Below are 126,014 nucleotides of genomic sequence, written 5' to 3'. Positions count from 1 at the left end.
TTTGTTTCTTATTTCTCACCCATTCTACACATCTGCTAGTATTCTAATATAAATGTATAATATTTCGTTGCATTGTGTAGCTCTTTGGTTCTTCTTCGGTTTAAAGTATCTTTGAATCAAAGCTATGTGCCGTTGTCCAATTCTTATCTTGGAAACTATGGCCTATAGAAGGCCTATAGGCCATAGTTTCCAAAGCAAAACTTTAAGAAAATAAGACGCTTTTCGAATTAGATTATTCAAATTCGGAATTACAGATTTTCTAATCTGAATACTTGTAATTCACAGAGCTATGCATTCGATGAACAACGAGAGCTTAAATATTCAAAACTCCGTATCCATTACAGAAAATGTTATTGTATTTATTCAAATAGATCTATAAAATCCAGCATATTGCCCGATAAAGATATTTGCGTTCAATAAGGGACGGACTTTTCTCATTTTTCGTGCACGATTGGCGTCTCCCACCACCCCGTTGCGGTGCAAAGTTGAGGGCATTAGTGTTATCGGCGTGAAGACGGCGCCCACCTGACTTCCTACCACTTCCACAAATTACATATAATTACCAGAGCATAAAACTCATTACGCTTCCATTGCTGTTTTTATGCACTACATATTTTGAACAGCCGTTTTAAACCAGCGATGTATGATTCGATCGGCAGAGTATACGCACATATTCGCCCCCAGAGGTGTAACAGATAGTATCTATAAGCGTTGAGATGTGGGAAAAGGTGGGAAGCGTGAATGTTTTGCAAACCAGCCGTGCAAATAAGCTGCCCCTAATTTTACATTGTTTTAGCGTTGGTGGCAGCATATCTAAATTACTGCGGCAACGTTTTGAAAGTATCACCTTTTCGTGTTGTTATATCTATAATACATTTTGTACCACTTTGTTATATCTGTATTATATCTGTACTATAATTGCAAATTAGATGAGTTACAGTGAGTATCTAAAAGTTGCCCATTACTTTGAACGTTTGATTGATTCTCTTATACTGTTCTGATTGATTTTGAATTTGAAATTTGACGAATACTTAAATGATCCTAATCCTTGTGATTGATTTGCTCCAGTTCAAACAATTTGTATGACTTGGCGATTAAAAAGAGTGGCGGAAAGTTTCTTGCCAGTTCTTCTTACCCGCTCTACGCCCTTGACTTGCGAACTGGTTGTAAATGCAAATTTACAATTGATTTAACTTCTTTTTGACGTTCATAAGTGTACTTGTTTACCTATATGAATAAAGATAGTTTTAGTTTGATAGATATCGCGTTTAAAATTAAAAAGTTTTGTTCTTTAAATAATTACTTAATTATCGTAGATTCTAAGGAAAAAAGTATCTAAAAATATTTGTTTAGAATCGAAGATTCATACCTGACACTATTACAGAGTCATTCTTTATTATTAAGTATACCTACTGATTGGTTGCTCTTACAGAATATTTCGCGTTATCTATTGCTTTTAAAGACTCTTTAAATTATAAGCAACGGTCATACAAGCTATATTCGTCCTAAATATTGATATAAAATAGCAAAGACAAATTGGCGACTGAATTAAATTGGTCACAATTCACACGATACAATTCTAATCGAATCAGTGTGACCGCGAGGTGGTCTCCCGGGCCCAAAGGATCGGGGACCATTGACAGGTTATTGATACAAATAACCCCCGCCCCTCGGCGCACCCACGATAACACCAATAAAACCTGATTGATATTGTGTAAGTGCGCCTAGAAAATGTGGGAATTCGATTGATGTTACAGCCAAATTCGATTGGAGGAAAATTGAAAAGAACGACACAAACAAACAATTTACGACTCTATTTTTTACTGAGCAGAGGCGTTATTGATTTTGTGATTGTTGAGTTATGCTATTTTTGTTTTGTATTTCGTGATATTGATAGTGGCTGTAGGCGTGAATTGTGTTGTCTAATGGTATACACGTGCCTCTTTGCTACATGATGTTCGATTTTTATATTGTTTTTCCATCAAATGATTACACGATAATTACTCTACTATTATGATGTTATTAGATATGTCAATCAATAGATTGTAAGCGAATTAGAGCTACAATAAAAATTGTTTTGAAATGTGAGTGACAAAGACCGGTTTACAATTGTATGAAACTTACTTATAGAAGCGATGCTTGCGGAGTTTCATTCCTTGAAAAAAGTGATTAGATTTGAAAAAATTGTATGGATTGGTTCAATAAAGCAAATGAAAACTAAATTGATCATCTCTCTGAACCTAAAGCATTATCTTATATCGCACTTCGCAACTATACTAACTCTAGCAACAGTCGGAAATAGTCTTAGGTACTATTAATTGTTAACCATTGGAATAATCAGTATTTTATGAAACTGTTACTAAGAAACTAATATTACAACACATTGAACTATATAACATTATTATATTTCAGTAACAATGATTTTCTTTTCAATTTCGATATTCTATACTCTGTGTTTAATGTATCATAAATCGAATCGAAACACTATTTATATTAAATTGTTACGACAACAATTTAAAACAGAATATATAATACAAAACGGACATTGATCGTAATAAGAAAGTCTGCAAATACGGTTTCAATAGTAGGCTCTATACAAATATGAATGATGTTATCGTCATTGACTTGTCAACTTTCAGAAGCATTTTGTGTAGGCGTCACTTTATATTATTACGAATTGATTGCGGTGTTGATATGTCAAAACTGACAATTGTCCTAAATGAGAAACGGGGGCGGTAATTGACCAGTATTTTTGTACGACTAGAAACCGCTTTTCGCAAGACACATTACTATGAAAATTTGAACATGGAATAATAAATAAGCATCAAAGGGCAGGGAAGAAGTATTGTTTAAGATGTGGGCACCGCTAGCTTGCCCTTATAAGACGTGCCCAGTCAGGGTTCGATAGAATATATCTATTATCTATATCAACTATATAATATGTAAATATTTGGTTATTGGCGTAAAAAGAAGTTTATATTTAGTACGTAAGTTGGTTATCAGCTGTAAATATTTTTAAATATATATATGTCACCGTAAAATTGTAAAAACCGTTAGATTGTAATCTATCTCGCGAGATTGTAAACTGTCGAAAGATTGTCAACTCAACATACTGCTTTCAATTTAACGTATTATTATTCGGTAGTTATATGAAATTGTTGGGAAGTAAAATTAATCTGTAATTGACCAAAGAAGTTTGAATGATAACTAAGTTAGTGTAGTACAATCTACCGAATACCGATAACCGATAACCGATAGATTACAATCTAACGGTTTTTACAATTTTACGTTAACATATATATACTACTGTAATAATTATACCTACAATAACTAAGATAATATTACATATTGACAACACACAAATATACAGTATTTACTTAACCTATATAGTAATGATAATAATTTAAATTGATAAATAGAGAATTTAAAAAAAAATCTAAAGTTTGGTCCCTATGGCACCTTGCTGCCAGCATTTTCTCGCTGTATCGCTTATTCGTTGAGCGAAAGCACCAGTTCTGGGATCACCGGTAGGTACTATCTACCAGCGCCTACATAATCTTTAATTAGCACCTGTACACTTGAACCTTTACTCCAAAGGGAATAAAACATTACGTATTGGTAGTTTTATTAGCTTATCATTATAATACACTGCATTGATGCATCAATATGATGCAAATGGAAAACGTCATATGCAACGGCAGCCATCCAGAGCCTATGCCTTTTGTATGTCAAAAAACCTATGAAATTAAGTCATTGCTTAGTATCGACTCTTATTCTAAACAAAATTAAGGCATATGTGAGACACGGAACGACAATAAACATGGATTATAATAAAAATAAATAAAATATGTTTATTATAGAATATAAGATACAGGTATGACAATGGAATAAGTGATACCTGTATCTTATATTCCAACAGTCATTAAATTTGTATCGGTAGACATCCCTACTCGGCAAACAAGACAGATACAAGAAGAGAAAGAAACTGATAGAGAAATCTACGGTCATGGCTGAGTTTTTAGCGTATCATTCACTAGAAAAATAGTATAATTTAAAAGTAAAATTACAAATTCTAATCACAAACAGTCCGATTTTAATGGACCCAATCTGTCAACTAGTGAGGAGAATTCAATTTGCTTATAATGTCAAAATTATTCCTCGCCTCAAATAACAATTGTTATAAGTGAAACTGGCGGATAATTTAGCTGTGTAAGCTCTGAGGGTTGTAAAAATTTATTACATTCCGATCAGTAGTGTTACAGCGCTCTTGAGGGTTAAGGGGTGTGAATGGCCACCCCATTGTGGGAAATGTCTATTAAATATTTATGACTGGAATATCATGTAACAAAATTTTCTCGATCATTTTGTCTAATCATTATTAGCTTTCGTATGACGTGAAAGTGGTTCTCTTATGCCGGAATTACATTATGAAATTAGTTGCATGAAACTAATTTGCCCAAAAAATCGCGCAGGGCACGAAACTCAGTTGTATTCATGAAATTAACGCGAAATTATTAAATACGAAATATTTTATTTTTATTCATTACGAAAATATTAAATTACACGTCAAATGTGTTGGTAAAACTAATGTCACGAAATTTATTTCGTAATGTAACTCCGGCTTTTATCACACTTACATTCGATTTAGTCTATCGAAATCTAAAGTAACTTGAGCTGTAAAATGATATAAGAATCCATATATATCTTTAAAAAACATATTTATCAAACATGAACATAGGCGATAATATTATTTAGATTTCAAGATATTGTGGAAGCCGTCGACTGAGCTGCTCCTATTTCTTAGATAAAGTAATGAATAATTTCATTTATTGATATTATTATATAATACCACAGGAAAAAAATTGTTTTGGAAAGCATGCAAGATCTGTCAATGTCAGGTGGCGTTACTAATACAGGTGAATGTTTTTATTTCCCCGAGCATCGATCAAGAAGTGTCTGTGGTAGGCAACAATTTGATGAATTTAATATTTTTATGAAATAAGTTTTGCGAGTAACAGGAGTAAGGGAGTGTTGGCGTTTAATACTGTCTTGAAATTAAGAATTAAAAATACATTACAATAACCAAAACTACAAACAATAATATTCTATCCTCCTCTTTGCGTACTGGTTTAAAACTGTGTTAAGGTAGAAAAGCCTAACAAACAACCAAACATATTTAAACAATGCAAAAACCATTAATGACCCCGCCTTACTGTAAACTAAGCCTAATAAAAATAATTTAATAGCTTGCCAGAGGAAAATTTACACTTGAGTGCTAAGACACTTTTTTTCGCTATATGTCATATAAAAGTGGTGCCAAATAAGAAATAAATCTTCCATCGAAGGCTATTTTTAATTTTAGAACCGTATAACTTTAAAAAAACGAAGTAAATAAATAATAAAGCCTTTATTTCGGATCAGTTCCTATTTCTTACACACAATCAGTTAAAAACAAACTTAAGTCCTTTTTCCTAACCAGACAAAGGCCTCCTCCAGATCCTTCCATTACTTTGACCTTGCCTGCCCGCTTTTGATCTTGCCTGCAACCAATCTTCTCATCTCTTGTACTGTCCGCCTTTTTCCAATTTTTAGGTACCAACTCATTATAGTATTACTCCGCTTCTCAGCTCCTCGCAAGGTTTGTCCTGTCCATCTCTACTTGTTCTTTCGAATACTTTTTGTAATGTACTCTACCGTCGTGTTCCTAATTAAAGTATTGCTAACTCAATGTCTTTTGTTTATATTTAAGAAACTTCCATTGTTCTTTGACAAATCCCAAATTTTTGATTATGGTGATGGCCCAAGTTTGGTAGCGGAAGTACAACATCCAATTATTTAACAAATAATGTTAAAGTTCTTATATATTCTTAAAAATTAATGAAGTTTATTATGCAGGTTATAAATAAACAAATCTAAGTCAAATCATTGAAAAATTACACATTTGACACATAATAGTGGAAGAATTTGATCGAAATTACAGATAAAGTATAAAGGATGCGTCGCATTCGGCATCTCCTTGAGGGCTTAACGGTGATGGATTGGTCGAAGGCTTTGGGCACAATGGTGTACTCAGATGGGAGATAACTTTCGGCAAAGGTGCACTGTCATCGTGTATTACTGAATTTAACCAAAAACTCATACTAAAGATATGCCTATCGCTTAAAAGCACTTTTTCCTTTATTTAATATAAATGAATTTATCACGTATATAACTTAACGTTCGACTGCTTTTCGTTCGTACAGAATTTACGTTTTTACCCGCTAAAGATTTGTTTAGATTAATAGTTACTATGTAGGAGTAGTATGGATTCCCGGGCACTGCCTCACCCACTGCTTCGGTAAAAAAAGCTGTTTCGGAGGCAGCGCCCGCCTAAAAAAAAAAAAAAAAAGTTTGTACTCTAACCCCACTAAACAGGACGTGCGGAGTCGAATGCACTCACTCCTGAACTGATAGCTCTAACCGTTCCAGAGATAGCTTTCCCAAAACCTTGCTAATTACTTACTAATCACCACCTTATCAGTTACTATTTCCTGCACGAAATCCCCACTCATTATCTAATTACTTAATGACTCAGTACGAATGCATCGTTATCTACTTTCCTACATTCACTAACCCGATCTATGGCTCTAAAAGAAAAATAGAATAAACTATATCTAACCTAACCTAACCTACGGGTCTAAGCAAACAACAATAAATATACCTACATTAACACCATTATCTATAATAAAATTAGATGTAAGGGTTACATATTGAAATAAAACATTTTTATTCCAGGTATTATTCTTTTATTTATATGTCCATTATATTTCTATACAAATTTACTAGCACCGTATCATTGTTCTCTGAGTCACACGTAAAATTTCTAAGGAAGTCTTCTAATCTCATCCCCCTGAACTTGTAATATATGTATACCAAACAGTACTCTCCGCACACCGCCGATAGGTAATCCTGAACCGTAAGGCTATTGTATCTCCACATGCAACAATTCCTCCTTAAAAATCCTTCTATTGCTTCAATAGGTTTACGTCCAAACGAATCAAAGTATTCCCCAACTCTTTCGACGTTTATATGAATAGCCACCCAATGAGACCCCGGCTGTGAATCAGGGTCAAGATTGCATATGATAAGTGCTGGCACCTGAGCATACATCGGCAATCGATTTGAAGGATATACGTTGCTCTGGAGGCTGGGATGTATTCTACGAAGACTCATTTGCACTTCTAGTGTGTTCATACTTTAATACGCGTTTACTCCCCTACTCTTTCACTCTTTTACTGACTACATTTATTACTATCAATTCATATTTATACCAATGTATTTAAACACACATAATATGATCTCAACATAAGTAATGAGTCTCTTTGTAAAAAAAGTAATGAAGGTAAATAAAAACCATTTCATATTCGATTACATTATATTTTATTATTCTTAATATCATAATAATTACATAAGTGATTGCTTAACTACTATAATCCACACATACATTTCTGTTCTTATCTATTTCTATAATATTTGAAAACTCTGCGTAAACTACACAGTTAATTGTTTCAGTCAATGCGCTCTCGAATCTTACTTCCATTCTTACACTACCATGGCGTACAAGATTCCAATGCACATTAGAGTTAGCCGACAAGTCAGGTGTTAAATCAAAAGCTAGTAAACAGTATCCATTTGAATATTGTTCCCTCGATATTCCATTACCTTCGTTAAGAAAATGTATACCGGTGCCTGAGTACAGGGTGTGGTATGCGCTAGTAAATACATCGTTTGGAAATGATGGTTGTAACGATTTTGAAGGTATCTGTTGACCATCTATATATAGGCTAAATGAGCAAATACCAAAATTTTCAAAGTTGAAAGGATTTTTAACATAACTACCGTTGAATGCTGTATTATTCACAAAACCTATAATACATCTCTTAGGAACCTGTCCTAAAATATACTTCAAAAGTAATGAAGGTTAATAAAAACCTGATAAGGTTATTCGTTTATATTTTCATATTCGTAAATATATTTTATCGTTCTTAATATTATAATAATTATACGTATATGTGGTTGCTAAAGTACTAGATACACACATTTCTGTTATTATCTATTTCAAAAATATTTTAAAAATGCAATGACTATTAAGATTGCAAAGGGTATTTAGAGTGCCCTTTGTATTTCTTATCCACATTTTACTGATAGGTATGGATACTTGTTCAAACATGCAGTCGAGTTGAATATCGTAACTAGATAATGATATCCATTACCAGTCTATATAACCCGATACTTGTAGAAAGATTTAGTATTGTGCTCTAAGTTCGACAAAAGTGAAGTGTTTGAAAGTTTGAAATAATAAACAACAATGGAGGTAAGTTATTTAAATTTTATAAATTTGGTTTCAGTAAATTCTTTAATAATTCCTATTTATTTTTTTAAACGCATTTTGATTTGTTTATGTTATATTTCAGTCTTCATACAACCTGAAAGATGTGGATAAATGTTTCAGACCATATAATTATTATAATTTATCTGATGATGATGAAGAGGTTTTAAACATAACAGAAAATAAAAATAAGAAGACCAATCGTTTAGATGACTTTTTTCTTCAAGAACCTGACCGGAAGAAGAAAAAAACTAAACTTTCTTCAAGTGTTGGCCGTGCAGGGAAGGAGGGAAGCATTTCATATATATCGACTGATAAAGATGATGGAATGGACGCTGACATACTTGTGAAAATGGAATTATATAGTTTAAAAAAGTTGAAAGAAATCCCAGTGGCACAACATTGGAAAAATGCAGATATTCGTGTTAAATATTATATGAAAAACGATTCCAACATTGATGTTCAGATAAAGGATATTGTATACAACATAACAAAGGGGATATCCGAGGAAGATAGTGTAAAACGTTACAGTTTTAAAAATTAGTTTCATTTAGTTTCTTCATGCTTCAGATTTTAATACCATATGTTTATATAATTAAGTAATGTTTCAGTTTTCCACTAGTATAAATACTATGTTGCATTGTACAAAGTCAATCATTGTGCTTTTTGTTGAAGACCTTTGCGCATTAAGGTTAAAAGTGTGAGACAAAAAACAGTTGTGAAACGAATACATATATACAATGTCTCAAGAATGTGTTAGTGTTTTTTTTTGATGAAATGGATCATGAATTTGAAAGCTTATCCATTGATACAATTGAACTTTTCAACGTTTGTGATGAAATAGAAAGAAATGATTTAAATCACCCATTTTATGATCAAAGAATGATGGTGCTATGTGATGAATTCGATGGGAAACAGTGAGTATATTTAAAAATCATATTTTCTATATATATTTAATTTTTTTTTTTATTTCTCTATTCGCATTTCTAACAGTTAAATATAATAAAATTTTATTCGACAGGGTTGATCAAATGGGTCGTGGAACTAAAAGGAAAGTAGCTGTTGATATTAACTCTGCTGACATCAAAAGAATAAAATCTGGATCGAACATGGATCTTTCACGGTCTTCACAAGAGCAATCAACATCGAATGAAGGTAATAATTTTAACATGAAATTTTGCTGTATTTGTAATAGAAATGTTTCCAAAAAATATTTCGCTAATCATCTAAGGAGCAATGCACATAAAAATAATGTAAATAAAAAACAACATTCAATAAAACCCAATGTTAAGATAATTGAGACTGCGTTCGGTAATAGAATAATAACCTATAGAGTAACTTCAGAAAATCAAAATGATTTACAGTTTGTGACACCAGAGTTATTTCTTGCATCTGTCAAAGATACAATATTTACAATAATAAATAAATCTATAGAAGATCATACAATTTTAAAAATAAATTTCATTTTATATGGTGACTTTGTTCAGGAGACAAAAAACATTAACAACACTTGATTTCCAATCAATGAATTTTATTGTTTGTATTGGTGATGATTTAAATATATTTTATACAACTCTCACGAAATCTCTAATAAACTATATAAATTCATTCGAGAGAAAGGATAGTGGGTGGAGTCTGAAAAAATTTTTACATTTGGATATGAATTTAAATCAATTTAACCCTTTAAGAGGAAAATCCTTTATCGAGTTACCACATGATATAAAAATAAAAAAAGCTGTGATAAATGTTAAAAACACTGATGACGCCTGTTTTAAGTGGGCACTGTTATCTGCTTTATTTCCAATTCATAAAAATTCGGATAGAGTATCATCATACACCAAATACAGTCATAAATTAAAGTTCGGTAATATTAAATTTCCAGTCAAATTAAAGGATATACACAAAATTGAAAGTCTTAATAATATAAGCATTAATGTTTTTGGGTTAGAATATAATGAACAAAGAAAAAAGCATTGTATTGTTGGGCCATTGTATTTTGCAAAGAATAAAATGCAGACTCATATAAATTTACTATATTTGACACAGGGTAAAATCGGTCATTATTGTTATATAAAAAATATGTCACGATTAATAAGTAGTCAAGTTTCGAAATCCAAGGAAGCTATATATCTATGTGACTTTTGTTTACAATATTTTTCAACATCTGAACGTTTAAATAACCATCAAAAAAATGATTGCAGACATATTTGTACACAAATACCAAGCGTAGATAAAAATAAAAAAAATTGGTGGGGCGATATTGTATCTGAAAATAAATTAAGTTTTGATAAATTTCAACGTAAATTGATGTTACCTTTTGTTATATATGCGGATTTTGAGGCTTTTTTAAGTCCCTTAGCATCATGTTCAAACGATCCTTCAAAATCACATACAATAAATGTACAAAAACATAATGTGTATAGTTTTGGGTACTACATTAAATGCTCATACGATGATAAATTGTCTAAATATGTAACATATACTGGTGAAAACTGTGCTTTAAAATTTATGGAAACCCTGAAAGATAATTTGACAACAATTGTTAAAAAAATTGGTTTCCAAAAAGTTGCTAATAAAATATCACCAATTCAGCAAGATATAGTTAGCAAATCTATTCATTGTTATATTTGTAATAAAATTTTGTGTGGGAATTCAATGATTTACCACGATTGGTTTACTGGGGAATTTGTTGGGGTCATACATAAAGTTTGTTCAGAAAAATTTAGAGTACCTTACACTATACCAGTCTTCTTGCACAATTTAAGCCATTATGATGCACATTTTATCGTACATGCCTTAAACTTTGATGCAGGTCAGGTAGAAGTTCTCCCACAAAACAAAGAAAAATACATATCATTTTCAAAGGTTCTTAAAATCAATAACAGTAATGTAACTTTACGTTTTGTGGATTCCTTAAAATTTTTACCCAGTAGCTTAGATACTTTAGCAAAAAATTTAACAAAAAATAATTTTAATGAATTATCAAAATGCTTTCCCAATTCAGAAGACTTTAAACGGCTGACTAAAAAAGGTGTATTTCCATATGAATTTATTAAAGATTTTGATACATTAAACTACAATCAACTTCCAGATCTTCCACACTTTTACAGTAGTCTCACAGATTCCATTATTTCTAATGAAGATTACAACCATGCCAAAGATGTTTGGAATCATTTCAATTGTAAAAATATGTTGGATTATTCAAATCTTTATTTAAAAACTGATGTTTTATTGTTAGCAGATATTTTTGAAAATTTTAGGCGTGTTTGCATTAAAACGTACGATTTAGACCCGGCTCATTACTATACAGCACCTGGATTAAGTTGGGATGCTATGTTAAAACATACTAAAACAGAGATTGAATTACTTTCTGATATAGATATGATTGCTTTTATTAAATCAGGAATTCGTGGTGGTGTTTCGCAATGTAGCACTCGCTATGCAAAAGCAAATAATGTTTACATGTCTGACTATAATGCGAAAGATAAAGAGTCATTCTTAATGTATTTCGATGCCAATAATCTATATGGTTGGGCAATGTCACAATATCTACCTACAGGTGGTTTTGAGTGGGTTAGTGCTGATACAGATTTTAATGTTAGTTGTTCATCAGATATAGGTTTTATCTTAGAAGTAGATCTGGAGTATCCGGTGGATTTACATGATAAACATTCAGATTTACCTCTTTGTCCAGAAAATATACCAGTTGGGGACGCTAAGGAAATTAGATTGATTCCAAACTTAAAAAATAAATCCAAATATATTATTCATTATCGAAATTTAATTCAATGTTTGAAAATGGGTTTAAAATTATTAAAAGTTTATAGAATATTAAAATTTAAGCAGAGTCCATGGTTAAAGAACTATATAGACCTTAATACACAATTAAGAACTCGAGCTAATTCTGATTTTGAGAAAGATTTCTATAAACTCATGAACAACGCAGTTTTTGGTAAGACTATGGAAAATATTGAGAAACGAGTTAACGTTAAACTGTTAACCCACTGGGAAAATAGGGGCAAAGTATTGGGGGCTGGGGATCTAATTGCTCAACCACATTTTCACAGTGTTTCAATATTTTCTGATAGTCTTGTTGCAATTCAATTAAACAAAATGAAATTAATTTATAATAAACCTATTTATCTCGGATTTTGTATATTAGATATATCTAAAACGCTGATGTATGATTTCCACTATAATTACATGAAAGAGAAATTTACTTCAAATCTGAAACTACTGTATACAGATACTGACAGTCTCATTTATCAAATATTTACTAGTAACTTTTATAATGATATAAAGCCAGACATTTGTACACATTTCGATACATCAGATTATAATCCAAACAATGTTTTTAATTTTCCTCAAGTAAATAAGAAAAAATTAGGTTATTTCAAAGATGAAAATTGTGGTAAAATCTTTACAGAATTTGTGGGTTTGCGATCAAAAATGTATGCATTACAGGTAGATGATAAAATTATTACTAAGGCGAAGGGTGTTAACAAATGTGTCACTAAAAAATTAACGTTGGATAATTATAAGTCATGTTTGTTTAATAAAAACGTACAGCATTGTAAAATGTATCGGTTTAGATCATTAAAACATACAATTTTTACACAGGAAATAAATAAGGTGTGTTTATCTTTTAATGACACAAAGCGGTACATTTTACCAAACAAAATCGATACGTTACCTATAGGTCATTACCAAATCAATAGTATGTAATTAAGTATTGTAAATATAACAAATTGTAAATTTTTATGTAAAATAAATTTGTTTTGTACATGTATAATGTATAAACGTGTACTGTACATTAATATTGTGATATAACACTTAAATTTTTTGTATATTTCATATAAATAAATTGTTTTTAAAATATCAACTTAGTTTTATTCCTTTCCCTGAAGAAGACAGAAGTCAAAAAATAATGATTCATTTTATTCATCCCTTTGCTGCCATCGTAGCAGGACCTAGTGGATGTGGAAAATCTAACTTTGTTGCAAATTTCATTAAGCATAAAAGTAGTATATGTAATGAGATTTTTTTAGAAATAACATGGTGTTATGATGAAATGCAGCCGCTATATAATATACCTGGAGTAAATTACCACCAAGGACTACCGGAATTACATATGTTTGATGGTAAAAATCCACATTTGATTATAATAGATGACTTAATGAGGGAATCTGATGGTCGAGTTGTTGATATATTTACAAAAGGTAGTCACCATAGAAATTTGAGTGTTTTTTACATAACCCAAAACTTATTTCATCAAGGAAGAGGACAGCGCGACATTTCACTTAATTCAAGTTATATTATTTATTTTAAAAATCCCCGTGACAAAACTCAAATACGATTTCTAGCTAGACAAGTTTCACCGGAAGACACGAAGTTTATTGAAGATTCATATACCGATGCTACTAAAGAAGCTCATGGTTATTTAATGATTGATTTGAAACAAAACACTGATGATGCTCGCCGCATAAAATCTAAAATATTTGAATCTAGTAATTTTTGTACAATATATGTTCCTATGAAAAGGTATAAGTATCTTTGTAATCAGCCACTCTAAGTCAGTAATGAACCATGTATCAACGAATAACAACGCATAAGGAATTGTTATCAGCTTTACATAAATTAAAACCCAAACATCGTAGGATATTACTGAAGTCTTGTAATAATCAAGAAATTAACTGTATATGTGAATGTATTCACAATGTTTTACAAGGAAAAGTACCTTTAAAAGAGAATACAAAAACAAAATTAAAAAAAATTAAAAATCTCTTACGTAATCTGATCAGTAAAGGAAAAAGTTTTGAATACAGGAAAAATATATTAATACAAAAAGGAGGGTCCTTTCTTCCCATAATTTTGGGTGCAATTCTAAGTACCCTTGTAAGTTGTTTTAATAAATCACAATGAACACAAAAAAAATGCTTCTTGTTGAGCAAGACTTTATTGATAAACTTAAACATCAGAATGAAAATAAAGCAACACCGCAAAGTAGATTGGATTTAGAAATGGAAAAAATTATATCAAGTAAATGGGATGATCGCGAAAAATGGGCGAATCTACAAATACGAAAATAATCTACAAATTTTACAAAGATACTTACATTACTCCATGGAAGAACGTCAACCTCAAGAAATAACAATAACTGAACAGGTAATAAATGATAATACTAATGAAAACCGGAACATCAATAATATAACTACTAGTGAAAATGAAAAAATGCTAAATGTTAAACAACTCCCAACGGGTGAAGACATCGCATATGGGTTACAACCAAAAGAAATATTAAAATTAATTCCTAAAACTTATATGAGGAGGGGTGAATTATTGATGGATACAATAGTAAATAAAACAGATCAATTGCAATGGAATAAAAATGGAACAGTTTTCATTAGTGGACAAGAAATACCAGGGAGTAATATTATAGATTTAGTGAATGCCATCTTACGACCCTCGAAGAGATCTGATCCAATCGGTTGGGAAATATTCGCCAAGTTTTTAAATGATATAAATACACCGCTAACATACATTGGTAATCTGAAAAGAATCAAATATTTATCTGACCTTAATAGTAAAGATAAAACATTGATTCAAGAATCACAAACTGAGGTTTCCCCAACTCCAACACAATCTAAACACATCAATAAATTGAGAAACAAAAGTGATTGGGAGAAATGGACCCCGTATTAGAGTTACATCGCATCTATTATGATATTTCACATCCAGCTGGTTACAGCAGTGTCAATAAGTTAACAAAGGCAATGAATGGAAAAATCTCAAAAAGTGACGTTTCAAAATGGTTGCAGTCTCAAGAAACATATACATTACATAAACCGGTTATAAAAAAATTCCCACGTAATAAATATATTTTATCAAATATTAATGAATTGTGGCAAGCTGATTTAAGTGATTTAAGAACTTACATAGAATATAATGATGGATATAAATATATTTTGTGTGTTATTGACGCCTTTAGTAAGTATGCTTATGTTAGAGCAATGAAAAAGAAGGATTCATGCACAATAAAAACGTGTTTTACTAGCATCTTTGATGAAGCTAAAACTGTTCCTAGACATATTCAATCAGATAAGGGTACGGAATTTGTATCTAAGGATGTCCAAAATTATTTAAAACGTAAAAATATAAATTATTACACTACAAATAATCCAGATATAAAGGCAAGTATAGTAGAACGATTTCAGAGAACATTGAAAATGAAAATGTGGCGTTATTTTACACATAAGAATACTTATCGCTATATAGATATTTTACAAGATTTGGTTAGTTCTTATAATCACAGTGTGCACTCTAGTATCAAGATGAGACCATGTGATGTTAAAATGGAAAACATTATGGAAGTTTGGCGGAATTTATATTATGATGAAAAGACTTATATTTCAAGTTTAAACAAAGTACCTAAGTTTAACGTTGGTGACTATGTAAGAATTACAAAATACAAACATGTTTTTCAAAAAGGTTATGAAAGTAATTGGAGTAATGAAATTTTTATCATTACTTCGATTATAGATCGTTCCCCGTGGGTTGTATACACTTTAAACGACTTAGAAAATGAATCAATAACAGGAACTTTTTATGAAAAAGAATTACAAAAAATAACTTTTTCCCCCACTTCCGAATATAAAATTGATAAAATCATCAGATCACGTAAAAGCGGTATTAGAAAGGAAGTATTAGTTAAATGGAAAGGATATCCTAACAAATTTAATTCTTGGGTCTTACTGTCGAATATTAAAAATCTACAATGAAGGAAAGTTTCTATTTAACTTTACTCAGCAATAGTTCCACACAATATTTCCCGGGAAATATGACATCAAATTTTTCTAAAAAAACTACCTAAAGCCATTACATTAGAAGGAGAATGGATGGTAGGTATAGTTGAGTTTCAATATCCCTCTACTATGTTCTCCGTGCAAGAACATGAAAATATCATATACATAAGTAAAAAAACTACCATCAATAATGAAGAGACCACACTAATGTATAAGAACCATATACCAGCCACCAACTATGATAATATACAAAATATTCTTATTGCTTTAAATTCGAAAGAGAAAGTTAGTTTTCGTCAGGACACCGTGTCAAAGTTTGTCTCTGTTGCAGTAAAGGATCCATCAATAATTTCACTATCTCTATCACCTAATTTGAGCTTTCAACTTGGATTTGAGCCAGATACCAATTTAGTAAATCATAATATCGGTAAACGCCCTGCTAATCTACATTTGGGGTTACCATCACAATTATTTGTGTATTGCGATATTATAGAACCACAAATTGTTGGTGATGTCATGACACCCCTATTGAGAATTATACCCTTAGATCCTGCTAAATACATATATGGTTCAAATAAAATGCATATATTTTCACCGCCACATTATTTACCGGTAATGAGAAGAGAATTTGATGTTATTGAGATAGATATAAGAACAACCACGGGAAATGCGGTACCATTTCAATACGGTACATCGTGTGTGAAACTTCATTTTAAAAAAATATAATCTATATTTCCTTTTTAAAATGTATACACCTCAAGAAACTTTTATATGTCCTTATGAACATTATTATTCGCAACAAGCTGGGTCTGGTATAAATGTAATCTACAAAGGAGCCTTACATCAACGTGGTCATGGTATCGGAAGTTTTCTTGGGGGGTTATTTCGAAGTGTGCTACCTTTACTCACTAGTGGTGCTAAGGTGATTGGAAAAGAAGCACTTAACAGCGGTATTGGGCTTTTGTCAGATGTTGTAGCTAGTCGTCCTATTAAAGAATCCATTAAAAATCGATTGAAAGAGGCTAGTTCTAACCTTAAACGCAAAGTTGATACCAAAATTGATAAACTTATGACTGGATCGGGTGTTAATAAGAGACGAAAATATTGTAATGAGCTCATTCGAGTTTCACCCCTCAAAGTGAAAGGCGCTTCAAAGAAAACAAGGAACAAAAATATTAATATTTCCAAGGATATATTTTCAAACTAATCATAATGTCATTTATTCATAATCATTCATGTGAGTGCGTTAAATCTGAATTGGATCTGTTTGCTCTTCCTTCCACACAAACAAGTATCGAATATGGACACTGGATACATTACAAACCAATTTCTTCATTAAGTGATGATGGACCTATCGAATTCCAAGTACCTGGTACAGGAGATGACTACATAGACCTTTCGCATACACTACTCCATCTCAAGGCTCAAATTAAAAATCAAGACGGTTCTGTAGTTAATGCAGCTAATGTAGTGGCACCAGTCAATAATTGGTTACATTCTTTATTTAACCAATTGGATGTTTACCTAAACGAAAAACTTGTGTCACCCCCAAATAATACTTATGCATATCGCGCTTTCATAGAAACTCTATTAAATTATTCATCATCCGCCAAACAATCACATTTGACATGTGGTTTGTGGTACGAGGATACAGCTGGTAAAATGAATGAAACTAATGAGGCAAACAAGGGCTTTTACAAAAGACAACAACTTTCAAAGGATGGAAAGGATGTTGAAATGATTGGGCATTTACATGGGGATATATTCAATCAAGATAAATTCCTCATGAACGGGGTCGAATTATCTATAAAATTAGTTAGATCGAGAGAAACATTTAACCTCATGTCACAGAATGCAGATAATAAGTACAAAGTCTGTATAACAGATGCAACTTTAATAATACGCAGAGCAAAAATTAATCCATCAATACTAATAGCTCATCAAAGGGTTCTTGCCACTACTACGGCTAAATATCCTATTACAAGAGGTGAAGTGAAAGTCCTGACCATACCAGCTGGTGTGCAGGGTAAAACACTGGACAATATATTTTTAGGACAGGTTCCTAAGAGATGTATTATAGGTTTTGTGAATAATACAGCATTCAACGGTAGTTATGTTAAAAATCCTTTCAACTTTGAAAATTTTGGTATTTGCTCATTTAGCCTATATATAGATGGTCAACAGATACCTTCAAAATCGTTACAACCATCATTTCCAAACGATGTATTTACTAGCGCATACCACACCCTGTACTCAGGCACCGGTATACATTTTCTTAACGAAGGTAATGGAATATCGAGGGAACAATATTCAAATGGATACTGTTTACTAGCTTTTGATTTAACACCTGACTTGTCGGCTAACTGTAATGTGCATTGGAATCTTGTACGCCATGGTAGTGTAAGAATGGAAGTAAGATTCGAGAGCGCATTGACTGAAACAATTAACTGTGTAGTTTACGCAGAGTTTTCAAATATTATAGAAATAGATAAGAACAGAAATGTATGTGTGGATTATAGTAGTTAAGCAATCACTTATGTAATTATTATGATATTAAGAATAATAAAATATAATGTAATCGAATATGATATGGTTTTTATTTACCTTCATTACTTTTTTTACAAAGAGACTCATTACTTATGTTGAGATCATATTATGTGTGTTTAAATACATTGGTATAAATATGAATTGATAGTAATAAATGTAGTCAGTAAAAGAGTGAAAGAGTAGGGGAGTAAACGCGTATTAAAGTATGAACACACTAGAAGTGCAAATGAGTCTTCGTAGAATACATCCCAGCCTCCAGAGCAACGTATATCCTTCAAATCGATTGCCGATGTATGCTCAGGTGCCAGCACTTATCATATGCAATCTTGACCCTGATTCACAGCCGGGGTCTCATTGGGTGGCTATTCATATAAACGTCGAAAGAGTTGGGGAATACTTTGATTCGTTTGGACGTAAACCTATTGAAGCAATAGAAGGATTTTTAAGGAGGAATTGTTGCATGTGGAGATACAATAGCCTTACGGTTCAGGATTACCTATCGGCGGTGTGCGGAGAGTACTGTTTGGTATACATATATTACAAGTTCAGGGGGATGAGATTAGAAGACTTCCTTAGAAATTTTACGTGTGACTCAGAGAACAATGATACGGTGCTAGTAAATTTGTATAGAAATATAATGGACATATAAATAAAAGAATAATACCTGGAATAAAAATGTTTTATTTCAATATGTAACCCTTACATCTAATTTTATTATAGATAATGGTGTTAATGTAGGTATATTTATTGTTGTTTGCTTAGACCCGTAGGTTAGGTTAGGTTAGATATAGTTTATTCTATTTTTCTTTTAGAGCCATAGATCGGGTTAGTGAATGTAGGAAAGTAGATAACGATGCATTCGTACTGAGTCATTAAGTAATTAGATAATGAGTGGGGATTTCGTGCAGGAAATAGTAACTGATAAGGTGGTGATTAGTAAGTAATTAGCAAGGTTTTGGGAAAGCTATCTCTGGAACGGTTAGAGCTATCAGTTCAGGAGTGAGTGCATTCGACTCCGCACGTCCTGTTTAGTGGGGTTAGAGTACAAACTTTTTTTTTTTTTTTTAGGCGGGCGCTGCCTCCGAAACAGCTTTTTTTACCGAAGCAGTGGGTGAGGCAGTGCCCGGGAATCCATACTACTTGTAGGTAATACAAGTATTGATATCGCATTAAGAAAGTTCGGTTACTGATATACTTTAAGTAAATTTTAATTATTCTTTTGTTTTTATTTTGTGATATGGAGCAGTGTTGGCCCAGTGGCTTCAGCGTGCAACTCTCATCCATGAGGTCGTAGGTTCGATCCCCGGCTCTGCTTTCTTGGCTCCAATGGACTTTCTGTCTACGAGCGCATTTAACATTCACTCGAACGGTGATGGAAAACATCGTGAGGAAACCGGCTTGCATTAGACCAGAACAGTCGACGGCGTGTGTCAGACACACTGATCACCTACTTACCTATTAGATTGACAAATGATCATGAAACAGATACAGAAATCTGAGACCCAGACCTAAAAAGATTGTAGCGCTTCATTATTATTTAGATTTTTTGTGATGCAATAACAAAAACAAAATATAATTTGATAACATTCGTATTTATTTGATCCTGGTGCAATAATACCAAGGCCATGGGTATCTTTTATCTTTGAATAAGCTAGTCCAAATATTTCTGTTAAGACCTGCCAACAACCAATAAATAAACACGTTCGGCAAAACAATACAATAATATCCTTTAGTATAGACAATTCAAAACAATAGGCCGAATTAATCAGTAGATAATGTAAAGATCTTTAATCAGAAACAAGTCGTGTTGTGCAGGCGTGCTGATCGCGAGATGTGGCGGCAGGTGGTGCATTTATCTCACATAAATCGCAGGCGAAATTGCCATTTAATAGCCTTATTATAAGATTTATTAGCGCTTAGCAAGATCAAGCCCGGGGTGACAGAGCAATTGGTATCAGCTCATCTCCATGCATCCAGGTTGCGGTATCCTGTATACAGGTATTGTAAGGCGACTTATTTTAAGTATATAGCAGTGTTGCCCCTTTCAGTATATTCATTTCTGAGGTAGTAGGTTCGATCCCTACCAATGAACTTTGTCGATGCGAATTTAACACATACGGTGAAGGAAAATATCGAGAGGAAACCTTAGACCCAAAAACTCGACAGCGTATGTCACAGGATCTCTTACTTGCCTAGAAGCCCAGACCTAACAGCGTAACTGGTTAACTTTTTTTATTTAAATTATTTCTAGAATAATATTGAACTTAATAATATGCAGTCCTATTATTCTAGATATAGAACTATTAATAGTCGATTTCAAATAGATTGTCAATGTTGTTTATTTTGGACTCTTTAAAAAAATGTGCGTGTACTAGTGTACACACGTAAGAAGTGAAACTTCTTTATGACCTTATTTTTCGAAAAATTATCTATATGCAACTTTACAGAAATTGGTTAAATAAAGTTAAATTAGATAAAGTTTAACAAAAGGCTTTTAATATCACAGACTTGAATACAAATAATACAATTATTTCATTTTACCTTATTACCACTAAGATTATTACAGAATTTCATAAATTGTAATAGAATTTTTAGTATCATTGTTACCGTTATTATACATTTTTGTTATTAAGGCCTACAACGCACTAGCGGCTGGCCGTGATGCGGTGTGCCGCTGCGGCAGGCCGCAGTATATACGGTCTGCCGTAGCGGCATGCCGTATTCCGGCTAACCGTCCCTATTGCGGTCCTATTGCGGTCTGCCGCAATCGTCACTCGTCAGTGCTTGTCGTTCTTGAAATATTACAAATTCAAATTTAATGACGTGGAATAAGTGATACATGTATCTTATGTTCCATAATAAACATATTTTATTTTTTTATTTTTTACTCTTTTAAAATAGGTTTACAATATTTTGTTTACATTTGTTAAATAATTATATGTGATGACGTAGGTAGGACGGCTAACCGCGCCGAGTGCGTGGAGGGGACGCGGCGCGCCGCATCATTGAACTGGTGCGGCTCGCCGCAGCTCCAGATCAACCGGAGCGGTTGACGGTTGACCGCAAGTCAGTGCGTTGTTATCGTGCGGTTTCATGTAATAATCGATGTGCGGCCCGCCGCAGCGGCACACCGCATTGCGGCCAGCCGCTAGTGCGTTGTAGGTCTAATGGTTTAGAATCTCTTTGAATAGGGACAAGAAAAAGACGCACGTAACGGTCAAATGTGACGCGTAACCGAAACATGTGACGCGTAACCGAAAAATGTGACGCGTAACGAAAAAATGTTACACTAATTTTTTTTCTAACCCCGATAAAGAAGTTTCACTTCAATAAAATAAAATAAAATAAGTTCATTTTTCACTTCTAATTTTAATAATTTATGTTAAACAACAATGTTAGATTTAAACTTAACTGCCGCGTAGATAACTTAACTAATGCGCCAAGTACAGGAGTAGTTTTTTATTTACTGACTTGTTGGTCACGATATTCTTTTAAAAATGAACCTGTATAATCATAGGACCATATTTTGGCAGATGTCAGGCACAGAAGGCTTATAACAAAAATAAACCTATAGGAGAGGCACAGACCAATTGAGGGGTTGCAGGAGTTATTCTACTTCTTATAGTACCATCTCCTTTCGAAGGTTGGCAATCATCATTACTTCTTTAATTTTAGATGCCGCGCTTCTAAACTAATGGTGCTTGGAACAAACCATTGTTTAAGATTCTCCAACCAAGACATGCGTCTGCGGCAAAGTCTCTTTCTACCTGCCACTATGCCTTGTATGATTAGTTGATGGAGGAGAATGTTTAGGTGCTACGTAAGATGTGTCCGAAATATTCAAGTTTCCCTTTCTTAACCTAGCACTTCTTTGTTCTTCAGCATTCTGTCCAGCTCGGTTATTTTTCGTATGCGGTCTGTCCAAGCATACGTCTACAAACCCAGATTTCAAACGCTTCCAGTTTTTTGGATATAGCCCAAGTCAGCGTTTAAGATCCAACGCCGTAGAGCAGGACTCATACATAGCACTAAGTTTCGTCTCTGAATCTTAATTAACTAATACTGGTACTAACGAACGAAATAAACGAGTAAGGTGATATAAAATTACAAAAGGTAACATTTGCTATTCAATCGATTGATGTAACTCGCCCCATTAATTGACGATTAATTAAAGATACGGTTGTTAGCATTCACGGCATAACGAAATATTATCATTTTTATTGGCAATGGCCGGAAGTTCCAATTAAACCTTCACATCATTCATCGCTTTATTGCTAAATACACCCCTACGTTACATGATTCAGTTATAGAACGCAATTTTAACGATACGACAAAGAAAAAAACAATATCTTTAACCTTATATAATTGCTCATTAGATATATGTTCAACATCACACAAGTTCCTTATCAGTCTAAAGACTGCCAAGTCAATTGACGAACAATAAATTCTATGAAAATTGTATTTTTATTATATTTCTAAAAGTTATAAAAATGGTAGTAGGTACCAGCTTATACCGAAAACAATATTAAATATTTTATTTGCACACATAAATATAATACAATTGACATAATAAAATGAAAATGAGGACTCTAGCGGCCTTGTCTTAGCGGCTTTCAAGCGACCGTTCGAGTCGTTGCTCTTCCAGGCAACCACTGTGAGAAAAAAAAAATTAGATTAAGCAAGAAGTGCAAAAATTCATAAGACATATAGTTATTAAGTCAACTAACAAGGAACAAAGCAATTAAAATATATGTCAACAGTGATCAGTACAATATTACAAAATATTTAGTTATCGATTCATTTGATTCTTAGATTATATATATACTAAGAATGAAGAAATCAGTGCACTATAAGTTACCTCTATAAATGAAAGAAACTAAAAACACACGTCAAAGCAGTCGTGAATCGAAACCTATAAACTTCACCGAACTTTGCCCTTAGTGAAAAGCATACATAGACGTAATAATACTTGTAAAAAACCACTTAGGTTCATAACAGTTGTAAAAATATATTATCGTAATTCCCGAAAATGCCAAAACATGTAGAATTGTAAATATGGACTACTCGGAGTCCGAACCAGTTCAATTTAAATAATTAGTTAGATTTTTGCATAATTTTTTTACTATTACGATCGTCGTTTGTTAGATAGAACCTAATATATACCTTTAGTAGTGTTGTGATAACATAAAAAACATTATTGTGTTACTTTAACTTAACTATATTAAATGATCTAACTAGAAATATTGCTCGGTGCACTAATATTGTTACAATAAGTGCAATAGAAGAGAACTGCCGATTTTGCTGATAATACATGGAACAATGTTGATGCCTAAAGTTTTGCTTTGTAGTTTTCCCCAGTTAAGGCACAGATTATTACTTATATATTACATATTTAATATAAGTAATAATCTGTATTAAAATATATTATTATATTAACCTAACTTTACTTGACAGATTTCTCTAATGCGGTAACTATTTACACATACAAAACAATACACACACATAAAGAAGAAAATAAACAACACAATATTTAACAATATAATAAAATATTTACAGAAAGACTAACTATTTCCTACAGTATAGGAACTGATGAAGCAGATCTTTTGTCAGTTCATTTAACGGTAATTAAAAATGTCTGTTAATCTATGCAGTTTACTAATTATTTCTATACATTGTGTCATGTGTGCTGTTTGCGAGAGGTTAGTCTTCGCTGGGGCACGAATAATAATGGCGGTCGATGTCGTCATGTCGACTGATAAAATCCATGAAAATCACACAATCTATAAAATCATTTTTTTAATCATATTGGTAACAATGTACACTTATGAACGTCAATATTTGAAGAGTGGTCTAAATTTACATTTTCTACCAAATCAAGGGCGTAGAACGAGAACTGGCAAGAAACTCCCGTTAATCTTTAAAATCGCCAAGTTCTGGTGTAAATGGAAATTGTAAGGCAACCATTACGCCATTCACTTGACATTTTGAAACAAAATAACAAACTTTAGCAGCAGTAATCAAACAAGAAGCACGCACTTACACTTTAGTGAGAACAAAACATATAAAGCTATCTTATTAACGTTTATTTTTAAAAAATCTAGAATATTATTATCTTCTCAAAGAGCATCTAAGGAAGGGTTTATTGATGCCACTCCTAAAGGAGTCAAATGAGTAATGAGCGTTTAGGTGAAACGGTAGACATTACGTCAGTTTTTTATTAATTCATCTGATTGCTCTGTAAGCACTCTTTGGTCTCTCTCTATCTAATTCGGTTTAAGCTGTGATGAAAAGAGACAGTTAAGTTGTAAAACTGTGCTGTAAAACTAATTTAATTTATCCATACATTGACGTATTGTTTAATATTTTGAAGTCTGGTTGTTAAAATTCCTTTACGATTCGCCCTAAGTTTCGCGCCCGTACACTTACGTGTAGTTAAGCTGTAAAATTTATATGCTTTGTTACATAAAGTAACCGTCACGATATAATCTAAATTTTTTATAACGCCAACATTAACACGATGTATTAGAATTTAAATCTAACTAAATTAACAAGCCTTTTTGCGTTTTATGTTCCGGGTTTTTTAATCGTAATTATTTCCTGTATAACACATGGCTACGTTCATAAGTGTTGGATGCGCAGACGTTGTTTGATTAGGTATTTGTATTAAAGTGTTTTATTCTCGAACACTAACACCGGGGCGAGAAAACATGAATAGCGGAATTATTAACAATTATTTTTGTTGAATGATCTCAGTTGAATAAAGATAACACGGCCTGAGTTTGATTATCGGAAAACGATAGTTTTTTCGATTTGGCAGTCTATGCATATAATTAAGAAATCTTCAGTGAATCGGACGAAATTATCTGTTTGCCGCAAATCCCAATTGAGAGTACCGTTGTTACAATATGTTAATTATTATACAATTGGTTGCCTGGAAGAGATCGCTCGAAAGCGATAAGGCCGCCAGTTGTCCTCCTTTTCTTTTAATTTTGTCAATTTTATTATGTTATTGCAACAAAGGATTAATAAATTAATAAAATAAATAAATTATTATGCAACATGTATATATATATGTAATACAATAGTTAAAAAAACAATATACTAGAGACATAATAAAGATACTTAAATCCCTTTTATATATAATAATATAATTAATCCCATTATATATGGTAATATCTCGTAACTTTTTCCCAATGTATTTTATTTAATAGTTAAAACAAGCTTTCTTAAAACACCAATCAAAAGCCGTTATAAAATCTTAAAAAATGTTTAGCCAATTTCTGGACTTGTTTTAACACAAATCTGTTATCAGTCAGCATTCCTCAAATCTTACACAAGGCGTGGTCACGAGATCTTATCTCGACCATTAGTGCGAACCGCGTTTAATATCTATCATGCTGATTTAACCTGCATCCTATCAAAAAATCTCAATTGCAACATATCAAATTCAACCTTATAGATATACAAATACAGTTGAAGTTTGTGTTTAACAATGGTAATTTGGTTACTGTTTTGGTGGAAAATGTAACAACGAAAGTCGATTCGCGGTTCTTTATATACGCATTTTCTTCTGCGCTACCAGCGTCGCTTTTGACTTCTGAATGAAATGGTCATTTCAAATAATAATAAGCCTTAATTTATCCACATCTACTTTACAAGAAAAGAGCATACCAATTCTTAAAAGGCCGGCAACTCACTCACGAGTTCTCTAGCAGAGAGTGTCTATGGATCACTTAACATCAGATGAGCCTCCTGCCCGTTTGTTCTATAAAAGATATGTACAATTTTATTATTCTAAGATGCGGGCCCCGTTCCTCCAACTTTTTTCACCTTATCTTATCTTTTGCCATCAGCTTCCTATTTTTGCCAGCTACCCTTTGAATCTCGTCGACACATCGCTCTTTTGGTCTCTCTTTGTTTCTTTTTCCTTTTGGGCCAGTCCATTCGGTTCCGGTTTGACTATATTCCATCTGTTAACGGGCTACGTGTCCTGGCACTCTCCATATGAGTTCTAGAACATGCTACTTAGCATCTCTTAAATACGCAATCTAATTTGATCGCGACACGGTATGCTTTTTATTAGAAGTATTATTATTTGTGCGGAGAGGTTCTGGCAGTCAATTATCATCATTCTTGTCTACTTCTGAATAATGTCTTTGTCACTTCCTTTGCCGGCTTCCTCTTGGAGTCGCTGGTGTCCACAGCAATTACCACGCAAACACAATGCAGTGTATGGGTAAGTAAACCAGGTAATAACGGCGGATTTTGAGCGACCCATACCTTGTCCAGGTATACCAGGAGAGCAGAGGTTACAGGCACCTTGAGGAAGTTTTAAACCACTCAACAATCTGCCTTGTATCAAGGGTAAACCACTTCCTAGATAATGTCTCAACCACAACTTGCCGCCATGACTGTAATATTAAAAAATATTTTTTTTACCACCAGCAAATAAGTAAATTGCTTAATCGATTAAAAGATATGAAAGTCATATAACTTAAGATGGTATAACCAAATAAACTTGAATGCTGCCAGCCAGTGCCACAGGGACTAAAGTTTTTATTTTGTTTAAAAAAAATTTTTTTTAATTTTTATTATTACTTTGTAGGGTAAAAAATTGAAAATATAAATTATACGTATGTAACATGATTAAATGAATTTAACTTAAGATGCTTTCTTAATACATTGAACCTCAATGAATCTGTAGACCTCAAACATAGGATAATGTTACAAGTATTAAATGTAATTATAATTTTCTAGATACGTCTCGTATGAGAATTTACGATTGCATTTCCTTCTTTCCGATATTGAGCATAGATCGATATCGTCTTCCCTACACTAGATTTATGAGGGCCACCGCACTGCAGTTTCTTACCGTAAACATTTAAACGCGAGACCGCTAAAGAATCGTCTTCAAATTAGATTCTGTTACCTATGTACAATGCAAAAATGATTAGCGTTTAGATAATGAATTAATAATTGAGATTTTAGTTATGTTAAAATACTTTTTTATTATATTTCCCGGTGAAACAATAATAATATGTATATGTACATATTTGTAAAAGGTTAAAAACTATGTGTCGTAGGAAAACGTGTTTTTTCAACGCCGGATTCGAGAGTTATACATTAACTTTCCACGTTATAGATAGACTTTAAAACGCAATTTTTCGCAAAGTAACTTGCTTCAAAAAATAATTACAAACGTGTAAAACAGCAGCGTTTTGCCCGCAGTGTGTTCTCAGCGTTGTGTAGTCGTGACGGGGGGCGGGGGCCAAGGGGATGTCGGTAAGAACAAAGAACAGGTTCAAACATACCGCGGTCCGCTAATAAGCAATAAACAAGGGGGCGGGTCGCACGCGCACCCGAGGGATCATATTGATCTGATGAAGTACGCTTGCACACGTACAAGACTGTTTTTTATCCATAGTCGAAACAATCGTGCCAATTCTGATCAACTTTAAACGAAATATCTTTAATTTAAAAAAATACAAAAAATGAAATCACATCTAGTACTGGTATTAAACATATTCAATGCGGATTTTGAGGAATTTTTACTGTCTACTTCAGTTGTCTTTCTGTATATAAAAAATTGGGAAAAAATTTTTTTCAGTATTTCATCAATTACTGTACGAAGTACACTTTTTACGGACTACTTACTGAAATCAAAAACAAACGTTGTCAAATTAGGCCAGCCGGACTGGTATGGAAGAACTGAATTGTAAATGAATATTATTTATTATATTTATTTAGTTTTTTAATATTCAAGAGGACTTTGTTCCTATAAAAAAATTAAAATGGTCACGAAGTATTTTATGATTTAATAAGTTTGTTTTGAACGAATGAAAAACGAATAAATCCATTTTTTGTTAGTTTAGCGGCAACTATGTATGTTAAAATTTCTACGGCACATGAGAATTTTCGATTATTACGATTATAATCAGAATAATTCTAGCGCTTCCCTACCATTTTTGACTATGACGTTTATTAATAAACACATCACACAAGTTTAATATCGTATTACAGTTTGCGTAGAGGCTCATATACCTATTTTTCAAGTAATATTTAAATAAAATAAGTGTTGTTGTTTGTTTTTAAAATCTTCGTGCAATAATTTACATAAAAATCGTTTCACCGTTGAAATCTCACGCGGTCACAGTCGGCCGGTCAACGAGCCGTGGCGCTTTCATTGCAATTAAAAGCCTATAAAACTGTTACACAAGACATTAATAGATACAGATGGTGGAAGTAAATGCAATAATATTATACAATGTATTCTAAATGCGAAATATTTTAATTAGATAAAGAATACGAAAAAGTTACCAACTTTTACGTGAACACGCAGAGAAAGCGGTGTTTATCGATGTATTTTTTTAATATTGCCTTCCAATTTTCTAGCTGTTAATTTTACAAATTATTATGTAATGTTATAATCTTAATCCCAAAAAAAAAATCCCTATAATCCCAAAGGAAAAATCCATAAGGGTTAAATCAGGACTGCGTGGAGGCCAATTTATGTCACCTCTCCTGGAGATCAATTTGCATGAGAAAATTTCACGAACTCGTGGCAGAGACGTATTGGACGTGTGTGACGTTGCTCCGCCCTGCTGGAACCATTGTCTTTGGTTATAGCCAGGAAAGTTTCGAAGTTTAGGCGCCAAGAAGTACCTAGTCTAACATTTTCACATAACGCTAAATAAATGTAAACTTTCTTTTGAGACACCTGTTATTTAAGATATTGTTTTATAACATACTAGTAGACTCGGCCAAGCGTTGCTGTGGCTAAGATTTTTGTTATATTATATAGTAGTAAACTATTCAAGAGAAAAGGCAGGAGAACACCAATCCACCATGCTTTTTTGGTGGTTATGCCATTAAATTGTAGCTTATGTGAAACGTTGGTAATTATTTTGATAAGGATCAATACCTAGGTACGAATCAAGAGCCTTTTCTAGCGGTGGTATTTTAATAAAAAAATAATAATAAAAGGACGCTTATTGTGACGTAACTATAAAAGATAGAGACATGCTGTCGTGACATTTTTTATAGATAGTGATGTGTCCTGAAAAATTGTAATACATCATTTTGTTCTATCATTAATAGTTTTCGCAGCGCACACGATTGAAGGAAGTTTTTTATTTATTTTTTTACACCTTTATAAAAATGAAACATAGCCTATGTCACTCGGGAATAGTGTAGCTTGCCAACGGTGAAAGAATTTTTGAAATAGGTCCCGTAGTTTCGGAGCCTATTCATTTCAAACAAACAAAAAATCAATCCTTTCCTCTTTATAATATTAGTATAGATGAACTTAAATCATTGTTTATTAATATAGATATGTCAAAACCTTGGTATTCAAGGATTTACATGCCTAAAGTTGATCCATTAAGCTGTCTAGTGTCGATCACAAGGTAAAGACGGCAGCTCTCCGCACCGCCAGTCACGATACCCATAATCACTGTACTTTACACAAACCGCCTGTTTCTCAAACCCTACAATTAACTACAGCTCGATTTGTTCTAGACTAGCCTTGAAACAAATCTTAAAAGGGAATATTATAATTTAAGTTACTAAGAAGCGTGCTAAGTTCCACCGAGAATTTTGCTTGCACAATAGCTAATCTCAATAGTTCATAGTTCTTGTTTGATACGCCAGTTCTGTTTTAGTTCCAATTATATCGAAATTAGGTTCTGTTATGATGTCTTTATATTTAGTGCTAGACTTAGGTAACTAATTTTAAAAAATCTGTGGCGCTACAATATTTTTAGGTCTGGGCCTCAGATTTCTGTAACGGTTTCATAATCATTAGTCAATCTAAGGCAAGTAGGTGATGAGCTTGTTCCTGACAAACGCCGTTGACTTTTTGGGTCTAAGGCAAGCCGGTTTCCTAACGATATTTTCCTTCACCGTTTGAGCGAATGTTAACTGCGCACTTAGAATGAAAGTCCATTGGTGCACAGCCGGGGATCGATCCTACGACCTCAGGGATGAAGATCGCACGCTCAAGCCACTAGGCCAACACTGCTTAGTTGACAAATTATTGAACTATAAAATATATCGAAGACGGTTTGCGGTTTGCGGAAATCAATTGCGCAACACATAATTGTTACAGTTAGGTGTAAATAACTCCAAGGCAATGAAGTAAGTTATTACTTTATACCTATTTAAAGTTTCTATTATAAAGATAAACCTGATGCTAAACAGCAAATTGGCTCACATAAACATCGCATTTGCATTAATCCTATTCACACACCCGCAGCGGCCAAATCGCATCAATTTCATCTATGCGAACAAAGCAATAGCTGGTCACACTGTGACGTAGTAATTCGTCGTTTCCCGCGCTAGACGCGACGATTAGTCCTCTATTTACTTGTCTATGGAACAGAGTGGCAGCTGACGCCGGACGTGGCCGACAGCCGGACACCGTTACAATTGCAACACTGACTTAGAAAAACGTTAGCCACGCAGCTTGTCCATGCTAATTCGATTCAGACTATACCTAAGCTACAGCTAGATTGCTCCACACGGTACTTGATTGAAAATGGGCATTTGCCGAGAATTGCTTCGAATTGAACCAATTTCACGTTTCTTGTCATTGGTTTTTCATCATTAAATTGTGAATGGTTTAGTTTAGATATTTAATTGAATGAAACCATTTTTATAAATATGATTTCAAAGCCGCGTCGACGACTTGAGTTTAGGCACAACATTGAAAACTTTCGGCTCAATTAATCATAAGTCCCATGGATTATCTCTATATAAATCTGTTAAGTTTTTCTATATTTCCTGACTATATAACAAATAATTATATCAGAAGTTCCCACAGAAACAGATATGATGTAAAAGATGTAATCTCGGGGCATGACCCACCGAAGATCGCACATGAACTTAGAACCCTCCAGCATGTTTAATCGTTCGATCTGACGGCTAAGAACAATACTCAATAATGTTTAATAAATGAACGTAATTAATGTAACTAGATGATACCTTTGCTATAAGCCATATGAATAATACCTTGCGAATAACTCGGAGTCACGTCTGCAAATTATTATAACAGTTTTCATCATAGGTGTCAAGTTCATAGCTCATAATGTACTCGAACATCTTTCAACCCACAATGCTCTATTGACGGTACTTCACCTCTGACAGAATATTAAATGGCCCAGACCTTTCCTCGAACTAGTGTTTCCGTCGAAAACTAATCAACGCAAACCATTATGGAATCACAGTTGATCTTTACGCTCACTAATATATCTCGGACACACCTCGGGCGAGAGGAACGTTTAAGGGGAATTAGCTCAGACAACGCCACAATAGTCCATAATTATGAAATGTGTTGTGATTCCAGTTGGATGGCAATTTTTCTCTGGAGCCGAACAATGCGAATGGTAATGAAAGGAGTCAATCAGCCGGTGTCTGCGAAATACGCTCGCGTTAATTTATGCTCTGCGCAAGCGCACCTCGCATAAACATGTTAAGCTGTTTCTACGAGACAAAGGGAGATCGCGTCCTTTGATGTCATCTGACATTATTTTCGAGATAAAATTAAATGAAAAAAGCGCGTGTCGGTCACGCGATTCCCGACACGTTTAACATATTCTCTAGCCGCGTATGAATTTATAGCGAAGGACGTATTATTTACTAGCATTATACGCACAATTTGCGGAGCTGTCGCAAGGGCTGGCTATAATTTCCCGATGGCAGCAGATCCATCAATACACGCCTCGGGCTGCGGCCGCTTTCAATTTGTAGGCCGCTACATCGTCGGCAATTACCGGCCGGACGGAAGGTCGATCATCGATATATGAGCTTAATAATGCCTAATGACACGTATGAAGATCTAAAATGGAAGTGTGATGATTATTTGCTGTTTCCAGACTTATAACGTCTCACCTAAAGAACATAGTCGTAATGGCTCAGCTATTATTGAAGAATTGCAGTTTTTAATAGTTTTACGAAATAAAATTTAAAAGTAGAAAAGTTTGGAACGAAAATTAACTTTAGTTACTAGACCTAGGTACATAAATAGATTTTTCTAAACAGGTTTAAATTTCTTCAAAAGAGATACTTCTGAAATGCTGGCGTAAGGCTCTGATATATCTGTATCTATATATATATATATATATGACGTCATTACGTCTACGGAGTTAATGAATGTCTGACAAATAGTCTACCAGGAATATGTTTTCAAGAGGATACCAAAAAGGTATAGTACGAGTTTGAAGGTTAAATTTTAGGTTTTCAAATTTCATTGTGTTTAAACCACTAACAAAAAGATTTTGTTATAAAAAGTACTCTCAACACGTAGTTAAAAAGTGATAATCATTTATTATTAAATATGATTTCCAAAAGTTTTATACATTAGTTATAAAGATTAAAAGGTTGAAAGATAAGTTGGTGGCGCCACTTGTCTCCCATATAAAAAATCTTTCATAGATTTTCAATCATTGTTCACCAGAAACGTGGTGAGTGATTCTTGTTTAAACCAAAACACGAAACTTATTTCCTTATTAAAATAAAACAACGCTTTAATTTGATTTCATTTATTAACACTTAGGGAAAGACCCTGATATGTGTACTACGACGCGATTTGCTCACAAATTATCTTACAGGAACAGATTACAAGAAATGTGTACAAAAACACCTTAAAAATCCAAAAACAGTATTTTATATGGAATTACACACAAATTATAAGAATGTTAATTGAGCCCTTATCTCTAATTACTTCAAAACCATATAACATACAAATAAAAAAACAAGTTCGATGTAAAGGTGAGGCAAATAAAAGCCAACTTTTGAAAATGGAATGCTTTGTAATCTATGGAGGTTCACAGAGTATTTAATTTGGAAATAGGTCTTTAAACAAAATGTCTTAAATTAAACAATAAACATCGATTTCTTAGAGTTATTTCAATTTAAATCGTTAAACATAAGTCAAGTTTTCAACTGTTAATACGGTTATCAAGTTTGACATTTGACAGTGGTCATTTGTCATTGTGTCATACGCCTGAAATACGTTTATCTGTGACGATGACATTTTAATTAATAATATTGTAATCGAAATGTCGTTAACATTACATAAACCATTTATTTAATTGTTTATAATAAATAGGATTATGAGCAATCGCGTTATCTACATTAAAACTTTATATCAAATAGAATTTTCTACATGACCCCTATATACAATGCTTATTCTAGAAAAATAATTTAATCAACTACTATACATAGGAAATATAAATATATTTTACACGCATTAATACTATTAAATTGTATCACTGGCTTACCGGGTTTAACTAAATACTATGTCTTTTTAACTTAAACAGTAAGATTAACAGTTTTACGGGATTAAAACTCGTTTTCAATATTGTCTTATGTATAAAAAATCTGTATCATTGCATTTATAAAGTGTACTTCTGTCTCTTTCTAACACAGCGTAAATGCAATTTGACAGAAAGAGACAAAATCACTTTCAAAGAAGTGCAATTGACGGGTTAGTTTTTAAGAATAAGGTATGTTTACGAAGAATTTGGAGTGTTTTTAATGTAAAATTAAGAGTAAACGTGTTTTAATCCAGTGGTAAAGAAGGGTTTTAGTCAATGGAATGCTTTTTAACAAATCTTTGGTTAATGAAGAAAATTTACAGAAACAAATTATTATCTAGGTTTTAGATTTACACTGTGCCCGGACCGGACAAATTAATGAAAACATTGAAATCTATGATACATTTAAATGTGCTTCTTTTAGCCCCCTTTATGCAGCTTACTATTTTGTCTCTTTCCATCACAACGTAAATAGCAATTAACAGAAAGGGACAAATAAGTTTAATCATATTTACGAACGTTTTGGTATGAGATTCATAAACCTTATTTCCGGAACCAGCACAGTGGGGACACGCCCTTATAGTGAAAGTATACTGTGCAGGTAACTATTGCTTACCAATAACTATACAATTAATTTTGGGGTAGGAACCATTATGAGCCCTATTGCATATGAAATAAAGTCTATCACATTAATTAATTTTACCAGGTTATTTCATATGCAAAACGCCAGATTTATGTGTCAATTATAAATAATTTTTAATTAACAATATCAATCCGTCCAGCCGTACAATCAGCTTACAAGGGATGTCTTGGAGAAGGGCTGTGATCTGGTCTCTGCGGGGGCGGGTAAGGGCAATATCGAAGGGGCGGCGTCGGCTTCTGCAGCCACAGATCTGGAGGAAGGTTCAACGGCTGTGGCCAGGGCCAAGGTCGTCCAAGGGCAAGGAGCTGTAATGCTGGTGGTGTTCGAGCCCAGGCAGCTCGCTTCTCTGCCTCTTCGTCGCCAGATCCAGCGTAGAGGCGTAGTGGTGACCGGAGTAATTGCTGCTCCATTAACATCAGTTCCATCGGGTCTCTGGAATGAGATGGGTTTAGGTTATTTCGATTTCTAATACACTTTTAATATGTTCTATTTTTATTACCGATACCTTTAAATTTATCAAGTTATCATATCAGAGTCAAATTCATACATCATTCTGACTAGGATCTATAATTCAAAACCATTCACAGGTAATCGAAGAAGATTTAATTGAATAATTCAAGTAATAATCATATTAATTTAGTAGAAGCTAAGAAAGTATTTATATCACCGCAATTATTAACGTAACGCCAGACAATACAATCATAATAAAATAATAAAAAGTTATGATCAATTAAAAAAAAAATAGTGTAAGCGACTCCGGTAACTCTGCTACAAATAAATAATGATAACGATAAATAAAACAACCATATGGAAAGGACCAAGGGGTAGAAGATAGTGCCCCAAAAAAAGGTGAATAGAAGAATTAGAAGAGTTAGCAGAAAGAGAATGTAGAAAGACAGCCATGGATAGAGGTATTTGGATAAAGCTGGAGGAGACCTTTATCCGTGAAGGGGGTCCGATCAAAGGTACTGAAGGAAGTTAGACTATTAGGAAAACTAGAAAAAAAATGTATATAACAAATCTAAGCTGTATATTCTACTTTTGTAGTTATTGAAAATTAAACGGGCTTAAATCATTACTAAGCTTAAAAATCTATCTTGAACCATCTAAGTTTCCTCCGAACTTTTAGTATGCTAGGTTTTGTATTTTAAAAGCTAATAGGAAGAAATACTATTTCAGTCCTTTAGCTTATTACTAAGATAGATTCCTCGAAGGCAATGTTGTGTGTTCGTTAGCTTTCATCAGCCCATAGCCAATAAAATGTGATTCGCGGAACTACGGCCACCGGCGGGCCACGTGTTTTAGCCAGTGTTTAATTATGTTAATAGCGTTCCTACTGCTTAACGTAAAAGCTTTGTGATGGAAATGTTATAAAAAAACAGTTTAGGAAATCTTGAATACTTGTTTCCTACAATTGTACCTTTATAAATTAAAGATAACATTACAATTTATGGGCCTATGTAGATATGTAATTCTTTGATCCTTTGGAGGATGAGACGGGCTTTGCTACTTGTGTGGACACGTTAGCCACGTCTCACCTCCCTCGGACAAACACAAACGCTGGCATCACAGCAGAGCAGGCAGAAAATAATAAGCGGCTCAAATATAAGAGTCATTCCTCCAACTTTGATTTTGTTCCATTTTAGGTACTGGCTTGGGCTGTGGGGTTCCAATGCTAAGGCGATCTACCAGTGACCCCAGAGCTGGTACTTTCGTAGCTCAACGAATAATAAACTACAGCGAGGATATGCTGCCGGCATTAAAGGTACACAGCTACAGGTACCAAACTTTTTAACTTTGTTTAAATTTTCTATTTATTTATTTTTAATAATAATTATTATTACTATGTTAAGGATTGTAAATACTGTATGTGTGTGTTGAAAATAAATATCATTGTTATATAGGAACAATACAAATGAACGATATAATTAGATATACATATTAGGTTCATATGTACCTACTTTATACCAAGCCATTTACTGTTTAAACTTAGTGAAAATATGCGTATGGCACATGCCTAGCGTGAGAAAAGTGTGAGTACATCTTCAGTGTCGATTGTTTCGCCGAAGTATGTTTACGATTGCTACAGTTAACGAGGCGTTTCTCTCTTTATTGCAATGCATGATCCCTTTATCGGTTCTCGGATGCGAGCCCGCCATCGACTTTCACGCTAACCAGCTATTTACAACTATGAATTTAGTGAAGGAATTCGGGTGAAAAATCATAGAGAGGTGAAAACGGTCAATTGACATTTTGAACATTGCTTCAAATATACATCAAAACCTTAACGATTTTCTCGTGGGATGTATTATATAATTCATTAAAAGTTCATAAGATTAAATTCATATTTATATTATCACGCCTTTTTTCCAAATATAACTAGTCTGGCCATAAATACTGTTACATAAAAACTTTTATTTGTTTTAAACTTTTAATTATTTTGAATTTGGAACACGTACCTATATTAGTTTAAAAGGTGGATTTGTAACAGAACTTATAGAGGTATGTACATTGTACCTATATGTTTGGAGTAGCTTTATTTGGAGTATTATCCCTGTGTCATCGCCCAGATTAATTTTAAACCTATTTAAAAAGACCCAAAAATATTTGCGTATTTTTTTTATTATGCCTACCTATACAAAATCTATAAATAATAATTGTATAATTACGCGTCACTATGCCTACATTAGCCATCAATTTTATGCAGACAAAGTATTTTTCGTCATGGTCATTAGACATACGAAAACTAACCATAAAGGAACGATCTATTGTGTTTTTATAGACATTAGTGGATACCTATACCTGTTAATACGCGGCGCCCGAGGCTTGGTGATAGATTAAATTCGACACGCCATCTTGTCATGCCAATTTTGAACGGAATCCCGTCATGCTTATTTATTAACTCAAAACGCTTAATAACAGTTTCAATACAGATCGACCCTTGAATTAAGGTAAACGTTTTTGTAGTCCGACAAAGGTATATTATATTATTAAACAATATAATACAGTAAACCCCCTTATAACACGGTACTCTTATAACACATTTTCATATTACACGGGTATTCATTCCCCCATATAGCGCGGGGATTGCACACGTTAGGTATACCTACTACTGTGACATTTATAATGATTTTTCATATTTCGTTCATAAAATGGTGTTTTCTTATTATTTAAATCCCCTCTAACTAACATTTGTACATAAATCGTTATATGGGTTCATACAAGCGCGTTAGACGAGAATACTCCTACAACACGTTTCCTATAACGCTAAACCAATCTACCTATAGGAGGGATTACTATATTTTTTAATTTAGCTGTGTTTGAATCAGAGTAGAGAGTTGGAGATAAGTAGGTACATAAATATATTGAGTTTAACTAAAGTAACTCAAAGCTAAGTATTGACTGGTACATAAAGGCCATACTTAGGTCAATTCAAACATCTTTAATAATAGTATAGTCATAAGTCTCGATTAACAATGATAACTTGGCCCTGATGACGTCATTGATTTAAGAAACCAAATGTCCATAAAATACCTGTTTTAGTTTCAAATAATAACAGCCAAAGTAAGCAATTACACATCAACAACTCTGGGTGTTAATTAACAAAACAAAAAATTGCATAATGACTAGCTAATGTGAAAAATGACAACTCCAAGATGACAGGACTTCACTTATTATATTTTTAATGATATTTATACTCTATAATAATCCCGGTTTCGGGTGCTACGGGGCGTTAATGGTGATTATGATTTCACTATCAGCCGTAATGACCGACAAAGGCCGACACTCGCCGACAAATTACAGGGCCGCCGCATTGAGCCGAGATGGAGCTATCGATTCGCAATAATTGATAATGTTTTGACATTTGCGTAAATCGCGAACAAGAAAAGATTGAACAATGCTATTTTAAAAGATCAAACGCGTTATTTTTTAAGCGTTTGATTAATAACTATTTAGAAATTATGTAATATAACAAACGAGGGCAAGACTTGACTTGATTGGAGAATTGTACCTTTTGAAACGGCGCTTGTTTTAGTATTTTTAGATTGAGATTATCACAATGCTGTGTTGACTTAAGAAATATTTTGAAATTTGTATGTACAAACAATTTTTTTTTAAATTTTTAACTTTTATAATACTAGCTACTTTAACATTTAATTTTAAAATACTTTGGAAATGCTAAGCACATGGAAAGTGTAGCATTCGTTTTTAAGTTATGTTTTTTTACGTTATTTAAATAATCAAGAAGATAAATTTCCTATCTATAATGTAGTATGTACCTATACATAGATAAGGATAAGCCGTAAAAAGTACTAAGCTTATCATGAAGTACGATTAATTATAAATAATAAATATTTATTGATTAAACACCTTAAGGTCAGACATTTAACACAAAACTTTATCATTGATCAAAAATAAGATTCGGTAGTTTATTAATTTGTCAGTATTTAATGAGTTTGAAAGATCACGTGTTTTTTTTTTAAATTGATAAACAATTAATCAAGCTCCCATGTATTTAATTTACGTATTGAAGATGATATTTGTAAATATTTATAAATAAATTAATATTTTATGAGAGCCGGTGCTTGCAACTTCATTTTTGAAGCAATGAAACAAAATATCTTATTTTTAAGGAATTGAAAGCGCGGGTGTAGTTTTGGAAGTATAATGCTAAGCGCAAAACTAAAAGACGGCTGAACCAATACAAATATTTTATTAAAATGTATTCCTTGAGTTCTGACGAAGGTTAATAGAGAGAAAAATTGGAAAAATTGCGTGGGGGAAACCTAAAACCCTTCGTTTTCGTAGGCTACGTAAAACACTATAATAAGGCGAAACGAAATTCGTGGTGGCAGCTATAAAAATAAGATACGAGTATCTTTTAGCTACCTATATGGTTCACTAACCACAATTATCACGAAATGTCAATCATAATACAAAGGATTCAATTGACATTTGATACAATGTGTAAAATGCAATGGCCGCCTTCATTTGTCATATATGTAACTCGTTTCACTTATTATTTTGCAAATATAATTTTTATTTAGACGAAAGTTTCTATATTATCTATAAACGTCAAATTGCTATTGACTGGTATATCCTGTGTCACTATAAAATATATTAGATTTTTTGTCACAGGCTGGATGGAGGCTCACTGATTCTAAGTGATATAAATACCCATTTGTATTCTCAATGCGAGAGATTCCATCCGAGATTGATAAAACATTACTTATTGTCGAATATAATGTAGGCGAATATACACATAACATTTATTACTAACAAAACACACAGAAAATAAAAAAAATAAAAAAGTATGAAAGATAATTTTTTTTTCTTTTAAAGGACAAGGTACGTTTTAAGTATGTGTAATGTGTGTATACTGTGGTCGTAATAGTATCACAACCTTGTTGCTTTATAACAATAGCATTTATTAAATTCGTTCGTTAATATCTTCAACATTAAGCCTCAATAAAGGTCGAAACTGTCAGATCAACTCAGTTTAAATGACATAAAGAAAAGTGGCAATTTACTATGAGATACAATCAGTCCATTGAACTGAATTAACTCACGCGCACAGTAGCAGCCATCGATCTACGAATTCCACTTTCTAATAGACATCTTGAAGTATGTGTGAATGAACTGTACCGGTTTCAAGAGTTTTTTGTAACTTAATACTTCGAACCGTTAAGAATAATTAATAATGCTCCCTACTGTTTTGCAGATTAAATGAGCTTTTCAATATTTAAGTATGGCAATGATTCAATTGTTTAGACTGTAATCTTCATAAATATTATAGGATATATATATTTAATGGAATTGATACAATTAGTTTCGATAGTGCTCCTATTTTTTCTTATTAATGTATTTTTTATTATTATTATATTGCTGTGAATGGTTGCAGCTTATAAACCTTTTTTTTTTCAACCTTGGCGATTTACCGAGAGACGGAGAGATATTTGCCGTCATCTTGTCCGTTCTACGCCCTTCATGAGAACGGGCTAAATGTAAATTTAGAAACAATTTTTTTATTGACGTTCATCAATGATAAACATATTTTTTTGAATGTTATTTATTACATTATTACTTAAAATACGTTTATAAATCTTACTTTATTTAAATTTTTTAGACATTAATTGCGTTTCCACAAACCCTTCTGTAACCTATCTTTTCCTTATCCTATGATCTTTGGTCATAACACTTTATAACACTAAGCACTAACTTCGATAAACTAAATGAGACAGTAGTCTCTATGTAGTATTAGTTCTAAAACAAGTATCGTGCCTGATAACAATGGTTCAAAACGAAACAGTTTTATTTTAAACTATTAGTGAATACTACGTCACTATGTTACTAAATATTTTTATATAATATTCGGATATTTCTAAAAAAGATTTTTCCTCTAGATCCTTATAGAAAACATTAATTTTAATATTTAACTATACTTATAAATTTTGAAAAAGAAAGCTTTCATTTTAAATTATCTTCCAGTTCCCAAATCAAGAGCGTAGCTTGCAAGTAACTCCGGCACTTTGAAATCGCCATATTTTGGTGTACGTCATGCTTCACTTGACATGTTGAAACAAAGTGTCATAGTGAAAACTAACAAACTATTTAACGCTTTTTTTACTTGACCAAAACCCATGCCAGTCCTAATGCAATAAAGTGGAAGAATAATGCACGACAGCTAATTTTATAACTATAAAAACGTTTTAATATTTCTAAACCTAGTAGCATAGCTGAACGCAGTAGCAGAGAGCCAGTAATTGTGCCGATAACATCTCGAATTAGCCGTCAATCAGTCGAGTGGTGAACTATCAACGCCGACGCTGTATCAATTAATCCAAATCGGTAGCCACGCACTGACGTGCACCGAGATTGGATTATTAAAAGGTTCACTAATCTGATCGCTCTATAACGTGACTCAGACATTTCCCAACGTAATAATTCATTTTGGTTAATAAACTTCTGTTCCGCTTTTAGTTATTGTGTGTTCTATTTTCAAATTAAAATTTAATATTTTTTTAGTACCTATTTCTCATTCTATTTTCAAATATTTGTAGAGTTCTGCTTTTAGTTAAAAACGTTCTAATTTCAAATCTTTTAAAAATTAAATATTTCGTATTGGCATAGATGACCATTGTCAGCAAAGTTCTATTTTCAAATAATTGTATTCTTATTATGCGCGTATTAACTAGAACTAAAATAATAACTAGAACTCATGGTAGGTAGGTACCTACAGCTGATGAAACGTGAAAACATTTTTAATATCTAAATTCATAACATACCTACTTACATGGCGTGGCAAAGCGTGATCTTGGTCTTAAGAGCTGATTAATAATTTAGGTAAAATCACAAACTACGTTCGTATTTTCAAGGATATATCAAGCTAAAATTATCAAGTTGGTGAATATGGCGTGTTTCGTGTTCACAGGAGAACCGGTCGGACGATGGGCAGTTAATAGAAATGCGCTTTAATTTGTCGTTTAGGGTATAATGAGCAACGAGCCCTGTGATTACGCGCGCCGCCGCCGCCGGCCATGCTCGCTGTTGACGTGCGCTGTTTCCACACAGAGCCCGCTATATTTGTCCTACTAAATGTTCTCGAACATGAAAACATACGTCGAGTGGCGCTAAACATTTCACCTCGCATTTCTGCATATGTTTAGAACTCGTTAAGCCAGAAGAAGTAGCCTTCTGTGTACGAGGAAATTGGAACTTACTAGATTTTTATATACAGTTTTTAAACTATTTATAACGTCATTCGTTATAACTCTCTATATCTCTCTATAACTTGTAATTCGTTATAAAGAGTCTTTCATCATTACATGAACCTAGAAAGTTTGGCTTCATTTTTCAAAGAGATATTAGTCCCACTTATTCTGAGTTTTTCTGTTCGAAATTAGACTAGTTATTTCATGGCCTCATTATTTTCAACGTGACTCTGTAAGATTTATAGAAATTTAATTGTAATGACTTATCTATAAGAATGATACTTCAAGAAACGAGAAGTCGTTTTATGCACTTCATAATAATTGAAATTGATCATTCATTTGTTATAATTATAATAATAGGACCTCTTTTAATCCTAAAGCTATATGTTATATTAGTATAATATATCACTTAAATTTATTTGTATCAAAACGTAATTCAAATTTTTTAAAACACACTAAAGAGTTCGAACCTCATATTACAGCTATGAAACACACGTTTCTGAAGACATCTATCAATATATCACAACTGAGTTACAAATTTTTTTTCAATACAAAAAGAGCTCAAGTATTTCCAAGCTAGGAACAGTTTTTATTGGAAATTTCAACTGTCTTTTTTGGTATTGTTCTTTACTTATTATTTATGTTTCCGGTTTAAATCTTCCCTGAGCTTCAAATATTTCAAGATCATAATTAGCCAAACGGTGCCAAGCAAAATAGAGTAGGTATTGAATTTTTTTAAGTTTTGGCTTTTTGGTATTTAGTGTTTAAAAAAAGTACCTTACGTTTAATTTTGAAGTTTAATTGGATAATCTAGAATCTTAAAGTTCGCTTATGGAATTCGAGTTTCAACTCGATTTTATCTTAATAAAATCGAGTTCCAATGGTAGTAGATAGTATGGGAACGCCCGCTATGGGCCTCCGGCAAATTCTCGCCTCGTACCGGACGGCACAACTTAAGCATAATGAGTTGAAATCAAAATTACTCGAAACAATTTCGAATGAAACTCGCATTTAAAGTGCAAATATCGTTTAATCACTGTCGTATTACACTTGTCTGCAGTTTAATTTTTGCGAGTAATTCGATTCGCCTTTAGTCACAAATTAAACGACTTTCCACTACAATTTTCGACAATTACAAATTACTATGACACCGTAACGGTTGTCAGACATATCTCATATACCCGGTGAATTAACTAGTTTTAAAAAACTATTTTAAATTTAGTTTTCCCCGAGCGAACTGAAGTGTCATAAATAAAATTAAGACTATAATTTCATTTGGAGGTTCGATTAAGGCTCTCAAAATCTTCGATCAGCATTCGTACCGCAATCAGCGAAGGCATCTTTTATTCATGTTGGTAACACCGCACAAATTGCAGGGCGGCCAACCTAATGCCTTTCAACTGTTGCTAATAACCTGCCAATTTATCAAAATGCCTCCAGCGCATCGATCCCGAGCAGTTTTGATGTTACCTTGACTGACATTGTGTAAAAGGTGCCAATTAGAGCATATGGGCTTTTAAATTGTGATGATTAATCGGTTTTGGATTGCCAAAGCTTTGATATAGGATATATCAATTTGTTAGTCGATTACCAGTGAATTAGCTTTACGTAGATAGACGCATGCCTTGTATAGGAACGAGAGTGTTTTTGATAAATATTATACTATTATTCCATTGCCGCGAGAACCTTTTAAGTTTTGGCCACAGATTTTTGTAACTGTTTCGTTATTTTTTTCTAGGCAATTAGGTAGGTGGTCAGCCTACTGTGCCTGATACACGCCGTTGAATTTTTAGCATTTCTCACAATGATTTTCTTCACCGAACGAGCGAGTGTAGATTAATAAAAAGAAAATTCCATTGGTGCAAGACTATAGTGAAGAGGCGCGCACCCCCTGACGCCATCGCTAGAACCGTTCTCGTCTATGGTCCCTAAAAATGTTCCTTCAAAAGGTGAAATATTGACTCCTTAAATCATTTACACACTGCTCTATATGTACTATTATTCCCATTAATTGATTGAAACTCTTATAGAGAACGTCGCATATATAAAAATCACTGGCGCTAAAATCATTTTATCTGTTGTATGTTTCATTTTAATTTTTTTTTTTCAATCTAATAGGCAAGTTGATGATCAGCCTCTTGTGTCTGGCACACGCCGTCAACTTGTCGGTGGTTTCATCACGATGTTTTCCTTCATCGTTCGAGTGAATGTTAAATGCAAACATAGAAACAAAGTCCATTGGTTCACAGCCGGGGATCGAAGCCACTAGGCCAATACTAGATCTAAGGTTAGATATTTTTCAGTAACGAACCCAAAACCTTTCTTAGAAGAACAAATAAAACATTCAGCTCATCATTTCCAACGAATATTAATAATATTTTGTAGGAGTAATCCATTCCCCCAAGCGTTAGTGACATTTAAATAACCTACAGTTTAATAAGCATTGGTAATTAACTTTCGTTTTATGAGAGCTTATAATTTATTCACGCCGCAAGCTCTTCTAAACCGTCTAGTAAATACTTATGTATTCAATTTGTGGCAACAGATGGCGCTACCCAATTTTCAGATTTATTTTTAGTCAATATTAAAATATTCGTATGGAGTAGAGCCTTTTGGACCGTGGTGTTCAAGTGCACAGGCGCTAATTAAAGATTTAAGTTGGCACCTGGTAGATAGTACTGGTGACATCAGAGCTGGTGCTTTCCTTATTCAACAAATAAGTATCGCAATACAGCGAGGAAATGTAACCAGTGTACAAGGAACACTGCCATAGGGAAACTTTTTTAATTTGTTTTAACTTTATTTTTATTTTTATTATTAGTATTATTTTTATCATGTAGGTTAAGAAAAGTGTAAATACTGTATATTTGATTGTTATGATTACTAATTAATTATCTAGAATAAAATTTCTACTCGTGTTTATAGAAGAAAGTATGGAAATAATTTAGTAACTTGAAAATTGCGTAATTAAAAATAATGGTAATTATGATTAAACTAAGAAAATAAGTGTGTGTATCTCTCTCTCTCTCTGGGTGTGTGTGTGTGTGTGTGTGTGGCGAGTGGGTGTGTTACAGAGTAACAGTTATTAAATCTTCTGTTTTATTATAACTCAATGTCTTCAGCCAAGTAGTAACCGTTCATAACTAGATAGTGGGTAAATGTTAATTTTTTCATTTATTTTTTTTATATAGGTAAGAGACAGAATTATGAATCAATCTGTCGAGATTAATAAATTATATTCATAATAATAAGCCCCTTCTACTTCTATTAATATTGCTGCTATTTTTTTATTATAGTAACATTTTCTTCTACTTCGCTCTGTGTTATGTCGATGTTAAAAAACTGTACTCAAATGTCAACTCACCTATCAAAATCTGTCAATCTCGACGAATCTCGGAAGCCTTTAGCAAAAGGATTGGAGTCAATTTTAAGTTTCGTTATCAGCTGGTTCTGGTACGCCGTCACTGCTGTGAACACAGTTTCGGGGAAGACGAAGGTTCTATGCTGCTCTCTTGAAAGATCTGTGATGGGCCCACCTCCCTCCCTGATCTTCACCAAGTGGATTCGGGGCTGGTATCGATGCATTGAGTTTAACACGATCTGTGGAAGATGTAAATAGGATGTGTAATTAGAGATTTTTTATTTATTTTCCATTAATTTGTTCTATCTTAACAGACTACTATAACAATAACGACACAATGGCACCTATACCGCTAGTGTTACAATTAAAAATACATCTATATATATATATATATATAATGAAAATGGTCTTCGTTTGAGGCTCAATCACGCCTAAACCACTGATCGTATCGACATGAAACTACCACCATTCGATGCGAAATTCAATGAGAATTTTTCCTAGATGGTTTATGGCTATTTATTTATTAAATTCCAACGTTCCTTCATTTTTTTATTGCTGTTTTACTTTTATGAAAATTTATCCATACGGACTTCACCGCGGAAACATTCGGGGAGGCTTCCTAGAACCTCTAAACGTCAACATCTGTTAAAAACTCGATTTTCGAAATATTTCAATTTTCTTAGCGGGAAGTTAAAAAGAAGAATAATAAAAATATGAAAAAAAAATAAAATAATGAAACATAAAATTTATTTTAATTCGTCCAGCAAAGCGGGCGCGAAACGGCTAGTATATGTATATATAAATTGTTTATTAAAACCTAAACATAACAATCACATATTTACAATTTTCTTAACCTAGCAATAATAAAAATAATCTATATATATAAAAGAAAGTCGTGTTTGTTACAACACTTATAACTCGAGAACGGCTGGACCGAATGCCATGGTTTTTGATTTGTTGGATTTGTTTCCGTCCCGAATAGCAGAATAAGCAATAAAATATCGGATAAGTTACCGAATAACAATAAATTAATTAATTAATTTTACGAATGCAAAAACCATATGGTGCCATCTGTTGACAAAACTACGCATCATTTTACGTCGAATTCGTGTCAGTTCAAGAAATTCCGATCTTGAGGTGAATGAGGAAATGCATAACCATGCTTTGATCCTGATCAAAAGATGTTGGATATCAGAAAGTGCTTAACATGCAGTATCGCCATATTGACGCTAGAGAGAAGATGCCTAATGTGTAAAACTGCCATTCTTCTTTCGCAATGGCAAGCAATAAAACATTTCTGTATTTGCAAAAAAGTTGTATTAATGTAATACTTAACATTAATGAAATCCTAAAATAAGTTAAATTAAAGTAACAACGATATTATAAGGTTGTAGGGCGGAACGAAGTTAGCCAGGTCAGCTAGTTAAAAATAAATAAAGAAATTTAAAAAGTTTGGTCGCTGTGACAGTGGTACCATTAACGCTGGCAGCATTTCCTCGCTGTATTGCGATACTTATTCGTTAAGGAGGAAAGCACCAGCTCTGGGATCACCGGTACTATCTACCAGGCGCCAACTTAAATCTTTAATAGGTGTCTGTGCACATGAACCATAAAACTAATTAAAAACATACCAAGTAGGTCTTGGGAACTCAGCAAACAAATAGGTCTACCTTAGAAATCTTATTTATTACTATTATTGTAATTATTAATATAACCTACTTTAATTTAGGTAAATAACCTCTAAATGTTAATGATTATTCCTACCGAAGTAACCTTCAGTAATGAGTAAAATAATAGGACATATTTGTGCCTATAGAAGATTCCGGCCTCTAGGATAAATTGTCAAACTTCTTTCAACTAAAATACTCTTAGTCTCTTTCTTTCAAATTGTGTTTACACTATGGTAAAAAGAGACAGACGAATACTTTAGTTATTGCAATGCAATTTTTTTTAGAGCCGCTACAACGCCTGCGGCTAACCCCAGATATCGTTATTGCCTGTCACCCGCCGTAGCCTGGTTCTAAGGCATGCTGGTGTCCTCACGTTTTCCTTCACCACTTCGCAAGAGTTAATAGGTACAATGTGGTTTGAACCTACGAACTCAGGGATAAAAGTCAACGCTCAAGCCATTAAGCCAACACTGCTCATTAGTAAAGGACTTCTGATATTACGGCGAACAGTGACCGAAACATTCAAAGGGATAATAATGCTTTATTAAGTTTATAGCGCACAATATCTTATACAAGACAGATGTACGAAATGGCTCAACCGGCGCACCAATATGCAAATTTAGTCATTAGGCACACCGCAGACACGCATACGATTAGACAATTACCTACAATATAGCTACATTGTATTTTATGGTATCATTACAAAGGCCAACGGACGAGGCATTGCATCTAAGTGTCGATAAATTTAATTACTGACGGCTGTTGCAATAATAAAATACTTATATCGCGAAAAATATTAATTTGGGAGTGTTTAGGCTATGCCTGTATGAATAAAGTTCATTTTTCAACTCCTCAATTTGTTCGTGTAGTCCATAGTGGAGCAATATTTTATACCTACGGTTTTGTACCTTTAGTGACGTTTAGAAAATTCATAGCTCAAACTTCCTAAAGCGGATTTTTTTAAATAAATTTTTACGCTTATTTATTGATTTTTACGCTTATTTATTGATTTTTACGCTTAATTATTGATTTTTACGCTTAATTATTGATTTTTACGCTTAACTATCGATTTTTTTCGGTTAAGGGATTCTTATTCAATTTTATCTGTAATATTTTCTGTTAAATTATGTTTATTAGAAACAAATCGAATTCTGCGTAGTGTTAACTTGAACTTAATATTCATTTTAATTTACAAAAACAGGTTAGGTTAGGATAACTGTAGTTATTAATAACATTGCCTTAACTTTGTGAGACGAAAATATTTCTCATACTCTATTAATTAAAAAAATAGAACGTACATTAAAACTAATTTTTATATCTGTACTGTTCATTACTTGTAATCTGTGGGTCCTTTTAAAGTCCTACAATTCCCGCCATTTCTGTTTGCGCTACTGTCACAAGCCTCCCGCTTTTTCTCTAGTCTTATCAACTTTCTAACTTCCTCTTTTATTGTACCTTGAGATCCAGTTTAATACTTTGTCTTACCAATTGCCCCGCCCATTTCCACTTAAGTTTATTTATTTATGAAGACTGCTGAATTCTTTGACTTGTGTTCTTATTACATATATGTATATTCTGAAACTGGGTATAACCCAAGTACCTACGACTATTTTTGTGAATTTTTAATTACGTTTAATCATAATTTAGAAACTTAATTCCCTTGTTAATTAATTCATTAAAATGCGTTATCTAGTACATAATAACAGGCGGCGTTCTCTCATTCACGTTGTCGGTAATTAATTTGTTGTAGTCCTGATGTGATGGGCTGATAGTCGCCATGTCGGCAAATTGCTCTGACTTGCCGCTGATGATATAATTAATACTACGTTATTAGGTAATGTTAAAATTAAGATCTATTGAGCGTAAAGGTAATAAATGTTTTTTGTTCTAAAGAGCCGATTGAGTTATTATTCTGAGCCACAATAGGTATTTATTTGCATTTTTCAGATTATTTTGAGCATGTCTCATCTCTTAAGAATGGATTTTCCTATAGTTTTATTCATCAATAAGGAGACATGACTGATAAATAGAAGATATGTAAACAAATAAAATAAATCAGTGGCGCTACATATCTTTTTAGGTCTGGGCCTCAGATTTCTGTATCTGTTTCGTGATCATTTGTCAATCTAATAGGCAAGTAGATCAGCCTCCTGTGCCTAACAGACGTTGTCGACTTTTTGTGTCTAAGACTAGCGTTCGAATGAATATTAAATGCGCATATGGAATGAACATCTATTGGTGCACAGCCGGGGTTCGAACCTACGACCTCAAGGATAAGAGTCGAACCCTGAAGCCACTTGGCCCAACCTAAAAACGTTGTAGCACCACTGATTTTTTTAATCGTAACTAACCAAGGTACGTTATAATTATACAAGTCATATATACGTATAAGTAGAATAATAATCATTATTTAACAAATCAACATTTATTGGCTCCAACTAATACATTAAAGTTAACCATAGATATTAAAAAGTTAAAAGTTACGCGAGCGATGCGTTGCTACGTGCTAAAATTTAGAGTGTAATTGAGATTATTTGACTTCCACATAACCTTCGGTGAAATCAAAGATCCTGGGCGTGGCAGGCGTCATTAGGTCGCCTCTAATTTTCACACCTGCGCCGGAGCCTTAATGAATTACGTCTGAGGGACCAGCCCATGCTCTCCGATAATTACTACCTACAGATCTGATGATAACAATTCATTAGTTATCCGTTTCTATTTTGGGTTGCCATTCACAGATTACGATGTGTTATTTAATTATATAATGTATTTATTTACACATCGTTGTAGTAATACAGAAAAATAAGACAATTAAAATTTGTCATGTAGGAATTATTGTGTCAAGTTAGTACCGTTTATGTCAAATGGAAGAGACTAGCTGCCCACGACGCAGGGAATGTTAGTGTGGGCGCTAGTGCTTTTAGCTTTTTTATTATGAATAATAAAGTTCTTTCTTTCAATTCTATCAAAATAGTTAAATAAAGAGGAGGCAACTGGCAGCCTTATCGCTTTGGAGCGATCTCTTCAAGGCAACCACTGTGAGAAATAAATAACTAATGAACCTACACGTACGATTATTTAAAGATCTAAATTGACATTTTCAAGGGTAAATTTTGTGTCCAGTACATTTTCTACCTGGCTTTGTCAACAAATAAAAATATTTCGGTTTTATCTACATATATCTTTTACGCGTGAGGCTTATGTGAAGTTATAAGATATATGTATTGATTTCATTCCTTATTTAAATATTTAAAAAAAACTAATATTAATAATTAACCCTAGAGTATATAAGCATCTAACACTACCCAATAATAATTCTGGACCAACATAGGATTGAAGTCCAAATAACCTATAAATGTAGCCGTAAAAATGAATTCAAATTACTTAAGAGCCATAATAATAATTAGATAAATAGAATTGTTTTAGTGTTAAAATTAATGTTACTAAAATTTTCAAGATTATTTTCACATTTGCTTAATTCTTTAACGTTAATTGTATACATATTTGGATAATTAATTGTCTATAAAGCCTACGCGACCTATAAATTACCTTTGTCTTAACTAATAAATCAATACAGCTATAAATTAATGTCTAAATGGCAGTAGGTGTTTCATTTTTTTATCACCTGCAACTATTGCAATATTTAAAAAGCAAACAAGTCATCTATCGTGATGATTTATGACTTAAGTCAAGAAGTTAATCAAAGTAGGTAATGTAAAGTCACAGATTATTCATAAAACATATGAAGTATGTACCTACATAAAAAAATAATCTTCATTGAATACGTAGGACAATGAACAATTGTCTTTGGATCTGTGGTCGTCTCGAAGTATTTTTATTAGGTACAATTAAATCAATCAAAATTTAAACTTTGAATTTTAAAACTATACCTATAGGTAATAACATAAAATTATCATGAACCAAAACTAGTCGCAGGTTTCTTTATAATTATGTTTTTCTACACAATATTTGAAAAATCAACTGCTATTTTTACCCCGATATTGAAATTTTCCCTTTTTGTTAAAGATTACAACTTTATATATTGTTGACATTTTTTCTTATTTCAAATTACATTTCCCGCCAATAAAAAGAAAAATTACTAACAGCCAGCTATTGAAAAAACCAAAATTAAAAATGTTATGTATAATAAATTATCTGTGCATTTTAAAAATCGAATCCCAGTCTCGCCACAGCTGCGTTGTTGAACGTGCTTAGTATTCCTAACCCCGTCTAGTCTACTGAGGCGTGAGACACGCACCGCATGGAAGCCGCGCCCCCAACTAACGAGCAAAGGATATTAATCTTTAATATCTAAGAGGTAAGATAATATATGGCCTGCAAGTGAGAGCGATGGCAGATTATAGTTGCGGTGGGGAGGCGTTGGGTAGTCCGTTGGGACGAGGGGAATGGTTTACGGAGGGGGACAGATGCTTAGCGAGCGTTGAACGGGACGGACGTTAATACAAGTTTAAGACTCTAAGGTTTGCTTTTCATAACATGTATCTGTGTATTATTTTATTCAATGTTTTAATAATGAAATTATTTGTAGAGATTAATCTTGTATGCGTTGAATGAGTTTTTCTTACAAAGTTTTGTAATAAATGATTGGTCTCGTAATGGACTTTGACCGCAAATCAGTTCCCGCGTTATTTATGAATAGCCCAGAGATTATACATGATTCTCGAGTATTGAAAACAGATTAAATTGTACAACTTGTACGAGTTATGTTGTCATTAAATGGTATCTGTGTCGTGACGTGTTGGCTTAAGAGAACAAAACAGTGAGATGTCATCCCGGTGAACCGGTTGATATAAGCCTTGTCGATATTTCGATTAGCGCGCGAGGCCTCGGATTACGGCGGATTGTCGCCTCCGTGGCGCACCGACAAATTGCCTCATTTGTACACCTACCGCCGCCACATCCCTATACATTTTGCTTTATTTACGCGAGTCTAATTAAAGAGTTCAATCAAGGCTTTAAGGAGAAAGCTTAGTAGATTTTTTTTAGCGAATTTGTTGACTCGACTTTTTTAAAGATTCTTAACCAACTTTTTTACTCGCGCTACTGTTTTTAGGACTCAGATTTGAAGTTTCTAATATGCAAGTAGATGAGTAGCCTTCTGACAGACGCTGTTTAGGGTATAAAGCATGTCGGTTTCCTCACGATGTTTCTCCTTATATGAGCGAATGTTAAATGCGTAATATACACGAATAGTCCTCAGGGATGAGAGTTGCACACTGAAGCCACTAGGCCAACACTGCTCGAACTGCTGCTTTCTTTACTCATGGTATTAAAAAAAATATATAAACTGTCTTTGTCCATACTTATAAAGAGAATTCCAATTTTTTTTTACAATTTCAATACTACATAGTTTCTGAGTATCGGCATTCATTCAAGGTTACGCGCGCCCAACGATTTTATAATTCTCTCTGATCAATGCCTGCTTAATGACTTCCTCCACTATTTTTGGTCTCCAAAGAAAGTCAGCTCTGGGATCACCGGTACTACCTGGCGCCACCAACAACTACAACCCCACGGCCCAAGACGAACGAAGGGAACAAAGCCAAAGTTTGAGGAAAGATTATATTTGAACCGTTTATTTTAAATTATAATTAATATTACAATAAATAGCTTTATAGATTTAAAACTACGTCGAACTATGACAAATGACCGCTACTTAATCTATAAATATACTACCTTATATCATTTAGATTTAATATGCTGTTTTTACTTAGAAGTTAAAACAAAAATTAGCTATATTTATAATGTAAAGTATTTCATTGTTACCATACAAATATCATGCGACGGAAACAAAATTAGCAGTTTCTATATTTCACTGAGACATTTTAATTTTCTCATTATTTTATGACATTAATTAAGCATCTCTTCATTCCCACGAATAAGTAAATGATCATTAGTTGAAATTAATTTGTTTGTTTGCCGCCGGCGAAATCGATCAAGGTAGGAACCCACCCGACTTGGAGTAACTGTATATTATAGTACCTAACATTTGTAATTCACCTGGTACTTTTCATATACATTCGAATCGATGATTTCCAGGTTATATACATTTTTTTTATAGAACAGAGGGCAAACGGGCAGGAGGCTCACCTGATAAGTGATACCGCCGCCCATGGACACACTCAATGCCTGAGGACTCGCGAGTGCGTTGCCGGCCTTTTAAGAATTAGTACGCTCTTTTCTTGAAGGACCCTAAGTCGAATTGGTTCGGAAATACTTCAGTGGGCAGCTGGTTCCACATAGCGGTGGTGCGCGGCAAAAATTGCCGTGAAAAACCTTGCGTCTAGCAGGTTGTCTATGGATATCACTTAACATAAGACGAGCTTTCTGTCCAATTGCCCCCCCTGCTCTATAAAAAAAAAAACTTAAAAAAAAATATGATTCGCGAATGTATAAAAAAAACGGTTAATTTGCATTGAAGGTTATGCGCATGCCAAGTCACAGTTTCAAAATAAACATTGAAATCTCTCTTTGTCAAATCTATCTTTTCTATCTCTAATAATATAACTGTGTTTAACATTGATTAATACAAGTTAATACGAATCTATTATGAAATGATTTATCGATCACAAAAACAAATATTGATATTTAATAAATGGGGATTAATAAATTGTTCTTTAAATATTCATCTCGTTCTCTAAAGCTGGGTTTCGTAACCTTTGGTCGTTACTAAGTATAACGTCAATATACTACTTACCTGACTTATCTTGGGTTGTTATTAATTGGTTTGAACTTAGCAATGAAGTAAGAAAATAGTTACTGTAAAATTAGAATTATGCTTTTGATTCAAAGAATATTTAATAATTATAATTTATTTGCAAGAATATGTTACAAAAATGTTATGGTGGTACAATCTAAAGTTCACATATCCGCCACAAAATGTGCAAATTTTACTTTTTGGAATTTGACATATAATATTATGAATGATGAGTTAATTCTTCTATTATTTGTAGTGATAAAATATCACATTATTAGTTATATTATTAGATGCGATATCAAATTAATATTAATTATAATGTTTCAAGCGAATAATCATGAATAATATTTTTTTCCAAAAGTAGTACATTAAGTCGTTAAAAAGTCTAGTAGGAAGAACTTTAATGTTTTTGCGAAATTATTAGGTATAAGCCTTGATTGCCATATAAAAGCCGTTCTATACAATTCCAGATTAGTTTTTGGCACAGCCAATTTCTCCCCTTGTCTACTTGGACAGATGTCTATTTCCGTTGACAGTCATAGATCAATAAACAAGTACCAGACAATATGACGAAGTAAGACAAATAAAGAAAGTATTTCAAAATGTATCTCAAGTCATAATATCCGCTTGAGCACTGTCAATATGTCAATGTTTAAATACAAATTATTGACAGCTATTAAACTTAAGACTACATTGTATTTAAGTTGGAATAAGGCTCGTTATACCTTTTCAACTGTTAACATCTTAAAACAAGAGCAGTTGGCCTAGTAGGTTTCGTGCGTCTCTCATCCCTAAACGTCGTAGGTTCGATCCCCGGCTGTGCACTAAAGGACTTTGTCTATGTACGCATTTAATCTCGAACGGTGAAAGAAAACATCGTGAGGAAACCGTGACGGCGTGTGTCGGGCACAGGAAGCTGATCACGTGATACATCAATCTGAAGCCCAGACCTAACAAGGTTGTATCGCCACTGGTTTTATTTAGCTTAGAATACAGTCACACATACCTACTCTCATTTTCCTTCTAAATAAAAAAGTACACCGCGTCCTTCGGGTGATTTGAATCGGTGTTTGTTTGAAAAATTTGTATTAATTCATAAGAAAGGTTGAGGAGCCCTGACTTACACACTTAAATAATGAATTTATGCAAACAGCGTGTCAGTTATGAGATGTCAACAGACGTGGGCGATGAACAGTCAGGCTGAATGTGTTCATTTTAATATTTTTATGGCAGGATTATTTAAATATAATCTGTAATTAATTTAATTGCAAATTAGTTTAAAATGTGCTGAGGTAGCCGATTCTGGAACGATTTTTCAAAGTCGGTTAAAAACATCGCATTTCGTTCTCCAAAAATCAAAGCACTGATATACGTTGATAAAGGCAAGTAATAAGATGATTATAATATATTCCTATTACCTTAATTTCAAAGCTCTTCATATTTACGAACATATAAGCAGTGATGGCCTAGTAGCCTGTGACTCTCATCCTTGAGGCTGTTCACCAATGGAGAGTTCTAGGTATATGAGGAAATCATTAGACCCAGTCGACGGCGTGTCAGGCACAGAAGGCCGATCCGTGCCTATAAGAACAAATGACCACGAAACAGATACACAAATCTGAAACCCAGATCTAAAAGGTAGCACTACTGTTTTATTCACACTAGTTTGGATCCCCAAAAGTTGACCGATTAACAGCTAGAACCTATAAGGTGGTCTAAAAATTTATAACATAATTCCATAACTCCAACTTAACGAAGAGATATGAGGTATTAAAACCATTCTTGGAGTTTTCATTTATCCGTCGGGCGATAATACCTTTTTATTATAAACATACTTCAATGCATTATGGTCGTGTGATATTTATTTAGAGGAATTTGTTTTGTTAAATACGTGTTCGATTCTAGAATAAATACCTCTGATTCCACTTGCCAAAGATTTTTACATTCGCAGAATCGAAATGCATTCAATAAAACTTTTTTTAACTAAAAATAATTATTTCTTATCTGTGGTAGGCAAATGGGCAGGATATCTGATAATAAGTGTATGGACACTCACACTGCCAGGAGGCTCGCAAATGGTTGCCGGCCTTTTAAAAATGCGTACAGTCTTGAAGGAACTTAAGTCCAATTGGTTCGGAAATACTTCAGCGAATTGGTATTTGACAAATTGGTCTTACGAGTTACTACAAAAGCTGTGTAAAAAGGCTTACTATGTATATAGTTAACGATTATCTAGTTGATAAAAGGGCCTGGGACTAGTGCTAGACAGGCTACTTCTAAATAATTTGCGATATTTGTTTTAAAATAAGTGTTGTTTTATGGTTTGCTGTTTTAAAAGAGTACCGAGAGTTTTTTACGCCGGCTTTTTCTCTCGGCCTACACCCTAGTCTGTCTTCTTTGCCGATGAGTAGGTATGCCTACAAATTCAAATTTAATGACGTGGAATAAGTGATACATGTATCTTATGTTCCATAATAAACATATTTTATTTTATTTAATTATTTACAATAAGAAGATATAATTATTTGTATATACAGCTTCCTTTAAGTGTTTAAAGTAACAACAATTTTATAATTCAATCAAAACATTTACAATTGACACATTGGATATAAAGCCAATGGTCTGGGTCACTTTCGATGAGTCAGAAAACAGTTTTGATTGGCTTCCGTAAGCTCATTCACGTGGATTATTTTCGCATAAACTTTATATGAGTGTAATGAAATAAATATATTTTTAAAGTGAAACTTTTATTACATCGCCTCAAACTTTTTCGTCTGTGTGTTGCATGTCGCGTGACGGTCGGCCGCGGAGTAGGGATAAAGTGAAAGGCGTTCGTCATAGCAGCCAAGACCAATATGGCGGCGCCTATAGTTCGCAGCAGCTGACCGTGTAGTGTATATTTATTTAATATGTGTATATAATCTAAATAATTATTAAGTATTATGTATGTCGTACTCTCTAAGACACAGATTTCAATAAAAATATTCGTTGAAGACTTATTCTACTTTTATTATTTCCCATTATCATTCCAATTTTCCAAGTATAAAATTAAGATATATAAAGCGATTTTTATACCCTTAATGGAATATTATTCCAAAAATTTTTAGTTAAATGTCTATAATGTGAAAAAAAAAGTTTCACTTTTACCATGGTTTCATAAAACCACACAATCCTTTTTTATACATTTGTTTCTAAAGCAAAAGATGGCGCGTTTTGTTCCTTTGTGATTAGTCAATTGACACAGACATGTCATTTCTCTTCACCAATAAGAAACAGGCGAAACTTCACTCTCTATCTAATATTTCAGAAATTTTGATTAATTTATAAAATATTTTAACATATTTCATAAAACCAGAGTTTACTACTAATAATAAATATGACAAGTGTAAGAAACATCGCGTCGGACCACCGAAACACCATTATCGCTTGATTAATACACGACTTCGTATCACTGAACTCGGTATAAATCTTCCATACATTAGCATACAATGAAACTACTAGAACCAAATTCCATTGACGACAGGAACAAGTAAATATTGACATTCATCACTTTGTATTAATGATATTGAGAGTACGGAGGAATCCAATCCTTTGAGTGAGGATCATCTCCATAGCTAATTGTTTGCACAGAAGAATCACCAACACACTCCGCTGGCTCTGCGACCCAAAAAGTGTCTTGGCCTTCGAAATGAGAATCGTCCAACGCTCCCATTCCTTTGCTACCAGCGGAGTGAGTGTAAGTGAGTGAGAAGAATCACCGACACACTCCGCTGGCACTGCGACCCAAAAAGTATTTAGCTTCTGAAATGAGAATCTTCCAGCGCTCCCTGTCCTTTACTACCAGCGGAGTGAGTGTAAGTGTGTGAGAAGAATCACCGACACACTCCGCTGGCACTGCGACTCAAAAAGTATTTAGCTTCCGAAATGAGAATCTTCCAGCGCTCCCTGTCCTTTACTACAAGCGGAGTGAGTGTAAGTGTGTAAGAAGAATCACCTACACATTCCGCTGGCTCTGCGACCCAAAAAGTATTTAGCCTCCGAAATGAGAATCGCCCAGCGCTCCCATTCCTTTGCTACTAGCGGAGTGAGTGTAAATGAGTGAGAAGAATCACCTACTCATTCCGCTGGTTCTGCGACCCAAAAAGTGTTTAGCCTCTAAAATGAGAATCGTTCAGCGCTCCCATTCCTTTGCTACCAGCGGAGTGAGTGTAAGTGAGTGAGAAGAATCACCTACACATTCCGCTGGCTCTGCGATCTAAAAAGCGTTTGACCTCCGAAATGAGATACGACCAGCGCTCCCTGAGTGAGTGTGAGTGTGTGTAAGTATGAGAAGAACCACCTACCAAAACGCGTCCATGGATTCCAGCTTAGTTGTTATGGCGTATACGTTCAATTCCCTGCCAAACAATAATTCTTTCGGATTTCACAGAAGGCAAAAAAAACTACGAAAGAATGTACGGGACTTCAAACAAAATAAAATCTCACTAACAATATGCAATAACTCCGTCTTTCAATACTTCAATTAACTTCGCTCATAAAAATATAGATACGATTCTCGAAGCGGACATGTTTGCCTAGAAACGATTTCTATCGGCAATAATTATCAGGTAAGAGTGATTTGCAGTCGAGTTTTTAGTTGCTAAGTAACGAGAGAAACATTTTCCTGTGGAGCATCGTAAAATGTTGGATTTAGTGATCGCGCGCCGGCTGTGGAGGTGACAACCTACAGCTCGTAAACTTGCCGCTCAAAACAAATATGTATAAGTTAATAATTTTCTTAATGTTTAAGTCAGAGTTTTACTGGATTTTATTTACTAAATCTTGCCTATACTCTTAGTTTGTTGCAGTGATTTTGTGGGTGATCAGTGCCTTCCTTTTTTGGTGAAAGGCATTCTCGTGATGATCTTCATCGTACTACTGTTATATATAAATTCGTACTAAAAAAGTGAAATTCTTACGCACGTGGACATGAAAGCAGGGCCTGATAAACCGTCAACTCAATTCTCAACTCAACTCTATTCTGTGCGATTAATAATAAGTGGAATTGTTAACGCTGAATTTTTGGTGTCATATCGAGAAAAAAAAATTTAATCTTAATTTTCCTATTTTGTTTTCAACTGGACGACGAACTTTAAAAAAAATGTTAAATCAATTTGACTAAATCTTGTTTATAGTAAAAATGTTACTTATAATTAACCTTTGTTCCATTGATTCTAAGGTCCTATTTTATTTATTTATTTATTAACACTTCGTTGCATTACATTATAAAAATTTAACATAATTAAATGAAAAGGAGGGCAACGTGCGGCCTTATCGCTTTCGAGCGATCTCTTCGAGGCAACCACTGTGAGAAAAGAAAAAAATGTATTAAATTAGATAAGGTAGGCAAGAATTGCAAAAATACATATTACCTACATATAGTTATTAAGATAAAAAAACTAAACTTTTGTGAATTGAAGTCGTACCGTATTCTACAATATGATTAGTAAAATATTTATTCATTATTCATATTCAACTCTTCACCCCTATTTTCTAGGAATAAAAATAAACGTCCAGCGTCATTACTATCCATCTCACTATTAAGAGCTGTCTTTAATACATAGCAATTTCAGAGGCATAAAGTCGAATGGGTACAAATTGGTGTATTCCTAGGCATTAGGTGTTATTAGGCTCCATTTCATTTTTAAATAATATGACTTTACACCTTTAGTTGTGCTTAATAATAAGCTATATAAAACCTTGGTAGTTCATTCATTACTCTTTGTGTCCGAGAGGTACTTTGTTGGCTGGATTTTATCGACTAGAAAGTAATTTCACTTACATTATTAGACAACTTTTGTTTTTCAGTTAGTGGTGAATACATTTTAACATATGCTTTTACTACGTAGTCATAGTTCCCGTATTATATATTAGTGTTATACTTTTACTTTGGAGTTAGCGGCAATAAAAAAATTATCTTTAGAAAAATATACTAGTAATGAGACTAGTTTTTCGTCCGACTTCGATTTTGTTCCCTTTGAGTAGACTCTTGGGCCGTGGGGTTCAAGTGCACATTCGCTAATTAAAGAGTTAAGTTAGCGCCTGGTATATAGTACCGGTGACCCCAGAGCTGGTGCTTTCCTCGCCTAACGAATAAGTATCGCAATACAGCGAGGAAATGCTGCCAGCGTTAAAGGTACACTGCCACAGGGACCTAACTTTTTAAATTTGTTTTAATTTTCTTTTTATTAATATGTATTATTACTATGTAGGTTAAGAACATTGTAAGATACTGTACTGTTATGTTATGTTTAGTTAAATGAATAAAATGTGACTAGTAGGACAAATACCAGGCATTGGAATTTTTTTATCCAGGTACTAAAATCAATTTTGGGTCGCTGATTGAGTGATGTAGATTCCGACAGATCACGAAATCATTCTTCTAATCAAGAATTATTGTTGTTATAAACGTTAAAATAACCGTCGCAAATATCAAAATATCTTTGTTTATACAGTAATAATCGAAGGTTTAACAACATTAAGTGCGTTTGCACCTGTTATAACATTCGTTATGATTTACTGCGTTAACCACGGCACACCCGCGCCCATTAATTTTGTTTACAACTCTTAATTATGACAGTAATATCCGAATTCTAATCTAATTTCCTAAAACTTTCTATGAGAAAAAGTTTTGCATAATTCTAAATTATTACCCAAACACACCGTTTCTATTATAAAATTATGTTGCCTATTAACATTTTGCGTCTTGTTAGTTACTTGTTTTTTGTAGCAGTTGTTGCTGTTTTTTATTCCTTTTGGCTTAATACACGAACATTTTTAATCCAGGTGACTTCAATACAAATAGTCGAGATAGGTACCTACTCGATTGTGAGGAAGTTGCATGGATTTGATTAGCTCTGCGCCTTCTTAAGCTCTCATGATATTTTCACACATCTACCTATGTGACTATATCTCTGCTATAACATATATTCATAAGTCACTGATTGTCCTCCTTATAACATATGTGTGTACTTATGTACACGCGTTAGAAGAAATACTTCTATGGCGTAACAAGATAAACTACTTTTTAATTTTTTTATCTTTCGTCTAATTCTACATTTGTAGAAAAAACGACACTAACAATAGAAGAAAGGTATTTAATACATTGAAAGTTTTATTATAACGCATTATCTAGTTAAATAAAGTTTATTTAAATTTCACAAAACAATATTTCTAGATAATTAAAGAAATGGACATTTTTTTTAAATGTTGACTATGCTAACTTCAGGGTGTCGGTTTTTTGTGACGGTGTGCACGCCCATCATAAAAATTTACTCTCACAATTTTTCCCTAACGCGCCAAAAGAAGTATTACTTCAATAAAAATATAAAATAGGGACTAAATTGTAGAGATTTGTAGTTAATTTGTATTATATACATATACAGGATAAAATTGAGTGTTGTCAAATTGCTAGCAGAGCGATGTCAAAAACGTATTTCAATTTAGTCATAAATCCCGCAAAAGTCTCGTCACTGAATCTTATCCAAAGTACGTATGTGAGGATAACTTAGAAGTAGTATCGGCGTATCAAATCAACAGTAATATCGTTTGTTTTTCATAAATTTCGACATAATGCATAATTATGACACATTTTTATCCCAGCAATTACTATTCAAATGACTAACTGTTTCTTGTTTGCGTTTTTAATTACTGTTGATATTTTTACGCCGTTAACGTACACGAACATGAAGGTTATAAAAACAAACGCGGACAGGTGATTTCAGTAATATAAATTAATAAAGTTGCATCCTGCGGCGATGCCTTCCTATTAAATACACCACGGGAGCAAACATCGACGCTCATTACAATCACCTATAACTATTTTATGAATCTCATATAGTCTCAAAAGCTTTCTTAGTGTCTTAGACGATAAAAGTTCTTATTCGATCTTCAAGTGACATGGAATTTTCACATTCTTGGAATTCAAAAGATAAATTAATATATATATATATATATATATATATATTAATCCTATAATTATATAATTCCTTTAAAGCCTATGCTTTAAAGGAATATATTTTTTATCTGTATATAATTAAAATAATAGAAACTATTGCGCCCCATATAATTCAGTTTTTGTAAATTGTGAAAAACAAGGAGATATGGATGACTCTTATAGCTAGAGTAGGTAATATAAAAATCCCTACCTATTTCTTTATTCATTAGTCTTTTGAAAATCAAATATATTTGGTAAAATATTTAGCTCCAAATTACTATGAATGACATTGTATATTTCCTTAATTCTATAGCTATACTTCTATACTAATTTATGATGTAATGATGCAATAAGTCAGTAATTGATAAATATCAATTACATTGAAGAAATTGACGTTAAAGCGTTTGTTATTTTTATTTGATAACAATATTCGCGCGCAATTATATACAAAATATTGTGACAAGACGTTGTCCTGTCTTGACTCTGAATATTAAATTTAAATTGGTATATAAAAATAAATATTCAAAAACTTAGTGTATATTAATATTAGCTCAATGATCTACGATATTTTCAGCGGTTATTCTGTCAATCGCTGAGAGTTATCTAAACTTAATATCTTCCTAAAGTTTTCTTTCATAAGAACCTTTCAAACAATAATAAACACGACAAAAAGGAATTAGCAAAATTATTCCATCCGTTCACGCGTGAACCAATGCATAGATTTTTATAGATGTATCACTATATATAACAGATAAACGATTATTATTTAAAGAGTTCTTCAAAAACATAAGCCTATTTTAACATAACTAGCTAGAGTGCAATCTACAAATTAAAATTTTATGTTAATTTTGGGAAATACGTTTTTAATTACAGACGCAACGGTATACTTGTAATTTTAACAATATTCATTAGACTCAAAGAGCCGTTCATTAATCATTAACATTCTAACAAGTAGCAATTTACTATTAAATGGTATTTTCAGTTTCATAAGAATTCACACACCATTTGTATGAAATGTCGATTAATCCTAAAGCACGCCAAGGTGATTATAATTATAATGAATTGTATGAAATGATTTTTTTAGGTGACAAATTGTGCACGAAAAACATTTTGTATTCCTACCGATAACAATGTTTTAATATCAATTAGCGTAGCAGCTCTTGATAAGCTTTTGGAATCACTTAAGTATTTCTCTCGTCCTATAGAATCGCTATTAGTGTCCATAAAAAAAGACTATCAGAGCACAGCCAGGTTTGAAGGTCCACCGACCTGCCGAGTAGGTTTATCACACCTTAACGCTACAGTTAGTCTACTTTTTTAAATATTACATTATAATTAAATGTGTAAATTTTTTAACACATAGCTCAAATCACACTTCGCAATAATTATAATGATATTTAGTTATTCTGAACAATTGTCTACTTAATTTAAACCCATAAATTTATTTGATAACTAGATATAACGTTGAAATTTGTATAATTAAAATATTTTTTGCTTAGTCAAAGCTTTATCAAGGCCCCTTGAACTACAGGCCCTTATTGTACTAATCTGTGGCTTTCTACAAACGCTAATAAAATTATTCAGCACCATTCACAGAGGTAAGTTACAAGGCTCGAATGCTATTTTTATTGGAATACCGGGGGTTGATTAATTCGTCGGTTTCATGGACTTTTTGTTCCACAATTAGGCACGATATACACGCATAGGCTGCGTGGATATTGAACGCGTTTGCGAGTGACCTACGTTATTTCCGGGTGAAAATTTATAGCTCATTACAGTAAAAACCAAAAATTTTACATTAAAATGCTAATAATACAATCTTGAGGCATTTCAATTAAGTAAATTTAATTTGTGCCATAACGTGGATAAGATCTTATGGAAAGCTAATTAGGGATAGTTTTTCGTCAGTTGGTCCATCCATCATGGGGCCACGCCCTACCGGTTCCACTAGGCTGCTCTTTGCTCTCTCGTACTGTTTACTATTACTTTTTACAATTAGTAAGCTAATTATAGCCTTCGGGTTGCGTTTTAAATTGAAATAAGTAGATATTAATAGCTGTTTTGTTTATGTGTAGAAGATAGTGTCTACGTCCGTATATAGGAGACCTCAATCAGGAAAATTATTTTTCGGTATGAAAGAAATTGTTACATTACTCCTCGCATACAATGACAGTATTATTGTATGAATTTTTTTTTTTACTTTTTTGACAAATTAATTGAGAAATTATTTATAGAAATTCCATCCCGAAAAAAATATGGAAAAGCTTTTACGGGTTCTTAGTAATTTTTGTATTAGTAAGTTTTCGTTTACATTAATATTAAGATACTATCAGAAAATAAGTAAAAAAATGCATGAGCGCTGATGTATATACACAAAGATTGACCTTTTATACGAGAAACATTCGAATAAATAAACAATTCTGACAAGTAACAAAACGATATTGATATTATAAACAAACGGTTGTCTGATAATCAATTAATACCAATCTATCCATTTAATGTGGACAAAGATTTCGTACGGCAATGTATGCGGTAGGGGTCTATTAACGCTGGTCGGGTGATGCCATTTGATTGCACCTGCGCAGGTATGCTAAGCCGGCTGTCATATGACATGTGCGATCGTTGGCTCTCATTATGCTACCCGAGGTGTCCGCGATGCAAGTAATTTCAGGTAATTCTATTAAATTGCCCAAAGCTATGTAATATCAGCAAATACTGACGCTTTTTAAAGTGAAACTTCTTTAGGAACATGAGGGTAATTTTTACGAAACGTCACGAAGATGTGCAGCGTTTTTGTCGAACAAAAGGGAGAGAGCGTTTGAGACCGATTGAGAGAGAGTGAGTGTTCACCCTGAATTACCTTATGACAAACTCTCTTTTTAAAACTAAAATTTCGTAAAGAGAATTTAAGAAATACATATTAGTAATTTATATTTTATGCAAATTTATTTATTGAAATTTCAAATGCCGAATTGTAAATTAACATGCCACGTGTTTTTATCATATCATAATAAATTTCAAAAATTAAATTTATTATTTGTATTAATTTTCAACACTTAATATTTTAATGACAATTAAATTCCTAATATATATCTTCCTGTTTACCTCCCTCTAAGTCTCGAAAATCTAACGTTTTAAATTTGTATAAATAAGAAGAGTTAAAAATTTGTTTGCCAAAGAAATTTCACTTCTGACATGTACGTAGGTACTTTGTACGCACGCACTTTTTTTCCTAGAACAAATTTACTTAATCATTTTTCCCTCTAGAAATCCTTCAGCAGGGTCTTTCTGTAAGATGATTTGACATCAGCTCAATAGTAACGTCATTTAACGGCGATACAATTTTGATGCTGATGTCACGAATGTTGACGAAAGACGGGTTCGCTATTGAAGTACAGACTATGCCTATATTTCCTTAAAAGAAAGATGGGACAGCAAAGTAAGAAACCCTAAAGGAGTTACACCCTTTCTTTAACTAGATTTTTTATAGCTTCCAATTTAACGATGTATGTCTTGCTTATTCTAGAATATTCTACAAAACAAAGTCTAAATAATAAACAAAAATGAATATTGATTTTGCTGATAGTACATGCAAGTGACAACATTTATGTAAAACCCACGCGATGCCTACAATTATCTCCAGTATGAGAAACCAAATGTTCCTGCAATTATGACCCTTTAACTACAGAGAAATATTGTTTAAGTACATTCTCTAAGTAAATTTAATCATCATAATACTACTTGTTAACGTTATATATAAACATATATGTCGCGCTACAACCTTTTTAGGTTTCTCAGATTTCTCTGTTTCTGTTTCATGATCATTTGTCAATCTAATCGTAGGTGATCAGCCTTCTGTGCCTGACACACGCTGTTGACTTTTCGGGTCTAAGGCAGATTTCCTCACGATATTTCCCTTCACCGTTTGAGCGAACGTAAATATGCAGAAAGGCCATTGGGGCACAGCCGGGGCTCGAATCTACGACCTCAGGGATGAGAGTCGCACGCTGAAGGCACTAGGCCAACACTTAATATATTTAAAATATTCAAACTACTTTTATTATGTTACACAACTATTTTAGAAGAGTCTATCACTTGTGTAACCAGAGTCAAATACGAATATTAAATATTAATGTCTGTTATAAAACTTATAATTTATGTAGGTAAATAAACCTATTGGTATGTTAACGATTAGAGTTCACTTACAAAACACACTTAAAATGCAAGCCACGGACTCAAAGTAATTAATCATTCAATTAATTATGAGGACTCCATAAACTTTATAGGATACTTTTTAGACCAATACAATATAAAGTAATTAGCTATAATAAACGTAAATACCTGTCCGTTTTTGTCCATTTCGTTGTTGGTGAGCTTGACCTTCTCGAAGGAAACGACCTGCTTGCGCAGCTGGTCGCCCGAGAAGGGAGAGTCAGGGTGCGGGTAGAGACGCGCGGGCGCGGGGGGATCCGCTTTGCCCGCCACCAGCCATGACGAGCGGTGGTAGGCGTAGCGGTAGCGTTTGCCATCCACGGGCACCACGTCTAGTAGAACGCCGTAACGCGCCTCTGCGCGGCATCCCGCGAATGAGACGCGAACCGTCGGGAACATGCGTCTGTGACAAAACAAAGCAATATTTAAATATGGAACAGCTGTGGTCAGACATCTCGCGGTTGACAGGTGAACTAAGATAACGTCTGTGGTAAACCTAATACATTCAAATACATATGTGGTTGCAATCTGTAGACTATCTACTGTAACGCATGATCGACACGAGATCTAGGTTATAAATGTGCAACACTTTGATGAAAGACTTCAATATATATATATGTCCTAGATATTTGATTTTTTTTATTGCCCTTTTCATTGTTTATATATATTTTAATTGCATTGTTTTGTTCCATTATTTATGTCTAAGTATTTGTAAATTTTACGTAGTTTTGCACTTCCTGCGCCCACCTTATCTAATTTTTTTAAATTTCCTTAGAGTGGTTTCCCTCCTTTCTATTTAATTATTTTAATTGTACTGTATTATTACTTACAACGAATTGTCAATAAATAAAAAGAACAATACGATAATGCGTGGTTGTAGCTTTGTGTATCGCAGTTTTACTGCTAACCGTCAAAATTAAGCAAAACACATGGTGTTTAAAAAAAATGTTAATGTATCTCGTCAAAAAACTAATAAAGATTCGGCAGCGGACGGTGACTCGTATAATTACAGGGTGAAACGCGAACTGGGAAATCAAACAAATATGATGTATTCGATTTTAATGCACCCCTAAATGGAGCGAAGCGCTTCCTGCCGGCCCACGGCGATAACATCGCTCAACATTTTTTATTATAAACGCTCTCATAATTCCGAAGGCTAAACACGAAATCATAGATAACCTCAAAATTGTTTGGACCTATAGATTGTAGAATCATAAAGAGTGAAAGGATGAATTATAAGCGTTCATAAAACACGGACGGTGTCAACCATCCAATAGCGTAATAAATGCGAGAAACCTATAAAATTCCTCAACCCGACGATAAGGCACGGTATTGTTGGTATCGTGGTCATAAATAAATCGTATTAAGGAGCGTTTTGAATGTTGATCCGTATCCGAGATGGCCGTCGACAATAAGTCGCTGTCAGTGTCGTTTATGAGTGTGTCGTTAAGCGGTGTCGCGGGCATGCGCCACCCAGCGAGGCTCTCTAATGAGATACATCCATCACGGGTTGCAATCGATCGCGATTTGAATACCACAAACAAGTCCTGATTAAACGGGCGAACTCAGCGAACATTTTTCTCCTCGTAAACACAATGAATCACACGTGTGGAACATCTTTTAAGACACACGCATAAGTATTTTTAGTTTTGGCAATTACTTCTGTAATGCGTAAAGCCTTATTCAAATGTATTGTTTCCTAATCAGGCTTTGCGATAGAACTATTCCACGGATGTTAATACCCATAAACCTGTTGTCGAGAGACTACTTTGTAATATCATTAACATAATAATAAAAAACGTTACACGATTTCTGCTGATAAGCGTTATAAATAATGGAGAATTGTTAGGGAAGTTAAACAGCCTACTGCAAAAACTATGGTTTTTTATTCAAAGTTTACAAAAGGTTTAAATAAAAATGATACCAACGGTTCATAATAATCTGTGCTCGTAATATTCTGCAGTTGGCAAATGGATGACCAAGATAATTGACCTTAACTATAAAGTGAACTCAATAAAAATTATTCGTGTGTAACAGTCGAGAATAAGTAATTACAGTATTTAAAAACCTGCTTACACGAAGAGTCTGATTAATAATTACTGTAACGGACAAGAGCTACTTTGACTACAAAAACCATAGATATGGTTTCATTTTTAATTTTTCGAGAAAAATGGACATTTGTGAGTACACCTAAAGAAAGTTACGCACATGTTTCAATATTTGTGATGCAAAAACCGCAAGTGACAAAAAAGTAACGTAAGGGATGTAATTTGTAGTTGAGACAAATTATACCTAACCACTTCCGGTAGAAGGCGACAAAATTACTGCCTTTTTCTATACGTTTCTTATAAGTAGATGTCACGACAACTTTTAACTCACATTGCGGTCACGTTCTTTATTTAAATATCGTACACACATTCGAATTTCAAAATTGTGCTGTTCACTGTAGCACATTTTGCGCGTAATTAATCTTGCACCTAATAATAATAATAAATAATAGTTAAAAAAAACTAAAAACACGCTTTTAAAGCACATCAAACTAAAAAGTAAAAGTGTAAATAATGTGAAAAAACGTGTACAGTACCAGTATTTTTTGTTCATTACCATTTTCAGCCTAAATTAGGAATTATTTTTCACTTTTTAGTTTGATGTGCTTTAAAAGCGTGTTTCTTTTAAACTATTATTTATTTTTTTCGCATTATTTCATTGTCATTGATCTTTGACAGGTGCGCAAAATTTGAATAAAATCTGTCCGTTTAAAGTGGGTCAAAATCGAGTCCGAAGGAGTCGGTTACATACATACATACATACAGGTGAAGTTAATATAAAGCGTGTAAAAAAATTACATAGTTTATTGAAGATTTATTTATAACTAATATCTAACTATATAACAAATTATTCAGTTAAATTGAAACATCGCAGGAAGTCTCCGATGACAATATTATATAGAGAAATCGTGAAAAGCCACTTGTTACATACAACACTATTAATACTCGACATAGAAATATGGAACGTTGATAAAGCATCGCGTATTATTTTACGCTAGTCAATTATATACACGGCTCATATTAGAAGCATGACTGGTTTCCATGAAATGTCATCCAACAGACAGAACTCGCACGCAACTCGATACTGCATCCCATTTACACTTAATAATGAAAATGACTGTGACCTTTAGTTAATGATAATTACTAGTTATCATTATAATGTGAAGATCTTATGAGAGTGCTTATTTAATTGGGAATTAATGTCAAAACGCACGTGCGGTGTCAACTGTGTCAATCCTGCATCGCATTACATCGTCTCTCTCTGCCACGTGACCGTACATGATACTTCTCTAATCTAGAGGGTGTCAGAATGAATTGCACTACGCAGATTACTTTGTTAAGGATGATCTGTGTTAAAAAAAGGTTACACTACAATAATTAAAAAAATCAGTGGCGCTACAACCTCTTTAGGTCTTGGCCTCAGATTTCTGAATCTGTTTCATGATCATTTTTTAAATCTAATAGGCAAGTAGGTGATCAGCCTCCAGTGCCTGACACACGCCGTTGACTTTTTTGGTCTAAGACGTGTCGGTTTCCTCACGATGTTTTCCTTCACCGTTCGAGCAAATGTTAAATGCGCACATAAAAAGAAAGTCCATTGGTGCACAGCCGGGATCGAACCTACGACCTCAGGTATGAGAGTCGCACGCTGAAGCCACTAGGCCAACACTGCTCTACTACGAGCACTACTACACTACAATAATTAATGGAGTATTTTTTTATTCAAAACCATTGTTATTTTTAATGTAGTACGTTAGGTGATAAGCTAAAGGTTTATTTTACGTCATTATTATATTATTATGTGTCATATACGTAAACCTATAGTAATTATACACACACATATACGTAAACGTATTGAATTATGTTTAAGTTATAACGTATAGAGCCTTTATTCCGTAACTTGTTTAATAAGTTGGAAATAGGTTTAAAAATTCAAAGTCGCAGTCACGCAAACTGTCAGTTTCAAAGGCTCAAAATACGCGAACTGACGGCTGATACGTTTCGTCGTCTCCCGGGTAATCGTGCGAAATGGGACTCTCGTTTTATTATAAACCGTCTTGACGTTTAAATAAATAAGAGGAACAACCCGCCATTCGCAATTTGTGATTGAATGAGTGACAGGCGATTAATTGGGCGAGGAAGACCTGTTTAAGACATTTACGGTACACATGAAAAATAATGGAGACATAAATATTGTGAAAAGTGACGTTTTGTTAACGACCAGCGCAAGTAGCGGCGCAGCGGGGCGCCACGGGCCGACCAACGCCTAATTAAAAATTCCTCTTTGTTTTTCCAAGACTCTATATGTAATGTTTGATTATTTAAAGCTGTTAAACATTAACATTCTAGTCACCTTCAACACTTGAGTATTTATGTTGTATTGGGTTTTTAGGTTAATTAAATTTTGGGTTAAAATCGAATATTTAAGCATTGTTCAGTACATTTTAGTACACCTTATTTTCTCTTTAATCGGCAGATCATGTCTGAGAATCGTGGTCAGCAAGAAAGCATCTGGAGCGGGTCTCTTATGACAGTGTACAGTTTTGAGGACGATGAGTCTTTTACTCGATCGGTCCATCTGGTTGGTGAAGGGCCACGTGATCTTTTACCACGATAACTTTATCCAAGTTCTCATCGCCTCTGCGCATTTTTTTATTCAAAATATGCCAATTTCACAATGTTTTCCTTCACCATACGATCCATTGGTGTACCTACAGCTGGGAATCGAAACTACGATCTAAAGGATGAGAGTCACACGCTAAAGCCAACGCTGCTTCATTCATTGAACTATACACAAAAGTAATTATTGAATTCGTAACAATATTTCCGGAGATTGCGTTCAAAATCTGCAAGTTTATACCATATTATAAGACCTTTGAAGGCAGGTGATTTCCATGTCTAGCAAAGCCAAATCATTATACACATTCACGAAGGCGGTTTAATACTTTAAAAATTTAATTAAGATGATTCAATAAATCAATCGCAATTAACAAGAATCTAATCTGCTAATCAAGAAGTTCACCGGGCTTCGATTTTGACATTAGTAGTCATAAACGGTTTCCGATTAAAACATAACACTAATTAATGTTAAACACCCATCATAAAGCAGTTAAAAGTTAACAAGGTGCTCCTTAATACTTTATCGGTGAAATCTTAAGTTCGGCTTCGTTCGACCATAAGACGTTTCCGGTTCCTTTACGACGAATACTTCTATTGTTATTATCATAAATTTGGACTGATATAAATGCCATTATCTTGTTTCATAAAAACTATATGCTAATACTATAAATACGCACGTAATTTTTGAAGTGAAACTTCTTTAGGCGCATGAGGGTAACATTTTTACGGAACGTCACGAAGATGTGCAGCGTTTTTGTCAAAGACCGATTAAGAGAGTGCGAAGGTTGAGGTACCTTATAGAAATTCTATTTTTAAAATTAAAATTTCGTTAAGAGAATTTATGAAATATTAGTATTTTATATTGTATGCAAAATAATTTATTGAAATCTCAATTGACGAATTGTAAATTAAAGCGCCACGTGTTTGTATTATCGAAGAAATATATATAAACATATCTTCCTTTTTCCCTCCCTCTAAGTCTCGGAAATCTAGAATTTTAGATTTGTATAAATATAAACAAGAGATAAAAATTAGTTTTCCAAAGAAGTTTCACTTCTGACATGTGTACCTATTTTGCACGCATGCACTTTTTTTTAATAACATCAGCTACAGATGAAAACTTCTGCGCAAGAAAAAACCCGTCCTTTTTTATCATATTGTATCGCGTAATACTGATATTATTTTTTTGTTAAAATACAGAACAAAAAGCTTTCTCCAATTATACTTACTAGAATGTTAATAAAAACTGTAAGAGATTTAGGATTTATTAAAGTTCATTAAAAACTTTATTATCTGTTGTAAATCCGAGTCCTCGGGCCGAGATTACATTGTAATTATCTGTTTTACACGCTCTTAACGGCTTCATTTTGCTAATGACTGTTCCTGTCCTTTTTGTTCAAATTTGCAAAACATCTGAGCATCTTAAACGTTATGGAATTAACCGAATCAAACAGTTATACTGTCTTTCATTTGAGGAACGACATATAAACTTTGCATATGTTATTTTTTATTAATATTGTCTAATAAAAACTAAAAGTGTTACTTGTACTAAACGCAAATAATATATTATCCGAACTACTTTTTTAACTTGTTTTTAAGCGGTAGCGTGTTGTCAACAAAAAACTCGACCTAACACGAAACTCAACACTATTTTTTATCTATAGACACATAATTACGGTCACAGACTATTAATTTGAAAGAGTTGGTAAACCTCTTTGGATATGTAAAATTTAAAAAAAAGAATTAGTAACCAGCCATGATGTGCGAAAATTATCTGGTTCGTTGTCGGCGCTTCAATTATCACATCAGCATAATGCCAACTATAATAATATCACGCACAATTATAAGTGCATTAGCGTCACCATTTATCGCAAACCTGCATATAAAGGAAACTAATTATTTTATTTTTACTTTATAAAACAATTTACACGGCCAAAGATTAAATTAAAAGCAAATTATGTTCTTTGGGTTTGATATTTGTTAAAGGGTTAGAACAACGAGAGAAAAAAGTTTCCTTGGAGAAATGCATTTGCAGTAGCTTTTTTATGCTTGACACATCGTTTATTTTTATACATTAAGTTTTTCTATATCATACGAAATAGTCCACATAGAAAGAAATTTCTATTGGTTTATTTATTAGTAATCTTACAGCTAACATACATATTATAAAACAAAATGATTAGACAATTTACATAGCCAAAACAGACTACCTACATAAAAAAACAATATATATGTAACAGAAAACATAAGTAAGTTAGAGTCTCACACTCATAACCACTATTGTTTAATGACATTCAGTATTTAACAGAAATTCTTGTAAACTTTGAAATAGATAGTTTATACATTGTAATTACAGAATAATCATTTTTTTGTAGCTGCAATCAACCAGCTCATGCATATTAAATGCTAGTATAAAATATTTACTAATAAACATATGTAGATTACAATATATCGATTAGTTTAAAGTAGTTCAAGCGTAAAATCGTCATAACAGTTGATGGAGCGTATCAGTCTGACAGCGGACAGGCGCAGGTGTCTTCGTCAAAATTAATATTCCGCACAAGTACGTGCTACTGACTCGAGCCGCTTGCAATCATAAATGATAGAACAGAAATTTAAATAACAGTTGAAGTTTTTTTGATGTTCTTTATTTAAAATTTATTCGTCTATATTGGAAAGATTTTGTCTATAGCAGTCTAAGTTATATGCGTATCTATGTACTGTTAAAATTTAAGTGCGCTGTTTAATTATTTTCTAGATAAATCTTAATACATATATTAATAATAGTTCTTACTATAATATACTTTTGCCCTTTTTGTTAGGTACCTCTTATTTATTTCAAGAGTTTTTAGTTTTTTCCAGAGAGAATTTAGGCGAATAGTTTTAATATCCTTATTTTATTATTTTTTATAAAGAACAAACCGCCACCCATGGACACACAAAGCCGGCCTTGCAAATGCTGGCCTTTTAAGAATTGGTACGCTCTTTACGGCTTGGAGTTTTTATACATAGAGAAAAAAAATCGAAAACAAAACACGACTCGATTGTATATTGTTTTTATTTTTTAGAGCCATCTTGTCCGTATGATAATGAAACATTGTTTACATAGCTATTACGGCCTACCGGGAGATCCGTAGCGGAATTCGTCATAATCGAGTCATTACGTCAAAAGAACTACACGTGACATGAACGGTTGTCAACTGTATGATGGATCGTTGTACCTCCGCGGTATGAGCTGAAAAACGTAGGGCTACCTCTTCTATAAAATATATGTACCTAATAGCATCACCAACTTAGAAACGCACGGTACGCATAGAAAAGAGTCGTAAAGATACTATTTTCTAAATCCATGAAAAATCATGACTGACTGACAAGTACAGTGGCTATAGATTATGTAAAATATAAAAACTATTAATACGATAACGAATTAGGGTCTGTTTCACAATGTACGGATAAGTTCTACATAAGTTCCAAATTAGCAATTTTTACTTATTGGTAGGATAAACACTACCTATTGTTGCGTTTCACGACTGTCAGATAGCGCTATTCGTCACATAAAGTCTATCATAAGTTATGAGTCCGATGAAGTTTCAAATAGCATAATTTATCTTCCAAATAATTTATGTATTGCATAGCTATTTGGTACTTTATCCATAAATTGTGAAACAGACCCTAAGTATCACAATACAGCGAGGAAATGCTGCTAGCGTTAAAGGTACACTGCCACAGAGACCAAACTATAAATTTGTTTAAATTTTCTATTCTATTACTATGTAGATTAAGAATATTCTAAATACTTTATACGATTCTTATGCGTGTTAAACAAAAGTTTATAAGGTTTTGACACGTAGGTAGATATTTTACGACACACAAACTTTAATAGCTAATACATAAAAATGTATATAACAAATACGAACGAAACTTTTGTTCCACAAACTCAAATCCATACATTTAATGTAAGGGTTTAATGGTGTGAAAACATTAGCACAGAAAATAAAAGACCAGAAAACCTGAACAGCCCTGCGATTCTGTAACTCACTTCACGAACTCACACAGCGGTTTTCGCATCGCATTTTATGATTTGGCATTCTGATAAACAATAAAGTACAAGCTCCCACCTTTTCAGAATGCCAAATCATAAAATGCGATGCGAAAACCGCTGTGTGAGTTCGTGAAGTGAATTACAGAATCGCAGGGCTGGTAACCCTAAGTGAGGTGAGCTGTGACCGAAGCTGAGGTCGTTATGACCATTACTGGTGATGGATCACCGCCGCCGGCGCCGAACATCGACAAATTTAATTTAGCCTAATGCTCTGATAAAGTGATTATAAGCATTGATTAGCTTGCAATAATTAAGTTGTTACTAACTTTAGTGATAATAGGTTAAATGTTTAGATTATTTATTGATAATAATGGACATTGACTAGGAATGTTTGGTTGTTATATGTTTAAAGAACACAAATATTCCTGGCGTTTAATTGATATACAATAAATTACGATTGATTAGACTCAAAATCAATCTGACAAAAATACCTTTACAGATAATAATTAATAATAGAGAAATAAAAAAGTGCGTGCGTACAAAGTACACATGGCAGAAGTGAAACTTCTTTGGCAAACTACTTTTTTAACTCTTGTTCATATTTATACAAACCTAAAACTTTAGATTTCCGAGACTTAGAGGGAGGAAAAAAGGAAGATAAGTTAGGAATTTAATTGTCATTAAAATATTAAGTGTCGAAAATTAATACAAATAATAAATTTAATGTTTCGATAATAAAAACACGTGGCATTTTAATTTACAATTCGTTATTTGAGATTTCAATTAATTAATTTGCATTTTTTAAGCATACAAGGTGTAGGTAGTGTTCCATCAACCTAACAGGACGATCCTCGACCAGGCCAACCTCTGACTGGCCAGCCCATAGGCCCCAGTGACTAAAGTCCAGTTGTATATGTCACCGTAAAATTGTAAACACCGTTAGATTGTAATCTATCTCGCGAGATTATAAACTGTCGAAAGATTGTGAACCTCAACGATCTGCTTACAATTTAACGTATTATTATTCGGTAGTTATATGAAATTGTTGGGAAGTAAAATTAATCTGTAATTGACCAAAGAAATTTGAATGATAACTAAGTTAGTGTAGTACAATCTACCGAATAATAATACGTTAAATTGTAAACAGTAAGCTGAGGTTCACAATCTTTCGACAGTTTATAATCTCGCGAGATAGATTACAATCTAACGGTGTTTACAATTTTACGTTAACATATATATCTTAAGAGCATAAACTTCGTTAGCGTGTTTCAGGGTATGACGTCATCATTGTGATTGGTAAGTGTCGCTACAAAGGTTTCCAATTCTCTCGTCTTTCGTGCCATAGGAGCTATATGGGCTCTTTAATTTCCACGAGTGTCAAGTATGAATACACGCGTGTTAAAATATAAAGTTATCTCTAGATTCGACGCTGCCCTATCAAATGTTCCGCACGTCATCTCAACATGCACGTTACGATGTTTAACACGCAAACATTCCGTCGTATTCAATTTCACACAATTATTCCCACACCGCCGTTGAAAAGTTTATATTGTGTAATAATTTTGCTAATAACGTTTATAAAAAGTTTCACGACAACCGTTTAGATCTGGGACTCATTTCTGTGTCTGTTTCGTGATCATTTGTTTTTTTCTAATAGGAATCTGTCTGTGCCTGCCGTCGACTAAGGTTTCCTCGCGTTGTCACCTTACGAGCGAGTGTTAAATGTGCACATAGAAAGTCCATTGGTGAACAGCGGGGGATCGAACCCATGACCTTAATTTTACCTACCTTATAACACCTGTTACGTAACACTTATAATATAAATTTGAAACAAGGTGTCTTGTGACATTGAATCAATTATATATTTCTGGAACACTCTCTAATGTGAGGAAAGAATTAGAGAGCCCCACAAGAGAAGAAGATGCCGCTGATACCACGGTTTCGTATCGTTCGGTAAAAGAGAAAAGAGCTAACTGTGAGAGATCACTGCTACCTTTAGCAGCAAGAAGTATTTACTAAATACTATTCAGCATATTATTCCGACAGCGGCAGGAGTACCTTTGTGAGTCCCGAATCAAAACCTGTTTAATTTTCATAATTATTTAAGCCATTTAAATTGTCACGAGAACAAAGGAAAATTTTCTTACCGCACAAAACATTACAGCTGTTCAAGATTTGTAACAGAGATATGCTTATATATATCTGTTATATCAAAGCAAAAGTTGACATAGGTAGGTATATATATATACCTATAGGTAACATATTTATGAGATAACATGAAGATTATATACTAGCGGACCCGACAGACATTGTCTTGTACAAACTAATTAAATTAAACCATTCTCGAATCCACTTGAACACACACAAAAAATCAAAATCGGTCCAGCCGTTTACGAGGAGTTAAATTATAGACACACGCACCGAATTATTTTCCCAATTTGGACATCCTTATAATTCAATTACTTATGATTATTAATATTATTTTTAACATATTAATAAACATTGTATTACAGTTGCAGTTTCCATAAAACATCGGTTTAATTCCTTGACATATAAAATTAATACCGTAATTTCATTTTAATGTCATAACGTTTACAGGTCGCAAAATTACTACTTTATATTGTGGCAAAGTGTTATAAACTTTAATTGCTCTGTGTAGCTACCGTTGAAAATCAACACCAACATCAGAATAACATTGACATCGTTTTTTTATTTATTTCCACACGATATTTTATTCCATAACAAAACAGTTGAATTGAGAACTCAACTGTCAATACATAGACAATAGTGTTATATACCTTCGTAGCATTTTTAATTAAAAATATAAGCAGGACTCCAGGAGTAGAACATTGTTCGAAATTCAAATATTATTCGTGTAGGTAATACTAAATTCTTATCTATGCTTTTCTCAGCAACTGACATTATGGTCGTATTAATACTGGACGAAAATTTAAACCTTCTAGGAGACTAAAGAAAAGAAAAAAGTTATATAGATACGGGTCAAATAGGTAATATAATTATTACATAAGCGCAATTTCATTTCTAAAACTCTTTTCTGTGAAACAATTGCTTCGCGAAATATGGTAAATGTCTATGTATGAAGGGTGGCGGGTGGTAAATGCAGTTGGTTGGGGCGATAACAGGCGGTGTACGGGGAGGCTTTGGGGTATGGGGTGCTGGGGTAGACGTCGTCGAGGAGCGTCGGAGGCTGCGATCGATGAAGCGCGGACACGCCTCGCGCACCTCGCGACCGCAGCCCACACCGCAACAATGTCGATTCTCAAGCCTCACCAACGATATTCTCAAGCCTTCAAGCTTTCAACCGCTTTCGACTAGTGGCTGTCATAAATCTATAGAGAATTTTGAAACCTTATGAAGTTAAAACTACATGTGTAGTAGCTGATTCCAGAGTTCACGCTACAAAAAGGTTATTTAAGTACGGCATACTTTATCTACAAACAAACTATATGGAAAATAATATCGAATATTAAAAAACCACAACCCATCGAGTGGCACTCCTAATCTGAATCTCTTAATAAATCTGAATGTTTGCAAATATAATAAAAATAATCTCCGTGCGGCTTGAATTCATAAGTGCTGATTACAAAGCTAATTCGAAATTGCCCCTTACAAATGAGAGGATTAGTTTCTTAATAACTTTATCAACCTATCTGAAACTGACAAAACGTTTAGCTAAGAACTCGATAAGTCGACAGGGACAAAACGACCAACACATCACTCAAAGACATTCAGTGAGATCAGATTGTGTATGCCATAAGCAGCCGAAATCTTATGTACATAAAGTTCACATTACCATGAAAGCAAAAGAAACAAGGTATTGGAATTCGAAATTTAAAAGGATTCCGATCTGTCACCGATAACGTGCTAGAGTTTAGTGACAGTCGGACGCGTACTTGTAAATCGAGAAAATAATAGTCTTAATAATGAAGGCGGATTTGCGAGACAATAAAATTTATCTAATCCAACTATCAAAGTTTTTTGGTGCCTTCATTATAATCACAAAGTAATAACCACGAAACTTAAATGTTTAATGGGGCGCCTGTCAAAATTACCGCAGTGTAACGCGACTAATGTACATGAAATACCTCCTTAGGGTTGGTAAAAGCTTGTTTATACAGCCCTATGTAAGGTTCCACTCCGCTTGTTAATAAGGGCTGGCTAAAGCCAGGGACGAATTCGTTTAAGAGGGATTTACTTTGAAAATCTGGAGACTGTTTGTCAGGACTTAAGGAACATATTCTTTACCAAGTATTTTCACTACTAACTAAAAAAGAGTTAGGCAAAAATGTAAATATCAAACATTAAACATTAAAACAAGTGACAGGAATGTAGGCTACATCGATTAAGATATTCCGGCATTACAAAATTTTAGTCGTAATTATTATGAAGTGTCAAAAACTGCTATAATTATGAGTTAATTATACTTTTAATGACTTGCAATTCGCGATCATAAAACGAGTTTCATAATTGGCAGGGGTTTTGAACCTTTGCACCTTGTGAATAAATCATAATTGACTACTGGGTTTCTTCAGTTATTCAATTATAAATTTAAATCTATTTGTAAATTAGTATTGTTTGAATATGATTTTAAACATATGTAATAATACAAAGCACTCCGCGTCTTACGTTTTTGCTTTAAATTCATTACATGCGCCACAATGTTTTAAACACTAGAATCTTGTGACTGTCTAGAATTTATTTTCTCTTTCAAAGACTGATTTGTTTCACTGTCTTCTGTCTGTCTGAGATCAGCCACAGAAGTGGATGTCTAAATCTTGTTAGCTTTTAATATTTATTTAATTAAATTCTAAACATTTTTTATGAAACATATTCTTAAGAATCTTGCTACATGTGCGCACGTGCAATAGTTACTCATCTGACTCGATCGGTTATTTACGAATTGTTACGAATTGACTCAAACAACCGCTAGAAGTGAGATGGTCAGGTCGGAGTAGGGAATAGGTTACAAAAGAGGTAACACATGCGCACGGGCAATTCCTTTGTTCAAGTTTGAAGTTAGAGAGTTTACGTGAAATCAGTGAAGTGAATTATAGTGAATCAAGTCATCATCGGAATTTAAATTCCTACCCTAAGAACTAGATCAACTTGCCCTTACAAGTCAGAAGTGGGATAGCAATCTTTAGCAAAATTTATATTCAACTAGCAAGCTCGGCGCACTCTGTTTCGCCACCAGATGGCTTCGTTTTATGTAACATTTCGTTTGGTGATCCCGCTTTTCTGTTGAAATTTTTCCTGAATTTTCTTTGCTATAAACCTCACGGACCTTTCCAACGAATGCAAAACCGTGGAAATCGGTTCGTGCGTTCTGGAGTTATAGCGTCAGGAAGGAAAACCCGACTTATTTTTATATAGTAGATATAGCGGTTTCATCGAGAAATAAACACGCTCTCGCATTAACATTTTTTTCCTATACGTATTTAGCACAATAATAATTTTTTTAATGTCAATCGAAAATAGCGGTCTTAGACCCTCCTAGTGTCCGTTTTCACCTGTTAAAATGTGGGTGGCATGGCCTACAATGGTGTTTGGGTTGGCATTCGTCACGGGGCGTCACTCCGGCCATGATTGATGACCTGCCTTCACAAAGCTATGTGAATATGCATTGCTCAACTTTTATCTAGAACAATTACTAAATAAGGAAGTACGTTCATAAATCATCTTTGTTTTTAAAATACATATTCATAGGATTATAAAAATCCAAAACATTTTTAATTTAGCACTGGCTTGTAATTAAATATGTTTTTCAATTAAATCTGACGACGTGTTATATAAATATTAACGGTGTTACAATTTTTTACGATCGAATTATAATTACAAGGATGTAAAACTTCGTAACAGTAGCGTATGGAATAAATTTCCGCTGGCACATTTCGCGTTATAGCATTATAATTAATCAATTGTTTTTGCCTACAGTACGCCTCAGTAAAGCGTGATTATAAATTTGCTAGGTGACATAACTAGTTCCCATGGGGGATGGGACGGGGATGGGATGCTACTTCTGTGGACACGTTAGCCCCATCTCAACTTCCTCGGACAAACACAAAGGCTGGCGCCGCGGCAGTGCACGATTTAATAACGGCTTAAATATAAGAGTCTCCAACTTTGATTTTGTTTCCTTCGGGGTTGTCTTGGGCGGTGGGGTTCAAATGCTAAGGCATTAAAGATTTAAGTTAGCGCCTGGTAGATAGCACCGGTGAACTTACAGCTGGTGCTTTCCTCGCTCAACGAATAAGTATCGCAAAATGGAAATGCTGCCAGCGTTAAAGGTACACGGCCATGGAGATTAAACTTTGAATAATTATTATTATTACCTACTATGTTGAAATATATAATGTAATGTTTTATTTTCCATAAATTTATTACAAGTGTTTTACGAAAATATTTCGCAAGTAGTTATGAAGTGAGACTTATAATGTTAGTCGACAAATACTTATTAAAATAACAAAGTACTCATAGCAAATTATTGCTTCAACCTATTTATAGCTTTTTTACGAGAAATAAAAATATTCTTTGTCAACTATCTGGCCGTATACGTTGTTTGTATACTTAGCAATGGGATTACATCACGCGATAGTGTCTATTTGTTTGAGAGATGCAGGTGTAGGTTAAGCGTTTTACGAAAATATAGTTAATATTTCGCAAGTAGTTATGAAGTGAGACTTATTATATAATGTTAGTCGACAGCACAAGTACTCATAGCAAAATATTGCCTCAACCTATTTATAGCTTTTTTGCTAGACATAAAAATATTCTTTGTCAACTATCTGGCCGTGTACGTTGTTTGTATACTTAGCAATGGGATTACATCACGCGATAGTGTCTATTTGTTTGAGAGATGCAGGTGTAGGTTGAATTCGGTCCGGTTAATGAGCCGAATGAACGCGTAACCCGACGCTCACCTGCCTTTATGAAATAATTTTTATTTACGTAGCCCTCCGGGGATTATGAATATTCCGGTATCAGTTCCATCAGACATATTATGTTACAGGTAACCTATGAAGATCCATAATTTACTTGGGATGACGCGTCGATATTTCTAACACCTAAGGTAGTCGGGTTTTGAATTTCGAATTATGTCATTACTCTAAAGCTATCGTACTGATAAATAATATAAATTGTTGACGTCTTTGAATACGTGTGGTCAAATACATTTTAACCGATTTAATAGAAGGTGTTCTTTGTATGGGGATGTGTTTAGTGTAAATATTTTCTCGAAAATTAATATTTTTTTATTTAAAATGAGGTTTCAGGGAACAGTTTCAACAAAATTTGGCCGTATACGTTTCGTATGATATAAATCTACCTAGGTATATGTTGACAGATATTTTAAATTTTACTAACAAATTTTCTTTTTTCTCAATATCACGTGCTAGAAGGTTATAAAAACATTTTGAATGTGCTTTCACACTTACAATGAAAACAGCAATCTTTCAAACCTCCACAATATCGTATTGTGACGTAATTAATGGTGGATAGTGGTGAGTTTCTGAGAAACACTCCCGTGGCGTAACATTGTGTTAAGATATTGTGAAATCTATTTGCCACACGCATCGATACGATATTGAATTCTGTATGAACGAGGCTGTATATTTTGCTCACTCAGGCTTTCTTAGTTTTATAAGCGTAGTGATTACATAAATCGTCGGAGTTACGCCCCAAGAGTATAGGCAGACGCAGGCACTCCCTTCAGCATTTTATAACTGTTGAGGAGTTGCTCGATTAATAAAAAAAATAAAATAAAAATAAAAAATCACATTATTTGACGACATTTTGTACTTACATTCTAAAGGTTATAGACATACAATATGCAACGAATCGTTGTGTTCTCACTATTAATTTTGGTTAACCTCGTAGGTACATAAAATAATTCTATGTGCACTAGCGTTTAAACTAGGCCTAGACTGTATCTTAAACGCTAGTTCCTTCCAGTGTCTTTAACAAATTGGTTAAGTTTTGTTAGATAGTCATTAGATATTAATACGGGTTATATTTTTTTTTTAAATGAAGATGAGTTTTATCATCGGACGTCGAGGCAGAATACGAAATTCCACCAGTATCACCTCGACATTAACTGAGAGTTTTTTTACCGCGCACCACCACTATGTGAAACCAGCCAGCCACTGAAGTATTTCCGAACCAATTCGACTTAGGGTCCTTCAACAAAACAGCGTAAAGCCATGGGCGGCTCTATCATTTAACATCAGTTGAGCCTCCTGTTACCCCTTGTTGTATAAAAAAATATATAAGTATTTAATTATTTATTGGTAATTATAGATTGGAAATATCCTCTATTTTTTAAGCCATCCCGTTGACCCAGGAACCGTATTAAACATTGAAAAACGTTTAAAATATTCAGACATTTGTACCATTATTAGAAAATATGGTTGGGGTAACATTATCAAAAGCTTTAACTTTAAAAATAATGCTAGGTTACGTTGTTACCCTTTTTTTTTGTTGTTTACCCTTTCATCCTGAGATTAGCACTTTTTACCGACTAGATATTATATATATTATTTTATAATAATACTAGCTGACCCGGCAAACGTTGTTTTTTATTATTTCTAGGAAACATTTTTTTAGTTCAATAAAAATAAGTATCTACAATAATATTTTTATTATAGGGGTTGTAAGTATTTTTAATGCCACATAATAAAAAAAATGTTATCAAAAAAATAAGAATAACTTTTTTGGGGTGGACAACCCTTTATCATTTAGGGGTTTGAAAGATAGATAGTAGCCGATTCTCAGACTTACGGAATATGCATAAAAAAATTCATAAGAATTGGTCGAGCCGTTTCGGAGGAGTATGGGAACGAATATTATGACACGAGAATTTTATATATATAGAGATTAGACTATATTTAATACAAAATAAGTGTAAAAATTCGTTTATTTAGCTATATATTAGTGAAGATAAAACCTAAGTGATTAAAAGCTAGTTCACTTTCAATAGTCCAGTCGCCAGAGGCAAAGGTATGTGCGATTAATTGCCTTATCGTACAGGTTTATTGATTCAGTAAGGCGATACGTTTTAATTAACGCCATCGCTCATTTGCCGTTGATTGGCTTCGAGAAAATCTCAACTAGAATAAACACTGTTTTTAACTATAATTTCCGTATTAAGTTTTAAAGGGTAAAGAACCACGAAATGTCAAAAATGAATTCTATTTTGATTTAAGATATAGGTCGCGCTTAGTCTGCAGTCTGAATCTGACTCTAAAGTGCCCTGTAAACGATCAAATTGTTTGTCAAATTATTTGATAGTGTACTGCTGTGTTTGAGGCGTTTGTCAAACAATCTACGTGTTTGTCGTGTTTGATGAAAATCTGGATTGATGTCGAGTTTGACAAACAGGTTTGAACGTGTACGGCGGTGTTTGTCAAACAAGATCTCATTCGTTGTATTGCCATCATGGAGGACGCTACGCTCAGTGACGATATGAGTGGCAATATTACGAACAAAGAATTTACGTTGCATTTCATATCTGTTTATTGAGAAAAGATTATATGAACAAGAACAAGAGAATTTATCTCTTAATTGCAACCATTCTCGACTCCATCGTCTTATTTTTTTTTCTTGATACCTGCTAGAGTCAATGCCAAAATGTGTCATCTGAATTACTCGCGCTCGGCACGGCGACGTCACGTCACGAAAGGAGAAACCAGAATCTACTAGAAATTTAACAAATTTGAGCTATTGTTTGATGAAAACGTGAAGTTTGACAAACATATTTGTCAAGCAAATTTGATCGTTTACAGGGCACTTAAGAGGAAGTTAGGTTCCGCAAACGAACCGCAACCGCACCGCAAACGACCCGCAAGCGTGACGCAAGTAAAAATGAAGTGTGCCACGTGATAAAATAATCATACTTTAAATATATGTGTGAAATTACAGTGTAGGATTAATGAGACATTGATTCTGATACAACCAACCAAAGACGCTTTATTTAAACCCAATTAGGTGAAAAGTCCATCTCCGTGGTTACTTGGTTAACGACGAATAACCTGGAGCTCTAATTCCCATGGAGACAATTCAAAAAAGACGTTTTGAATATTAAAATAGTCTTGAGACTCAGTCGACGGAACCTGCCCTTGCCAATCTAGCTTAAAAAAAACAATATATAAGCTTTTCAAATGGGTCTGATTACCTTTTTTCGTCTTCATAATATGGATACAACAGTGTTCGCCTTGGGCTTCCAAAGTGCGAGTCTCATCTCTGGCTATGCACTAATAGACTTTCTCTTTCTACGCACACTCGCTCGTACGGTGAAGGAAAACATCGTGAGGAAACCGACATGCCTTAGACCCAGTCGACGGCGTGTCAGGCACAGAAGGCTGACAAAAAACAAATGAATACGAAACAGAAACAGAAATCTAAGGCCCAGACCTAAAAGGTTGTAGCGCCATTGATATATGTACACAAAAATATTTTAAAGATATCAATTTTGTTATACACACGTAACCCAACCGCACTATTAGTTAACTCCGGGGTCATTGGCTAGTGTTAAAAAAGCATTTAAAGGGAGCATATGTCGCAAAGAGCTAATTATAAAATTATAGCTAATGAATACTCAGAGACACACGGCTGTGTTTACTATTTCTATTGCTTTGTCACCCTTCGCCTAATTATATGTAACGCTTCAACACACACAACCCTATCCAATTAGATAAAAATACATTAAAGTTCAATTTTTGTTACTACATAAGTAGTAATCATTATTTTATAGTCTGTGGCCAAGTTCGTTAAACAAACTTTAATATCTAAATTAGTGAATAGGTGAATTAGTGTTAGTGCACGTTTGTATTAAGTGCTAAACAGTGAGTGAAAAATAGAACACAAGAACACTGTCTTCCCTTTAATAGAGAAGATAGAAGTAGTGTTATTAGACACTTCCTTATGTTAAAAATCCTTATTAGTAAATTAGGTTAGACTTATATTACTTATTAGTCATAAGCTTAAAGGGTCGTTCACGTATTACGTATGCAGATTTACTAGAATTTATCGCCCCTCCCCTTCCTTCCTCTTGTCAGCAAAAGTAAACAATGCTCTCAAAAATAATAGTACATAAAAGTATTAATTTTTTGTCCCCGAATATGAATTTCGTTTTCAAGCATGGACAATTTTGTACCTAATATGTACAAAAAAGTTAATAATAACTGTTAACGTGCCCACCAAATAAGAAAATTAACGTACCCCCCTACCCTCTATAGTGCTTACGTAATACTTGAACGGCCACATTAGGTTAGATCGTAATAATCCATGCTGTCTTAGTACAGACACATGTATATAAAATAAAAAATCTATCTAAATCTAAATACCCGTTAACAGCAATCAAATAAAGTTATCAATAATCACAATTTGGTTAATCGGGGGCGGATAGATTTACTGCTCATAATAAAGCTGATATAATAACTCCGGGGTGCGCTCTCTCAAGGGTGACGAACATTGGACCGATTAACTCTTAAACGACAAATACTCCCTCTTCAGGGAAAACTAAGCCACGGCATCCGCTAATTATCTCGTGTGTCTATCTCGCTCGCACCACCGATGCATCTGCAAAAACTCTGAAAACCAAAATTTTCCCTCCCCGTAGGTAATATTTCTTCCCTCTCGCTCCCATTAAACAGGCCGTAAACGCTTTCCTTTTTTCACGCCCTCTAATAGAAAGGCAAATTACGAGCTTACGGGCGCGGACGGGTGGCGATGTACGAAACCACCGACCTCCTCACGCCGCCATACTTCCCCGCAGGGAAGGGAACTTTCCCGTCATATGTTCCTATCTAAGCTACAACGTTAATATTGAAGCGATTCCGTTGCGAAATATTCTGTCGGGTTAGATATTTTCTAGCACATGTTTTATTCGGATTTAGAAAAGATTTCAAAGCGTGTGCACAATGCCACAGAACCTAGCTTTTTGTATGGATTTGAATATCTATATGGTTTTAATTCAGAAATGGCAATCGGCGGGGCATATAGCAAGATACACCGATAGAAGGTGGACGGAGGGTAAGTAGAGGTAAGGTGGATAGAAGAAATAGAAGCGGTAGCAAATGGAGAAAATTATAGTCAAATATTGGTCGCAGTTACACACTTCTTAACAAAAATCCCATGAAATCTAGTTTTTAATCTGCCCAAAAAAAAATTATTTTCGTAACAATTTTTCTTATTTTTAACTTTTATTTTATTTACTATACACCTTTACACACGACTTCATTAGGTACTTACATTGCTAACTTTTACTATTATTATTATTATTTTCTACTAAGTAAGAGTATTATTACATTCCTTTTCTTTCTTATTTGCGACTGAGGCGCAAACTAGCTGCTGTGGTCTCTGGCAAAATGACCAGCGCTGTGGAACAGTCTGCTTTTGCATAATGCTGAGCCAGGGCCAATTTCAACCACAGCACACACGCATTACACACTTGAAACGAACCGAAAGGTAAAAGGAATTTTTTTTAATTTTTTTTTATTTGATTACTTTTATTATGTGTGTTTGTGTGTGCGTTTTTGTTAGTAATAAACGTTATGTCTAAGCTGGAGGAGGCCTTTACCCGTGAAGGGGTTCCGATCAACGGTGCTGAAGGAAGCTACGATATTAGGATAACAAGAAAAAATGTATATAACAAATCTAAGGTGTATATTCTTCTTTTGTAATTATTGGCAATCAAACGGGCTTGTATTATATTATATTGTTTAATCCAAAACTGCATCCCATGACGTTATAGCGTGAAGCGCTCAAATCATAAATCTTTTGATGACACGGTTCATTTATAAAACATTGGTTGTCTCTATTTCGTCAATGACTGTGACGGGTGTGAACCCCGGATTGTTGATGAGCGCCTCGCGTGTTATAGTGTCATCGAATGACACGTTGCTGTGGTAGTCATTTGTAAGGCATGTAATAAGCCAATTATGTTGCAATCGAATTGTTTTTAAAAATGTCTATGGTTCTGTTGAAAGTACTAAAAGTGCAAGAGCTTTGAACATTTTCAAGTCTATGTAATATGTATGTATTGTTTTATATGCCTCTTTACGACAAAGATATATAAAAAAAAAAAATACTTAATTTTAAGAAACAGACAGAATCGTTTGAGCAATTTTTACTACCTATCTTAATTTTTAAATTTATTAAAACCCTACTTAGAGAAGTGTCTTAAATAACCGCGATACTAGACATAAAATAGCCTATTGGACAAGTTATCACCTTGTAACTATAATAAGTGCAAAGTGTCTTCTCGGATCGCTAATATTATAATAATAATACCTATACCATTCTTCTAACAGTACCTAGGTACTTGACAGTATTTGACAAGATTTTAAAAACCATAAAATTAATTATTAATTTAATGTTTTAGACAATTTCAACAAAAAGCCCGCCAAAAAGCTTCACTAGGCAAGATGGCGTCGCACTAGTCCCAATAACGTACCATGCCCGTAAAGACGTAAAAAAAACGTCAAGAATTTAAGGCGTTATTATTCTTATATTATAGGTATATTATATTTCTATCAAAAACAATCCCCGCTGAAATTAAACTACAAGACAGTATTAGAATAGTCAGGCGAAGACATTATTAACTGGCATGAGTACGTCATCGTCAAATCGACTTATCTGTGACCGCATTGTGACACATGACAGACGTATAAATTAAAAAAACAATATTTTTGGTTATCAATTTTTTAATAAATTTATGATTATTTTACTCTATGACGCTTATTAAAGCCATGTCTAATACAGATTCGTCTCAATGCCACTTATTTTTTCCACAAATAGCCCGTCTTCTAAGTACTGTACGAAGCATGGACTTTATACACACTAAAGAGGTCCATGGTTCATGCATAATTTTTAAAGCCTAAAAGGTCCATTCTTCTGACAGTACCTAGAGCATCTGAATCTATACAGACTATTATAAAAAGTTAACACATTTAGTTCTCTGTATCTTTTGACGCGTAGTTCCCTACCTCTTCAGGTCACATTAATGACTTAAACTTAAGGCCATGATTCAGTAATGAGGCACATAGATCGCCGGTCGTTACTTCACCCGTCATTTTCGAGTTATCGACTTGACGCCGCGGAAATGGTAAATAATGACTTCATTGGGCGGTGCCGGTAACGAATATAATTTTGTCGCATTAAGCGTCATTTGTAGAAGTCGGCTTGTGCGTGACGGCTGACAGTTGCTTTATTGTCGACATAATACGATTATGAGTCTTTGTAATGTAGATTTCTATGGTTCACGATAAGGCTACCAAGTTGTCAAGAAATACCTACTGATATTAGCACCTGTGCGCCTTTTTTTTAAATTAGATGATGATATTAATTTATCCCTAATAGGAAAGGCAAAGGACTTTAGTCCATACAGCCAGGTCTTGTTCTTGGTAATAATTGGAGAATTTTGGTAGTTTTAAAGGCCGATGATATTAATTTATCCCTGATGGAATTTTAAAGGCCGAAGCCACGTCTTCAATTTTTAAATATTTTCAGTCTTTTTTTTAATAAGATTTTTAAGTTTATTTAGATTTTTTTAAATTGACAATTTGATACAGATGCACCAAATAGGTTGGCTTCATCGTATCCCAAATTAATTTTGAAATCGAAATTGCAGTACCTACAAACGGCCAAGACCGCTGTCGCTATAAAAATTTACAGAGCCGGCGGCCTGTGATAACTACATCATTAATTTGGGTTTAATCCTGCAAAATCCGGCCACAATACCTCATTGCACAAACTTAAATTACTTCTTACACCCTTAAAACTCACCGATATCCAGATTGAGCACTCTGATAAACGAGACAGGTTCAGACCTATACGGATATCCAGATATCCATAGTGTGAGTGTGAGTGTGAGTGTGTGAGGGGCACAGGTTAATATTTTTATTATCTCTTCTCGTACCTATGTTATGTTTGCCTAAAAGTGCTTGTCACATTAAAAATTGTATATTATTTTTCTTGTACCAATGTATCAGTGTGCCATGCGTTAGCAAGCTTTTATATTAATAACTAGCTGGCCTGGCGAACATCGTACCGCCTAATAGTCGATTCTTTATTTTTTTAAAATACTTATTCTGCTATTCGGGAAACCGGTCTAGCTAAGATAAAAAAAAGAAAGTTGATAAGACAACAAATAAATTATGTCAAAAAATTAAAATTTACCTTCCCGGAACCCCTCCACTAACACTTGAACTTTATGATATGGTATTAAACTTCAAATTGACTTTTAAGTATTATTACGAATACTATATATAGAAAAGTGTTGTTTTTAGACTTTTTCACTCAATTTTTTTAATGTTTCTCTCCGTAAGAACCATCCTCGTACTTCAAACAATATTATAAAAAAAGAATTGGCCAAATCGGTCAAGCCGTTTTCATGTTATGTCGTGACAACGGAAAGCGGGTTTCATTTTTATATAATTACTAGTGGACCCGACAGACGTTGTCCTGCATGATATTTCAAGCAATTAGTAAAGCAAAGTATGAAAGTACCGACTGCAGTGCCATCTGGCGGGCTGATTTGTGAATCTAAACCATTCCCAGATCCCCTTGAACACACACAAAAAATTTCATCAAAATCGGTCCAATCGTTTGAGAGAAGTTCAGTGACATACACACTCACAGAAGAATTATATATAAAGATATATCATTAATTTTTCAGTTAAAACAACTGCAAGTACATCTGCTGATCATTCAATAACTTAAACAACCCTTACATCCGTGGATTGAGTTTTTGTTACAACGCGCCCACCCGCAATTGACATAAACATAACTTATACGAAGGGTAGTGAAAACGAAAAAAGTAGGGACAGTGAATCTATCCTTTACCAATCTGGATGGTGTGAGCGAGATAAAAAGCGGGTTTAGTTAAAATTTATTGGGATCACGGTGCAACTGCTTCCGTAATGCAAAGTTAAAAAACTTATTGGATTTATGAGTTAGGTTATTTATAAATAGTGAATGAATGAATTTTTGATACACAATATTGGTGACGCAGGGAGGGTATCGACTCTAAGGCTTTTAAATGATGGGAATTAAACTTATTAATATTATAATTAATAAAAAACTGTCAAATAAAAGGAGTGCATACTGAAAAACTATTTTCCTAATTTATTATTCACAATAGACGATTAGCCTTGACATATTATCTCCAAACGCGAATTTCTAAATAAGCAAATCGAATGGATTTTTAAGATCACCTAAAAACACATTGTTAGTATTTTCTTCGCATATATATATGATAATATAATCCATTTTGTCTAATTAATTTAAATTTTTTAAATATTTTTTTTAACTGTTTTATTTATCAGTACCCTAAACTTATACATCCTCATAGAAAACGTTCAAACACACAGCGCACATTCTTACCAACATATTTGGAAACAAATTCAAAAACGGATTCCAAATGTCACAAGTTAAAAAGATTGATAGATTGACACGTTTGACATGATCTGTGTTAGATCCTGCTAACAAGAGTTTCGGAACTTGAGGTCGGTAGGGCAACGGTAACGAGAGGGTCGCGGTACAATGCCTCGTTTGGTCACAATACCGCCCCCTAACCCACTTCATTACGCATGTATTGTACGGCCAAGACCTGATGTCTATCTAGGTACTAAACAACGCTGGTGGTCTGCTTATTTCGCCATTCTACACAAAAATATTGTTAATACTTCTTTGCTACTAAACGTATTCTCACATATTTATTAATAATTATTGAAGTTAATTTATACGAAGCGCGCGCACACCGTCACAAAATACCGACACCCTGAAGTTAGCTTCTTTTGGCGCGTTAGGGAAAAATAACGAGAGTAAATTTTGTCTATTGCTAGTGTCGTTTTTTCTACAAACGTATAATAAGGCGAAAGATAAAAATTTTGAAAATATTTTTATCTTAATACACCAAAGAAGTATAACTTCTAACGCGTATACATAAGTACACACGCGTTTACATCACTATAACACAAAGGAGAAAAATATAATTAAAGAAATAACAAAGGATGTTAATGGGCGGTATTAGTTTCTAGTAATAGTCGTTATTTTTAACTTAAAACTACTCAATATAAAAATAACAAAGGTTTATTGGTACAATACTGTTAATTGTTTCTTAAATGTAAATATATATATATATAGATTTAAAAAAAGTTGGATCCGGAGGAGTATTATGTAAAACTAGCACGGTCTGTAATACAGTATAAAATGAGGAAAATATCGATATTGAACTCGATAATCACCTTGTTTATCCTATAACCAAAGATTTAATAACATTGATCACATCTCGACCTGTAGATTAATTAGTCAACAATGAATTACGTAACAGATTAAACATAGGGAAAATGTTTATTAATCTCAGCATCAGCTAATAGATAACATCTTTAATAACCATGATAGATCACATTGCGCGTAGGAGTGACCGAATGAACTGCGCAAACACTTGCACACAATGGCTGGCTAATTGTGCGTCGACAGACATTGTTGCCAACGAGAGGCTGTATGTTTCACGACACCTTTTAAACCTTCTGGAATGTGAGATGACCTTTTGATGACCATATCTAATCAGAAGCGCGTGAGATCTATCCGAATTGCAGTTCGTAATCAATCAACGTCTTTTAGTGGCATACATATGGAAGAAGCCGTTCTAGTTGTAAAAAATAATCCAAAAACCAATGCAAACAGATAATCAAAGAACAAATGTTTAAATTTTATGATAAATTATTGATTATTTAAGTAATTATACCGTATACGCCATGTATAATGCAGATTCCTCTAAATATCATATGTTTTTCACATTTTTCCCGTGTTCTATGTATGAAGTATAGGCATAAACACTAGAGTCTATACAGACTATACTAAAACATTAACAGATTTTACAATATAACTATTTATTAAACTTATTTAATAGTAAATGATGGTTAACAATAATGCAGATCATGGAATCAATCTACGTCTTGATATTGTCAGTGGCATAAGTGTGGAAGAAGTAAAAATCCTTTCCAGTTGTAAAAATTAATAAGAATAGCAATACAAACAGATAATCTAAATGCTATAGAAGAATATGAGCGTGATTTCATAGCTGGTAATGTAGGGGCAGATACAGACAGTAGCTGACAGTTCGCAGCGTGGTGAATCGCAAAGTGTGTGGGCGCATCCATTGTACTCCGAGAACACTTCATTTCTATTGAATTAAACCTGAGATTAAACCGCACCAGTAGCGATATAAGCACATTAATCATTTCTCAAAATGGTCATTGAATCACGGATCGAAGTTATTTCCCACATAAATGAGACAACAATGGATGCAAAATGAAGATTAAGTTTGAAATAGGCAGATCAAAGTTCATTAATACACGCCCATCTTAGGTTGGCAAATATTATGACTAATTCCGTAAGGTACAGACTACATTATAAATACGAAAACGTTCATAGATTATAGAGAAAAATGAAGGTATACTATTCTAGTTTTTTTATATTTAATCTGTGGAGGAAATTTTACTAATTCTTCAACCACGACCAGAAGGTCCAGTTGAATATATCCATAGCGGAAAAACTTCGTTAGCGCGTTTTAGGATATGACGTCATCGCAGTGATTTGAAAGCGCATTTATTAAAGAGTCCGTATATTGATTTATCAGACATAAATTAAGTGAAGATGAAGGAATAAGACACCACAGACAACTAGTAAACACTAAATAATTTTAAAACAAATCCTTATTAAGAAAAATGGCATAATGTTCTATAAATAAGTCTATGACTATATTACAAGGCTATTAAGGGTGACCTTTTTAATGTTATAGCACTTTATATAGGTTCATTACAGAGAAATATCAAAAGAGCCGACCCAAGCGCCAATTAGGAAGAAATTACTATATACCTGCCACATTATACCAATTGGCGATATAAAACGAAAGGATTTCATGACCTCAATAATCTTTGATCATAATTTTTGATAAATTTTATTAAACCCTATACTTCGACGCGTATTATGTTTTGTAAGATGGAAAGTGTCGTTATTAAATTTCGTAAGTATAAAAATGATTTAATGGACAGTAAATTTACACGCAATTTAATTTGATACATGAGACAAGGGTTATTAATTCAGATTGATCAAAATCGTTTACCAATTACTTGGGAATAGATTCTCAGGTGAGATTGTTTTAATTATCAGTATAAAAGTACTATCATTTATGTGGTAGAATACAATATATATTTATTGCGCTATAGTACACAAACATGACAATTTATATTACATTAAATACGCCGCGCTAGCTGTCTACTCTCCATCCATCTTACGAATTTTCGATCAGGTCACGTGACCTGACGCGAGTTTAAAAATTTTTACCCATTCCAAAAAAAGCGTACAACGCCGCTAAAGAAGTTTTCACTTCAAAATTAATGTTTTTGATACAGGCATCATTATTGGCGCTAAAGCATTTTTTAGGTTTGAATTCTACACTAATTTTAAGTTCTCATTCTCTTTTATACGCGAAAATTAATAAAGTTATGTGTTTAACTTCAAAGCGATCCTAAAAAGGTATAATTTATATACATAAGTAATTTTGTTTTGTTCGGATTAATACCTGCAGCTGAGTTTCATAGGACGTTGAGGCGCAAAATCTGCCCGTATCACCTAGACGTCCATAGCAGACGCAGTTTGGCCACCACTATTTGGAGCCAGCTCCACTGAAGTAGTCTCGTTAAACGTAAATTAATCAATAAAACTTTTTATAAATTTGACAAATATTTACATGAACCTAATCTTTGGGATTGATTTGGATTTTAGACAGTTCAAACAATTTGTATGGCCCAAAACTTAGCGATTAAAAAGAGTGGCGGAGAGTTACTTGCCCGATTTACGCCCTTGGCTTGCGAACTGGTAGTAAATGTAAATTTAGAATTAATTTAACTTATTTTCTGACGTTCATAAGTGTACTTGTTTAGCTATATGAATAAGTTATTTTGACTTTAAGTTTATTTCCAACCAATTCGACTTAGAGTTCAAGATCGTACCAATCCCAAAAGACAACGCGAACTGGGAATGTTAGTGCCCATCGGTATCACTTAACATCAGGTGAGCCTCCTGCACGATTGTAGTATAAAAAAATATTCAAAAAATCATCATGACCGAACGAACATTGACCCCATAATCTTGTCAGGTTGAAAGGTGCATTAGTGCAAAATAACATGTAGCGACGAAAATTTCAATTAAGTTTAATGCACATGTCCGGCACCCCCCACCCCCAACCCCTCGAATAAGTCGAGTCACGCTTTATCGTCGCACTTTAGCCAAAAGCTTTATAAAACGATTACTTATAAATTATGAGTAATTTAAGGTTAAGTATAAGTAAATTGAAACGTACGTCATATTTGATAAGATTTAATTCGCCTTATTATATTTAATAAAGAAATTTTAAATCTATCCGTCGGTATTTCACCTCTCATTCGAATACTTCGCGAATATAACGGAACAGTGCTTATCCGGTGCTTGATATATTTGGTAGTGGGTTAATCAATTTCAAAAAATGCTTTGTTGAAGTGCGTATCTCCTTATTTGCTCGTAATTTTTTGCTTGAAAGCAAAAAAGAAATTGTATTTTTTTGTAATTGTACTATCGTAATCTTAATATGTATATATATAAATTACGTGTCACGTTGTTTGTCCGCTATGGACTCCTAAACTACCGAACCGATATCAATCAAATTTGCACACCGTGTGCAGTTTGATCTAACTTAAAAGATAGGATAGCTTACATCTTAATTTATACCCGCAATATTATTTATAGCAAAATATTTGTATATTATTTGATAGTCACAATTGTAACAAATGGCGCTGTGTTGAAAGTACCAACGTTTCACATAAGCTACAATTTAATGGCATAACCACCAAAAAAGCATGGTGGTCCCCATGACTGGTGTTCTCCTACCGTTTCCCTTGAATAGGTTACTACTATGTAATACAACTAAAACCTTAGCCACAGCAATGCTTGGCCGGTCTGCTAGTTGTCATATATTTTAATAAAAATAGCTTGTAACATATACAGTAGATATAGAATTATGTGGTGAACTTCAATGAATAAAAGGTATTTTGACGTTTTACTGATGATTTTCCATCTACAAATCCCAATATGAAGAAGACGTTTCATACTTTACATATTAAAAATAGACGTACACTATCATTGTATAAATATCCTCCAGATCAGCTGTTCATAACACCTGTATGGTTTATTAAGAATTGTAATAGCCTCTCCTAATCGCCAGTAATCATTGGCTGCGATGTCAGATCGGCACTAAATAGTAGATATTGTTAAATGTCGTATTTTTTAAACGATCAACACCTTTACAACGCGGTATACGATAGGGTTGCCAGCAATCATTTGAAAATACTTAAATCATTCGCGTCCATTTATTTTCCAATCAAATCAAAATATAATTTTGTTATGTAGGTTTGTATGTACGATTGGCACATCAGAAATGGCTCTAAATTTCCTGCCAGTACTCAAATCAAGGGCGTACGGACAAGAAGGACTAAAATAAAATGTGTTTTTTTTTATAATTGATACCAATAGGCTATTTGTTGTCAATATATGTCATATATATCATAATTATATAATTGACATAAAAATATAGACTCAAATATTAATGTGACTATAACAGTTTTCTATACAAATTTTAACAAATCGTTGCGTTATAGATCTTCATTTAACTATCGGACTAAGTAATACACTACAATTTAATATTAAATATAAATTAAACATTACGCTATATTAAAATTTACTTTAAAAACTAGGATAACAATTTCTGACAGCCCTAAAGCAAACATATAAGTACGCGGCTGAGAGGCCAGGTGCTCACCGCTTAATTCGTGTAATTTTTTAAATAATGTTCTTCATTTAATATTCAATCACACGGTCGTGGTTAAGGAAGTGATATCAATAAATAATAACTACATAACTTCGAGATATTATTAATTAAACCTTTGACCTTTATATTAGTTAGGTCTGTGAACTTTTTATTAAATATAAATTTATCCAACGTTCCACGAATATTGATTTATAGGAGTTTTCTGGAACTCTATATCGAGATGGATTCGTAGTTGCTACCGCTCGTAATCAAAAACGTATAATCTAGTAGATCAATCTATTAAATTTTCTAGAATCTTCTATAAATTGTACCAATTACTTATAGAATTGTCGACGCATGAAGACATTATTATAAAATATAATTAATATAAAAATAAAAGAATATATGTATTAAATTCTGATAATAAAATAAGTTCATACGAAAGGACGGCGTGTTTCGTTTGTTTATGATTGGTCAAGAAATTCTAGTCCAATCACAGACACGCGACAATGCACGCGCACGAACACGCAACGCGTTTGACCAATCACAAGTAGCCGTAACGCACTTGGTGACGTCATCCGTTTTGCATCACTTCAGGGAATTTTCGTCATGTTCTACCTTCTGTTTACCATGCCATCCCTTTAATATTCTGTATAATATGTCGGCGTCTTTATTCCTTTATTAATTATACAATCAACACATAATCTTACATATACATAGCTAATAAATATGTATCGCAAGTCAACACGTAACTAACGTCCGGTGACAATTGTCAAGGTAATTATGAATTAATAAGATAAGATAAATGTAATAGTTACGGAACGGGTTAATTTGTTATTTAATACGGAAACTTTCGGATAAAAACTGTATTAAAATTGTATTGCGTGATTTTTTTCAATTGACCCTATACGTTTTTTGAACACTCTGCGGTGGACTTTTATAGACCGAGATATAATCAATAATTTTAATAGTTTTTCCATATAAATATTAAACAAAATCATTACAAATAAATGATATATTACGAGATAATTAATATGCTTATGGGCCAGAACGACGAAAAGAAATAAAGTGCTAAATGTAACGCCGGGTATTGCGTGTGTGATGCCGACCTTTAAATGATACGCTATTTTCTTGAATGCTCCTAAGTCGTATAGGTAATACTTCTGGCAGCTGATTCCATAATGAAGTGGTGCGTGGCAGAACGTGCCAAAAGCTCTGTGTTGTGGAACGCCAGGCGTCGAGATTAAAAGGGTGTCATTTCGTATTCTACCTCGACGTCCGATGATGAAAAGAATATTAAAGGTTACTCTGTAAAATTCTCTGCGAACCATTGGCCGGTTTCAATAATAATTAAGCCATCTACGGACACAATTTGAAGTAATTCTGGCACTATTAAACGCATGATTGATTTCGTAAACTTGGAATTTCTGGTATGAAAACAGAACATAGAATTTAAAATCAGGATCGGAATGGTTGTTGAAGGTTATACTATGTTAAGGTCATTATTCATATTTTCTGCTTCAAGTGGTACTACTAAGTATGTCTTTACTACTACTCCTTAATAAGATAAAGTAAAAGACCCAAAACACGCTTTTGACAATGTCACAAAACTTGTTAACACTAAATCGGAGCGTAAAAAATGACAATTCTGACACATCTCAAATATTTTGAGCACTCATTGTCCTCCTGCTCAAATAATCATAAATCACGGGTTAACTTTTCAAAAGGGTTTTGAATGAATTTTGACAATGTTGCAAGTTTATGTTGATTTTATTTATAACAAGTGACTTTTGGATGTTCTTTAAATTGCGTTTATAGAACATCCAAATATAAAATACACATCTATTTACCTATTAACTACAAAATAAATATACATCTATTTACCTATTAACTACAAAAACCAGTGGCGCTCTTGGACTCTTTTGGATTTCATTATCTGTTTCGCGTTTTTTTACACGCTTTATATTAGCTTCACCTGTATGTATGTATGGTATGTATGTATGTATGTATGTATGTATGTAACCGACTCCTTCGGACTCGATTTAGACCCCCTTTTAACGGACAGATTTAATTCAAACTTTACGCATCTGTCAAAGATCGATGACAATGCAATAATCCGAAAAAAAATGAAAAAAATAAATAATAGTTATTTTTCTCTATCGTGCCATATTTTTCGTCTATCGAGCAACCCACGCTTTTTCACAATAATACCAGTATTTTTTGTTCATTACCATTTCCAGCCTAAATTAGGAATTATTTTTCACTTTTTAGTTTGATGTGCTTTAAAAGCGTGTTTTTTAGTTTTTTTTAACTATTATTTATTTTTAATAGGCAGGCCTTCTGTGCCTGACACACGCCGTCGACTGGGTCTAAGCCACTCTTCACGATGTTTTCCTTCACCACGAGCGAGTGTTAAATTTAATGCGCACTAAGAAAGCCGGTTGGTGTACAGCAGGGGACCTCAGAGTCCCACGCTCCAAACCAACGCTGATATAAGCTTTAACTAGGCACTTTGTCAATAAGAGAACAGTTTGTGCTTTACATTAGATTGTATGCCGACGTAACACTGATTATATTTCTACCTTTTGCTTATTAGTCTTGCTTAAAATATTAAAAATGGGTTTATTATTTAGCTACTGTTTGCGTAACGTATTTATTTAATCTTGATAATTCTAATTAGCATTTCAATGAATAATAAGATTGTATATTAATTTTTAAAGGCATGTAATGAATTTATGACATGATATCTTCAAGTATCAAGATCTATCAGTTATACTAGGACACACAAAATATTGTTTTTCATTTGTTTTATGTATCATTTAATTATTCGCATTCGCATTTAAATATTAACGCTTTTAATGGTTTGATTTTCAGCGATAGTTCAAAACCCAATTAAAAACTTCAGCTCAGTCTTAACAAGGTGTTCCGATCGTATCTGCTGGAGTTTCAATGCGTATCGGAATCAAGCCGAAATACTGGCTTTCTATAAATGCAATAAATAGTCTCCAGCGTTATAAAATAAACCAAGGGTCTTAGGTAGGCAAAAAGCGAATCGAAAAATCACTTTCTTCCCACAACAGAGGGTAAGAAACAAATTTGTTAATTCCTATTATGACATGTGTCAAAAAGTAGCGAAGATAACTCTAATAAGAGGGTTTATCTCAAAATTAATAGACCCTAATGTAATGCATTGTAAAGCAATTTAAAAACACGCTCCGCCGCCCTCGCTGATAAAATTTGTCCCTTATATCCCGTTTTGATTGGACGGGTTGATTTATGTGATGTTTAGACATAAATAGAGCGACTGGACAGTTTTAATACTTTGAATTTCTGATGTTTTACATATATTGGAAAATTACAATCAGGAATAACGGGCGTGCAATGTGGTAGGTTGTATTTTATACAGGAAAAAAATTCATATATTGATCTAATATATATAGGACAATAGTTAATCCTTTTTATGAAAACGGTCATATATTTTAAATGAAAGATCTTGTAACATATACCGTAGGTATAGTATTATATATGATGTGGTAAAACTACACAAATAAATACACACAACAATAAAGCGTTTCTGATAATAGCTGGTGTGCGCAGTGGTGTTATTTAATTGAAAAAGTTTCGTAATACTATATAGGAATTACTTTATACAATAGACTGACACCTATATATTTGCAGCAAATTATTATTTTTCATATCATAGAATTAATTACGTTAAGTCTAACGTTAATCTGGCTAGATTTCTCATGAAATGGCTAAAATGGCCGTATTATAAAAGTCTGGTTTAATTTTCACGTTTAATAGTTGTTTTCTGTAGGGATCTAGGCTTCAATTAGTATACGTTAAACATCAATGATCAAAACTAGGCCGTCATATAACATACGATGAGGGGTATAATAGAGACATTTCCCTCGAGATAAACTCCTGCGAGCCCCCGAGATTTAAACTAACTGCACTTGTTATTGAGAATGTTAACTTCCAACTCCAAATGGCCCGTAAAAACAATTTAGCTATAGCAATTTAATTCGTAAATTAAATCTGTAATTATCTTGTAATAAAGATTAACAATGTCTAGGGATATTCGAATGTACTGAAAAGTGTACCTTAATAAAATTCTCAAAGTATTTTAAGAAAACAATTAACAATACAACTAGCAAAAACTTTTACAAAGAGAAATCTCAAATCTTTTTGAATATAGAATAAAAACCGTGAGTAAATACTCTTCAAAGACATTGTTGTTGGCGGCAAACACTCAAAAACTCTATGGTTAAAATTCCATTTTTAAAAAGATGTCAAAATGCAACAAAGGATGCGCCCGTAGCCAATTTTCCGGTCACCGCCACTACGCAATTATTTAGATAAACCTCTCCTCTCCAAACAATCTCCCCTCCCGTCTTTTGGGCTTTGTAAATTTATAGCCGGGCATTACGACGGTTAGGATAAAAATGTACTTTTAATTTATCTCGTTAAAGGGTTGAAGGACGAGCGGTTCGCGAAGTAATTATTCCCGAATTGGCCACTTTAGCTGATGAATCCATTTCCAACCCTATTGGTTGAGCTTTCATTTTGGGGAGCGAAAGATTGCATTTGTGATGGAATAAGCTAATTATTTTCAAGTTATCGTAATTAAGAACTCATTAAACCGTCGTAATTATACAAATCGACTATTATAATTAAAAGGACATCAGTTTACTTCATTAAAGGAACTTATAGCTTCCCTAGCCCATGCTACATTTATAAGTGGGTGGTCCTTGTTTAAGTAAACATTTGATAATAACAAATAGGGAAGATATAGTTGTTTTAACATTATATTTAATTATTAATAAATTAGTGTATTATATACATAAGAAACTATATTTAATTAAGAATTTTAAAACAATAATGAGTTTAGTTTGAGGTATAATAAAAAATATTGTTACGAATTTTTGGTGTAATGTTTTTGTTCAACAAAATTTGTTGCACAGAAACGTAGATACCTACATCTATGCTGCGTTCGAAATTTAAAACGACATTATTTTTTCTTACTATACTTTTTTATTCAAAAACTTACCTGCCAGTCTTAGTAATAATCATTTCAGTTCCCAAGTCGTGGAACTTGTCCCACAGATCCTTAGTTTCCAATTGACAGTCCACAGAGAGCAGTTCCTCACAGTTACATGAAGTTGCGGGTGGCGCCAGGGGTCGCGCTGGTGAGGGGGTGTCTCTTTCGCCTAATTCTGTTACAAGATTTAATTTTTTTAATGATTTGGAACACAAATATTATCATATGTGGAATGTGTTGATAATCATTATATTATGGGTTCGATTCCCAAGACCCTAGGCTAAAAGTAGATTATTAACAGAGCGAGCGATTAAGCTAATTAAAGTTCTTTTTATATTTATAAACACGATTTAATTCGATTATTATTAGTAGGTACTCACGTAAACGGCAATATTGTTTCATTTCTACTTGAAGAACAAACATAGGTACAAACTGATGTTTAAATTCACGTTATACTTAGTTGAAAATGTATTCTTAAGAATGACGTGTCTATTCAGTACTTGACAATTAGCAATAGTACGTACCTATAGAAACATTAAATTCTCGTAGGATTTCACGTTTACTTAGGTTAATACAACACATAAAACAATTATTTAAATCTATGGTATACCTATTCCTATTCTCTTAAATTAGTACCATGTAAGACAATGCAATATAAATATAATACCGAAGTGTTAATCGGCATGGCAACAATATTAAAAAAATTAATAAGCAAACAAAGACCATATAGAGTATATTAAAAAATTTAATGATATTTTTATGTAATGAATCTGTTAAAAAGGAATGTCGATATTGCGACTGTTAAACATGTGTGCGTTAAAAAAGTATGCGCCTCGGGACACCCCGACAGTTATCACTTCTGATAACTTAAACTAATCTACGCGTAAGTTGAAGTACCTATTTAATTCTGTAATGTTGCATAGCTCATCTTCTGCTTCATTCATATTTTTTTATATTCACTTTCAAAAACGGTGATATTCATGATCGAGACTTTGACATAAGCGAATCATAGTTCCCGCCAAATCTTAACTGAATTTTACCCGATTTATTGCCACTGATTCAATCACTTCATTGTGTATTAAACAGTACATAAACCCAGCAAAATTTTCAGACTAGAAAACGTGTATGTCACCGGTCAATACCCCCATGTCGAACTTAAAAAAAAAACAGTAGTGTTACAACCTTATAGGTTTCAGCCTCAAATTCATGTTAATTTGATTTTTCTCATTGGCAACTAGGTGTTCAGCCTTCTGTTCCAGACGCTGTCAACTTTTTGGGTCTAAGGCATGCCCGGTTTCCTTGCGATGCTTTTCCTTCATAACACCCGGGAATCAACCCTACGGCCTTAGGGTTAATAGGAAAACACTGGCCTTTAATAAACCCGGAATATATCGAAATATTTAAGTGAAGACCACGAACGAGTAACATAGCGATTTTGATTATTCATATTGTATGGAACATTTAATTCGCGTGGGGAAAGCAGGTAGTCACTCCAACAGTGGCAATTCATCTAGCAATGCAATTAGTAGGAATAATTAGATGATTTATATACACTCCGCATGCTATTGTAATTGAACTGTTATAAACTGTTATTGTCTATGTATTGTAAATGTCACACGCAATAGCTTCATTTGTTTTGTCTACCGTCTCACGTCACGACCGCTACAATCATGTATCTGGTTAAAAAAACGTATTTTAAGCCTAGGATTACGTGGTAGTGAAAAGTTTTGTTAAAATTATTTATCTACTTTAAAAAATCAAACGCTAACTTACGTGGCATAATTCTAAACACAAATGGTATGTTTATGTTAAACTTAATATTCTGTGACGCCATAGAATATTTAAAAATCGAATACTTTATTAGTACACAGCTTAGATTTTTTTTTAAATCAGCCAGTGTGTTTGCTTAGAAACAAAAAGGTGTCTCTAAGTATTGTCGTAATGGGTAATGTTATTTTGATACCGAAGATTTAAATATAATTAAAGGCAAATTTCTATATATCCCTATAATCTAACTTCCGGTCTGAGAGATTTATTGAGTAACTGTGAGAATACGGTGTGTGAAAATATCTTTTTACTAGCCATTTTGTAATCACAAATTCAATTTACTTTTTGCCTCAAGAATGGTATTGTGTCAAAAGCGTAATTAACATGCACTTAATTTAAGCATTTTTATAATAACGGAACACGCTTTCAAACAGATACGATTGTTGCCAAGATAAAAACACATTAAAATAACGAATTTATTAACAATAAAGTAAGTTAATGTAACTTTGAATTGCACTTAGCTAATTAATTAAGAATATATTTCCTTGTAGCTTTTGAAACAGAATAAAGCTATAGTGAATAGGTAAGTATCTATAAAACAAAAGACGGCTCACGAGTGTGTTGCCGGTATAAAAAAAACCGTCTATCGTTAAGACTAACAAAATCTCGGATGTTCCGTATTTGTTAGTTTAGGAAGAAAACAATTATTAGGTACTCTATACATTTACGAAAAAGAAATATTATTCTTAAGGTTACCTGAAGATGGTGCAGGTGAGGGTATAGCGTCGGAGGCGTCTCGTTCCCCATCCGAACACTGCTCCACATCCACCTCCACATCCTCATCAGGCACTGGTGACCGACAAGATGCACCAGAACTTATAGACGCTGGTGAACTTTGTCGGGAAACTTGATCTGGAATACAAATGTCTTTTGAAGTATGTTTTGGAATGTATCAAGGCATATTGAGTAATGCTCACAACAGCGAACATTATACACCTGGAAGGTATACCTAAACTAAAAACTAAATCAGTCCAATCCTCTTTAACAAATCTCATTTGTCTCTTTTCATCGCAAGGTAAATATAATTTGAAAGAAAGAGACCAAATTTGTACCTATATATAGTTATCCTATATAAGTTAACTGTTCTTGCGTTAAAAGTAGAAAGAGCTGATAATAGGACTCTCATATATATAAAGTATGTAACATATATATGTATGAAATGTATAAACACACAAAAATTAGGTTCGCCTTTTAATAAGAAATAATTGTTGACTTTGGTTTACTGACAGACCGTATTTGTCGGACTATACCATGTGTACTGATTTTGCTGACAGTACTAAACATATTTGGATTTCTACTTCAACTTTATGACCATTGACTTATGGAAAGTCGTTAATTATTAAGTGTCTAATACCTTATTGAAGAACTCGAAGTATAGTAACAAAATCCTGTAGCTTTATAATATTAGTCTACTTAAAATATCTAAACTACTGACTTTAAGTATTACACCTTATCGATAAGCGATGGCACGTAATCCACGATTTGCAGTTTTATTAAACACGCCAATAAAATCGACATTTAAAAGCATAAAATACAGGTAAAGTTACAACATACAATAACTTAAAAATCCCATTTTAAAGTCATAAAATAGCATTCCACAGTGTGAGTGGTGTCGTATATGTTCGGTTCCGCACAATTAATCCCAAATAACGAAGTGACCCGCAACATGACGCCTGCGTCGGCGCAGGTCCCGCCAATTACCCACTTTTACATTCCTGATATTGATACGGTCTATATGTATTTTTAAGAGTAAAATAAATACGACAGTCTTTGTTTTTACTCGATATCAAAGGAGGTTTTAATCAGCGCGTACGTATATTTTTTTTAATTTTCGGGTAGGTACTACACCATTTTAATATCTTTATAATTTTTGGCGCTTTAATCGAACCAATCAATCCGTCATGTTTAAGTTAATATGACACTACCACACTGACTTAATATCACTTTTTACTAAAGAACTAAGAATTTACAAAGTAAAGATAAAAATCATATTTATAGCAACAGACTTTATAGTCTTCCAGGTCTCTGGGGACTATTTAAAGTCAGTTTAAAGACTACTTATATCAATGTAAAAATAAGCATAGATGGTAAAAAACAACTAATTGTCTATAAAGAAAAAATGGAAACAGTCGCAACTGAGCTCAGCTCCCGCGTCAAACTCGTATTGGATTTGACATAGGTATGGAAGTAATACTACGCTTTAAGTCGTAAGAATCTTACCCTAAGAAAGAGGACTGCCTTTTTATGTTTTTTCTACGAATGCTAACCTACATTAATTGTAAAACGTTTTTAGGTAGGTACCTACTAGCGCCAAAATTCTGTAGAGGACTGCGCTAATTACGTCTCTTGTACCTACGTCAAAAATACGTTTTTGACAATCGTACTCACCGGTCGCGTTTCTAAATCTTAGTCATATAGTATTTTATTTTTTATATACCATGGGGGCAAATGGACAGGAGGCTAATATTAAGTGTTAATGGACATGGACACTCAATGAAATTTTCTCTCTTTCTAAGTCAAATCGGTTCGGAAATACTTCAGTAAGTAGCTGGTTCCACATAGTGGTGGAATGCGGCAAAAACTGCCTTTTAATGCTCAGTTAATGACGGACGTCGAGGTGATACGGGTGAAATTATTATACATTCGATTCTTATTTTATTTTTCACTCCACTATCCACATTCCACTAACTATATTGAATGAGGATATAATATAAATGTTTTGTTTGAAGTCAACAAATATATAATTAACTTAAACATTACAAACACTGTCACTCAAACGAATAAATAAATCATATTTAGATATTTAAAGTAAGGTTCTAATAGCATTGTGTCTGTTTAAATTTGTATATTTAATAAAAACCAGCCACAACCTTATTCAGGGCCTCAGATTTCTGTATTGTTTCGTAATCATTTGTTTTTTTCTAATAGGCAAGTAGTAGGCCTTCTGTGCCTGACACATGCCGACTGGGTCTCCGGCCAGTTTCCTTAGGATTTTTTCCTTCACCGTACGGGCGAGTATTAAATGCACACATAGAACAGACCATTCGTGTACAACCGAGTACCTCAGGGATGGAAATCGCAGACTGATGCCATTAGGCCAACACTGCTACCATTAATATATTATGCTGTTACTAACATATTTTAAACTATCCTATGTTATACCTACGGTAAATATTTATTATGTAAAATTAATATGCGTAAAATTAATTTAAACAAAATTACAAAAACGTAAGTAAATTACATACTAGAGCAAGTCTAATTAATTATTTTCATATTATGCCGGTATCACAGTTAAATATTCTATTTCCATAAATGATGTAACTAGATACAATAGCCAATAAACATATTAGTTGTTAACCAATTTATAAGTCATTGTTATTATATTACTAGATTTTACGACCCAATAGGATTTTACTCCTCTATATTATCTATTAACTTCTAAATGGCCTTAACCGATCCCATACGAAGTTTATAAGTAAAGATCCAGGTGACCCTTACGGTTTCCGGGGGTTGGAGTTCAAAAAGAAACAGAAAACAATCGCTTAGTTGTAAATACCAGCCCTTTCCGTTAAAAAGGATTTGTATGTAGGTAATGGTTTAAACATCTGGACGGAGTAGAATTTTGGTAGAAGTTAAATAAAAAAATTAAATAGTTCCAACAATATCTTATTGGCTTACGTTATTTCACTCTCAGATAGACACAATCCAAGGTCATAGAACACCAAGTATAAATCCATTGTACATAATATAAATCAAAACAGAACGTAAAGACTTAAATATGTTTTGACGTCGACAAAATTATTGCGGTTTCCACATAGGCCTAAATTAGATCGTGTACCTATTATAACTAAATGCTTTTGAAACGCTATAGAGCTATGAATATAACATTGCAGTTAGGTAAAGAATACTTTTATACGTTTATTGTTAAGTAAGGAACAAAATCCTTGGCTTCTTTTAATCTTTCGAGTTGGTTTAAGTAGAATCTCTTAGCCGTTTAAAAACAAAGAAAGATCCCATACAAAATGTGTCCATACGCATATTTTGACCATGAAGGTTTGGTTGAATCAATCAAAAAACTGTATTTTCTCACCTATGAAAGTAGGCGATCGTGCGACGGCAAGAGAACCGCGCAGGGCCGGCTGCTCAGCGCTGCGAGCCATGATGGCCGCTATGGAGAAATCCGTCGCGCGACTCTTTTCCGCCACCATTTTTGAGGCCCGCCAACCTTCCACGTCCAACACCTCGTCACAATACCTCACCGGGCCGTCCGACACATCCTCAACCATACCGCGGGCACATAACAACGCGCAACTAACACGGTCAATTCTACGCCTGACACAAGATCGAACAGAACGGTGGCCAAGCACGGACTGAACGCGCGGCTATGTGGAACGACACTTTAAGCGGGAAAAGCGCTGCACTGTGAGCGCTTTTACATTTGATATTGATGTAGATTAAGAACGTCACAGCTAATATCAAATTTAATCAACAGTTTTAAATTAATAAAAATATACTATTTCCAATAATTAATGTTTGGTATTTTGTTTAGCGATTTAGCACAATTTTTTTTAAATTGTTAATCATGAATGAATATCCTGAATGCTAGGTTCTCCTATACATGTCACAGTAAAATACACAAAGTTGATCACTTGTGTATTTTAAAAATATCAAGAAAAATTGTAATAATAGTAGATTACAGTTACGCACAGGTAACAAAGCGTAAAGCGCTTGATTGTCAAGAAATGACGGGCGGGGCGGGCCCGTTACCGCCTCCCCGTCAACCACTCAACTCTCCCCTGACGCCACCACCCCTCAGCCCACTCATAACAATATCGCATTATTATTTAACTCGTATTCCATATCACTTAAGGTGATATCAGACGGTTCATTTTTTGTTCATTTTCACCTTTCATTCGGTACATTTCACTCGAAATGAAATGTCTGAACAAAAAATGAAACACGAGTGCCGAATGAACTCATTAGTGAACCGATCCAACAGTGTTGGATATTGGCATCCGGTATCTTTCATTCCCACTCCGAATGAACGAGAAATGAACGGTCTGAACACTGAGAGAACGTTCATTCGGATTCGGCCATTTTGTTTCGAGTCCTGTAGCCGACGGACATCACGTTGTCGACGAAGTTATAACTTTTTTTTTCTGTGTGTTATTATATTGTTTTCATGCGGCAAAATGGTGTTCAAGTGGAACGATCAAATACATGACTTTTTTTTTATAAATTTCTTCTTTCAATCCATGGTCGCACCCACCACCGTCGACGTTTTCTTTGCTTCTTTTTTGTCAACTCTTTGATTAAATTATCACAAATTAAACTAATTCCAAGACGTACGACTTCATTCGATGACATATTTAAAAGAAAGAACAATGAATGTTCATTTCTGTATCATTTCGTCTAAGCCGTGTGAACATAGAATGAAAAAAAATGAAGCATTCACTCGAGTGAACAATAATTCGAGTGAACCGTCTGATAACACCTTTACCGACTGTCACAATTCATTGTTAGCTTTTCATTCGTCATGCGGATAAAGCTAAGCCAATTTGATTTATATCCCTCTTCAGGTGAAAATGGATTAAAATAACGTTTTGAGACTTGGAGAATTTTCCATATTTTTTTTTAGAAACGCGACAATGTCGCAAAATCGCAATCGTCTGCGCCGCCCATTAATGTAAACATTCCGCGTGGAGCGAGATAGCGCGGGGTGAATTAATACGTTTCGCATGCGATGGAGAGAGACGGCGCTATTTATAGATTAGCGCTTTAAATTAACCGTCTTCTGAAATGTATGATCGTAGATTATTCGTAGATGTAGCCTTAAAATTGAACTTTCTAGTTATTTTCATTTTCTAGTTTTTTTCTATTATTATATATTGAATATAATAATAGAAAAAAGTATAAATTTAAAGATTTTCTAATAAATTTAATATAAAAATTATATCTGTTGCGAATTAAATAATAATATGCACATATATTTTTAAATTAAACGTTTAACAAAATCTCGAAACTGAAATAAAGTTTTGTCTACAGATAATAAACATTAAAAATGCCTAAGGAAAGCCTTTTAATGCCAATTCGTACTATAGATATTATCTATCTATTTATAAGAGAAAAATATTTTTTCCGAAATACTCTAGTAAAACGCGGCTTAAATCTCCGGAGTCTATGGTATTTACGAGTCTGTAGTCATCACTCTACAGTCTATAGCCAAGTAAAACAAGAGAAGTCATTTACCGAAATTGACTTTAGGAGCTCTGTGCTATCAGAGAAATATTTAAAACTATATTTAAGTGGCCTCTCTGTGGCATTTCAATTTGTGTAACTTTTATGACAGTAGTAAATCTTAATGCCTGAAAAATAGAATTATTAAAATAAATTACGAATAGGTAAATGAGTAAATTTATGGGGACGTAATACGAAAGGTGTTATTTTCAGAATAACTGAGAATTGCAAGCTCCAGCAAGTGCTAGTTTCTGTGATTTATGACATAATAATTCGAATAGCACCTTCGTGGCTTAGCAGTTGAGGTTATATTCAATTTCAGAGGCAACAAATTTTAAAAGTTATTTAAGACAGAGACTCAAACGTTTTCAAAACTTTTAATGTCGCCGGCAATGAGTGTCCATGGGCGGCAGTATCACTTCAGCCACCTGCCCGTTTGCCCTCTGTTCTATAAAAAATCGGTTGTCTGTAGAGTCGGTTTACTGACGAATCGCTCACTCAAGTAGGAGAGAGACAGGTGTCGAACGCTGAAGAGCTCGGAGTTCGATTGTGCCTCTCTGTCGCTTCGCGCTCTTGCTTGCACTTCAAGCCTTAAATGGAACGCCTCAGAGCGAGGTAACGCCGCATGAGTCATGTTTTTTCGTGCGTGCAGCCGGCTCCATCGATTTATAAGACGTTGTCACGTCAAAATAGTACTGTTCCAATAGAATACATACGTCAAAATTATGTAAGTTTAAATAAAAGTCTTAATATATAAATGTACCAACAATTATCTATCTATTATAAAGAGGTAATATTTATATTATGTTTCTTTGTAACGAACCAATAAACTCAAAAACTACTAGATCAATTTCAAAATTTCTTTCACCACAATAATGCTATATTATCCCTATAAAACATAGGCTATATAATGTGTATATGTCCAGAATATTCAAACCGTCTAGCCGGGACAGACCTAAAAAGAACTATTCTGTGGATCTGCCAAAATTTTTGTATATTTACAATCAATAATTTCAATTGTATAGCCATCTGCTACTTTTTGTAATAAAATAAACATCATGTCAAACGATTACCGGTTTTATAAAACCAAATCCCATCGAAACCGTCAAAACATGTAAGATGCCGGAACTCATAATTCTTTGAGTGAACAAGCGTCGGAAATGGTGCAATAGGTGACACAATGCAACTATTGTGCGAAACCCGTGTTTGCCAACGATGCTTAGAACTAGATGTAGTGAAAAAACGCAGTCAATTTGCTATTAATAATAAAATTCATGAGAAATAACTGACTTGACAGTTACCTACTGCATTATAGTTTTCATTGTTGTCAAAAACAATAATTAATTATTTTTTGGCTATTTTGCGTTATAATTATTACTAATTATATGAACTGGAATAAATATGATTCGAAATTTTAATTATCAACAATACGCCGCTGTCCAAACAAAGACACGAAGCTTCTACTGTCTTTTAATTTTCCCGCCTTCAATGTCGAAGTCTAACCTAACCTAACCAATTTGTTTTTAATACTTCCCCTTTATTTGTACAGAGTTTGTTAAACTTTCATAAGATGATTGAAGATGGTATGCTAATAGAGATAATTAATTTTATAAAATTTTACAGACTTAAATATAGTTTAAAGTATGAAATCTGTGAAACGAATCATTAAATAAACAGAGTTTCAATCTGTCATTTTAAATTTGGTGTTCATGTTCGTAGTCTGTGGCAGTAGCTCGGCGCCCGCTTTTTCGAAACGTCAAAACGTCAATGGGCCTTTGAAATCGCAACCAAATATTTGCCGAACACGTGGTTAGGCCACACAGGACGCCACGGTCATTACGCAATAGAAAGCGGTGGGTTTTTGCTCAAAACGCAAAATGTAATCAACGAAACATCGGTCGCATTTTAAGCGTGAAATGAATACGTGTGTTTCTGATAATCGATTATGAACTAATTTTGTTGTGATTGATGCATGTAACTTAATGAAACGGTTTGAATAACTTAGTATCAGAGATTATACATACCTACCTATCTAAGCTTTTTAAGGGCAGAAAAATACATATATGAGCAGTGTTGGCCTAGTGGCTTCAGCGTGCGACTCTCATAGGTCGTAGGTTCGATCCCTGGCTGTGCACCAATAGACTTTCTTTCTATGTGCGCATTTAACATTTGCTCGAACGGTGAAGGAAAACATCGTGAGGAAACCGACATGTCTAAGACCCAAAAAGTCGACGGCGTGTGTCAGGCACTGAAGGCTGATCGCCTACTTGCCTATTAGATTTAATAATGTACATTAAACAGATTCAGAAATCTGAGGCCAAGACCTAAAGAGGTTGTAGCGCCGCTAAATTTTTTTAATACATAAAATAAACGCAATAATAATCAACTACGCATTTAAATGAATTTAATAATATTAGAAAAAAAATGATGATTTTAAACTTTTAACTAATTTAGGACGGAGGAGGTTCCGATCGACTCGTAGAAAACCAGAAAGGTTGTGAGGGCTTTGCTATATCTATGGTCATATTAATTTTCTATTAATTTACGTAACGCGAATTAAGGGTTAGAATTTTGGAATAACCATCATCTAATTGTAAGAAAATTATAGACTACCCTTTTAATCATATAAACTCAATAAGTCTATTTATATTGTGTTAAACAGATTTAATCTGCAATTTTCCACAGACAACAAATGCGTACTTTATTTATAACAGTGTAATTGGATTGATTTAGTTTATATGTACCTATAAGGAGGCTAACTTTTTGGTCCTCGTTTCGAGTGGAGCCGGAATCCGGCATTGACGAACGTCACAGTCGCTCGCTTTCACTGAGAGCTCGCCTGCTGCAGATTAGAGTACGCAGTCCATTCAGGCTTTGGCAAACTTTTTGCTAAAGGACATCTATAACATTTATAGTCTTGACCCTAATGGCTTCCTTGATCGATACAGACGCATAAATGTTTTCTCCATATCCCAATAGGGTTAAGGAAGATATAATATTCAGGTACAAGTTGAATGAACGCTATATAACGTAGCATGAATTTTACATTCCGTATCTAAAAAATCGTAAGTCATAACAGTGAATAATATCGCATACACGAACTGTAGTCATAAAGTGTCGCGGGAAAAAATATAGCGAATATTTGAATAAAGAATAAGTGAAACATTAAAGAGGCGCGAGGTGAGGAGCAAGAAATCGTGCGCATTATACGTAGGGTTGCCAACTTTTGTTAAGGACGTATCTCATTAGTTTTACATACTTATAATTATCTCAACCTGTCCTATGCTGAAACGGTATTGTTATTGTGCAACATGGGTTTAAATACAAAATTGTATGTATAAAATAAATATATCAAATAGAAGTTAGAACCTGCCCACATAGAGAATCCTAAGTGCCCCCATACTAGTGCACACACAAAAAATAATATAAACTCTAAAAGTTTATATGTTAAATTAAATTAAAATTTCCCGCCTGATTAATATCATTGTCAATGTTAATGTTGGCTATCTCGTTCTCGAAGGTCCTTTCTCACTCTCACACACTCGTTGTTTCCAAGTATTAAACAAAAGTTCAATTAATTGTATTTGTCAGTTTTATTTCGACAACAGCCTTCACATCCTAAAGTCTAATATAACAATGGTAGGATTGAACAACCCTTTTTTTTCATTTGTATTCAGCCAGTACATGACAAAATTAAAAAAAATAATTAGCCGAGTGTGGCAACCCTAATGATACATGACAAATGTAATCGGTGTCGGGTTGCCCGCGGCCACCCGCGTGCAGGATTAGTTTCAGCTTACTTTCCGTTCCCTACCGAAATAGCGCCCTCTGCCCTTGACGCCTGCCTTGCCATCTATACTAAGGGGCTCCTCTATTTATATCTCCACTTATAAATACTTACATTCAATGAACAAGGCTTTTAGGGAAGTTTCACTGTTCAATTCAAATATTGCCAATCTTCCCAGGTTTCTGGCGGTCTTCTCTTTTGGAAGGATTGAATGGTGGCCAAAGACAAGAAGAAGAAGAGACTTTGACGGAGACTTTTACTCCGTCGGAGATCGTGTTGTATTAAACATGGACATATATGTGATAATGTAATCCTGAATATCTAGTATTCGAATACGGGCTATATTCCTTCTGTTTGTTGTAATGTTTTGGTTTTTTTTTAAGTTTATACCTACGTAATTTAATATTTGTAATGTGGTGTACCTATCCCTTCAGGCACCAAGGATAACCCCTTTTTTGGAGTTTTCTGTACTTTTAATTTATATTAAGTAATAAAAAAAAATTGGAAAAAAAGTTGTTCAATTAATCTAGTATCTGACGCTAAACTTCTTAAACCCTATTTGCTTGCGTTAATAATAAAATATCAATACCTTATTATCGTTTTTTATGCCTAACATAAAACCATGTATTGTTCATAACAAGGCCATAATTTATGTGCAATTGGTGCAATCTGAAGCCAATCGCCATCTAGGTAACAGCCACCCACCACGCATGACTCCCTGAATGCCCGCATTTCCTGTCAATTACTTGAAATGTTATAAAAATGGCCTGATTTCCTTAAGGGTTTAACGAACGTTTGTGTATACTTGTTGCTTTTTTTTCTGGCTTAATACGCTTAAGAGAAAACTTGATAAGTATCCGGTATATGGTCCCGTAGCCACAAGCGTCGTGGAGAATAGCAATTTAAAAAAAAAAGTGTCAAATACTTACCGTGTATTCTATACTTTTTGATCCCAACACAATAAACTATCAATAAACTATTTAACTTATTTCCACTAACTATATTCATTCCTCTAATAATCAGTCACCCCTCTTCACTTCGAATAGAACCAACCTTCATTTGTCTTTCACAGTCATTGCCATTTGGTTGTGAAAAGTTCTGCTGTCTAGATAATATTTTAAGATTCTACCAAGGAGGTTATAACTTTCTTGTTTTTAATGTACTCTGTGCATGTATAGGTATTTTTATTATTGTAAAAGATTATTTATTTGTGAATAAACTGCTTTAAGCTGTAAGCCTCCCATTTCAATGTCTTCTTTTATTATTACTCCTTACAAACGTTGTGTAAAAAAAAAAAAAAAAAAAACATGGCGATTAAAAAGAGTGGCGGAGAGTTTATTGCCAGTTCTTCTCTTCCGTTCTACGCCCTTGATTTGAGAACTGGCAGTAAATGTAAAATTAGAAGCATTAATATTTATTTCTTTAATGACGAATCACAAGTGTACATTGTGTTACCTACGTGAATAAATGATTTTTGAATTTTGAATTGAATTTTGACCTATTTTGTGTTGAGGCCGCGAATTTTATTTTTAAACTGACCATAAAGTATAGAGAAATAATTTACTGTCTACCATTGAGATACCAAACAAAAATCAAAAGCGCTACAAAATCAGCATTCGTTTCGTATCTAATATTTTTTTATTTCTTAAAATTCAAGTAGATGAGCCTTTTGTGTCTGATTCACCGTAATTTTTATGTCTAAGGCATGTCTCTTACACGATGTTTTCCTTCAGTGTACGAGCCAATAGAAATAAAAACATTATTTGACAGCCGTCATTCGATTGCACGACCAAGGTTGAGAATCTAAACCAACTTTTTCATTAAATAACCCTTTTCGGTAGATTAATAATATATTATATATAAATTAATATTTCATTGTATTTGTTAGCTATTATATAAAAACGAATGTACCAGGAACACAGAACAACAAAGTAGCTATATTTTCAGTCCTTTCGCAATCCCGGATAGAAAAGACACGGCTACCGTGCAATACGTTCATTGTATAATGAATAATATCCATTTGTATGTATTTAAGCTTTTATCGAGGTAAGACCATAAATCGGTGCAGACGTAATCCGCGCCCCGCGAGCTATAAACAGAAGTCAACGTGTTGGACGTATAAATCGTGTGCTTAACTATTGTATCTCCACAATAATGAAGTTAGCTTTGAATTACGACGTGGGTGGCCAGAGTCCAAATGGATTTGAGAATTTTTTTGTAGGCGTTGACGCCCGAGGTCACGGTGAAAGGTCTCCTGAAAAAACAAACGGGTGTCATATTGCCGTGGCTTTAATCGCTCTGGTGGTTGCAATAAATCAAATAACAATCAACTTTTCGTTTATTCAACGCGATTCAAATTGGCTACAGAATATACAGACGTAAAATTAGTTCGATATTCAAATGTGTCAGTCATGTGCTGAAATGAGATGTTACCTATGGACTATCAAATTAATGATCTAAAATCGTTTAATAGTTTTATTAGCAGTTAAATTTGATTAATATATCTCATACCTACATCTTAATAGCCAAAGAAATCAAATTTAAATTTGCCAATTTTATGCAATGTCTAAAGTAACATGCCATATTATTTCCGTAAACAGAAGTATTTCTGAATCAACTCGACGTAGGGTCCTTCATGAATAGAGCGTACCAATTCTAAAAAGGCAACGCAGTTGCGGGCCTTCTGGTAATGTGAGTATGTGTCTATGGGCGGTATTACATGAGCCTCCTGCCCGTTTGCCCCCTTTTATATAAAAAATAAAGTACTAAGTATATGACCATATATGACCGGTGAGTATACGATTGTCAAAAACGTATTTTTGACGTACAAGAGACGGAATAAACGCAGTCCTCTAACTGAATTTTGGCTGTAAGTACCTACTCCAGAGGTGTCCGCATTAAAAACGATTTACAAATGTATAAAGGGTTTCTAGAATTCGTAGAATATACATAAAAAGGCAGTCCTTTTTCTCAGGATAAGATTCTTACGACTTAAAGCGTAGTTACTCACATATGTCAAATTTAATACGAGTTTGACGCTTAGCTAAATTTCTATATTTAGTTATTTAATTTATCTAGTCATTATATTATATAATGTATCATTATATAGCATAACTAAAATATATGGTACATTTAAATAAAACACTATTTTGACCGGATTGAAGTTATGTATTATTATAAATTTACAACTATTTAACATAATTTTAAATTTATCCGACGTTTCGCGTGCTTTACTGAAAATAGTTGTAAATTTATAATAATACATAACTTCAATCCGGTCAAAATAGTGTTTTATTTAAATGAATAAAAGTTATGTCAATCAAAGACAATACTATAGTCGTATTTTTAATTAGACGAAGCCAACTGACAGTAGCTAATGTCACTTTGTAAAATAATGATGCCATATTTAAAGTAATAGTGATACGTTCAGATCTTGTTCAATCAGATGAATGAACAATGAGTGTGAATAGTTAATCATTTCAAACTATAAAAGAATATTATTTCTATTTCAAAATTGTATTAAAGTGCTCTGATATAAGTTAGGTACTAGTACTATGTAACTACAATCAGTTTTTTGACGGCTTATTACAAACCGCGGCGCGGCGACTAGTGCCATCACCGATCATTAATTCAGGGGTCTCTACTTTGTCACAACACTATTTTTATTTCATTAAAAACTGACAACACCGTAAACGTCAGTTGACTTCATCTAATTAAAAATTCGACTATATGTATGGTACATTTATCCGTTGAGTAATATAATTCACATCTACGGTTATAACGTGGATTAAAAAGGACATGTGACAAACAAACATTCGTATCGGACATAAAAAACTCGATATATTTCACTAAACTTTATATCCGTTAACAAAATATATTACTTTTCTTTAGCACCTTTTGTTATCTTTTTGTGTCCCCACTTTTATGGGTGCAAGTTGGTTCGTAAATCATTCTAGGTGTACAATCGTCAACAATAGGGCTTGTGGTTGCTATAACATTCACATGATCATAGCTTTAACTCAACCACTTTCAATTCATATATTAAGAACAAGAGCTAATATTATTTTAATAATAATACACTTTGTTTACAGGAATATAAAGTTAAACAACGCGATGGATAAAGGAAAAGAGGCAGACAGAGCAAGAAATGGGCAGACAATATAAAGAGAATAGGAGGCACAACTTGGACAAGAAGAGCTAACATCAGAAAAGAATGGAAGCAGCTGGAAGAAGTCTATGTGTCACAGGACACGCTGATTACCAAAACCAAAAGCGGGTCATTTGATGTATTAGATTATGTTTTATTATGTAACTTAAATAAGTGTTAGTATATTATACTGGGTGTCAGCAATAAAGGCTTAGTAATAATAAAATTAAATAAATTAAGGCGCTATCAAATAATATATTTATTTGATTTTCACTTTTCGTAAATCGGAAAGTAGAATACTAATCCGGTCAAAATTTAGACAGTTAAATAAAGAAAAAAATGTTTTACTGGCGTAGCGATTTGTCGACTACAACTACTATTTTTTGACTTAATATATTTATTTCTATTATTACTTTTTAGACGGTATTAGTTTCTAGTATTAGTAGATATTTTTAACATAAAACAACGCTAATTTTTTTTTTAATACACCTTGTATTGGAATATTGTTAATTGTTTTTTAAATGTAAATTTTGTCTGCGAGGTCTGCACGGCTACAGAGCAGAGTATTTTATTAATTTATAATAAATTATTCGTTTTTTTAGGAGTTTAGTTATTAACGTTATTAATTGTATTTTTTCTGCTTCTATCAGCTTGGACTGCTAACGTGTTAGATCTTCGGAGACCTATGCCTACCCCTTATAGAATCATTATTTCTGGCCAACTTGATTTGTACGGAAACATTTTAGCTTGTTGAACATCTTTGGCCGGCCAATACTCCTGGTTTTACGAGCAACAACATTCCGTCAAAGCAGAATGATCGGTACGTCTAAACAATAACTCAATTACTTGTTTAATGTACACAAAATAAGATAAAAGCTAATTTAAGTAAGTTATTAGGATATTTAGACCATTTCATTCGAAGCTACAAAGTGTTTCCATGCCATGTGTTTTACTTAATTTATACGCAGCTTTAGATTAGCCTGTTTATAATAATTGTGCATTCTTTTCAATTGCGTTAAATAACCGCTTTTTAATATTAATTTTTAACAATATAATCTACCAATGCGGCAATTTCCATTTCTGTCACATATAAATAGATACACAAATTATAAAATTTACAAAAAGATTATTTCTTACAGCATAGGAACTTCAGACTTTTGTCCCTCAACGGACAATTTAAAACTTCTGTTATTCTATGCAATTCCTAATTTTCATACATTGTGTAATCTGTGCCCTTTTTACACGCTTTATATTAGCTTCACCTGTATGTATGTATGTATGTAACCGACTCCTTCGGACTCGATTTTGACCCACTTTTAACGGACAGATTTAATTTAAACTTTGCGTACCTGTGAAAGATCGATGACAATGCAATAATCCGAAAAAAATAATGAAAAAAATAAAAAATAATCAACTAAAAAATAAGTAATAGTTTTTAGTTTGATGTGCTTTAAAAGCGTGTTTTTTAGTTTTTTTAACTATTATTTATCTAAAGGTTAGTTTTCGCTGAGAGCACAAATAGTAACGGCGGTCGATGTCGCCTAACGTAACCGCCAGCTACTCAAGCTCTGCCGGATTGTTTTCCTTTCTAATTTTAAGGATAATTTACTGGACTACTCTGAGTTATAGTGACTTTAAGGAAGGACTAATGAAGGGCCGACGTATCCCTGAACACACAATGTTAAAACATTAAGTAATAAAAAGGTTAATGCACAAAACAATTTTCACATTGGGGCTGAATGTGAACATTTCTGATAACAGTTAATCCGAGTCGAGGCTCCGTTGTAAATTAAACTTTATATCATTTTTAACGACCGCCTCGAATGGTGTTTTGATTGCGGCTGGCTGGAGGCGTCGACAACTCGACACGAAGATAAGACGACATTTACCGCGGAACAAAAAACGCAACTTATACTTTATGCCCAAAAAACGTCACAATGACACTGACGTACTATCAGCAACGTTAAATAAACAATATACAACAGACATTGGGCATATAATTCATATTTCATTCCTCCCGAGATAGTATATCTACGACAACTACTACACAATACCCTACTGAAGTATTTGCGAAACAATTCGTCTTAGCGTCAAGAAAAGAGTGTACAGATTCATAAAAGGCTGTCAACGCACTCGCGAGCCCTCTCGAATTGAGTATCCATGTGTGGCGGTATCTCTTAGCATCAGCATCCAGCACATTTGCCTCTTGTTCTTAAAAAAGCTACACACAAAATTATAGTAGATGAACAGAAAGTCATCATTATGAAAAAACTAAAATAACTTTTGCTTTGACAGTCCGTATTTGTCGGACTACACCATGTGTATTGATTTTGCTGACAGTACTAAACACATTTGGATTCCTACTTCAACTTTATGACCATTGACTTATGGAAAGTCGTTAATAATTAAGTATCTAATACCTTATTGTAGATTTTAACTCGAAATTGACTCGTAAAACGTAAAATCACTTGAGATTTATCTAGATGTATCACGATTATGCTTCATTGAAGTTAATAAGCCGTGAAACAACAAGTAAAGAGGATCTATAGATAACAAAAAAAGCCATTAATCTCTCATTGTTCGTCGACGCAGTGTTTGCGGACTCGTCCCGATTCAAACAACATACCATTGTGGCTAAACGATCGGGTGTGATCACACAAAGAATCACAAATGGGGCGAGAATTACAATACATCATACTTATGTACACAAATCGTAAATTTAGTCCAACTGCGAAACTAATCACATTGAACATTAATGATTTGGATGTTTAGTTTCAATAAAAACAACAAAAGATTTGTTGTAGTGTCATTAGCAATATACATAACTATCGCTAGGAATGTCTCCGTAAAAAATTTAAATAAAAAAGCTGCGCGGTCCTATTTTAAATTAATATTTGATAAGTAATTAATATAACTAGTTAGGGAAATCTCCACAGATTAACGTGTTAAAATAAAATAGCTGCACAACATTCCTAATTTAAATTTGAAACTACTAAAGAAGTTTGAAGTATGTCGGTAACTCGTAATAGCGAATAAGCTGTTGATTAATTAATTTCGGTCTTTCCCTAGGGGTCGATCAGTCATGAAATTTTAAATTTCGAACAATAAAATACGTTGATACAAGCGCACAAGCGGGTCCCAAGAGAATGCAGACCGCTTCTCATACTCTCGATTGACAGGTGACGTGTGACGGCTATTGTCATGTTGACATGTTGACACTGTCAAACTTAACTTCTGTCCGGATTCCGCATGTAAATACGGAAATCCCTTGTAGTGTCGGCAACTCGCACAATGCGACTACAAATTAAATAATAGAATAATAAACTGCGTTTTGACCCAATACTGACAGCTGCTTGTATTATAGATAACTTGTACGATTCTGGAAAAGTTTAACTGCTTTAAGTATAGTGTGTCAATAATAATGAAATGCTTGGAGTAAGGCTGGTCATACTGCATTCATTGAATTCATTGAAAAATATACTTTTATTGTCTTTGGTATTAAGCATTTGTCGCGCTTAATAATATGACTATATCTCCCTTTAGTAAATAGATAGACTAGCTCTTTTATTATTTATGTAAACAACAGTACAGCATTTCATCGACACATCATAAAAATCAGCAATATTTTATATTTCTGTGCTTTAGTCGGCAAATCGAAACAAGATTGTAACGGCATTTCAGCGCAAATTCTGAAATAATACTGTAACTAAGATATAAACATAACATTAAATATATTTAATACAAATGTTACGGTTCCAGGATTTTTTTAATACAGAATTAACCTGAAATTATGTATTTTCAAATTCACCTACGACTAGCAATTGTATGGCACGTTCCTTGGTTATATAAAAACAATAAAACCAAGGAACGTGCCATTCGATTGTCTTAAAACAAAAGAAAATAGACTATAGAAGATGCTAAAAAAAACATTCGTTGACAGTTATTTACCAGACAAAATATGAGAGGTCGAAAGGACCCTGCGGCGCCCCCCGCTACGCCCCAATGCCCCGTATCACGCAGCGTTACTGTCCAGTACATGGTGACAAAGTGACAATTCCAACATTCTTCTCTAATGGTGTTTAGAAATATTCAACTGAACACAATTCGCTTTATTTATGGCCGTGTCGTGGAGAATGGTGTTAAACCTGTTTTATTTCCGGGAAGCAAAGCCTTCAAGTTGTTGATTTTTAATATTTGTTTATGCATATTATTAAAAAGTTGTAAAAGAATTCGATTTTTAAAACTTATAGCAACACAAGTAATAAAGTATAAGCATTGTTTATCTCGGCATTGTATTTTTGCCATAATTTTTTTGCTATTTTTTTTGCAAATGCTACTAACTAGTAGGTATTATTATTATTTTTATAAAGAACATACCTATGGCTAAAGGTGCAGTAGGCCTTCCTGATGTTAATTGACACCGCCACCCGTGGGCCATTCTTGTCTATTCTTTAATAGTGTTCGTATAAAGTATTCTACATATACATAATAAACAAATAATGATTTTACCCCAATTTGATAATAATATTTGTTCAGTAAAGTACCAGGCGTGGCGTGAAATCAGTAGTCAGGCATTAAGCATATAAAGCTTAATTAAACATTGTTAAACACTTACCATAAACAAATTAAAATGGTAGCTAAGAATTATAAAATAAATTCAAAATTTTAAATCGGCCAAGTAGGTTTTTAGATTATTTAGTAGTTACAAACCCGGTACTTTTGGTGTGAGAAAAAAAATAATGTAATTCAAGTTGGAACATCACATAGAATTTAAGAACATATATTTTTCAAACATCAGTGGATCTATTCTTTCGGTTCCTAGACACTCCGTGCATGGCTCGCGATGTTGTTGGTAGGTAACGCTGCCGCTTAGTGGGCATTGTCTAAGGGCGACCTTCGGAGACGAAACGTGGCACGAAAAACCATACCGTGTCAATATCTAATAATCTAATACATTTTTGACGTACATTAGTACGGAGACGTACAGAGCTGGACAGTCTTTGGCCACAATCTCACCTGATGTTAAGAGACAGTCCTATTGAAGGACATGCCTGTCCAGGAGATGTCTATTTAAAAACGGAGTGGAGTAACCAAGGAGTTTCTCCAACATGCTTCAAGATGACAGAATCAGGTTGTGTAGTTTGGAGCATTCTCTGGAGTGCAACCTGTAGAAGACTGAAAGACAGGAAACTGAACAGAGTGTCAGATTTTAGCGAGTTTCTTAATTATATACTTTACTAGCTGACCCGGCAAACGTTGTTTTGCCATGTATATTATTTCTAGGAAGCATTTTTTAGTTCAATAAAAATAACTATCTAGAATAATAAAAAAAATAGGGGTTGATTGGAGGGGTGAAAATTAGGGGTTGTATGTATTTTTGTATGTTGTATCACAAAAAAAATAAAAAAATCGTCACTTATCATCAATATCACTAAGGGGTTTGTAAGATATATAGCAGCCGATTCTCAGACTTACGGCATACCTATGTATAAAAAAATTCATAAGATCGATCCGTTTCGGAGGAGTATGGGAACGAACATTGTGACACGAGAATTTTATATATTAGATTACAAGTTTTTAATCTAACATCTCCTAACACGCTTATTGTTTAGACCTACGTAACAAATACAAAAAAAATCTCTTTCCTAAAGATATTTTTAGATAGTAAAGTTACCAAAGAAAAATAACTCTGAGCGTCTCAAATAGTTTCTTGTTGGGGTCCCGCCCCAACTATTAGCCCTATCTCCCCCTTGTCCACTAATCCGGCGGGGAAGTGGCTAAATATCTTGTTCAAATAAACATTCTGATTGTTGTATTGTCAGGGGATGTTGCGAATCGGATTAAGCGGCGTGTGTGTATCTCTAATTAAAAGTAAGATTTATAGTATTATCCGGAACAAAAGTGATTATCCACATCTAATTGCGTCTTCTCGTGTGGTGTTAGTGTAGTAGCTACTTAGTTCTATACATTATTAATTTTATACAGTAGATCATACGAAATCGTCCAGACGAGGGCGTAGGTACCTACAGAAGGCTGATCACAGGTTACAGAAATCTGAATCTAAAATAGTGTAGCGCCACTTTTTTTTTAAATTTAATTTTACAGTGGGCAAACGGGCAGGAGGCTCACCTGATGTTAAGTGATAATGCCCATGCCCATGGACACTTTCAATCCCAGAGGGCTAGCGAGTGTGGCCTTTTAAGAATTGGTACGCTCTTTTCTTGAAGGACCGTAAGTCGAATTTGTTCGGAAATACTATTAGTTCATACGTAGCAGCAGTGTTGGCCTAGTGTCTTCAACGTGGGACTCTCATCCCTGAGGTCGTAGGTTCGATCCCCGGCTGTGCACTAAAAGACTTTCTTTCTATGTGCGCATTTAACATTCGCTCGCACGGTGAAGGAAAACATCGTGAGAAAACCGACATGTCTTAGACCCAAAAAGTCGACGGCGTGTGTCAGGCACTGAAGGTTGATCACCTTTCAGAAATCTGAGGCCCAGACCTAAAGAGGTTGTAGCGCCACTGATTTATTTATTTTTTACATACGTAGTGATAAAATAATAATTGATTGATAATGTAATCTTAAATCTACCTTTTAATTATGTATGCGAATCTCAGATTGTCCACCATTCTTGAATATTATTATTATTAGTAATCTACTACCGAAAGCGTGTTTGTCTAAATCAATTTACATGAGCAAACACGTCCATTGTCATGTGTGGACACGCCCACGACACAAGCTTACCGTGCGACGTGCTTAATGGTACTATTTTTGTAACAATACTGCGACATTTAAATATCCGGTTATTTTGGAATATGTAAAGGGAAATAGTGTTATGTCACTGCGAAGGACGCTTAGCTATGAATATTTATGCATTTTTGTCTCTCGCTGACCACTTAAACGCCAAGTTATGTAAATAGTAGAATAATTTTCAAAAGTTTTATTTTAATTCAATTTTGTGTGGTGTAAGAGATATTTTTGTTGTAAATCTATGCCAGCCCTGCGATTCTGTAACTCACTTTTCGAACTCACACAGCGGTTTTCGCATCGGCGGTCGCTCTCAAATCAGTCGTGAAGCAGTCATTTTATGATTTGGCATTCTGAAAAACAATAAACTACAAACTCCTAGCTTTTCAGAATGCCAAATCATAAAATGACTGCTTCACGACTGATTTGAGAGCGACCACCGATGCGAAAACCGCTGTGTGAGTTCGAAAAGTGAGTTACAGAATCGCAGGGCAGTTCTTCTCTTCCGATCTACGCCCTTGATTTGAGAACTGGCAGTAAATGTAAAAGAAGCATTTAATGTATATTTCTTTTTTGACGTTCATAAGTGTACATTGTGTTACCTATGTGAATAAATGATTTTTGACTTTTGACTTTTTAACTATGATGTGTTTGTCTGACTATAACATCACGTCGATTTAATTGCAATAATACTATAATTAGATCTGATATACCTATCACATGTAGAAAATTATTTTGTTTGTTATTTACGATATTTTACTTACTTTAATATCAATAGTGTGTATCTGTATGCTATGAGCTATCTTTGATAATATCGTTTAAAAAAAATTGTTTTAATAAAAGTAATCGTAGGGCCGTGGGGTTCAAGTATACAGAGGCTAATAAAAGGTAGTAGGTATTTTTTCTTACTTACTTGATATTATGGACAATTCACTCAATATCTTTATAAATTGTAGCCTAAATGTTATTCTGATGTATAATATCTTATAAATTCTATATCTTATATTATAAAGTTTCATTAAAATCCATTCAGTAGTTTTTACGTGAAAGAGTTACAAACATACATCCATAATTACAAACTTTGTGATTATAATATTAGTAGGATATATAATCATCCATATTTAATTATTATTACTATGTAGGTTAAGAATATTGTTATATTTAATGTAATATAATATTTGAGTGTTATGAAATATATTTCCCATCAAGAAATATCTAAACAATTTTTAAATACTATTTTTACCTTCGACTTAAATTGCAAAATTGGCTCGTCGCCTGTAATTCTAATCAATTATCAAATCAAAGTAATTATTACCATACAAAATATACCTAA

At 33.7% G+C, this 126,014-nt stretch overlaps 1 protein-coding gene across 1 annotated transcript; it reads right to left on the bottom strand.

Moving 5' to 3' along the window:
- Positions 1-33,238: 33,238 nt before the first annotated feature.
- On the bottom strand, positions 33,239-108,122 carry LOC125056805 (T-box transcription factor TBX20-like). The gene is made up of 6 exons (XM_047660093.1): positions 107,855-108,122; positions 104,461-104,616; positions 101,947-102,112; positions 66,452-66,725; positions 45,751-45,986; positions 33,239-35,106 (listed from the first exon to the last, which is right to left on the bottom strand). The coding sequence occupies exons 1-6, from the start codon at positions 108,048-108,050 to the stop codon at positions 34,827-34,829; spliced, it is 1,308 nt and encodes a 435-aa protein (XP_047516049.1). The 5' UTR covers positions 108,051-108,122; the 3' UTR covers positions 33,239-34,826.
- Between the last annotated feature and the right edge of the window lie 17,892 nt (positions 108,123-126,014).

The sequence above is a fragment of the Pieris napi genome, chromosome 15, assembly GCF_905475465.1.
Source record: "Pieris napi chromosome 15, ilPieNapi1.2, whole genome shotgun sequence".
Classification (NCBI taxonomy): domain Eukaryota; kingdom Metazoa; phylum Arthropoda; class Insecta; order Lepidoptera; family Pieridae; genus Pieris; species Pieris napi.
Note: the sequence above shows the minus strand (reverse complement) of the source record. Positions and strands in the feature narration are given on the sequence as shown.

Coding starts and splice junctions, on each gene's coding strand:
- LOC125056805 (XM_047660093.1), bottom strand. CDS start 108,050: ATGGTTGAGGATGTGTCGGACGGCCCGGTGAGGTATTGTGACGAGGTG. Junction 66,726..101,946: donor ATTATTACTAAGACTGGCAG/GTAAGTTTTTGA, acceptor GTTTTGTCACAG/ACGCATGTTCCCGACGGTTC. Junction 35,107..45,750: donor AGATTGACAGATTTTGATAG/GTGAGTTGACAT, acceptor ATCTCATTCCAG/AGACCCGATGGAACTGATGT.